At 54.0% G+C, this 127,440-nt stretch overlaps 4 protein-coding genes and 1 pseudogene across 7 annotated transcripts; all 5 read left to right on the plus strand.

Annotated features, from left to right (window-relative positions):
- The first annotated feature begins 19,415 nt into the window (after positions 1–19,415).
- On the plus strand, positions 19,416–35,429 carry RAC2 (Rac family small GTPase 2). 2 transcript variants are annotated; one of them, XM_082420108.1, is made up of 7 exons: positions 19,416–20,243; positions 22,349–22,420; positions 29,274–29,391; positions 30,106–30,168; positions 30,504–30,663; positions 33,924–34,056; positions 34,665–35,429. In XM_082420108.1, the coding sequence occupies exons 1-6, from the start codon at positions 20,230–20,232 to the stop codon at positions 34,052–34,054; spliced, it is 558 nt and encodes a 185-aa protein (XP_082276234.1). In that variant the 5' UTR covers positions 19,416–20,229; the 3' UTR covers positions 34,055–34,056; positions 34,665–35,429. The 2 variants fall into 2 exon arrangements, with proteins under 2 accessions (XP_082276234.1, XP_082276233.1); XM_082420107.1 differs by having other exon boundaries at positions 19,418–20,264.
- An 11,232-nt stretch (positions 35,430–46,661) lies between these two features.
- On the plus strand, positions 46,662–59,629 carry SSTR3 (somatostatin receptor 3). 2 transcript variants are annotated; one of them, XM_082420064.1, is made up of 2 exons: positions 46,662–47,989; positions 52,615–59,629. In XM_082420064.1, the coding sequence occupies exon 2, from the start codon at positions 52,650–52,652 to the stop codon at positions 53,925–53,927; it is 1,278 nt and encodes a 425-aa protein (XP_082276190.1). In that variant the 5' UTR covers positions 46,662–47,989; positions 52,615–52,649; the 3' UTR covers positions 53,928–59,629. The 2 variants fall into 2 exon arrangements, with proteins under 2 accessions (XP_082276190.1, XP_082276191.1); XM_082420065.1 differs by lacking the exon at positions 46,662–47,989 and adding an exon at positions 50,477–51,862.
- On the plus strand, positions 59,448–60,134 carry LOC309640803 (ras-related protein Rab-6B pseudogene; annotated as a pseudogene). Its single transcript has one exon. The product of its transcript is annotated as a ras-related protein Rab-6B pseudogene (transcript).
- Positions 60,135–64,678: 4,544 nt separating this feature from the next.
- On the plus strand, positions 64,679–72,214 carry C1QTNF6 (C1q and TNF related 6). The gene is made up of 3 exons (XM_082422221.1): positions 64,679–64,834; positions 67,142–67,400; positions 69,880–72,214. Exons 2-3 carry the CDS (start codon positions 67,148–67,150, stop codon positions 70,425–70,427), a joined length of 801 nt encoding a protein of 266 aa, XP_082278347.1. The 5' UTR covers positions 64,679–64,834; positions 67,142–67,147; the 3' UTR covers positions 70,428–72,214.
- A 22,629-nt stretch (positions 72,215–94,843) lies between these two features.
- Positions 94,844–126,269, plus strand: IL2RB (interleukin 2 receptor subunit beta). Its single transcript, XM_082420889.1, has 11 exons — positions 94,844–95,034; positions 98,165–98,285; positions 98,612–98,828; positions 99,677–99,755; positions 102,434–102,539; positions 104,004–104,152; positions 105,484–105,649; positions 106,207–106,327; positions 107,754–107,838; positions 110,845–123,996; positions 124,054–126,269. Exons 2-10 carry the CDS (start codon positions 98,198–98,200, stop codon positions 111,601–111,603), a joined length of 1,770 nt encoding a protein of 589 aa, XP_082277015.1. The 5' UTR covers positions 94,844–95,034; positions 98,165–98,197; the 3' UTR covers positions 111,604–123,996; positions 124,054–126,269.
- The last annotated feature ends 1,171 nt before the right edge of the window (positions 126,270–127,440 follow it).

Below are 127,440 nucleotides of genomic sequence, written 5' to 3' on the forward strand. Positions count from 1 at the left end.
CTCTTGTAACATTCTTTATTTTAAAGTCTATTTTATCTGATATGAGTATAGCTACTCCAGCTTTCTTTTGATTTCCATTTGCATGGAATATCTTTTTCCATCCCCTAACTTTCAGTCTGTATGTGTCCCTAGGTCTAAAGTGGGTCTCTTGTAGACAGCATATATATGGGTCCTGTTTTTGTATCCATTCAGCCAGTCTATGTCTTTTGGTTGGGGCGTTTAATCCATTCACGTTTAAGGTAATTATCGATATGTATGTTCCTATGACCATTTTCTTAATTGTTTTGGGTTTGTTTTTGTAGGTCCTTTTCTTCTCTTGTGTTTCCCACTTAGAGAAGTTCCTTTAGCATTTGTTGTAGAGCTGGTTTGGTGGTGCTGAATTCTCTTAGCTTTTGCTTGTCTGTAAAGCTTTTGATTTCTCCATCAAATCTAAATGAGATCCTTGCCGGGTAGAGTAATCTTGGTTGTAGGTTCTTCCCTTTCATCACTTTAAGTATATCATGCCACTCCCTTCTGGCTTGCAGAGTTTCTGCTGAGAAATCAGCTGTTAACCTTATGGGAGTTCCCTTGTATGTTATTTGTCGTTTTTCCCTTGCTGCTTTCAATAATTTTTCTTTGTCTTTAATTTTTGCCACTTTGATTACTATGTGTCTCGGCGTGTTTCTCCTTGGGTTTATTCTGTATGGGACTCTCTGCGCTTCCTGGACTTGGGTGGCTATCTCCTTTCCCATGTTAGGGAAGTTTTCGACTATAATCTCTTCAAATATTTTCTCTGATCCTTTCTCTCTCTCTTCTCCTTCTGGGACCCCTATAATGCGAATGTTGTTGCATTTAATGTTGTCCCAGAGGTCTCTTAGGCTGTCTTCATTTTTTTTCATTCTTTTTTCTTTAGTCTGTTCCGCAGCAGTGAATTCCACCATTCTGTCTTCCAGGTCACTTATCCGTTCTTCTGCCTCAGTTATTCTGCTATTGATTCCTTCTAGTGTAGTTTTCATTTCAGTTATTGTATTGGTCATCTCTGTTTGTTTGTTCTTTAATTCTTCTAGGTCTTTGTTAATCATTTCTTGCATCTTCTCAATCTTTGCCTCCATTCTTATTCCGAGGTCCTGGATCATCTTCACTATCATTATTCTGAATTCTTTCTCTGGAAGGTTGCCTATCTCCACTTCATTTAGTTGTTTTTCTGGGGTTTTTTCTTGTTCCTTCATCTGGTATATAGCCCTCTGCCTTTTCATCTTCTCTATCTTTCTGTAACTGTGGTTTTTGGTCCGCAGGCTGCAGGATTGTAGTTTTTCTTGCTTCTGCTCTCTGCCCTCTGGTGGTTGAGGCTATCTAAGAGGCTTGATGGGAGGCTCTGGTGGTGGGTAGAGCTGACTCTTAACATTATTTTTGATATTTTGTTCATTATGGTTTTTTTGCATTGATTTTGATTTCTAAAGATATCACCTAAAGGATTATTTATCTTGATTAGTGACTTTGGCTTCCCTTTAGATTCTGCACCCGAAGTGAGTGCCTCACGTGCCTCACCCTATCCCAGCTCTCTTTGGGGGCTAGGTGGGGAGAGGCTGGGCTTCAGCTGGGAAAGCCTCACATGGAAGCCTCCTGATTCTATCCAGTGACTGGTCCACCCCGCCCCTCCCCCCCAGCCTCCTTCCATCATCCACCACCCGTTCTTCCCTCCATCCCGCTACCACCTGTCCATCTATCCATATTCCATAGTGGTTAAGAACTTGCATTCTGCATTTAGATGACCTGAGTTTGCATCCTGGCTGCCCATCCTGGGTGAGATATAATGTTCATTCAACACCCACACTTCCCATCTGATACAGTTTTACATTTAAAATTATTCATATAATACTTGAATACATTGTTAAAAAATCCGTTGGCCTCTGATCTTCACAAACATTCAGTGAAATAGATATGATTATCCCCATTTTACAGATGAAAAACTGAGGCCCAGAGGGTGAAGTGTCTTGTCCAGGGTCCCAGGGTCTGTAAGTGGCAGGGATGTGAGATCCCAGGAGTCTGAGTCACAAGGCCATGTCCATCTTTTCACGTCACTGCCTCTCCTCAGGACAGAGTGAGATCCAACCAAGCCCTGGGGAGCCAGTCCAGTGGGGCAGATCATCCCCTGATGATTCTACAGGCACGTGATGAGTTCTCGGAACAGGTATGTAGGTAATGATGGATTCCTGGTGGGGACCACAGAGGAGGAGGTTATGTGAACTGGCTTGGAGGAGAAAAGGCAGAAGAAGGAAGGGCATCAAGTGGTGGGAACGGCGTGTGCGGACTGAGGAGGTGAGGCTGAGTGGGTGACCTCTAGGTGCATCCATGGGCCAGAGCTCACGCTGTTAAGTGAGTGAATCTGTGCGTGTGGCTTTAGTGGGGAGCGGGGAGATGAGCCTCAAAAGAAAAATGGGGGCCAGACTGTGAGAGGCTTTGCATGCCAGAACACAGCGTACATTTCTTATCTTACCTGACTGGTAATGAGGAAGTTAAGAAAGGAACCACCCTTGGTAGGAAATCTCTCTTGTGCCAGACACCGCAGAGGGTGTTCAAGTCTTTTGTCTCAAGCGCTCCTCACCACATCCCTTTGAGATGGCCATTGTGATCCTGTTTTGTAGATGAGTGAGGCTGAGCCTCAGAGAGTTTCTGTAACCCCGCCCCCCGGGTCACACAGCCAGATGCGGGGAGCTGGGAGCCAATCCTACCACTGATTTGCAGTTTAGAAAGGTTGCTCTGATGATTATGTGAAAAAAGGACTCGATAAGACAGATTAAAAGCAGACAAAGGAGCTAAGACCATTCAATGGGGAAAAGAATATTTTCAACAAAAGGGGCTGGGAAAACTGGAGAGCCACATGCAAAAGAATGAAGTTGGTCCCTTACTTAACACCACATACAGAAATTAACTCAGAATGGATCAAGGACCTAAATGTAAGGCCTAAAACAAGAAAATTCTTTGAAGACAACATAGGACAAAATCTTCATGGCACTGGATTTAACAATGATTTCTTGGATAAGCCACCAAAGGCACAGGTAACAAAAGAAAAAAATACACAAATTGGAGTTCATGAAAATTAAAAAGTTTTGGACATTAAAAAAAAAAACACTATCAGCAGAGTAAAAAGGCAACCCACAGAATGGGAGAAAATATTTGCAAATCACATATCTGATAAGGGATTAATATCCAGAATATACAGATAACTCCTAAAACTTGACAACAGAAAAACATACAACCCGACTCAAAAATGGGCAAATGGGGCTTCCCTGGTGGCGCAGTGGTTGAGAATCTGCCTGCCAATGCAGGGGACACGGGTTCGAGCCCTGGTCTGGGAAGATCCCACGTGCCGCGGAGCAGCTGGGCCCGTGAGCCACAATTACTGAGCCTGCGCGTCTGGAGCCTGTGCTCCGCAACAAGAGAGGCCGCGATAGTGAGAGGCCCGCGCACTGCGATGAAGAGTGGCCCCCACTTGCCGCAACTAGAGAAAGCCCTCGCACAGAAACGAAGACCCAACACAGTCATAAATAAATAAAATAAATAAATTTAAAAAAAAAGAAGTTCCTACTCTCGCTTTAAAAAAAAAAAAATGGGCAAATGACTTGAATAAACATTTTTCCAAAGAAGATATACAAATGGCCAATAAGCACATGAAAAGATGCTCAACATCACTGATCATTAGAGAAATGCAAAACTACAATGAGATACCATTTCACATCCATTAGGATGACTATTATTTTAAAAAGCATACAAACAGAAAATTACAAGTGTTGGCAAGGATGTGAAGAAATTGGAACCCTTGTGTGCCGTTGGTGGGAAAGTAAAATGGTACAACTGCTGTGGAAAACCATATGGCGGTTCCTCAAAAAATTAAAAACAGAATTACTGTATGACACAGAGATTCCACTTCTGGGTATAGACCCCAAAGAATTGAAAATAGAGTCTCAAAGAGACATTTGTATACCCACGTTTACAGCAGCATTATTCACAATAGCTAAAATATGGAAGCAACCCAAGTATCCATTAGTGGCTGAATGGATAAACAAAATGTGGTCTATACATGCAGTGAAATATGATTCAGCCTTAAAAAAAAAGAAGGGGGCTTCCCTGGTGGCGCAGTGGTTGAGAATCTGCCTGCCAATGCAGGGCACACGGGTTCGAGCCCTGGTCTGGGAAGATCCCACATGCCGCGGAGTGACTAGGCCCGTGAGCCACAACTACTGAACCTGCGCGTCTGGAGCCTGTGCTCCGCAACAAGAGAGGCCGCGACAGTGAGACACCTGTGCACCGCGATGAAGAGTGGCCCCCACTCACCGCAACTGGAGAAAGCCCTCGCACAGAAACGAAGACCCAACACAGCCATAAATAAATTAAATAAATAAATAAATGAAGGAGTTCCTTAAAAAAAAAAAAAAAAAGAGAAAAAAAAAAAGAGAAAAAAAAAAAAAAGAAGGAAATTCTGCAATATGCTACAACATGGATGAATCTTAAAGACATGATGCTAAGTGAAAAAAGTGCCTCCCCCCCCAAAAATACTATATGATTCCACTTATATGAGGTACTTTGAGTAGTCAAAATCAGAGACAAAAAGTAGAACTGTGGTTGCTAGGGGTTGGGGGGAGGGGGATGGGGAGTCATTGTTTAATGGGGACAGAGTTTCAGTTTTACAAGATGAAAAGAGCTATGAGTGGTGGTGCTGGCTGCACATTATGAATGTATTTAATACCACGGAACTGTACACTTCAAAATGGCTGAATGAATTTTATGTGTATTTGTCGTATGTATTTACATATTACAAGTGTATGTGTATGTTATATGTGTTTATACATGACATAGTATAGTCGACTGATACATTTGGAGCTGCATAGCAAGATCTGCTTTGGAGACATGCATCTGGGTGTCATCACCATGTAGATGTCCACAAGGTTACGGGACTGCGTGAATTCCTGGTGGCTTTGGACTGAGAAAAGGATTGAGCTCAGAGCCCTGTGGAGCACAGAGTTACGAAGTCCAAGCTGGAAGAAGGGCCCAGAGATGAGGATGAGGTTAGACAGGTAGAAGAACTGGAGGAGAGAGAGGTCAGGGAAGGTGAGGTCAGGACCTAGAGACATCTGCTGTTTGTGCTTACCAGGCATCTGCTCTGCCTTATCCAGAGAGGGTCTTTGCTTTCTTTTGGGACTAGCACACCTCCACTTTCAGTCCAGGTGATTTATAAGGCTGACCTCATCCCTAGCTCTAGGAAGTGGGTGGAGAACGCATGACCTAGGTCCAGCTAATAATATTCCATCCCCTGACTGTGGTGATTGGTTCAACAGTGGTCCCGTGACCAAAGCAGGGCCAATGAGATTCAATCCTGGGAATTTTGCTGGAACAATGAGGAAAACAAAACTTTCAGGTGTGATTTCTAGCTGTGAAGATGATGCAAATCTGGAGCTGCCTGTGCCACCAGAAGAAGCCTGAGAATTAAGCCAAAGCAGAGGACAGTGAGTGGAGAGATGGAGAGCAAGAGAGAGTGAGTCTGGATGACATCATATGAGCTTCTGGATCCATCAATGCTTGAAGTCCAGACAACTAATTCCCTTTATAGCTATGGCAAACATTAAAAATTGGCAACCATTAAAAATTCATTAAAATCATTAAAAACATTAAAAATTCCCAATCCATCTCCTCTTTTCCTTCCTCTACTACAGAGTCTGAAGAGCTAAATCATTATTTTCCAGCTTCCCTTACTGCCAAGGGTGGCCATGTGACCCTTTCTGACCAATGAGGAAGTCCCTGGGGAGGGTGCCCCTTCCTTAATAAAAGGAAATTCTCATTAGGAGAATGAGTTTGGGCCCCCTCACCCTTTCCTTTTCTTGCCACTCGGAATGTGATTGTGAGGCTGGGAGGTGCGGCCATCATCTTGCAGCTACACAGCAACAAGCGCAAGATGTAGGACAAGCGCTAAGGATGATGGGACCAGAACACAGGATGAGCCCAGGCTCCTGACAGCACTGCGGGGCTGCTGCTCCAGGCCTGGGCTGCCTCCTCCTGACGTTTCGCTGAATGCGGCAATAAGGCCCTGCCTGTTCAAACCCCTGCTGCTGGGTTTCTGTTACCTGCGCTGGAGTGGAGTCTGTTGACACACGGAGCCGGGGCAAAGGAGGGCAAGCCGATGCAAGGCAAGTGTTTAAAAAGTACTTAAGGGAATTCCCTGGCGGTCCATTGGTTAGGACTCTGTGCTTTCACTGCCGAGGGCCCGGGTTTGATCCCTGGTCGGGGAACTAAGCTCCCACAAGCTGCGCAGCATGGCCAAAAAAAAAAAAAAAAGTACTTAAAAGGAGAGGGAGTGGCCCACAGCCCCATGATGCAGAGAGGCTGGGAGAATGGGGCCTGTGATGGAGCCATTGGAGGACTTGCTTGCTTTCTGTTTTACCCTCCCCTCACTGTGCTTCCGTGTGCCATGCAGCCTGGAAAGTTTCCTGCTCGTGGCCTTGGCAGCAGTCCCCCTTGGTCAGTTCTGCAGTGTTCTGGGAGTCGTTCCTGGAGACCCACCCACTCAGAGAGTACCTCCTGTGATTTTTAAGCACCCGGTTCCCCACCTTAAATCCCTTTCTGCTGAAGACACCTAGAGTGGTTTTTAGTTCCTGCACCAAAACACGACTGATCTAGGATCAAGAAGTGGCCTTTGGGTTTAGGAATCTGGAAGTCCCAGGTGACCTTTGAGAGAGTGGTTTCAATGGAGGGGTGGTGAGGGGCGATCAGTTTTGGAGCCCTGTTGGTGCCTTAGGAGAGCACGGCCTAATCCATAGAAGTGGGCCAATCTCCAGAAGGACAGTACCGTGGAAGAACCCGAGTATGTCGATTTAGCCCCCAAATGTGTCCTTGGCTCACTGGGGTCTCTGGTCCCCCAGCCCTTCTTGGCCCAGTCCCTGGACCCCTCATCTTTGTGTATTAACGTCTGGGTCTGGTCTCGCTCCAGCTATGCCACAGAGGAAACCAGATTGCAGTGGGTGAGGGGTTTCCTAAGAGGTAAGGCGAGGAGATGGCTTGGATGGATGGGTGGGTGGCAGCTGGGGGGGACATGGAAACAAAGTCTCAGGGCTATTTCCTTGTAAGACGTAAGATGTGGGAATGAGTGAATGTGCGAAAGCAGTTGGAGAAGCTGGAGGAAGAGCAGAGCAGCGTCCTAGAGGAGACGAGAGGGATAGACTATGAAAAGGGAAAGCGGGCCCCGTGGCCACAGCCTCCCCGATACTTACGAGCGTTTGTGGCTTGCACAGCACTGGCCTTGTGCTCATGGCTCTCCAGCAAGTGGAGGAGGTGGGTGTGATCACACAGCTGGTTCCAGGCCCGTGAGAGGGTGAGGGGGGAAGCTGGAGGAGGACGCATCTCTGGCCGGGTTTGAGTGGGATGGGAGCTGAGGTCACCTCCTGAAGGAGAGGGTTTGTGGTTCCTGAATAAGTGGTGGTCAGAGGGCCAGGGACGTGTGTGAAACAGCGCCTTCTAGGGCTCGGCAAGGGGATGGCTGAGAGCTCAGGGCCTTGCTGAGGCTGAAGGTGGAGTTTGCCCCAATGGACTGTCTCCATCCACTGTGTGCAGCCCGTGGGTGGGCTGGGTGGGTCTGGAGGTCTAGGTCCCTGGATGGGGCCCAGCCAGTGTGTGGTTGGAAAGACAAAGAAGGAAGAAATTAAGGGTGCTTTGGGTAACTTGGGCAGGAAGAGTGATCTGAGAATGGGCTGCTAGCTGGGGTATGGAGGGAGGGAGGGGAAGGCGGGCCCGGGCAGGTGGCCAAAGTGAGTGCCCTGAAGCTGGGTGAGGGCAGGGCCGGGAAAGCCCAGAAGGGGGACAGATATGCCCCCTAGATATTTCATACTCAGTGACAAGTGTGTGGTAGGAAAGGGTTTCCTTGCCTCCTGCCCCCTCCCAGTTCCTTGGGTCATGCAGCTCAAGGCAGAGAAGGAGGCAGCCCGTGGAGGCTGCAGGGCTCCGGCTCGGTCCTGCCTGTTTGAGCGGTGCCCCTTCCCTGGCGGACCGCCTGCTTTTAAGTACCATCTGCATCTGGACAACTCCACGCTTATGTCTCCAGTCTGGATTCTTTCCTTGCCCCAGACACATCATCCAGCCCCACACTTGACATCCCAATGTCCAACAGGCTTCTCAACCGAAATTTGCAGAACGGAAGCCTCAATTCCTGATCCTGCAAACCCTCTCCTCCCACAGTCACCCTCTCCTGGTTAAGTGGCACTTCCACCTGCCGAGTTGCTAAGAATGAAACTGGCACCCTCCTTGACTCCATCAGCAAATCCTGTAGACTCCACAGAATATATCCTGGGTCCAGCCAGTTTGCACATTCTCCACCACCACCTCGGTGGTCCAAGCCTCCATCCCCTCTTGGTTGGACACCTCAGGGACAACCGGGTCTCCAGCTTCTGCCCTTGTCCCACTACGGTCTATTCCTCACATGGCCACCAGAGGGCGCCATCTAGATGCGGATCCCGCAGTTTCCCTGCTCACAGGTTGAATACACAGCCGTTCCTGGTGCCTCCAGGCCTGCGGGCCACTCTGCCTGGTGCGCTTCATTCAAGCCCCATAGGCTTTCTTGCTGCCCCTGGGAACACTCCGAGCTCCTCCTCACCTTTGCCCTTGGCAGGTCCCTCCTGCAGTGCTCTTTTGAGAGCTCAGCCAGGTTTCTAATCAAGTCTGCCTCTTCCCTTCTGTGTCATTCTCTTCTCCCCGGCCTCTTTTATTATTTTTTCACGGCACTTTCATCACGGGTATTATCTTTATATTGATTATCTTCTTTATAGTCTGTGTCCCTGGCGGCTGTGAGCTTTCCCGGGCAGGGACTTGGCTTTGTCCCCTGCATGTCCCCAGGGCCCAGCACCCAGGATTAAATATGTGTTGAGTAGCGCATGTCACCCTGGCATGGCACTGGAGACCCGTGGGCAGGGGGCATCCTCCCCACCCCCCAGGCCAGGCCCTGTTGAAGGTGTCTTCCCCTCCCCTTTCCTGTTTAGTGTCAGAGCCTCTGGCCCACCCAGGACACCCATGGGAACGGGCAGAGCTGGAGGACAAGGAGATAGGCAAGAGCAGAGGGGTTAAATGGCCTGGGGGTCCATGTGGGAGGGAAGAGATTTTGAGAGTCAAAAGGAGACGGGGGCACGCATTGGATGGAGTGGAGAAGCTGCCCCAAGACTCCTGGCCTCTGTCATCTGGAGCAAAGGCCTGTCTGTACCTTGGCTTGTGCTGTGCAGCTCGTGTGGGTTCCTGAAGGCTGGCAGGCATGCTGGCTGGGTGTCTCTGCTCCTGTCTGTCATGGTAAGTGTAGGGGCTGTGCTGAGGAGGGGGGAGGTGAGTGGTGGGAGCTTGGGGTCCAGGGGGGGACACTCACTGTGGAGTCTTGGGGAGAAATAGGATCTGTCCAGGCAGGAAGAGGAGCACAGATTTTTGGCAGAAAGAATGGCGGGTGTAAGACCACACTGAATGGGTAGTGGAAGATCTCAGGGGATCTGGCCTCGCAGTGATAGAGGAGGAAGGTGCGTGGGGACCAGCATGGAGACTCTCCTGCCCTAAACAGATGGGAGTGGGCCTTTTCCAGGGAAAACAGGGTCCCATTGAGATGCTGGAAGACTCCCCCCCAGCACTGACACTGACACATCTGAACACTCCTGGGGAGAAATGCTGAGTTCTGAGCCAAGCTGCGAGGGGGACAGTGAGGGAGGGAGGTGGATTCAGAAACTGTTCAGGAGGGAGGACCCCAGGCCCTGGATGCTGGGACTGAGAGGAGGGAAAGCCCAGGGTTGCTGCCCGGCCCAAGGCTAACACAGCACGAGATGAAGGCCTCTTTCAGTCAGTGGGGAGAAAATACACTCTTAGGGTAGATGACATTGGTCAAGGGGTAGCCATCTGGAAAAACGTAAGGTAGGATCCGTACCTCACATGGTGCAGCAGGATAATCAAGCATAAAAAGCTAGACAAGGACTTCCCTGGTGGCACAGTTGTTAAGAATCCGCCTGCCAATGCAGGGGACACGGGTTTGAGCCCTGGTCCGGGAAGATCCCACATGCCACAGAGCAACTAAGCCTGCGAGCCACAACTACTGAGCCTGCGTGCCGCATGCCTAGAGCCCATGCTCCGCAACAAAGAGAAGCCACTGCAATGAGAAACCTGTGCACCACAATGAAGAGTAACCCCTGCTCACCACAACTAGAGAAAACCCGCACACAGCAAAGAAGACCCAATGCAGCCAAAAAAAAAAAAAAAAAGCTAGACGATGGCAGCAAGAAGAAATCATAGAAGAAGGTTCTAGGAATGCAATTTTAGGGTAGCAAAGGCCTTTCTAAGAATTACAAAGAACCTAGAAGCCAGAGAAGAAAAGACTGGATGGACTGAATGACAAGAATATGAAGAAGTCTGTGTAGTTCAAGCCACTATTAGTAACATAGTGACAATCTGGGGAAACATGGTTGTAACTCATGTGACAAAGAGCTAATTTCCCTAAAATGGAAATCAATGAAAAAGACCAAGCCGGAATAAGAAAATGGGCAAAGGGTATGAAAACACAGTTCACAGAAAAGGGAAATGCAAATGGCTTTCAACGCTATGAAAAAATGCTCACTCGGATTAAAAGAAATGCAAATTAAGACGCCATTGCTATATCCTTCTTGGCTTCTTGGAATATCAAACATAAGAAAGTCACCTGAAAGACTGTTGATGAGAACGTGGAGAAGCAAGCTTTCATTCATTGCTGGTGGGAGGATGCGTGGGCACAGCCCCTGAGGAGGGGATCTCACACAAATGACACACTCTATCACCCAGCAGCCTCCAGACACTCGCACCTGGCAAAACGGTGTACAGGACATTGCTATACACGGCAGCACAGTTGGAGGAGCAACAGGTGGGCGGGGGGAAACCCCAGCCATCCTTCAGTAGGAACTAATCAGATCACTTCCAGCATGCGAAACAATGGAATTCTGCTCAGCTGCAAAAATGAATGAGGATGCTCTTTATAAGCAGACATGGAACAACCTTGAAGGTAAATAGTGAATGGAAACCAGCAATGTACGGGACACCAGGCATTGTGTGCTTCCTTTTGGGGTGAGATAAAGGAAATAAAGAATGCTTTTTTTCTGCTGGGATATCTCTGGAAGGACACATAAGAAAATGGCAACAGAGGTGGCCTCCTAGGAGGGGACTGGGTAGCTGGGCTGGAAAATAGACTTATTCATGATTTGTCATGGTCAGTTCTTGTGTGCCTTTTGGAACATGTGAATGTATTACTCATTCAAAGGTAATATGAAAATATTAAAATAATAAAAAACTTTAAAAGCTTAAAAACAATGCTGTCTAGGCCCCCGTTTAGGGGACTGGGATAGTTGTTTTGTACTGGGATGGGAGATGGGGAAGACTGTTGAGTTGGAGGGACCAGTGGGGCATCTGAGGTGGGGGTGGGGTATCTCCAGCAGGCAGTGGAGCGAGACCCAGGAGCCATACTTTGGGGATGGCGATGGAACCCATGGCGTGGGGCCCCAGGGGGTGTAAGAGGAAAGCCAAGACAGCGCCCCGAGGAGCAGGTGTGTGAGGAGGAGGAGGAGGAGGGTGCACCAGCATGGGCACCAGGAGAAGCAGCTCTCCCTAATGCATCAGTCGGCGGCTGGCCTGGGGGGAATGCAGGGAGGGCTTCCGGGGTCTGGGGGCTGGGGATCAATAGCAGTCTGGCTGTGCTTGGTCTCTGGGTGTGTCTGGGACACAGAACCTGATCCAGGGGCAGAAGGAGAGCCCTTGATGAAGAAGGGGCCCCACACTCCTGATCCAGGGCTTCATGGAGAATCTCCTGGGAGGAAATCCCCTCCCTGTGCCCTGGACTTGCCCTCATGGAGGCTTCTGGGCCTGAACTTGACTCCTCCAGCAGGAGGAGGGAGGTGACTAAATTGAAGAGTAGCTTGAGGCGGTTGGCAGAGGGAGCTGGGTTGGGGCCCAGGGGTGGGGAAACATCTGTTTGAACCAGGCCCTGAGGAATTTGACCCCTGGAATTCTGGGAGGACCATGCCAGGCTGGGGACCAGACTCCAGTCACTGGGGACTGCCCGGAGCTGGCCACTCCTCTTCTTCTTCTTTTTATTTTTTAAATTTAGTTTTTGGCCATGCCCCGCGACATGCGGGATCTTAGCTCCCTGACCAGGGATTGGACTTGTGCCCCCTGCAGTGGAAGCGCAGAGTCCTAACCACTGGACCGCCAGGGAAGTCCCTGGCCACCCCTCTTCTGACACCTCCCTGTTGTGATGCTGAGCCTGGGGTTGACCAAGGCTGAGCGAGCCTCCACTCAAACCAGTTCCCAGTGCTGCCTCCAGGGGGCCTGCCAGAGACACCCAGGCCACCCCCACCCCATGGGTTTTCTTTTTTTTTTTAATTTAAAATTTAATTTTAAAATTCTTATTTCTATTACAATTTACTGAGTGCCAGATCTGCGCCAGAATACAGTAAAGACTTAGAAAATGTTGGCTGCTATTTTAATAAAAGGTTAAAATGTTTATGAAGATTTAATAATTTTAAAGTTGTAAGCATTTGATGATATAGCCTAAAGATTTATAAAGCAAAAATAAAATAAAATAAAAGTGATAGAATTACAAGGAGAATTGACAGATTCACCAGCATAGTGGGAGAGTTAACATATCTTTGTCAAGAGCTGATAGATCAAGCGAGACAAAGGAAAGCAATGATTTGTAATGATATAAAAGATTCAGCACAGTCAACATCTCTGATTCATTAGACACATAACAGAACACTGACTGTCTACACATTTATGAAAAAAGAACCTCATACTAGGTCATACATAAAGCAAGTCTCAACAAATTTAAACAAGTCAGTGTGATACAGTCCATGTTCTTTGACCACAATACCATTAGGAAGACAAAACAAAACAGAACAAAATCCCTTTCCCCAACATTTGAAGATTAATAACACACTTTCAAATAACTCACTGATCAAAAAAAATCATAAGGAAAATCTTAAGATACTTAGAACTAAAACACAATAAAATATTACCTATCAAAATTGTAAGTTGTGGTAAATGTTATGTATATTTTACCACAATTAAAAGAAACAACAACTATAGGTTGCAGCTAAAGTAGTATTTGAGGAAAATTTATAGGCTCATGAGCTTATATGAGGAACAAAACAAGGCTGAAAACTGATGAACTAAGCATTCAAAACTGAGAAGTAAAATAAGAACAGTAGAATAAACCCAAAGGAAAAAAAGAAAGGAAATAATAAAGATAAGACCAGAAATTAAGTGGAAAAAATTGTATAGTAGAAAGGATATACAAGGCCAAAAGTTGGTTCTTTGAAAAGACTAATAAAATTAATAAATTTGGGGAGGAATTAAGAGCAAAGGTTGGAGGCAAAAATAATCAATATTAGCATGAAAAGAAGGGATATAACAGAAATTGAAAAGTGGAGATTAAAAAGATATAAAGTAATACTATGAATAGCTTTATATCAGTGAATTTGAAAACCCAAGCAAAATAGAAAAATATATTAAATATTTCTAGAAAAATAGATAAAAGATGACTCAAGAAATAATAGAAATTCCAAATAATCCTATATCCATTAAAGAAATTGAATTAATAGTTTAAAATCTACCACTCCCTCCTCCCACATCATCCCAAATCAGGCCCAGATGGCTTTACAAATATTACAAAATATTCAAGGAAGAGATAATTCAACATTATCCAAACTTCTCTAAAAATAGAAAAAAGGATAGTATCACCAACTCGCTTCATGAAACTAGTCTAACTTTGACCCTCCCCCCAAAAAAAGACAAAGGCAATGTGAAAAAGGAAAATTACTGGCCAATCTCACCGATGAACTTGGGGACCCCCCACCAATACTGACAGTATGAAGCCAGCAACATATAAAAGACAATCATCATGACTGCATTTGTTAGGGTATAGTTTAAGCTGCTATAACAAAAAGACCCCGAAACACAGTGGCTTAAAGAAGACAACCACTCACATCCAGAGGTGAGTGGTTCCGATCGATCATCCCCCACACATCCAGGATTGCACCAGTGTTTCTACTTCCTGGCCAGTGAGGAGGGAAGAAAGATGTACAGGACATGTGGCATAGCCTTCAAGGAGATGGTAATGGAAGTTGCAGTCACCACTTCCACACATACCCTTTCCCCCCCAAACGTAATCATGGGGCCACACCTTGCTGCTGGGGACACTGAGAGTTGTGGTCTTCAGCTGGGAGAGCCTGGGGCTGGCTACAAGTCTTGGAGCTCTGTTCTTAAAAAGAAGAAGTGGAGAATGGCTGTTGGGAGCCAGCAGTATCCCCCAGAGTGACTAAGTTAGGTTTATGCAAGAATTCACTGGTAAGTGTGTATTAATGTTATCCACATCATCTCCATAGATACAGAAAAAAAAGCACTCAATAAAATTAAACACATATGATCAAAACAAAACTGTTGTTACTAAGAATAGCAGGGAAGCTTCTTTAACTGATAATAATGTATGATAGTAATATCTGCCAAGAGCCTGCATCATGTTCAGTGGTGAAACACTAGAAGCATTCTTTTAAAAATCAGAAATAAGCAAAGACGTCTGCCACCAATGATTCTATTCAACCTAAGGAATTATGTTACAAAAATTGGGAAGGAAGAAATAAAACTGTCATTTTCCACAGATAAGACTGTCTACAAAGACGGTCTTAGACTTGTTAGTAGCTCTCTAGACAAACTCTAGATAAATTATAATAAGAATTTCCATCCAAGTTGCCATATACATAAATTCAATCTGCAATGTTTGACATTCTCCTACATATAAGCAACAAACAGAAAATGCAATTTTAAAAAGTTTTAGTTACAATGACACTGAAAGTAATAAGGTATCAGTGAATAAATCTAATGAAAAAAAAGTGCATGACCTTTCTGGGGGAATTTATGAAACTTTATTGAAAGCTATAAAGAAGAAATATGACATGTTAATGGGTAGGAAGATTGAATGTTACAAAGATGTCAATTCTCCCCCAAATTCCTCTATAAACTGAATAAAATTCTAATCAAAATCCTGACATAGTTTTTCTTGGAACTTGACAAGCTGATTCTAAAATTTCTATGAAAGAGCAAATGGTCGTTGACAATTATAACAATTCTGAAAAAGTTCAAGAGAGGAGAATTTGCCCTGCCGGATATAAAGACCTGACATAGAATTTCAGTAATTTAAGTAGTGTGATGGTGACTGCAGCCTGGACAAATAGACCAAGAACAGACTCACATACACACAGACACACTGGCCATGAGACAGCTTGGCTGCCGCTCACTGGGGACAAGGCAGGCAGCTCTCCTTGATAAATGGTGCTGGAACAGCTGGTCATGGAGACGACGAAATTAAATCCTTAATCTCACGAAAATTGAAGAAATCCTATCTTACCACACCCTAAAATCCATTCCAAGTGTGTAAGGACCTGAATATGGGAAACAAAACTTTAGAAGTTTTAGAAGAAAATGCGGTAGAACGTCTTTATGAAATTGGGAGTAGGGAGGGACTTCGTAGGCAAGACTCACTCCGCAAGCACAAGTCTCTAGGGAAGAAATTTACATTAGACTACATCCAAGTGAAAATTCGTGCATTCAAAGTGACAGCTGATTAAAAGACATCCCAAAGACTGGGAAAAAAAGATTTGTAATGCATATAGCAAATTTAAGTTTGAAGATCAGAATATACAGGGACTTCCCTGGTGGCGCAGTGGTTAAGAATCTGCCTGCCAATGCAGGGGACATGGGTTTGATCCCTGGTCCGGGAAGATGCCACAGTCTGCAGAACTACAAAGCCCGTGCACCACAACTACTGAGCCTGCACTCTAGAGCTTGCGAGCCACAATTACTGAGCCCGCATGCCACAACTACTGGAGCCCGCGTGCCTAGAGCCCGTGCTCTGCCACAAGAGAAGCCACTGCAATGAGAAGCCGGCTCACTGCAACAAAGAGTAGCCCCTGCTTGCTGCAACTAGAGAAAGCCTGCGTGCAGCAGCGAAGACCCAACGCAGCCAAAAATAAAGAAATAAATAAATAGAAACAGTGGGATAATATATTAAAGAAAAAAAAAAGGAAATCAGAATATACAAAGAACTTCTCCAAATAAGTATCGGAAAGTAGAGAAATGGACAAGAGATACGAAAAGATAATTTATGGAACAGGAAACACCAGCGTCCAATAAATACCTGCAAAGATGCACAACATCACCAGAAACAAGTTAATATAAATTAAAACTGCAATGAGATGCCAATTCACACCCATAGGTTGGCAAAAAGTATAAAGTCTTACAAGGCCAAATGTGGCTGAAGGTGTGGACCTTGAGGACCCCTGAAAAATGACTTCTCACTCTGTATTAGGGTGAAAGATGTAGGTGCCCTACAACTCTGCTGTCCCACTTCTGGAGAAACCTCACCCACCAACTCCAGGAGTCCACAAATATCCGCAGCAGAACTGGTTGTAAAGCAAACATCACAAGCCTCATGCATATGCATTAACAGGAGATTGGATAAATGCATTTTGATATAGTCATATCATGCTTGTGTGTATCATACACACAAGCAGAGATAACTGAACTAGGGACATAGGTTAAACATTTACCAGCACACCGCTGGGTGGAGGTTGTACTTCGGGAACCCTAAGGCCTGTGGTGGGGAGGAGGGAGGTGACTGATCTGAGCAGCCCCTGGATAAGTCCTAGGACCTCTGTGGGCACAATCTAGGGGGTGGATTGGGCTGAAAATGAGGAAGGGTTTTCTAACAGGCCCGGCTGCCCAAGGGTGAAAAAGACTCTCTCCTAAGGGAATGAGTTCCCCGTCACTGGAGGTATGTGAACGGGGCTGCTTAGTGGGCAGTGAACCAAGCAATGGATACCAGAAGTACAGAGGTGGGGTTGGATGTAGATGGCCTTTATGATCCCTCTTCGCACGCCCAGAGGCCCCGTGCTTCTGTGATTCAGTGAGTTTGCAAAGTGTGGTTAAAAGAGAACTGACTGAATGAATAACCAAAGTGTGACACATCCCTGGATGGAACGCTGCTCACTAATGAAAGGGGATAGACCACGGCTCATGCAACAGCACACGGATGGATCTCAAAAACACGCCGTGTGAAAGAAGCCTTGTGCAAGAGGCCGAATACCGTGATTCCATTTATGTGAAATGCTAGAAAATGCAAAGTAATCTGTAATGACAGAAAACAGCTCAGAGCTTCCAAGTGAGGGTGCAGGGGGTTGGGGGATGGACTGCACAGGGGTGCGAGGAAACCTTCCACGGAAATGGGAATGTTCTCTGATGTTTGGCATCTTGACTGTGGTGGAGATTTCATGGGTGTATGTATCTGTGAAAATGAATGGAATTGTACACTTTAAATGGATTCATTTATTATATGCAAACTATGTCTCAATATAGATATTTAAAAACAGAAAAGAAAAAGAAAAAGAAAAAGTGAAGAGGCCTGGACAGGAGGCCGGGGCTGCTGCATCTTGGCCTTAGTCTCGTGCACAAGAGCCTCAGTTTCCCCATCTGTAAAATGAGAGTATTGGACAAGGAGACCTACATTCACTTCCAGTGCAGTGGTTACAAGTGTGCCGCGTCATCTGGGGCAGATTCATGAACTTCTCTGGGCCTCGGTTTTCTCATCTGTAAAGTGGGGGAACAATAGAGCCACCACCAGCCTGGGCTTAAGAGCAGTGGTCGCTGCGCTGGAAGCACGCAGAGACTGCCACTGCCCTTCTAGCCTCGCAGACACCTGGTGCCTGTTGTCCAGGCTGCCTCACTCCCTATCTTGTTCCCCTGCCAACCCTGGCCTATCCTCACAGCCCCAGAGCCACCGGCAGACTGGGGCCATCTCAAGGTCCCTGAGTCACTCTCATTACAGGTCACAAGTTCTTCAGGGGCAACTTCTTGTCTTCCTTGTTTTGTATCCACAGCAGTACCAAGCCCAGAGCCAGGTATTCAAGTGGTGTATAATGGGTGCACGTGGAATGAAGGAGGGAGTCGAGTGGACCTAATTCCAGGAGAATTTTGCTTGGGTTGTCCTGGGGAAGCGGCTTTCTCAGGATGGAGGGCAGGTGCAATTTTAGTGCTGTCATGGCCATGTATGGTTGAGTAGGTTGTTTACTGCACAAGGAAGCTCCACCCCAGGGGACAAATGGGGGATAAAACCCAGTACATATAGCTCTTTCCAAGTCACGTGACCATACTCATTGGCTGTGTCTTCCCAAAGAGGTGCATTATTCTTTTTTCTTTTCTTTTCTTCTTTTTTAAATAAACATTTTATTTTGGAATAATTTTAGATTTACAGAAAAATTGCAAGGACAGTAAGAGAATTCACCATATCCTTCACCCAGTTTCCCCTTACGTTCACAGCATTTATATAACCACAGTGCATTTGTCGAAACTAAGAAATTAACCTTGGTACAATAGTATTATCTAATTTCAGATTTGTCTTGTATTTTATTACTTTTTCCATTAATTTGTTTTTTCTTGTTCCAGGATCCAATCCAGGATCCCACATTGCACTTAGTACACTGTTTTTGTTAGATTAACACAGAGGTTTTCCTATGGGATTGGGATTGCAGTGGTTGGGAAAAGAATGTGGACTTAGGGGAGTAGCCAGAACAAAGTCCTTAGGTGGCCTGTGAGGTGCCCAGGGTGGGTCATGCGGGGATGCTTGGCCTTCCTGACCCCGGCTGGGCTCCGTGAAGTGCTTTCCACTGTCTCAGCTCAGCCCATGCAAAGGACAGAGCGACGACGTCAGAGTTTGTTAGCAGGTTTTACTCATTGGCTGGCCAAGTTTTTGGAGCAGGTCCTTGGGGAGGTAGCATTTCCCTTTCGGCAGAAGCTGTCTTTGGGAACCCTGTAACTTGTGTGGAAGGTCTAGGAAGGTTCAGATCCAGGTGCTGGAGTGATGGGGGTGGGGTGGGGTGGAGGTGGGGGGGATAGAGTGGGAGTGGCGCTGGCTGCCCAGCACCCGGAGCTCCAAATTCTCTGGCTGGTTTCCTGGTTTGACCTGAGTGACCCACCCGGGGTGGGTGACGAGTGGCTTTGCCCATCCCCTCCTGCCCCTTGTCCCTGCAGCCGGAGGGGTGCTGGGCATGGGGAGCGGTGGCAAAGAAGAGTGAACTTGGAGCCCGCTGCGGCGATCCAGTGCTGCTCAGATCCCGAGGCCCCTCGAGGCTGAGGGGGCGCACTCGCCCTCCCCACCCACTGCAGCACTCAGGCTTTGCCCCCAGACAGCAGCCGGGGTGACAGAAGAGTTTGGAGTCACCTGGCCCTGGGTTTGATTTCAGGCTGGGCGATCCTAGTGAATCAACTGGCTTCTAAGACCTTCTGTTTCAGCATCGTTCAAACGGGCCACGCCTCCTGAGCCAGGGTGCCCGGTCCCCCAGGGCTGCCTCCAGCACAGGGCTTGGCTGGCGTGGGGCACTGCCCATCACTTCCCTTGACGTTTCCCCTTCTCTGTCAGCTGATCCCCACCTCCCTTCCTGCCCCATCATATCCCCCCCCGTATCTCTCCCATCGTTCCACACTCAGGGGGTCCCACACTGGCCCCTGCTTGGGTAGCATCCCTGTCTTCCCCTCTGGAGAGCCCTATCTCTGACACTAGCTTTCAAGTGCCAGCTTGAAGGCCACCTCGAAGGCCCTAGCTCGCCCTCTGTGTAACTCTGAGGTCCCCTCCCTGTCAATCTTCCGTGGCCCCGTCACTTCCTGCCTTGTTTTATGGACACCTGTGATGAAGCCGTATCTTCCCGCTCACATCCTAGACTCACCAGTACCCGATCCTGTGCCTGGCACTCAGTAGGTGCTCATTAAATGCTTATTGACTAGAACCGAGGTGAACTACATTCTTAGGAGCCTCAGGTTCTTGGAGAACAGCTCTGGCCCTGCCCATGGAAGTGAGTCTCCAGCCCAGAGGGTCCCCAGGTCTCCTGCTGGTGTCCCGGAGCAGGGATGCCCGCGGGGGTGGCCAGGGCCCAGCCCAGCCCCTGAGGGCCATCCCCCCCTTGAGCCGTTCTGCCAGACCGCAGGCTCCGCCTTCTGCAAACGGCCGTGGGGGCAGCCGCTTGGGTAAGTTCCCCTTCCGCTTCCTCCCGCCTCCTGTCCCGCTGCGGCTGCTCCTTGCTCAGGGTGCCTCTCCAGCTCTCCATACCCCCGTGTCTGCAGAAGCGCTCCGGGCCCTGAGCTGTCAGCACCACCGCCTCCCAGGCCTCGGACACGATGCAGGCCATAAAGTGTGTGGTGGTGGGAGATGGGTAGGTACCCGGCTGGACTTGCTGACAGCTCCGTCCCGGGGTAGCCCTGGACCCTCCCGCCCTGGCGCCCCTGGGGAAGCCCCCTGCCCTGCAGATGGAGGGGTCCCTCGGAGGCCGCCGGAGGAATGGCTCCCTTTTTCTCCCAGGGCCCAGAGGGAACCCCAGGGGTGGGCTGAGGACAGCTCCACTCTCTCTGCCCACCTCACCCCGGAAGCTGCCTGGGTGGAGAGTACAGGACTAGGGTTGGGGTTGCCTGGGGCCCCTCGCCTGCACCCTGAGAGCTGGGGCTGGTCTCCCACGGGCCCTCAGGCTTCGATTCTGTGGATGTCGGCTGGGGGCAGGGGTGGGTCCCCAGGCTGACCTGGGCTCTAGTCACTGGCTTGCGCTGCTGTGTGGCCTTGGGCAAGTCACAGCGCCTCTCTGAACCTCAGCTTGGCCATCTGGAAAGAGGCCCATGCCCTCAGGGTTGATGTGGGGTCCCTTGAGATATTTTGACTGGTTGTCCTGCACGTAAGTGTGTTCAGTGAAGCCGGCCTCCTGAGCCTCAGCCTGCGTGGCTGGGGAGGTTGTGTGGAGGCTGTGGTGAGGAGCAGAAGGGGGAGGGGCGTGAGAGACAGAGCTGGGGAAGGAGGAGGAAGGGGTGGGAGGGTGACTGGGGGGGGTCAGTGTGGGCCAGGCTGAGCCAAGGCGCCTTCTCAGCTGTTAGATCTCAGTGACCTCAGGTTGTCATGTCCTCCACTACAGGCCTCAGTTTCCTCATCTGTAAAATGACAGCTTTGATATGCCCATCTCTCGTGCCTGCCAGCAGCACTGTCTTAGGGTCCAGCCCGCAGGTACCGTCTGGGGTTTTCTGTAGGTCCAACCCCGACACATTCCCGCATGGTCTGGCTGGGCGGGCCTCTTATCCAACCCTCCCATCCTACTGAGGGGCAGCCTGAGGCCTTAAGAGACTTGATTTTCCTGGCCTGGGGTGGGCTGATTCTGATGCACGTTATCTGCCCGCCTGTCCAGCCCTGCTCACTTCTGCTTTATATCTGATCTGAGGAGGGGAGGGCGGAAGCCAAGGGCAATGTTCCAGTCACTTAGAGTTACCTTGTTGGCAGGCCCGGGGGAGTGGGTGGGGAGAAGAGGGCAGCCGGTCCCCTCGGAGCAGGAAGTGACGAAACCAAGTGGGGCAGGGGAAGGCCCAGGACTACCTGTGTCCCCTGCCCCCTCCCAGCCCAGCAGACTGAGGGCGAAGATTGCGCGAGTAATGGCGATCACTACTAACTTAGTACTTACTATGTGCAGGCCCTGGGCTTAGTCACACTCCTCTATTTTATCCTCCCACCAACCCTAATATTAGGCCCATTTTACAGGTGGGAAAACTGAAGCTCAAAGAAGTTGTCATTTGCCCAAGACCTCATGGGATTTGAATCCTGGTCTCTCTGATTCCTAAACTCCATGCTCTTAACTGCCATGGTGAGGTGGGAGGGAAAGAGGAGGGTCAGGCTTTCCCCAGCGTTTGCTGGCTGCTACACTATGCCAGGACAGTGCTCAGTTCTTTTACCGGCTTCGTCTAATTTACCTCTCAGTCCATCCTATGAGATGAACTCACCTTATCCCTATTTTCTGGATGGGGAAACTGAGGCATAGGGAGGTTAAGTGACTTGCCTAAGATCGTGCTACCACTGGGTAGGTGATGAAGCTGGGATCTGGATCCCAGGGGAGTGAAGGCAGAGCCCTGGACAGGTACCAGGGGCCTCCTGGGGACCCCCTGCTCTTAACCCTCTGTCTCACATCACTGTCACCCGGGGAAGCCTGTTACAATACAAATTCCCAGATCCACCCCACACCCCTGATTGAGAATCTCTGGGGTAGGACCCTGAAGTCTGTCCTTTAACAAACACCCCAGATGACTCTTAGGACTCTCAGGTGTGAGAACGCTGGTACAGGGATTCTCAGCCGGGGACACTGAGGCCCAGAGGGGTGGGCCTGGGTCTTCTCTGAGGGCTGGGCTAGGGGACTGGGCAGGTGCTGAGAAACCTCCCTGAGTCTCGGGCAGGGCCCATGACCACTGTCCTCTCGAACTTTCTGTCTTTCAGAGCCGTGGGCAAGACCTGCCTGCTCATCAGCTACACCACCAACGCCTTCCCGGGAGAGTACATCCCCACCGTGTGAGTTCTGTGCGTGGGCGGGACGCTCGGAGGCTGGGGAGACACGCATCACCAAGCCCACCCCCTTTTCAGGCACATCCTGTGAGCCAGGCCGTGCTCCAGCCGGTCTCTGCCTGGCAGAGCTGCCCACTGATTCAACCGGGGAGGCAGCAACCAGTGCCGGGATGAGTGCCGAGGGCTCCCAGAGGGGAGAGAGGCCGCCGCGGGGTGGGGAGGTGCAGAAGGCGTGCCAGGGAGCGGGTGGCCTTCAAGCAGGGAGACGCGGAGGGCTGGCGTGAGCAAAAGCGGGGTGGAAGAGGGGCGGGGGCGAGTAGTGGAGGGCCTTGACACCGGGAGATCAGAGACATCAGGGCCCACGTGTGTGTCGGGGGAGAGGGCAGTGCCACCTGGAGGCCTGCCCTCGTGTTGGATGTGGTGGCAGGGCTGTCACCTGACACACGGGTATGTAGGAGTATGTGGGGTGAATGGGAAGCACCAGCCCCCTGTCACCGATGCTCGATGGCCCCATGCCTCTCAGGACAGCCCCCCAACTCCATAGCACAGCATCCAGGGCTCTGTGTGGCCTTCTCGCACCTTCCTTTCTGGCTTCATAGCCCAGTACTTTGCTTCTTGTCCCGTCTGCTTCCCGCCCCTGGTCACCAAGCACTCCCTGGGCATTTCCACCTCAGGGCCTTTGCTCCAGCTCTTCCCTCTGCCTGGACTGCTTTTCCTTCCCACGTCCACGTGTCTAAGACCTCCAGGCCAGCTCCAGTGCCTGCTCCCCCAGGAAGCCTTTCTGATCTAGCCTGAAAGTGTCTTTCACTCCCCAGAGAGACTTTATCTGATCTTTCCCATGATCGTGAGCCTACGGAGGGCAGGGGGCCACGTCCAGTTCTTATCGGGTCTCCCCGTTGTCTTAGGAGAGTGTCTTATGCACAGCGCAGTCTACACATTGCCTTAGACACGATGTATCTGTTTTGAGTCGACCTGAATTGAACTTCATGGAGAGGCCCTAGGAGGATGGATCACGGCTACCATCTATCAAGGGCCTACCGTGTGCTGGTCCCTGGACGAAATGTCACACATGTGTGACCTCATTTGATGCTCACGGGAGGAGGTGACTATTATTCTAGCCCCAGGGTGCCCGCAGGGGTAGCTGAGGCTCACGGCTGCTAAGGGGCCTGTCCCCCAGGGTCACCAGGTGGGCTGGGCTCCCTCTACTGATATCTCTCCCTGGGACACCGGCCCAGGCTCCAGTTGCCTCAGGGACCCCAGCCCAGGCAGGAGGATGGCAGCCAGGAGAGGGCAGAGAAACCTGGGTAGGAAGCCTGGAAAACTGATTTCTGCTCCGGTTCATTTCCCAACTCCCCCTACGGCGCCAGTGCCCCTCTCCGCATTGGCCCTTACCTACACGCTCACCATCAATCACCAAATGCCTCCTGGTTCTGAGGGAGGGCTGGCTCTAGACCTGAGCGGGAAGGCAGGTGCAGAATCGGGGAAGGCAGCTTCTGCAGAAGGCCACTATCACCAGGACTGTGCTGGCGCTACCTGTGTCCTGTCTCTGCCTGTTGCAGCTGGGCTGGAGGGCCCACTTGCTCAAAGATATTAGACCAATGGCTTCCCCTCTGTGAGCCTCAGTTTCCCTTTCTTTAAGAGGAGGGGCAGGGCTGGGAGATGCCAAGCTCATTGCCCGGGCGCCTTCCCCGTGCAGGGAGATGGGAGGCGAGTTCGCTGGTGCAAGATGGCGGGACCAGCAGAGGCCAAGGTAGGACCAGTTGCGCTCAGCAGCCCGGAGAGACTGGTCCCTGGTGGCCCTGAGTGGATTCGGTTGTCCTGGACAACCTTGTGGAAGGACAGACAGAATGGACCAGACAAGGTTTACCTTCCCAGGACCCTGAGGGGTTGGGTCAGAGAGCAGGGCCGGCTCCTGGGTGAGCCATCTGGGCAGGCACACACTCAGGTGGGTCCTGCACTTGGTTTAATGCTTGGATACCCCCATCCTGAAATTCTTAATGTTTGAACAAGGGTCCCTGCATTTTCATTTTGTGTTGGACCCTGTCAGGTATGTGGCCAGGCCTGCACCCCACCCTCTTTGTCTTCCATACGGAGTTACTCGGCTCTGGACAAGCCCCCAGAGGGGCTCCTGCTACAGTGCTTGCACCCCTGTGACAGGGAGGGGAAAATAAGCCACCCTGAGCCCTTGACAGTGGGAGGGTGGGGACAGCCGGGGAGAGCGGAGTTGGGGAGAACAGGCAGCCTGAGATCTCTGGCACAGAGATAAAGGTCAAGAGAGCTCTGGGGCTGGGGGTGGTAGGGTTTGCTGGGGCCGGAGGCATGTGCCAGTGGACCAGATCAGATAAGCGAGAGAGCTGAGCTGAGCTTGCTGCCTGCGGGTTGGGGGATAAGAGCTCAGGGTCAAAGCCCCGTCTCACAGATGCGGAGACCGAAGCCTGCTCTGTGGATGGCCCTGTGCTGGGTGTTGGGGATACAAAGACAAGGCAGGAAGACCCTGCTCTCGGGTACCTGTGACCTAGGGGTTCTCCCCTTTCCCCTCTCCTTATGACCATTCTCAAACGGAAACCCAGGTGAGCTTTCAAAACCGAAAATTAGGTGGAGCCACACCTTGGCCTAAATTCCTCCCTTAAAACCCACCTCTTACTTACTCCATTCTGGTCCTCGGGGACCAGACACGCCAGCCTCCCCCAGGCTTCTGCACTCGCCACTTCCATCACTCGGTTCCCGGCCGAGGTATCCCCTCCCTGACCCACTGTCTAAAGCAGCCCCTCCCTCTGCCCAGGCCCCCTCCATCTCTCCACCCTGCTTGACATTCTTCGTAGCCCTTCCCGATCTGACTTCTCCTGCTGGGATGGAAGCTCCGTGAGGACAGGGCCCTGGTCTGCCTAGTTCACTAGACCAGGGGTCCCCAACCCCCCGGGCCACGGCCTGTTAGGAACCCGGCAGCACAGTAGGAGGTGAGCAGCGGGTGAGTGAGCGAAGCTTCATCTGCAGCTCCCATCGCTCCCCATCGCTCGCATTACCGCCTGGACCAGCCCCCCCCCGCCGCCCCCCGCATTCCGTGGAAAAATTGTCTTCCATGAAAGAAGACATGGTGCCAAAAAGGTTGGGGACCGCTGCACTAGACCAGCTTCTAGAACAGAGATGAGCACATCGCTGGTGCTCTGTAGTGACAGGGCCAGCCTGGCAGGCGGGGAGGGCATGCGCCAGCCTGTCCTGAGAAGGTGCTGGAGATCAGCCGCCAGCAGGGGGCTCAGCTCTGTGGGGGCTTCTCTCTGGGAAGGAAGAACACAGGTGGTTAATTTAGGTCGGATGGGCCAGTACTTGGTTTTCAGCTTCATTTGTAAACTGGCAAATCCAGCCCAGATTCCCATAGACAGGATGACGTGCAGCCTCCCTAGTGGACGTACCAGAGGCCCTGCTGAGCTTTCCTGCCTGGCCTCGCACCTCCCCCTCGCCCCATACTCCTGCCACCGGGCGAGTTATTCCCTCACTGTGTCTTGCTGGCTCAAGCCTCCCCACTGCTCATACACGCCCTCTGTCCCCTCGCATCCCACCTGGGACACCTCTCCGCTCCCCCATCTCCTCCAACCACCCGCCTCTCTCACCGGTGGCTCTGTCTCCCAGCTTCCCCTCTGACCCTTCTCCAAGACTTTTCCACCCAGTGGCCAAGAGGGCCTTTTCCAAATGCAAAGCTGACCATGTAACCCCTGCCTGGTGAAGCCCCTCGGTGGTTCCCCATTGCCTGGAGGACCACGCCCAGAATCCAGCAGTGGTCCATGCCCCACCTGACCTATCAATCCTCCCTGGTCCCCAAGTCACAGCCATGCATGCCCTGTGGTCTCTGTGTTCTGTGAATCCACCTTCTTTTCCCTGGAGGCTTGGGTGGTGGTCAGGTGATGCCTGGCGCTGAGCCCCCTTTCAGCTGCCCCCCATACCCCTCCTCCACTCCATGCTGGGGTCAGGGCCGGGCCTGCAGCCCTGGGGGTGCACAAAGAAGCCACACAGACTCTGGGTGAAAGCACTCCAGCCATGTGACTGTGGGCAGGTCACTCTCGGGCTTTGACTCTCAGTTTCCTGGTGTGTAAAATGGGCACCACGGTAGAATCCACTTCCTGGGCTCACTGAAACGATCTAAGTATGAAGGGCCTGGAACAGCACTTGGCATCCCTGGGTGCTCAGCCAGCGTGAGCTCCCTGCCCTCTCCACAGCTCCCGGTCAGCCCCCACACCCCAGCTCAAACTCCGCTGAGTCTCCAGCCATGAAGTCGCAGTGATGCTTACACCATGAGCTTTTCTGAATTGGGTAACAGGATCTAGTCCTGGCTCTGCCACCAACTGACTGTGAGATCTTGGGCAAGTCCCTTCCTGTCTGTGAGCCTCAGTTTCCTCATCTGGAAAATGGGAGTGAGGGTTGGCCGCAGTGGTGGTATAAGGTTCCTCTGGTCCTGGCTGCCTGTGGGTCTCTGAAGTAGGGGACCCCGGGAGTTGTAGATCATTGTCCCTGCAGTAATCCCTCAGGCTCTGGCAGCTGGTCCTCTGTGGGGGGCCGGTGATGCTTAAGGATGAGATTGTTCAGCCTCTCAGCATCTCCCCATGAGGTGGCTTGAACGTCCTCTGTCCCTGGATCCTCCTAATGGCCCCAAGAGATAGGGCTTTTTTCACAATGAGGAAAGTGAGGCTCAGAGAAGCTGGGTTACTCACCCAGGGTCACACAACCAGCACAAGGCTTCACAAGGAACTTACTGTTCTCTCCCACCTCTGGGTGGCTATCTCCAGGCGAATCAACCCTCCTGCAGTGCATTTGTCCACTCTCTCGCTCACAAATGAGTGTACAGAGGAAGCCAGGTTCAAATCCTAGCCCCTATGCTTGTGAGCTGGCTGGCCTTGGAAAAGTTATTTGACCTCTTGGGGCCTCGGTTTCCTCAACTGTCTAATGGCAATAACTTGAGGTTCTTTTATCTTGGATCACTTGGGACTTCAAGACCTAATGTATGAAGGTCCCTAGCCCTCTGACCAGCCCCAGAGCAGGTGTTTGGTGCTGCTAGAAGTCCCAGGAACCAGCTCTTTCCCCATTGCCACGGCCCCTGAGACCCTGGAGTTGGTTCAGAGAAGACAGATGCCTTTGGCTCAAGGAATCTTGGGGGGCTTTATGGTGTCAGAATTTCAGACTGGACATTAAATGAAAGAGTGTCCCTGCATCCTAAGCTCATCCCAAAGGAGTGTTTCTGGCAGAAGCCAAAGAAAGCATGGGCACTTCTTTCCCCATCATGCCCAGTGATGTCTCCCTGAACAGTGCCTTCCGCCTGAAATCCCACTATGGTATGGGTGGTACGAAGAGTAGGTCCACAGAGCACCTACTACGTGCCAGGTGTGATGCTGGCCTTGGTGCAGTGAGGAACAAGCCAGGCTTGATGTCTGCTGTTTGGGTGCTGAGTTCACCACAGATTACTGAGTTGGGATGGGGTGGGGGCCCCGACCTGGCTGGGGCTCAGGAAAGGCTTCCTGGAGGTGACCTTGAAATGGGACTGGAGGGAGGATGAGTAAGAGTCAGCCCAGCACCAGGAAAGAAGAAGAGTGGGGAGCTGGTGGGCGTTTGCAGGAACTTTCCAGGCAGGAGGGAGCAGGGCCATCTGCGGAACTTAAGGCTGGACAAGCGTGGGGTGTTAAACATGTCAGGTTGCCCACTTTTTTTTGGGGGGGGGATTGCCTGTCACAGGATAGATGTCTTTGGAGTTGCTCTGAAGCATTACGGCTTCTGCAGCCTGTCACTGAGCAGTGTTCTGGGAGGGCTTCGTGGAGGAGGTGGCATCCCAAGGGCTTCAGTTCAGTTTGGTTTAACTCTGTTCCACCTACACTCACTAGGTGCCAGTCCTGAGTCTTCAGAGATGAAACAGACATGGGCCCCACCCTCACGCGGCCCACAGCCCACAGTGGGACAGAGATACACTAAAACCAGTTCATAGTCAGGCAAAGCAGTTGCCTGAGAGAGGGGACGACAAGCTCTTTCCAGGTCGGGGACAGGGAGGGAGGTGTCTGGGATGTTTCCCCACAGTGGGAGCTTGTGTGATTGCCCTGGAGGCCTCTCTGGTTTTGGCAGGGAGATTTTAGCCTCTGCCCCACCCTATTCCTTCAACATGTGCCTTTCCAGTGTGTGCCAGTGGCATTTCCTGAAATCTCCAGTAACTGACAGGTTTTGGTGTGCACTAGGGGTGGGCTGGAAGGCCAGGGAATTAACACTCAAGGACTTCCCTCTGCCAATGGGAGATGGAGAAGGTGGAGAAATACCCCAGCTCCCTGCCTCCTCTGGGGGATGCCTTGAGCTCAGTGGCCCCAGCAAGACGGAGCCCCAGTTCCCGCGCAGTAGCAGGTCAATAGCTGCTGTCCCTTCCCCTCGGCTGCCTGGAGTCACTTCCCAAATAAACCACTGGTGCCACTCCCTCGTCTCAGGGTTTGCTTCTGGGGGGACCCAACCTAAGATGGGAATGAACACTCATTCAACAAATATTGGGTGACCAGCCGCAGCGTCCAGCCTAGGAGGTGGGTAAAGTTTATTCTGATCATGCCTTGGAGAGAACGTTACACAGCCTTGAAAAATCATCTCTCCAAAGGGTAGGTAAGGGCAGAAAAACAGTAGAGACAATGTTTTCCTCTTTATGCTTACCTGCGTTTAAAATTTCTTATGTCATAGATCAGTATTTTAAAAAAATAAAAAATAAAACCCAACTGCATAGTGCTTTGTGACTTCGGTCCTGTTGTAGCCCCTCTCTGGGTCTTGGCCTCTGCCATGGAACCATGGACTGCAAGTCCCCAGACTCTGGGGCTGGAGACTGACCCTTCTTTCTTACCTGTTCCCACAGGTTTGACAACTATTCAGCCAATGTGATGGTGGACAGCAAGCCCGTGAACCTGGGGCTGTGGGACACGGCAGGGCAGGAGGACTACGACCGCCTCCGGCCGCTCTCCTACCCGCAGACGGTATGCTGCCCCACCCCCTCCTCGTGGTCCTGGGCTTTGCGTCCCTGTTCCCTCTGCCTGGTGAACCCTGACCCTCCCCTTAAGGCCCAGCTCAAGGAGTCCCCGCCCTCCATCAGTCCCCTGTCATTACTGTGCCCTCTGTCTTCCCAGCCCCTTTGCCTCTTGGGCTCTGGCACCACCTGGTTCTCAGTGGGTGGGGCAGGCAGACTCTGGACCAATGGGAGTTCAGGATGGCCAGCTCTGGGGGTGCTAGGGGAGGGGAGGAGTGATGGGGGCACATCTGCAGGTGGCTCTGTGGCTGCTGGGCTCTCTCTCCAGGGTGGCAAGGAAAGCGCTGGGGCTGGTGACCAGACAGGGGGTGGGGGGTGGGTAGTGAGTGCCTGGTGAGGAGCATGGATTCTGGAGTTCCAGATGGCAAATGCTTTAATCCTTGTAAGCCTCACTTTCCCCATCTGTGGAATGGGGTAGCAGCAGCACCGCTACAGTGTTGTGTGAAGATTAACCACTTAGAACAGGCTCTGGCCTTTAGGAAGTGTTGGATAAACAAGCAGCAGCCTGGTGTAGAGGTGGGAAGGGAATCCCTACTCTGCCGGATCCTAAGCGCCCCGCATCCCCTGGGCTGCTCCAGCCCTCTGTGGCTGCCCAGGTGTGGGAGGGCCCAGGTGGGGTGCCTCCAGGCCTCCCCTCACGAGTAACGCTTGTCTGACCCCCCAGGACGTCTTCCTCATCTGCTTCTCTCTTGTCAGCCCAGCCTCCTATGAGAATGTCCGGGCCAAGGTGAGCAGGATGGAGCGGGGGTCTTGGGGGGATGGGGCAGGTGACCCTGAGGGAGGGGAGCACGGGAGGGAGGGACCGCTGACTTTGGCCTGCCTCTGGGGCAGCAGAGGATGTGGGCAGAGAGGGTCCCTAGTGCCACCCAGGGCTGGCGGGGGGGACTGGGGGTGAGACTCAGAGGGGGTCTCAGAGGGGGCTGTGATAGTTAGCTTTACTCTCTAACCTGTCCTCTCTCCTCCCCACACACCCTCATGCCCCCCTATTATCTCCTCCCAACTTGGTGCCCCTCTTCTCCCCCTACCCCCTACACGAACTCCTGCCCCCACCCACCGGCCCAGTGGTTCCCGGAGGTGCGGCATCACTGCCCCAGCACGCCCATCATCCTGGTGGGCACCAAGCTGGACTTGCGGGACGACAAGGACACCATCGAGAAGCTGAAGGAGAAGAAGCTGGCGCCTATTACTTACCCGCAGGGCCTGGCGCTGGCCAAGGAGATAGGTACGGGGCTCGGGCTCAGACAGGGGAGCTGGGTGCAGGGTGACTGCAAACATAGCTTCCAGGGCCAGGCTGTGCGGTTCCACCCTGGGTGTGCCGTGTACTAGCTGTGTGACCCTGGACGAGTCACTTAGCCTCTCTGGGCCTATGTTTCCTCATCAGTGAACCATGGCAACAGCAGTAGCTCTGGGTGGTTGGGAGAATTAAATGAATTCACACCCATGAGCTCCTAAAGCAACACTGCACATGGGAAGCACTCTGTTAATTATTATTATAGTATTAGTGTAATCCATAAACAGATATTGAAATAAGTGCACTTGGACAGAGAGAAGCAGGGATGGAGCGGGGTGTGCTGTGGTTTCTCAGAGGACGAGCAGCCAAGTCAAGCTTGGGTTTTCCTGGAAGGCTTCCTGGAGGTGGTGCTTCTGCTTGGGTTTGAAGGGTGACGGCTTTCCCTCTGCATCTTTCTCACCCCCCGTTCCTCACCCTCCTGGCTTCTCAGCCCAACTCCTCTTTGCCTCCCGGCCACTGGGCCAGAGAAGTGACTGCTCAGGGTCACGCAGCTGGTAGGTGGCAGAAGCAGGATTTGAACACAGGACCACAAACCACTGGGTTGGGGGCCTCCTCGTGGTGGCTCAGGGCTGCCTGCACCAGGGAGGTGATGACCGATGGGTCTGGCCTCTTCCGTGGCGTCCAGGTCTGCTGTCCTTTGTCAGGCCCTGACCTGCCTGGGGACAGGGTACTTGCCCAAGAGCCTGGGACCACCAGTGGGGTTTGGCCACTATGAGCAGTGACCCAGCTGCCCAGGGTGCTCTGCGTCACCGCAGGGTCCTGCAGACCCAGGGTTTGGCCCCTGAATTGGTGGGGCCTGCTGCAACCCATCCCTCCCTCAGCCCTACCACTCTTCCTTCCGCCGGAACTGGGAGGGCCCTGGGGACTCACATCTCTTCACAGGAAGAGAAACCACAGCCGTCACCCCCTGCTTCATGTGACTAGCCCAGTGACATGGCCGTCTTTCCCAGGGGCCCCCGCTGCCACTTAAACCCTGGGTCCTATGCCCCATCCTAGGGGCTCTGGCTCTCAGGCCCTCTGGTCTTTCCTCACAAATATTGGGGATTGCACCCCTGCCTTCCCTTCTTTCTGAACAGCCTGTCCCCCCGGACTCCTTCCACCCAAGACAGTGACTCTCCAGCCTGTGTCCGACCCCGTCCTTCTTAAAGCACAAGCTTTGGGATAAGATGGAACCTGGAAGCCTGGATTCTGGTCCTGGCACTGACTGTTTGTGTGACCTTGGGCCAGTGGCTCCCCCTCTCTGGACCTCAGTTTCCCCATCCGTACTAGCCAGCCTACACACTCCCTAAAGTTCCTTTCTCCTTCATGAGGAGAGGACTTGGGGTTCCTGCCTTGGCCTCTAGCCAATCCATCTTGGAGCCAATACCAGCTGGGGGTGGCCAGGGGCAGTGACTAATGACTTTGAACTTGCCTCGGACCAGCCCAGGCCAAGGGGGAGAGCTGGGGGGCCTGCAGGCTAATGAGGACAGCAGCTGCCTCTGCCCACCAGCCCAGGGTGACGAGCTGTGGGGCAGCTCTGATCCCAGCTGCTAATCACAGGATTGAGCGCTTCCTGGGTGCTGGGCCTGTGCATTCTCCTGCTTCATCGTCATAGCAACTATGAAGGAGGGACTCTCATCACCCCACTTTACAGAGGAGGAAACTGAGGCTCACAGAGAAGTCACTGGCTCAAGGCCACCCAGCCGGGATGTGCCAGAGCCGAGACTCGAATCCGGGCTGTGTGGCTCTCTCAGTCATGATCAGGGTGGTCTGCTGCCCCCACAGGTGGGAGACTGGGGCGCAGAGAGGGGGGACAGGCTGAAGTCCTGGAGTGGCCAGGCCCCCAGTCAGGACCCTTTCTCTAGACACTACTGATCCAGGAAGTAGGAGGGTGGCAGGTACCAGGGAGGACGCAGCTGGAGGGTGTGGAAGAAAGAAGTGGACACTGGCTACGGTCCCTTGCAGGGAGACAGTGGCCAAATGCCCAGTGACACCCTTCTGGGCACAGAGGGTTATGGTGACGAGACTCCCAGACCCAACTCGGGGTGCTCCGTACCTGCCAGCCGAGCCCTGGGACCACTGCCTGTGCTCCCTGGCGGGACAACGCTCCCACGTGCAAGGGAGACATCCAGCGTGCCACTCAGGACAAGTGGCATCCTCTCTGAGCCTTGGTTTCCTTGTCCTTGCCCCACACTTTCTTTCCTCCTGAGATCCTGGCTCCCCTCTCCCAGCTGTGTGTCTCTGGCCCCAGGGCATCCCCTCTCTGGGCCTGATTCCTCACCTGGGAAGCGGGGAATCACAGAATTTGTTCACAGGGTTGTCGGAAGCGCCCAGCTCAGTGCCTGGCAGGGAGCAGGTGCTGATCAGTGTTGGTCTGCTTCCTTCCCCCCACAGAACAGCAAAGTTCCCCCTTCCTGCCCCTCTCCTTCTCTGTTTCCTGAAATCGGCCCCCAGGCCTCTCGCAGAGGGGGTTTTTCAGTTGCTCACTTCAGGGATACTGCTTGGGTTGTAATGGACACAGGAACTCGCACAGGTTCCTTCCAGAAGGTCACAGAACACTGCCCCTGGGAGTGGGGCTCAGCCTGCCTTCCTCTCTGTCTGTGCCCCGTGCTCCAGCCCTGAGTGGTCACGTGGGAGAAGGCTGGTTCCCTCATGGGGGAATCGGTGCTCCCCAGTTCCCATTCCTCTTGCTGAGGGCCCCCAGCTGCCCCTGGGGGAGGGGAAATGTCTAGTGTGTGACTTTGGATAAGTGACTTTTCTGAGCCTCAGTTTTCTCATCTGTAAAGTGGGGAGATGCGAAGGACTGGTTAGATGACATTCGGAAGGTCCTAGTGAGCGGGTCACGGGTTCCTCAGGCCTCCTGGGGGAAGACGGAGGCAGGCATGTGGCAATTTCCTAGAAGAAAGTGAGGCACCGAGAAATTTGGTCACCGTAGCTTGAGCCCCTTTCTTGCCAGGAAGGTATCCTTCCTCAAATTAAGGACTTTTGTGTCCAAGAAAGACACAGACCTGCTCTCGTGGGGTGTCTTAACCTCTCCCTCTGAATAAAACTCTCCCTTTCCGACATGAGGAGACTGAGGCACAGAGGGGTAAATACCCTGCTCTGAGTGACACAGCGCAGGTGGCCACCACAGCCGGTGCAGTTGTATGGCGTGGGAGGGGGTTTTGCCCAGCCCTGACCTAGGCCTCTACCCTCTTGCTGCCCTAACCCAGACTCAGTGAAATACCTGGAGTGCTCAGCCCTCACCCAGAGAGGCCTGAAAACCGTCTTTGACGAGGCGATCCGGGCTGTCCTGTGCCCCCAGCCCACGCGGCCACAGAAGCGGCCCTGCAGCATCCTCTAGGGGTAAGAGCCCCTCCCTCCCCTCCCCCCCTCCCCACACACAGCAGGCTCTGGCTGGGAGGGAGGCATCCAGCCACTGTTCGGTGGCCCTAGGTTTCATCGGGAGTGGCATTTAGGCTGGCACAGAAGAGGGACCATCAAAGGGGCTTCAGGTTGCCCATTTGCCTAAGCCGGTCCTGCTCTGTGAGCCCAATTCCCAGAAGGAAGGTTCAGAGTGTCAGAAAATGCCAGGTAACCTGAGGCAAGGCGTGGTGTCACTGAGCTCCCCTTCTGCCGTCCCTGCAGCAGGGCGGGGAGGATCACGGCAGAAAGATACCTCAGCCCCTACCCCTTGGAAGAGGCCGGTTGAGCCGGGGAGACCTGACACCCACATATAGGGGTGGAGGTAGGGCAGACTGAGTTATGAGGCTACGGGGGCAGAAGAGGGATGGGTAGGGGTTGGAGGCACCCACAAGGCTTCCAGGATGGGTGGGACAAGAAGGACGGAGAGGACTTGGCCAACCTTGAGCAAAAGCTGGGAGCTGGAATGAGCTGTGAGCCAGGAGAGCCGGGAGTGGGCTGTGGGTTCTCCTTGGCCCCAAATTCTCACCCACTGTCTGTCTCCCTTCCAGGACACACCCAGCCCTGCCAGCCAGATGGTTCTGACCCTCCAGGGCCCCCAGCCAAAGCCCCATGGCACCCCCGCTGGCCATGCTGTCCCCTTCCTGTGGCGTTTCTTAGCAAGATGGCTGCAGAGCTTGGTTCATCATCTTCTCTGTGCTGGAGTCCCCCCCGGGGAAGAGTGTGAATTTGTAGGTGCTGCGTCCCCATCCCCTCATGCTCCTGCCTTCCCAGGGGCCAGAGGGGGAGCCCCAGGACCGATAAGCCACCCCTGTGTTGCTGTGGTCAGATGCCACACATGGCATCATCTACCTGTTTACTCCTCCCTCCCAAAACCTGAATCCCCTCTGGAAACTTCGGGCCAGATGGTTGCCGGCCACCACTTATATACCTTCAGGGATGGGTCTCTCACTCTCCCATGAGGCCGTCTACTCCGATATTGATGGTCCTGCTTGTCTGAGAGTTCTCCCACTGAGCTAAATTAAGTGTCTGAGAAGTTTGTTCTGGTCTTAGTCCTCCTTTTGGGGACAACATAAAACATTCAGATTTTCTAAATCTCTGTGGGCACCTGCCCAGCCAATCAAAAGGCTGGGTCCTGCTGACTCCTGCCACCTCTCAAGTCTTTCTGCTCCACTCACAGGATCCTGAGCTACATTTACCTGTGCCAGTCTTAAAACTTTCAGACCCTGCCAGTCAGGATTTCTGTCATTGCAAATAGAAACCCAATTCAACCTGCTTAAGCAGAAAATAAATTTACTGATTCAAGTTTGGAAATATCATGACTTCAGGTGCAGCTTGATCAAGGGGGCTCAAATGATGTCATCAGAATTCACTTTCCTGTACCTTCTGATGTCTGGTTCATTCTTAGGCAGGTGACTCTCAAGGGCTTCATCCTTCCAGTTTCAAGTTCAGCAAAAAAGAGCAAGTGTCTGCCCCAGGCAAAGTTCTAATTAAGGTTTACTCTGATTGGACCAACTCAGGTCTTTTCAACCAATCACATTTGTCAGGAGAATGCTGTGTTCTGATTGGTCAAGCCTGGACTACATGCCACACTAGAGCATGGAGCGGAGGCAGCCTTTTCAAAACCATACCCACTAGAGTGGAGGGAGGGGTTGGTTCTCAAAGGGAGACTGAGAGCTTTGCCAGAATTTGGGAATATGGGTGTTGAGCAGCCAGAAACCCCTAGTCTCCACTATTGGAGGTCCCAGGAAAGTGTCCCAACAGTGTAAGGAAGCAATGCCGGTCCCAGCAGGCACAAAACACAGGCAAGTTTCTTTAAAAGAGAGATGGGGCTGCTGTAGGATTTACGAAGCTCATCCCTAAAGTGTCACGGTACAGGCATGGAGCCAGTCCCACCTCAGTGTTTGCTAGTTCACGAATGCCAGACTTTCCAATCCTCCGGACGACTGTGCTTCTCTATCTAAATGTCATCCATCCATTCAACACAAATTCACTGAACACCTACTCTGTGCCAGGCATTGTTCTGTGGTCCAGCGGTACACCCAAGTTCTTGCCCTCAGGGGCTGACACTCTAGAGAAGCTAAAATAAAGGATTAAAAAAAAGAGATATAAGATCCCGTCCCTGACAACACAGAAGTTCCCCCAATTCCCAGCCAGTGAAATGATTTGGGTTTCATTTTCTGCTCTTCCAGGCTCCCGGCCACTTCCACTGCCCCTCGTTAAGTCCTGAAGTTCTGATGCAAGACCTCAGCTCACTGGCCTCCTGAGAGCCCAACCCTCTTGAAAGGGAAGGGGTGCAGGGGGGAAATCCCATGGCCTTTCTTAATTTCAGCTCAGACAAGGTCGTTATGCTTTTAAAGTTACTTCTCTGAAACAAACCAAAAAACCATTAACACCCCTGCCCCACCCCACAACACACGACACAAACACAGACGTGTATCAGTCAGAACTCACACCCTAAAACATCCAATGTTTAAAAGTCCTGAGAAGCCCCTTCCAGTGGGCCAGAGTCGAGGAGAGCCTCTTTCTGTTTCCTGCTCTTCCGGGGCCTCGAGATAAACTTCAGGACCATCCTCGTGGCCCCAAGGCCTGGCTGCACCCCACCTCCCTCGCTCCTCCTGCGCTTACACCTCCTCTGCCATGTGCCTCTTCCCCTGAGCCTACCCCAGTGGATACAGTCCTTGTTTTATACCAATAATAAAGTCAGGAAATAAATTCTCTCACCATTGTGTGGTTTCACCCAGCACATATGATCTCATTTAATTCTCCTAGCAGCCTTCCAATGTAGTACTAACAGCTCTGTTTTGCAAAAAGGGAAACAGAGGCACAGGAGTTAGAGCTCAATTCACTAAGGCAGACACTGTAGTTTTCCACCTGATACCACTACTTCCATCCTCTTTGCTAACGGGATTCTAGTTTTGTGCAAAGCAGCAGTGTAATTAGCCCCAGACAAAAGTACTTGTTCCCAGCCTGCTTTGCAGCTGGAGTTCCAAGTTCGCACAGTTCTGGCCAACAAGACATAAGTGAAAGTCAGCTGGAAAGGTAGCTTCTGTGAAAGTTTCTGTTTTCTTCCATAAAAAAATAAGGGACCCAGCCGACACTGACCATTGCCCTGGCTCCTTCCCTGATGAATACTGATGAGATGTCTGGAGCTGCAGCAGCCATCTTATGAACCTGAAGCCACAAACATGAAAATACAACCTAACATACGAAGAATGGAGTAGCAGAAAGATAAAAAGAGCTTGGATTCTTCACAACTTTGGTCAGCAGCTGAACAAATGCCAGTGGCTGCCTCGTTAACGGAACAGAGCAAAAATGAAATCACTTATTTGTTTATGTCACTGTTAGGCCTTCTGTTACTGTTAGTTGACAGCATTTGTAACTGAGGTCTTAGGACTCCCAGCTCTGTGCTCCTTCCGCTGTATCATCGTGTCCAGAACTCACTGGGTATGGGGTGAGTCACTCATTTCTGCTTTGCAAATTGGCTGAGGACCAGAACCCCTTCAGATAGGAAAGAGAAACCTCGAGGGAAGTTGGTGAGGAGTTTTGAAACAGGAAGAACTGTTAGTTGTGGGCAGGAGCTGACAACATGGTGATGCTCACTCATTTGACAGCAGCCACTTCCATGGACCCACCTGGTGCCAGGCCCAGGCTGGGTATCAGGGCTTGGGTGCATTATATTTGGCCTCTTGCAATAAAATCGTCATCTGGTGGGCAAGGAAAGCACCTGCCAGATAAGCCTACTTCATTTGGGGCTCTCTGTCTTGGAGCCTGGCTTCTCCTTGTGTCTTCTTCCAAAGCAGAGGCCTGGGGGTCCCGCTGGCTTCTCCCATTCTGTCCCCCCAGCATTCACTGGACACCAAGCCTGGAAAATTCAGCTTCCCAATATCTGTTAAACCCACCCTTCATCTGGCCCACTGCCACTCCCTACTATAGGTCTTGCAACCATCCCCTGGACAGTAGCTATGGCCTCCTCACTGGCCTCCCTGCCTCCACTCTCCCTGCCTTCTCCAACCTTCATCAGGAAGCCTGGCGGAACCTTCCTCATTTACAAACATAATTATGCCACTCAGATGCCTCGATGTAGCGTCACCATGATCCTAGCAAGTACCTGGCGCCTAGTAGATGCTGATAAATGTCTGTTGTTTATATAAATGAATAAGCAGGTGAAAGAACGGACTTTAAAGGAGAGAGAGAGAGAGAGACCCAACCCTTCTAGTGACCCAGCTGAGCCCAGCCTTCCAGCATCCTCACCATGGCACCAGTCATGTGCATGAGCCATCTTGGATGTGCCAGCCCAGTCGAGTCCCCAGATGACTGCAGCCCCAGCCAGCACCGTGTGGAGCAGACGAGCCACTCCACTGAGTGCAACCAACTCACGCAATCATGAGAGATGACACAACGGTATACTGAAACAATGCCTCTTCTGGGGCCAAAGTCCTTGCTGTCTCTTCCTTTGATCTCTTACTTCTCCTCCCTACCCTCTTAACTCCTCCACTGCCCAAGAAATATTCACCTCTGGGGACATCTGATTCCACCTAGGCCTCATGGGATGTGCGAGGCAGGGCAGAGTAAGCTCTGGGGAGTGAGACAGAGATCTAGGATAGTTCTAGAAGACTTCTGGAGGCTTTGAGAAAGTGAAATGATGAACAGTCATCCATATAATCTGAGGTTCAGATCAATTCGGTTCCCACGTGCTAAGACTATGCTCTGTGCCGAGTGGCGCTGGGAGCTGGAGGTGCAGAGAGGGGTGAGACCCAGCCGTCTGCTCCCCAGGGGCCCAGAAGCCAGTGGGAGACAGACGCGTAAATCAACACCTGCCACGGGGTTTGATCAACATACCACAAAAGTGTACTCAACAGCAAACGGAAGAGACCCTGGTTTCAAGGTGCCAGGTAGAGATGTTTCCGCCCCCTCACCCCGGCTGAAAAGCAGCCTGACAATAAGGAGAACACAGAGCAGAAACACAAACTCTCATCTTCAAAGAAACCAGGAGACACCTGTGACCCCAAACCGCAGCACGCAAGCACGAAGAGCAGATGGAGCGGTGGTAAATGATTTAACAGGGCCCAGGAAAGACAAACCTAAGTGCCTGCTGTTCCATGGCAGGGTGGGGTGGGAGGCTTGGAGATGGGGAAGATGCAACCAACTGGCCTTACAGAACCGCAAGGGGGCTCCAAATTAGGGGACCCAGATACCACAGATGGCGAGGCATGAGCCTGAAAACAGGTGGGTTGTTTGGAAGTCTGTATCAGGAGCGGTTAGACCCCCTGGTCCTCTCCCCTGCACTAGGCAGCCAGGCAACAACCCCTCCTTAACGCGGGCAGGGAAATCCAACTAGAGAGTTCTGGACCCAAGGACACCAGCCGCAGAGCAGGTAGGGGTGAGGCTCCAGACTGATTACTGGAGATGTGGTAGATTTGATTACACTTAGCAGATAATCACTCCCTCCATCCTCTACCTCCGGGGGAGGAGCGTACTTCCCCACTCCACTGATGCTGCCTTGGCCACGTGACTTGCTTTTGGCCAGTGGGATATTAGCATATGCCTCACAAGGAGAGATTTGATGTGCTTGCACCATGTTCTCTTGTGCTGACAAAAGAACAGGCCCTGGCAAGCCTGCTGGGTCTAAGAGTATAAAAGAAATAGGGAGCAGGGGTGTCCAGATGACCTGCAGACCTGCAGCTCAAAGCAGATCAGCCTGGCTGAGCCCAGCCTACATCAACCAATCCCAGCTGACCTGAAGGTGTGTAGTGAAATAAATGCTTATTGTTGTGTACCACAGAGATTTTTGCGGTTATTTGTTTCACAGTAGTAGCTGACTGATACGGGAGGATTCACTGAAAGTCTGAAGACTTAACAGCGTGATCCCAGCCCCCTTCCCTCACCCAATTTAGGAATGCAAGCACCCAGGCATACATTCATCCCAGACAGGAAACTGTGGATGGGATCTGACCACCCCAGTGAAAAGTCTTACAGATGCTGACAGCTGGTGACCTCTGGATGTTCTTGACAAAACGTTCTGCTGTTCCTACAGAGGTGTTCACTATTTTGCAAGCCCTGTTCACTATTTTACATAGAGCTTCCAGTCCGATTTTTAATGCTTTATTCTGCAAAATGAATGGATAACCAAAGATGACTAGTTAATTGAGAAAAGTTCTAACATGAAAGAGATCCAATCAAACAAATAGAAAAAAAGGAACTAGCAAGAAATAGAGACAATGCAGTGATCAGAAGAAAACTTTAAAGAAACCATCATTGCTATCCTTAGAGAGAAAAGGAAACATAGTATGTCCACAAATAAATACAGAATGCCATAACAAATGAATAATCAGGAAACAGAGAAGAGCTCTTAGAAATTAAAAATATGTTGATTAAATTTTTTAAAAAAATAGAGGAGGTGGAAGATAAAATAGAGTAAAAAAAAAAAAAACAAAACCACCTCTCAGAAGATAGAATAAGATGGTAAAAGTAAACAATAAGAAAATTAAAGGATTACAAAAATGGGTGGAAGACCTAAATAGACCTTTCTCCAAAGAAGATATACAGATGGCCAACAAACACATGGAAGGATGCTCAACATCAACATCACTAATCATTAGAGAAATGCAAATCAAAACCACAATGAGGTATCACCTCACACCAGTCAGAATGGCCATCATCAAAATATCTATAAACAATAAATGCTGGAGAAGGTGTGGAGAAAAGGGAACCCTCTTGCACTGTTGGTGGGAATGTAAATTGATACAGCCACTATGGAGAACAGTATGTAGGTTCCTTAAAAAACTAAAAATAGAACTACCATATGACCCAGCAATCCCACTACTGGGCATATACCCTGAGAAAACCATGATTCAAAAAGAGACGTGTACCACAATGGAACATGGAAGCAACCTAAGTGTCCATCGACAGATGAATGGATAGAGAAGATGTGGCCCATATACACAATGGAATATTACTCAGCCATAAAAAGAAACGAAATTGAGTTATTTGTAGTGAGGTGGATGGACCTAGAGTCTGTCATACAGAGTGAAGTAAGTCAGAAAGAGAAAAACAAATACCATATGCTAACACACAGATATGGAATCTAACCAAAAAAACATGGTTCTGAAGAACCTAGGGACAGGAAAGGAATAAAGACGCAGCCGTAGAGAATGGACTTGAGGACATGGGGAGGGGGAAGGGTAAGCTGGGATGAAGTGAGAGAGTAGCGTTGACATATATACATTACCAAATGTAAAACAGATAGCTAGTGGGAAGCAGCTGCATAGCACAGGGAGATCAGCTCTGTGCTTTGTGACCACCTAGAGGGGTGAGATAGGGAGGGTGGGAGGGAGACGCAAGAGGGAAGGGATTTGGGGATATATGTATACGTATAGCTGATTCACTTTGTTATACAGCAGAAATTAACACAACATAGTAAAGCAATTATACTCCAATAAAGATGTTAAAAAAATAAAATTCTACAAAAAAAAAAAATAGATAACCAACAAGGGCCTACTGTATAGCACAGGGAACTATATATGTATATAACTGAATCACTTTGCTGTACATCTGAAACTAATACAACATTGTAAATCAATTGTATTTCAATAAAAATTAAAAAAAAAAGAAAATTAAAGGATTAATCTAGGAGGCCAGTAGTAAAATAACAAAAGTTCCAGAAGGAAATAATAAAAAATCTTCCCTAGAACTGAAGAACACAAATCTTCAGATTAAAGTAATTTGCTGCATGCCCCAAACACTTGCTGTTGCGGGGGACATGACCCAAGCGTTATAAAATTTCAGAAGTTTAGGGATATAGCAAAGACCCTAGAGGCTTCCAGAATAATGCAAAAAGCTACCTAAAGTTACACACAAAATATTGAAAATAAGAATAGGGCTGGAAGCTAGAGACATGAACAGATGCCTTCTACCATCTGAGTCAAAGTCTAGATTCTCAACCTAGAATTCTAAACCCAGACGGGCTATCAACAGGTGTGAGAGGAGAATTAACAATTTTCAAACCTGCATCCTTTCTCAGGAAGTTACTGGAGGGTGTAGGCCAACAAAATAAGGGAGTAAACCATTAAAGAGGAAAACGTGGGATTCCAGAAACAGGACAGAACATAGGAAGAAGATGAAGGGAATCCCTGATCCGATGGTGGAGAAAGAATCCCAGGGTGTCAGCTGTGCACAGGCCTGGGGGACAGCTGGGGCAGAGAAGAGGAGTTAGGAGTCTCCAAGAAAAAATTATCACTGAGATTAGACCCTGGAAATTCCACTGTGAGGTTTTTATGAAGCTACAGGCGTGTATGGAAATACTTAGTCCAAGAAAACTAAGATTTTTTTTTTTTTAAAACCCTGAGCAAATGAAAAAATGAGACAATTATTAACTCCTGGCTGAACAGGAAATAATATTTACATTGCATTAATCATGGAAACACTGAATATGCATTTAACAGAAAATACGTTATGTTGAGAGGATAGGGAAAAGGGACCAGAGTGTGCAAGAAATCTAAAATCTTCACTTTCCTTAATATGAAGTCAGTAGATAATAGGTAAAGTTGAGGATTCAAGTGGTAGAAAAATAAACTGGATATTTAGCAAGATGGAGATAAATACAAGGAGAAATAGCTAAGAGGGTGGAATTGCCTCTGGGATAGAGGATGGGTCAGGGCCATGGGAGAACTCTTTTTTGCTGTTATAAGTCTCTTTTAGCACTATTGGGTTTTTTTTTTTTAATTATTTATTTATGTATTTATTTATTTATTTTTGGCTGTGTTGGGTCTTCATTTCTGTGCGAGGGCTTTCTCTAGTTGCGGCAAGCGGGGGACACTCTTCATCACGGTGCGAGGGCCTCTCACTATCGTGGCCTCTTTTGTTGCGGAGAACAGGCTCCAGACACGCAGGCTCAGTAGTTGTGGCTCACGGGCCTAGTTGCTCCGCGGCATGTGGGATCTTCCCAGACCAGGGCTCAAACCCGTGTCCCCTGCATTAGCAGGTAGACTCTCAACCACTGCGCCACCAGGGAAGCCCCAGCACTATTGGTTTTTAAAATTTACTTGCAAACAGTACCTTGATAAAAACATATTAAAAATAATTGCGTTACAGATGAAAAGGAAGCCCAGAGGAGGGAGCGTCAGAGAATGAAAAGGCTTCAGAGAGGGCTCCCCTGAGCGGCTGTTGCCCTAAACCTGTTGAAGGATGAAGAGAGGGCCAGGGAACAGCCTGTGCAAAGGGCCTGGGGCATGTGTGTTCAGCCTGAAGGCCATGGCTCTTAGAAAGAGAGGAAGGGTGAGTGGGAAGAGAAGCAGGCAGAGGCAACTTACATGGGCACCCAGCCATGGTAGGCATTGCAGATTTCGTTTTATAGCAACAGGTGGCCCTAGGGTGGTCTCAAAGAGGAAGCAACTGGCGTGATTTGTTTTTAACAGACTCTTTCTCCTTGCTGAGGAGGGGGTGAGGGCAGAAGCAGGGGGACCAACAAGAGGTGGTGGTGGTTTGGCCCAGAAGGGAGGCTCCGGGGATGGAGAGCAGTGGACAGGTTAGAAAGATGAGAGTTCGAAGTAAAAGCAATAAGGCTTGGTGCGGGGAGTGGTGGGGACAAGCTGACAGGCATTTCCTTCATTTGACCTTCACGTGAAATTTTGGGGCTGGGTGGGAAAGGGGGCACATTATACTGAAGAAGGTGTGCAGAGGAGTTTTTCAAAGTTATGCTGCTTGACTGAAGCAGATCTGGGGCTCAAACTCACCTGCCCAGTCTGCTAGCCCATCTCTCCCGACTGCAGGAGGTGTCTCTGGGAATGGCTGCTGGGTAAAGAAGTTAACTAATTCTAATTCCCAGCAATCCTATGCAGTAGGTCTTGAAGAAGAGGGACTGAGGCTCAGAGAGGTTAAGTCACATATCCAAGGTCACACAGCCAGTAAGTGGCAAAGCTGAGATTCAACCCCAACAGGAGACAGCTGGGGCTGATGAACCAGAGGACGCCCTTAATAGGGACTCCAGTGACAAAGCCCCAGGGGCTGGGCTGGGAAGGCGTTTTGGCTCATCTTGTCTTAGTTGAGAGGACAGACCTCAGCATCGGTAGCTGATCCCCCCACCCTGCCCTGTGGCTGGCCCCGGCCTGGGCATTGTGGAGGAGAAGGAGGAAGAAGAGGCTCTGTCCTGGCTCTCAGGGATGGGAGAAGCCTGGGCACCAGCTCCTGGAAAACCGCCTGTCCGACGGCAGAGGCACAGTCATTGGTTTTGGAGAGCGTTCCAGTCTGAGGGTGGAGACATGGCCCTAGTTTTGAGGAGGCCAGGGTCTGATGGGGGAGACATAACATTATTCTGTCTTGGGGAGGCAGGCCCGGCAGCCCCTCCAGGACACCAGGGACAGACGGAGGTACCAGGTACAGGCCTGAGGTTAGAGGCGCTCAGGCTCCACGACCTCAATGCCAGGCAGGGCAGGGCCACCTCACGGCTCCCAGACACCTAGTGTCCCAGTTCCCCAGAGCTCACAGGTGTGGAGTTGCACTTTCTCTTTCTGCCCCGCCATCCCCAGGAGGAGGGGCTGATCAGGAGCGCCAGGGTCACTTTTGCTTGGGGAAGGCGCCTGGGTGGGGGTCAGGGTCTAACTCAGGTCACAGCTCCCCTAGCCTGGTGCCCAGGAACCCCCTCCACTTCTCCAGCCTTCAGCCGACATTCAGCAGATCAGTCTCCCCTCCTCCCCTACCCTGAAGCTACCCATGCATTCATCCATCCATCCATCCATCCACCCAACCATCCATCCCTCCATCCATCCGTATCCATTCATCCATCCACCCATCCTGTTCTCCTCATTGAACGTGCGGAGCCAGGCTGGTGCCAGGCCTGGGGACATGGTGGGGACACACACAGAGTCTGCCCTTCTGGAGCTCACAGCAGAGCAAAGAAGACATGGCCCCCTGAGCTGAATCTTGTTGAACTTGGATTAGAGGCCATGCGAGGCCAGGGTCGGGGTGGGGGGCTCTGGGAACTCCAAGGGAGGGGCCTGGCTGGTCCAGGGCAGGGAAGCATCCAGGAGGAGGCCCCCTGAAGGAGGACTTCCTCTCACATGTGGGGGTGGGAAAGGGTGAGGAGAGTGGCCGGGCGGAGGGTACCGCCTGTGCAAAGGCCCTGAGGAGAACCAACACTTTCTCACCGGTTCCTGACTGGTGAGCCTTTGAAAAACATAAACCAGGTCACAAAACTCCTCTGCTCATGCCCCACAAGGCTCCCAACACAGTCAGCCTGAGAGGACAAGGCCCTACGCGGTCTGGCCTCGGCGGCCTCCCCGCCTCCCTCCTCTCCAGCCACACTGGTCTCCTTCCGGTCCCTCAAACACACACGCTTGTCCTCACCTCAGAGCTGAGCGCTGCCCGTCCCACCCCATCTCTCTCACCTCTTCAGAGAGGTCTTCTGAGCTCACCTGTCTAACGAACGAATGAAAGACCAAACAAATGAATGAACTAATGAGGCTGGGTGTGCCTGGAGCACAGGTAGGTGAAGGAAATCAGCAGAGGAGGAGACTTGGGCAGGTGGCAAGGCAGGGAGGGTGTAAAGCCTGGTGGGCTGCAAGGGGTGGGCTTTATTCTGAGCTGCTGAGAAGCCACAGGAGGGCCTTGGGTGGGGGAGGGACAGAGCTGTGGACACCGCCCCCCTCACTCCCAGGAGCTGCCTCGGAGCCCATGAACTTGAACAGACAGATCACTGACGCCTGGAGAGAGGGCCTTGCTGGGGGGTGGGGGGTGCTCCAGGCGGAAGCGGTGTCCCCCCGCCTTTGTCCTACTGTGTGCTGCAGCAGCCAGAGCGCCACCTCTGCAAGAGCAAGGCTCTCTGAGGGCCTATGACACACCAGCCCTGGGGACCTAGGGACAAAGCCAGTCCAGCCCTGGTCCTGAGGAATGGCCCAGTGTGGAAAGGGGCCTGGCACATAGTAGGTGCTCAATAAACACTCCTTTCCTTCTTCTCTCCATTCCTGGCTGTTATCCCCCATTGCCTTCTCAAAATGGGTCAGGCCGCTCAGGTGGGCAAGGTGCTTAAGAGCACGCCTTTGGCACGAAACCATCCAGCCTCTCCACTCACTAGCTGTATGATCTGAGTAAACTGCGTGCCCTCTCTGAGCCCCAGCTTCCCCATCTGTAAACCGGATACGCTAACACTGATCACCATAGGCGGTGTGGCGGCCATGAAGCTGGGTGATGTGTGTGAAGCAGCCCGCTTCGGATGAGGGCTTCATAAAAACAGTGGTCATTACTCACTGATCCTTATACGCTTATGATGCTCCTACCAAAAGAGGAACTTAGGAATGATCTAGTCCCATCTCCCCATGATCCAGATGAGGAAACTGAGGCCCAGAGAGGGGACAACTTACCCATGGTCACATGTCTGGTTGGCACAAGCTGGGGTACGGCGTCCAGGGGCAGCCAGGCCTGTGCTCAGGCTCCAGACAGAGATCTTAGGGGCTGGCAAATCTGGCCCAGGGGCCAAGTCTGGCTCACCGCCTGTTTTTGTACAGCCTGCCGGCTAGGGCTGTTTTTTACAAACCACTTGCAATCGATTTGAACTCCGATGAAGCAAAATGTTACCCCCTGTAAAAAAAAAAGAATTCCACCCTCGTCAGTAGTAGATCTGTATTAACAACAACAACAAAAATGTCCTCGATTATTTATCATTACAATTGAAATTTTGCCAATTTACAAAGAGTGGAAATTTGTGTTCTCCTGTATACTAGCTTTGATGTTGCCTCTTGACCCCCAAAGCCTGAAATAGTTCTTCTTTACCCTGTCCTTCTGTTCCTCACCCTGCCCGGGGCTCTCCAGACTCAACCAGTCTCAGGGCTGATAACCCCCACCAGGCCTTCCTCTGGGGCTGGGGGACCCAGACCGTAGGACTGCGTACTCCCCACCCAGTGCTCGCCCCGTGCTCCCAGCCCTCCTTGCGGCACTGGCCTTGGAACCCAGCTGTCACCCTGGGGGACGTATGCACGGTGGCCTGGGCGGCGTCCCACCACTGGCTCTCGGCCCCCAGCTCCCCTGAGTACCACGCTCTCCTTTCCAACCCCTTTCGGGAGCCAAGGCCAGCGTGGGTGGCTGAAATCTCCCCGGTAACAGGATCTGCGACCCCTTCCAGCCTCCTCCCCTAACCTGCCGCCCCTCCTCCCTCACCCGCACCTGCGCTCCGGCCCCTCCTCCCGGCCCCTCCCGCACCCCACTCCTGCTCCCTCCTTCCCTGGCTCTCCATGTCACCATCTGTGGCACAATCCTTCTCTGTCACTCTCCCTGCCACCCCCTCCTTCTCCTCCCTCCTTCCCCGCTCTCTCTCCCTGCATCTCTCTCTGCATCCCTCCCTCTCGCCCCTTCTCTCGCTCTTTCCTCCTCTTTCTCTTCTCCTGTCACGCATTTCTCATCACTCCCCCTCATTCTGGCTTTCCACCCACTGCCGTCTTCTCTGTCTCTCCCTCTCTCTCTACCTCCGACCGACCCCCCCTTTTCCCTCTCTTTCTATTGGTTTTTTATGGTCCCCTGTTCCCCATTTCTCTTCTTTTTCTTGGGAGGCTTCTCCCTCCTCCCCCACCCCAGGCTCCTGCTTGCAGACCCCCCATCTGTGCCCCTACCCCCGCCACCACCCAAGACGTGTCCTGGAGATGGGGGGTGACGCACCAGGCGCTGGTGGGAAGTCAGGGCCGGAGACCAGATGGGAGAGGCTCTGTGGGCAGACGTGGTCGCTGCAGGCCTAGGAGGGGGCTCCGTTCGCGAGCCGTCTAAAAGTGGGCACAGTGTGGAGAGCCCGGCTAAGGGGTGCTCGGGGGCACTGGGGACTGGGCAGGGAGAGGGGGCAGCAGAATGATAACCGGCTTGGCGGCAAGGAGGGGCGCCCTCACCCCATGGGCAGGTAAGGAGGCTGGGGCCTGGATGGGGTCCCAGAGGGTGGGGTGCTGGAGCTCACCCTCTGCGCAGGATGAACTTGGGAGGCTGCGGCTGGGGACTGGGAGAGGGTGGAAGGTCCAGGGAGGCAGGAGGCCATCCTGCGACCTCTTCGTGGACAGCGGGGGGCTGGAGGGTGGGCATTAATCTCAGAATCTCATACCATGATTCCAGAACCTTGGAGTCACGGAACAGCAGAGTGTCGGAGCTGGACAAAACCAGATGCATCATGGCATTTAGCCTCCTTGGCTCAAAGGCCAGCTTTCCTGAGCTCCCCCTCTGGGCTGGGCACTGTGCTCTGCCCACTCCTATTTAATCTTTACAACAACCCTGGGAGGTGGGTAGGCTTGTCTTCGTTTTTATAGGAAAAACTGAGGTCCAGAGATGGGAAGTGAGTTGCCCAAGGTCACACAGCAATTTGGCATCCTCCCTCTGTGGCAGAGCCCAAGCCCCCAACCTAGGGTTTGTGGGCTTGTGGGGTGTGTTCCTGTGGGTCGGACCCCAGGTCTGAGGGGGGCCACTGAAGATCTGGGCCTCTTCCCTGGGGGCAGGCCCAGGGGAGCAGAGAGAAAGAAGGATGTAGAATCAGCCAGGGACTATCAGCCTGCATTGTCCAGGGCTGTCTCAGTCCTTGACGTCTCTCAGCCCGAGGCCTTCAGGGAAGCCCGCAGGCCTGGGAGGTATGGATGGTTTAGGAAAAAACAGAACTGGGCTCAACTTCTGGCCTCCCACTCACCAGCAGAGTGACCTTGCACAGCTTACTGAACCTCTCTGACTCTCAAGTTCCTCCTCTCTGAAAACCCCCCGTCTTGGGCTTGGTGAGGGTCTCATGATGTGAGTTCGAGGCCTCTGCCAGGGGCACCCTCTTACTTGGCTCCTAGTTCTACTTGCTGAGCTGCTTGGTCTGCTCACGTTTGCACATGTCCTGCGTGCTGTGCTGGGTGCTAGGGTTACAGATATAAATAACTCAGGGTCCTGCGCCCAAGAGCCGGCAATCTAGAGGGGAAGGGGGTGGGAGATAGACAAATGGAGAACGACTGGGGTGTCTGGCATCCCTGAGGGGCGATTCTGAATTGCTGTGGGGCTCAGGGCGACCACTCACCCTCTCTGGACCTCTGTTCCCTCTGGAATAGTCCTCTGAGGAGTCCGCCCCCGGCTTCCAGGCGAGCTTGTGCCAAAGATAAACCAGACAAGGAGAAAAAGGCCCTCCTCTCCAAAGGATGAACTAGATCATGCACAGCACCCTAGCTCCTTAAAGAAAAGGTGGCATGTAAATTGCAGGTCTGACTTACCCCAATGGAAAGCTATAATTTCCTTGCTTCTGACACTCTGGCCCGTTAAACTTTGACAGGGAAGATGGACCCAGATAAGGGTGGAGGCAGGGAGTCTTCTGGGGGGACCAAGGGCTTGGGGAGGGGCTATTTCATCCTCCTGTACAAAGGCAGGGCCTGGCTGGTACACTGTGTTTCCGCCAGGGCCATGGGTGTTAGCACGTGTGCCTGTGGGTACACATGTGTGTGTCTGGGCAGGAGGGGCCGTCCTCAGAGCTCACCCTCAGGCTTCCCTGGGGGCATCTGTCCCTGCAGCCTGGAAATTAGGTTTGCCTGGCTCACTGCTCCTCTCTTGGGAGTCTGCTGCTCCCCTCCCTCCTCCAGCCCTGGGTTGTGATTGGTCACCTGGCGGGGATGTTATAAAGACGATGTGCACACAAGGAGGCGAGGTGGATGGACGGGTGACGTAGGGCTCCCCAGCCGAGGAAGTCCGGACTCTAAGGTCCCAGATTCACAATTCCAGGTCTAAGAAGGGCTGATTCCAGCGTTCTGGAATTCTGACCTTCTCCGATTCAAAGATACGGAGTCTAAAAATCTATGACTCTACAACTCAGTTCTAAGACTCTAAAATTCTATTTTTAGGTCTCTAAGGGTTTAGGGATTTGGGCCCATGATCTTAATAGCTCAAGAGCCTGAGGAGCAGTGAGGAGGGCTCTGAATAGGTTGGTGGGAGAGCTGGATGCCAACTGGTTGCCCGGACCAGCTATGACCCTTAGACAAGTGCCTTCTCCAGGCCTGACCACAGTCTGCCTGCCTGTGAAATGGAGTGGGTGGGAGATGGTCTTACGAATCCTCCCAGCTTTGTCCCTTCCTAGCTGTGTGACCAGAGTGCATGGCCTCAATTTTGTTCCCTGTCTGTACTGTGGGGACAACCCTAGTGCCTCCCTCATAAGACCCTAGAGGATGCTGCATGTCACTGCTTAGCCTGGAACCTTAGCTCAGTGACAAAGGGCTGGCAGCACGGTTAGGATCCTATGTGCCCACTGCCCAGATGCCCCCTTGCTTAGCGCCTGGGGTGAGGGCAGGTTGAGGGCTCTCATCAGGCTCGGAGGAGCAGGGAGAGGGTGCTCTGAGCCCGGCCAGCCTGGGGAAGCATCAGGAAGAGCCAGGACCAAGGGGTTCTTTGCCATTCTTGGCATCACCCCGCCTGGTGCTCAGAGCCCTTGGAAGTCCCGGGTATTGGGCAGGGGCACCGGGCATGCTCACCCACCCAGAGGCGTTCGCTCTGAGTTGGGGTGCCTCCCCTTTCCAGGAGCTTCGCATGTGAAAAGTGGTGTCCGGACAGGGCAGTGGGGACCATAGGTCTCACTGGAGGCGTTTCAGGTCCAGTGTTCGGAGGGCAGGAGAGCGCTGGAGGAAGGCTCCTCTGAGAAGTTTCCTTCTCCCTCGGGGTTTCTGTAGGGAGAGTCAGGGCAGCCAGCAGCCAAGGGACTGGGGAAGGGGGGGTGGTCATTTGGAAGGAGGGGAGGAGGTCCAGTTGCAGAGAGGCTCCAGCTTTCAGCCCTGGCCTCTAACTGGGTCTCCGGAGAGCCAGAAAGTCCTGCTGAGGGAGGCTAGCCAATCCTGGGGCAGGACGTCTCTCCCAGCAGGGCCTGAATTCTCACTATCAGCAATTCATCCTCCCTTTGCATTAAGATTTGTCCACCGGGGTTCCTCTGATTCATTCGACGCCTCAAACACTGATGCAGACCTCGCGCTTATACGAAAGGGACGAGGGAAAGGACCAGAGCCGAATACTAGCATCTCCACGCTTGAGAGTCAAGTCTAGCAGGGTAGCCAGGAGGAGTCCCAGCTCCTTATAACACACGAGAAGTGTAGTAAGAAGCGCTCCCAGAGTGAATGGGGACGCTTGTTCCCACTGTGCCGCTGGGCAAGCTCTTACTCACGTTTCAAGACCCACTTGAAGTGTCTTCTTCTCGGGGGAGCCCGCCCCACCAGCGCAGGGGGGAGCTGGCTATTCTCGTCCTTACCTCCAGCGTGTTGTGAATTTCTCCGCCATCGGTCAGCCTTTGGGGCAGAAGGGGCCCCAGCCGCCCACCCCCCAGGTTCACAGCCAATCATCCTTCACAAGCCCTGTTCACAGCAGGGCCTTTGCCGGGGTGCAGCGGGATGAGCAGGGCGGAGAGAGTCCTCAAGGGCTTTGATTTCCAGGGGAAGGGACACCTCTGAGCCTGTGGTTCTTAACTCCATTCAGAATCTGAGGAATCTGATGAAGGCGCTGGGCTCTGCCCAGAAAAAACAAGGATGTATTAACTTTCACCAGAGTTTGGGGGGTTTATGGGTCCTCTGAAGTTCATCAAGAGACTTGGGTTCAAGGTTAAGGGCCTGTGATATGCAGCAGTGTTTTTCTAGTGTGAGATCTGAGACCTGTTTGGGGGGTGTCTTAGTCTGTCCAGATTGTTGTAACAGAATACCATAGACTGGGTGGCTTAAAAACAACACAAATTCATTCCTCACCGTTCTGGAGGCTGGGAAGTCCGAGATCAGTGCGCCGGCAGATTCGGTGTCTGGTGAGGACCTGCTTCCTGGTTCATAGGTGGCTGTTTTCTTGCTGTTTCCTTGCATGGCGGAAGGGACATGGGAGCTCTCTGGCATCTCCTTTAGAAGGGCACTAATCCCATTCATGAGGGCTCTACCCTCACGACCGAATCACCCCCCCAAAGGCCCTCCCATCTAATACCGTCACCCTGGGGGTTAGGATTTTAACATATCAGTTTGGCGTGGGGGAGGACACATTCAGTCTGTCACAGTAGGTGATCCACTTGGGGCTCTGCCAGCAGGCTAATCATATGTAGAAAGGGCAAATATTGTTTTCTGGAACAATCTGACGTCCTCGGGTTGCAATGTAAAAGGCACTGGTGTCAAAAACGTTTGGAAAATGCCGGTACGGAGGAAAGGGCTTATGTTGTCATCAGCTTATCGAATGATCCCTTTACTGAACACGTGTGGAGCACCTGCCCTGTGCACAGGTGAACGGACACTGGTGTCCAGGTCAGTGCTGGTCCCCAGAGTCCCATGCCACACCCCCCGCTATGCGGTACAGAGTGGTCACTTCACCTCTTTGAGACTCAGTTTCCTCATGTGACAAGTGAGGATACCTTGCCCGCCTCCCTTGCTAGCCTGTGCAGAGTGAATGAGCCGTGACATGTCGTCAAACTCTGGCCAGGTGCCCAGGAAGTCTCCAGGTTCAGTGTGATGGGGGAGGGGCTGAAGAGAGAAAGCCATGCCCTGCCATGACCAAACCGTGTCCTCCCTCCTCCAGGCCAGTAGCTGACTGCTGACCACCCTCTCTTGGCCATGGACACCCCTGGCTATCCTTCACTGGTGCCCACGCCCTCGGAACCCTGGAACGCCTCTTCGGCTTGGCCCCTGGACGCCATCCTCGGAAACGCGTCCGCAGCGCGGAGTGCAGCAGGGCTGGCTGTCAGCGGCATTCTGATCCCACTGGTCTACCTGGTGGTGTGCGTGGTGGGCCTGCTGGGCAACTCACTGGTCATCTACGTGGTCCTGCGACAGACGGCCAGCCCGTCGGTCACCAACATCTACATCCTCAACCTGGCGCTGGCTGACGAGCTTTTCATGCTGGGGCTGCCCTTCCTGGCCGCCCAGAACGCCCTGTCCTACTGGCCCTTCGGGTCCCTCATGTGCCGCCTGGTCATGGCTGTGGACGGCATCAACCAGTTCACCAGCATCTTCTGTCTCACTGTCATGAGCGTGGACCGCTACTTGGCGGTAGCGCATCCCACCCGCTCAGCCCGCTGGCGCACGGCGCCCGTGGCCCGCACAGTCAGCGCGGCCGTCTGGGTGGCCTCAGCCGTGGTAGTGCTGCCCGTGGTGGTCTTCTCGGGCGTGCCCCGTGGCATGAGCACCTGCCACATGCAGTGGCCCGAGCCGGCGGCGGCCTGGCGGGCTGGCTTCATCATCTACACGGCCGCACTGGGCTTCTTTGGGCCACTGCTGGTCATTTGCCTCTGCTACCTGCTCATCGTGGTCAAGGTGCGCTCAGCTGGGCGGCGGGTGTGGGCACCCTCGTGCCAGCGGCGGCGGCATTCTGAGCGCAGGGTCACGCGCATGGTGGTGGCCGTGGTGGCCCTCTTTGTCCTCTGCTGGATGCCCTTTTATGTGCTCAACATCATCAACGTGGTGTGCCCGCTGCCCGAGGAACCCGCCTTCTTCGGCCTCTACTTCCTGGTGGTGGCACTGCCCTACGCCAACAGCTGTGCCAACCCCATCCTTTACGGCTTCCTCTCCTATCGCTTCAAGCAGGGCTTCCGCAGGGTCCTGCTGCGGCCCTCCCGCCGTGTGCGCAACCAGGAGCCTCCCCTGGGGCCTCCAGAGAAGACAGAGGAAGAGGAGGATGAGGAAGAGGATGGAGGTGGGGAGGATGGGCAGGAGGGAGCAGGGAAGCTTGAGGAGCTGAAGGAGATGAATGGCCGGGTCAACCGGATCACACAGCCGGCTCCCAGCGGACAGGAGCAGCCTCCCAGCGGCCCCACCAGAAAGGAGCGTCAGTTCCTACCCCAAGAACCCTCAGCTGCGGAGAAGTCAGGCACCCTGCACATCAGCTATCTGTAAGGGTCTGCGGAGGGCCAGGGTAGCCCAAGGACAGGGCAGAGACTGTGGGTACGCCTAGGGCATGCCACCTGAGGTGCCAGGGGCCCATGATGGGAAGTTCAGAGGCCTGGACTCTGATCCCATTGCTGCCGAGACTTGCTGTGTGACCTCAGATAGGTCACTTCCCCTCTCTGGGCCTTGTGTTCTCCTCTGTGACTCAGGGATAGGAGATACGGCCTGGACGAGCTCTATCAGATGAGAAGTTTGGAGGGGCACCACTGCTGGGCTGGGTGGGGTCAGGTTAAGGGGATAGGTACCGACTGGCTTTCCCCTTCCAAAACAGAGCATCCTGAATCTTGGCCCTCAGAGGGATAAACCAAGGCCTGGATTTCCCGGGCTCAGAGTCAGGTTCACAAAAGAGGGAGTGGGGGCCCACATTCACAGGGAGTGGTACTGCATCCCCAAATAGGATAAAGTCTTACCTGGTAGGGAGAAGGGGTATGAGATTGCCCAGGCCCCCATCAGCTCTCCCCCTCTTGCTGCAAGCCTGTGGGCCAGCTTGTCTCCTCTCTGGGCCTCAGGCCTCACCTGCTAAACAACCCAATAACCTCCAGGCCCTCTTGGCCCAGACAGTCAATGCCAGGACTCCTGTATTTCCGGACAAGAGGAGAAGAGGTGATTTTCCAGGAAGCTAATTAAGTCAAGCTTCAGGGTCCCTGACTGCTCGGGCCCTTCTGAGGCCCTGAGTCTAATTTTGTACTTGTAATTTTGTATTTCTTTTCTTAAAGAGGGACCCCCTGTTGCATAAGCTTAGGCCACCCAAAGGCTAGCTCAGGCCCTGTTGGGGGCAGCTGATCAATCCTCAAAGCAGCTCACTTTGTGTCCTGTGGCTGGAGGGGGTCTCAGGGTCTTTGAGGGCTCAGGAACCTCCTCATAGGAGAAATCCTCCCTGCTTCTCCCCCCTCGGTGACTAAGGCAGGGACCTGGCCCAGGCAGCCTGGAATGGAAAGGCAGAGTGTCTAAACAGAGCTGGGAGGAGAAGGAAGAAGAAGAGGAGGGAGAGGAAGGGGGAAGAGAAAGGAGGAAGAGAAAGGCGAAGGAGGAGGACAAGGAGGAGGAGGTGGAGGACAGATCTGTTCCATGACCTTGGAGCCGACCTTGGCCCCTCTGGGCTGAGCTCAGTTGCACCATCAATGAAACATGGTTGCCGGTGCCTGGCCTGATAAAACTCAAGGAAAGGATGCCATCAGGGTGGAAAAGCAAATGCTCTGAAAGGTACAGGCTCAGCCCTCTTGAGGGCCTGCAGTGTTGGTAAGAAGGGCTAGGCCTTGGTGGAAGCCTGGGGGCAGAGCTGAGAAGTAAGGCCTGGCTCCCTGGAGAGGTTGGGAGGAGTGGTGCAGCGCTGCAGGCTGGGGAGCAGGCCTCTTGGTCCTCTACATGCCCCAGAGCAGCAGGTCGGGAAAGCCCAAGGAAGACAAGACTAGAGGAGGCTGGAGGGAGGCCACAGGGAGAGGCCACTGTCCAAGGCTGGGCCTGGGCTGGCCTGGACTCCCTCTCAGAGATGACCCCTTAGAGCCACAGAGAGACTGGCCCTGGGGAGGGTGATACCTCCAGTTAAATCTCCCAACCCGCCACCCTGCAGAGGGTAGGGGGTCCTCAGGGAAAGCATGGGAACCACAAGTTGGGAGGCCTAGATCTTCAACTCACCTTCTGATCCTGTCTAGCCTTGACCTCTCTGGGCCTCAGTTTCCCATCATAAAATGGAAGTGGTTGTCCCAGCTTGCCTGCCTCCTGGGATTTGGGAAGAAAAGGAGTCATTTGGGGTAAACTGCCATGTACACTGCAAATGGCTGGGGGTGGGCCATAACAGATTATAGAGTGGAGGCAGCCCCCTGCCAGGCGTGGCCTTCAACCCTTTCTCCTTCATCAGGTGGCTTCTCTGTCCCCAGCCCTTGGGGGTGAGTGCACTACAGGACATGAGGAAGGGAAGTTGGGGGTCAGAGACCAAGGATCAGGGAGGCAGGGCTTGGGGGAGAGTGAGGCCCCATCAGGCGGAAAGAAGTTTGCAAAACTAGAGCTTGTGTGGAGGTTGGAGGCCCAGTCCTCAGTCTGGCGTTCCCCTGAGGGGGATCTGAGGGTCTGAGGAAAGAGGGCCCCTGGCATTCCAGCATTTCCTGCTTTCCTGGCCAACCCTACTTTCCTGATTCCTGGGGCAAGTGAGCCTGTTCTGCAAGGGTGGCTGGGAGGCCCCTTAGGGAAATTCTGACTCTAACTCTTGTCAATAAAGTCAGTGACGCGTGACAACTGGCCTGGGCCAATTCCTCTGGCGGGCGCTGTGCTTTTAGACGGGTGTGCATGGGTGGGGTGGGTACGGGCATCCATCTCTATCGGGGTGCTCCTTCTCTCCTGTCTCTCAGCTCTGCATGCCCAGGCCTCTTTGTGTATAGCCTCCCAGAATCCTGGTCCTCCAGGAGTCATGGAAGACGTTCCTGACAAGCCTCAGCCTGCACCCTTACAGATCTTGATCCAAAGGCAGTAGATATACTCTCTTCCTGTGTCCAAATATCAGATCTCATGCAAGAGAGCTGATTGGCTCTAACTGAGTCACATGATGGCCCCTTGGGCCAATCACCAAGAGACAAGGTGATAGAATGCCATGATTGGCCAGATGTGGGTCATGTGCCCATCTTTCCAGCTAGAGAGAAGGTGGGACACTGTGATGGACAGTTCGGCCTGACCATTGGGGTAGGAGTTGGGTCAGGGACTGACTATCAATGGCAGGGAGAGAAGAGCCAGGCAGCAACAATAACGGGATGGGGGAGGGGTGTGCAAACACAGTGCAGGGCACATAATAGGTGCTCGGGGCATCTCAGCCATATCCACGAGTGAATGTGTATTGGGGTGTAACACCGAGGGCCTGCTGTGTGTGTGGCAGGTGTGCACCGGGTGGGAGCAGAGGAACTGCTTGCAGCCCAGGTTGTGTGGGGAGTGGGCCTGGGCCAGGGTCCCCTCTCTGGATCCCACAGCTATCCAGCTTCCCCATCTCACCATATGTCACTACCTGTGCACGCTCTTGTGCGTGTGTGTGTGTGTGTGTCGGGGGGGGGCGGGTCCCAATAGCTTTGTCCCTCCAGGCAGGGGCTGTGCGTGATGCATCTGTGTTCCCAGGGCCTGGCAGTGCTGTGGGCCCCTCATATGCCTATTTGGAATAAATGACTGAATGGGGGAAATTCCATTTCTCAATTCCAGGGGGGAATTTTCACACTGTGACCCTAGCCTCTTTTGGATCTGTGCAATGTGGTGACCCTGAATAAATGGGGGGGGGCATCAGGGGAATGGAAGGAGTTATATGGGGGTTTGGGGCTGGGATCTGTGGGTTATGGGGACCACAAGGGCTGTGGGCTGAGGGCAGGCTCTGGGGCTGTGAGCCCGAGCTGGCAGGAGGGGGTGGCAATGACCCTCTCTGCCTGATTCCGTCTCTCCAGACATCCAAGTTGCTCAGACCCAAGACCTTACCTTGAACTTGTCTCTCAGAGGCTGTTGCCTGGCAACAGCCCATGGCCACCAGGCTCTGGACCAGGACTTCATATGTCAGCCTCAGCACCAGCAGAAAGGAGCTAGGAGTCTGTAGGGCCTGGGATAGGGGAGGCCAAGGACCCCGGGCTTCAGGCCCTCCTCACCTCCAAGGGGTGGGGGAGACGGAGGCCACAGTCCCATGGGGAGGTGACAGCCTGGGTGCCACAGGACTCCAGACACAGAAGAAAGCACTCTAAAGGCGGCAAGAACCCCAGGCTGTAACGTGAGGAGCTCTCCCTGGAGTTGTGCAAGGCCACGGTCCCGCCGAAACCTCAGGGTGCTTCCCTGTCACTGGCAGGCCCTGGTGAGACTCTTGGTGATCCTACTGGAAGGCCATGGGGCAAACACATCCCCAAAATGTCATGAGACCCAAAGTCAGGAGGCCTGGGACCTAGGCCCACTCTGCCATGAATCTACCACACAGCCTTGGCCATTCACTGACCTCTCTGGGCAAAGTTCATTAAGTTAATAAAGACTTTTCTGAGCACCCACTGTGTGCAAGGCCCTGACACCGGGCTGGGGAAACAGACACGGTTCCCGTGCCTTGTGGCGCTCACAGGCAACCACACAAGTAAATGGACCACTATCCAGTGGGGACGGCAGTGCACTGTGCTCTGGGGGATCACAGCTGGGGGGAGGGGTCCGTGTTGGGGGCGGCACTGAGAGCAGAGGGTGAACCTGAGTGTGCCCGGCAGGGGGACTGTATGTGCTAAGGCCCTGGGGTTGAAGGAAGGCAGTGAATGAAAGGGAGAAAAGCAGAGGTGAGGCCCAGTTCAGGGACAGAAGCTGTGTCAGACAGGACCTCCTAGGAGGTTAATTCCAGTTGTGCATTGAATTGTGTACTGCTCCCCCTCAAATTCATGTGAAGTCCTAACCTCTAGTACCTCCGGATGTGACCTTATTTGGAAATAGGGTCCTTGCAGTTATAAGCAGTTAAGATGACGTCACCCTGGAGTCAGGTGGGGTCCTATTCCAATATGACTGGTGTTTTTAAGAAAAGGGAAGATTAGGACACAGACGTGAGCATGGGGAAAATGCTGGAGTGATGCTTCCACAAGTTAATGCCAAAGATTGCCAGCAAACCACCAGAAGCTGGGAGAGAGGCCTGGAAGAGGTCCTTCCTCACAGCCCTCAGAAGGAAGCAACCCTGCCTGACACCTTGATCTTGGACTTCTAGCCTGCAGAACTATGAGAAAATAAATTTCTGTTGTTTAAACCACCTAGTTTGTGGTACTTTGTTCTGGCAGCAAACTAATACAATTCCCACCTGCAAAACGGAGCCAACAGTCCCTCCTCTCCTGGGTCTCTGGAGGACCTTGAACTAATTCATTCATTCTTTCCTTCAACAAGTGTTTACAGAACAGCCACCAACTGCAAAAAGCTGAAGGCAGAGAAGTACAAGGCCTGTCTTCTGGGGTGAAGGAAGTTGTATTGAACATAAGAGATAAAGAGGTGGTTCTTAAGCCCCCAGAAGCTGGAACTGTCTGGTTTTAAAACCCGGCTCATCCATTCACTAGCTGTTTGACCTAGAGCCAGTTAATTAACTTTCCTGTGCCTCAGTTTCCTCCTCTTTGAGATGAAGATGAGAGTAGATGTCTATTGTTAAGAAGATGAAATGAATAGAGATTTATAAACAGCTTAGAACAGTGCATCGTAGGTGCTATGTGTTAAATAAACATGAGAAGTGCTTTAACAGAAGCAAGAATCCAGCCATGGGTTGGGGAGGACGTCTCCCCGGAAGGGTTAGAGCCCAGCCAAGCATCAAGAGGGAACTGGCGTTTGTGCACCAGGAGGAGGCATGCGAGATGTTCAAGGTCCTAAGAACAGCTCTGCTACCCATTTTACAACTGAAGATAGTGAGGCCTGGGATGCTCATGTGATTTGCCCAGGGTCACAGCACCAGAGGCAGGACCAAGAACCACGTTTTCCTAGCCCCCAGTCCAGTGTCCATAGCTTTTAGAAACTATGAAATTGAGGGCCAGGGTGGCAGGAGTGATGCTGGAGGTGGAAAGAGCTCTGAGGTCAATGGTGCCAGCTCCTTGGTGGCCACTGGCGGTAACAGATGATGTCCTTGGGCAAGACTCAACAGGCATGAAGGGCAGCCCAGACCAGTGGATCGATGATGCCGGGACAGACAGGGGCAGTGACGTCATCATCCTGCTGGTGGGCAACAAGACCGACCTGGCCGACAAGAGGCAGGCGACCATCCAGGAGGGCGAGCAGCGTGCCAAAGAACTGAGCGCCACGTTCATCGAGACCAGTGCCAAGACCGGCTACAACGTGAAGCAGCTCTTCCGACGTGTGGCCTCGCCTCTGCCTGGAATGGAGAATGTCCAGGAGAAAAGCAAAGAAGGGATGATCGACATCAAGCTGGACCAACCCCAGGAGTCCCTGGCCAGCAAGGGCGGCTGCTCCCGCTAATGCAGCCTGACCGCTGGCTTCCTCTGACACTACTCACTTGTTGTGAGAACCCTCCAGCGAGCCCTGCAGCCTCGGCATAGGCCTGCCTGGCAGGCTAAGGTGGTGTGTACACAGGAGTGAATGTCAGTGACACACTCATGCACATATGTGTGCATGGAGAGCAAGGCCAGTCTTCACTTTTTCACAGGCTCAAAGAAAGTGCCCGGGGTCACGCTTGGCCTCCTCCAGGGTCCCAGACACCCCAGGTCCTGGCTCACACAGGCCAGGGACACAGCCTGTACACAGCCAGGAGCTCCTGCCCTCTGGCCATCTTGTTAACAGGAAGGGAAAATGAGGCCTGCAGGAGTACGGGGCCTCTCGGTCCTGCTCTCTGCGTTAATGACCAGGAAACATGTCAATATTTGCACACAGGAACTGCTGGCCTTGCTGCGCTTGGTCAGTGTGCCCAGAGCCTGCTGGGTTTCGCCATCTGTAAGAGGAGGGGTTGTCTCTGTGCTCCGGTGCAGGCCTTCCGCCCGCTCATCAGATAGGGTGGGTCCTTCCTCCTTGCTGACCATGATAAATGGCAGCAATTATGGGGAGAACAAAGCAAACACACAATGACCATTGACATGGGTGGTGTGGCAGGTGAGCTCACGGCCACACAATCCATTTCGAGCCTCACAGCCACCACTTCTTAGCTCTGCGTGCCTTTGGGCCAGACTCAAAACCTCTTGGAGCCTCAGTTTCCTCATCCATAAAATGGGCTCGGTAGTCCCATCTCACAGGACTGTCGCAGGACCAGGAGGCGGCCGGTTGGCTCTGGCCGACGCCAGCGCTGTGCTCTGTGTCCAGCAGGGGGCGCCGCGTAACCTTCCCCTCTCCGCTTGGCGTCCTCAGCCGCTCCGCTCTGCCGGACTCGGCTCTATTCGGCACCACTCGGATCCACTCGGTCAGACCCGGCGATAATCGGCCGGACACGCTGGGCTCGGCCGGACTCGGCTCTGCTCGGCCAAGTTCGGCTTTGCTCGGTTCTGTTCGACTCCGCCGGGAGCTGGACTCGCAAAGGCCCCTCCCCGGCGCCGCAGCGGCTCGTTTCTCTTGTCTCGCTGTCTGCTTCCCGGTTAGAGGCGCGGTGGCCGGAGCAGAGCCGCTCCCTCCGTCCACAAGCCGGCGGGTTTCTCCGTGGCGGGAGTCTGGTCTGGCTGAGCGCTAGGTGGTGCCGAGAGTGGCTGCAGCTGGCGGCAGTCTTTTCCCAGGGTTTGAGCCCGAAGCGGGTGGGCATGGAGGGGCTTCCCCGGCTTGGGGGTGGGAGTCACTCCCCTTAATTCTGCGGAGAGAAGCGGGGAGGATGGCGCTGGCCTCCCGCGTGCCTTGGCAACCCCATCATCTGGCTCTGCCGCTAGTCAGCCGTGGGGAGGGAGCCAGTTGCTGCACCTGTTTCCCTGAGCCTCAGTTTCCCACTCTGTAACAACAGGGTCCTCGTCAGGGTCCAGGAGGACTGGGATGGGGCTGGCTCTTTCCTTCTCTGGGCCCCTTGGGGATTCTCTTTCCCCTTCTGTAAAATGGGATTAAACTCGCCCAACTCGGATTAACACCCGTAGGAACACAAATGGGTTGCTGAAAAGCCCAGGACGGAGAAACTGAGTCCGGAGAGCGAAGTTCACCCGGGATCACCCAGCTAGTCGAAGGAGGGGTATGCAGAACCCGGAAGCCGAGTGAGCGAGCTGCCTTGGAGAGAGAGGGTCTCATTGGACCCTCTGCCCACTTTGCAGGAAGTGGGGTTTGGAGGAAGAAGTGAGGGAACGGGCGCCCCAGCCAGCCCCTAGCACGTCTTAGTGGGCCCTTCATCTTCCTCCTTCTCCCCTCCTTAGCTAAGAAGGGGGCGGGTGGGGAGCATCACAAGCCCGGGGTGGAACGGGGTGGGTGCCAGGCGCATAGCCTCTCCCCAGTTGGTGGCGCTCACGGTTTCCTTTGTTTAGTTTCTTTATTACCGTCCTAGAACAATTAGATCTGTGACTTGCCAAACACGACTTGCATAGCTGACTCTGGGAATCATGTTTTGGGTTCTGTCTCACTTTTTGACAGGCACACATTTTTCAAAAATGCATGAAGGGTTCTTGGTACTTTGTAAGCACTGACTAAATGTCACTATTTTTATATCTTCTTCCCAACCTTGGGCTGGAAGGTGGATGTGGCTAGGAGCTTGGTTCTGAGAGTTGGTGAGTGTGTGCCTCATCTGTGTGCATGAGGAGAATGGGCTCATGCCCTCACCCTATTCAAGGTTTAACCCCGGAGAAGCACTGCTTGGTGGCTGGTGTAGAGTACCCCCATGGGTAATCCCACCAGGCTGCTCAGATGGTCTTGGCCTCCTCATGTTCCTCTGGCCTCGGGTCACCAAGGCTCAGAGGTAGGGAGACATGCCCAAGGACACAAAGCTAGAAGGAGGTGGAGCTGAGACGTAACCCAGTTTTGTCTGCCCCAGGGCTGGGGCTCTTGTCTCCAAGCTGCCTGGCTGGCCTGCTGGGGAGATCCTCAGAATGGCTGGGAGACCAAGGGCTGATGCACAAATGGGGTAATTTGCGACATGGTGAAAGAGAGAGGGAGGAAAAATATTAGAGTAGTGTATAATATTCCTGAGTCCTGCTCTCTTGTCTGCCCTGCCCCCAGCCAGCTGCCTTGGACCAAGGCGAGTTAAGGGACCCTTTTCTGGGGCATTGACATTGGCTGGGAGTCAAAGGAGCTGGTCCTAGAACCTGATGAGAATCATGTGCTTTTCCAGACCTCAGCCTCCTCACCTGTCAAGTGAGATGAGGCTCCTTCTCTGCAGAGGGGCTGTTGAGCGAGGCAGGGAGCACACAATGGGCCCTGGACCAAACCACTTCTGTGTCCCCACCCTGCTTCTCCACATCCCCCATCCGTCTTCCCTTCTCTTCGCAGTTTCCTCAGATGCTAGGCTTCCTAAGCCAGATCTCCGTGAGACAGCCAGGAGCTGTGTTCTGCTCCAGTGCTGCTGACTCAGCCCTTTTCCCTCTGGTGGCAGCAGTGAGGCGAGGGTGGGGAGGGGGCTCCCGCGCCTCCCTCCCTCCCTCTGCAGCCCTGGCTCCGTGCCCTGGGAATGCTGCCTGGGGCAGGGCCACGTAGAGGGCATAGTCAGTGTGGACCTGGCAGTTTCCCCAGTGTCCTTAAGCCTTCCATCTGCTTTCCTTTGGGGCCCCTTGAACCCCTAAGTAGGCCTGGGGTGAGGGTGGGGTACTCCAAGTGGGTCGGGAGGGGGAAGCAGCACAAAACTAGAAGTTGGGGGAGTCTGGCTCTCATCCCAACTTGGACTCCAGTCTGCTGTTTGACCTTGAGCCAAAGACTTGCCCTCCCTGGTCACAGTGTCCCTGCTGGACAGATTAAGGAATTGGATTAGATCATCTCTAAGGGTCCTTCCAGGCCTGGATATTCTGTTGTGTGTTTATCCCCCAAAGTAATAAAAAAAACAGAAGCTGAGAGATGGGAGATGGTCAAGGACACACAGCCAGGGCTGTTCCATCCTCCACACTTTGCCCAGCTGTGAGTGGGGCCTGGCAGTTAGTGCCCAAAGCCCCAGACTTCAAAAAATCCCCCTAGGTCGCTGCATTCTTGTGTCTCCTGAGAGTGATAATGTCACCACCTCTCTCTGCCCAGGGGGCAGGCCCTGAATTGCAGCCTTTGCCCACAACCGTGCCCAGCTGTGCCATCGTGGGAACTCCGGTAGGACAGAGAGCACTTCCATTCTGTAGGGTTGTGGTTCCTCTTCACTAACTGTGTGACCCTGTGTAAGTCACATCAGCTCCCACCACTAGCTCCCTTTCCCAAGAAGAGTAAAAAAATGGATGTAAATACCCTTTGGCTCCCAAAAACCCCTGCAAAGATGAAGCCTGGCCCAGGCAGTAAGTACTCAACAAATGTAGAATGAGAGGGGGCTAGAGGGCGAGGGATGTTTGAGAGAGTCTTTGCACAGGGGTCTCTGACCCCAGGGAACCAGGGCTGCAGCCTTTGCAAAGCCTCCTGCAGTGTACCCAGAAGGAAGCAGAGGCCCAGGGGCATTCTGTACAGGCTGCGCTCCTGTGACCTTGTTGGGGGTCATTTCCACAGGTGGATTGGCTGTAGAAGACCAGGAAGATGGATAATCATGGCAGCATTTCCAGGCAGAGGAGGAGGACTTTGGTGTCCATTGGGGGTGGGGCTATTGACCTGGCTGCCACCCTTCCCTGATACTCTTACCTGATCTCGGAGGAGGTGAGACCTTCACTCAACAAACATTTACTAAACTTCCTCTTGTGACTGGCACGAATGGGGCTGGGGAGTGGAGTTCTACAGACAACTAGGATCTGAGAGGGGAAGGGACTGGCCAGTGGGTGTCAGTGCCAGGATTTGAACCTGAGGCTACTGGGCTGGTGCCCATGCCCCCTCCATGCCTCCTGCCTCAGTGACTCAGAACTAACGAGCTCTTCAGCCTAGGCTGGAGCCCCCGGCATGGGGATTCCAGCACTGCCTTCCCCTTCCTGAGCAACTTCTGGGGCTCCCTGCCCTTCCCCCTTCCCAGCCTCGATTTCCCATCAGGGGCCTCAGACCCCTTCCTGCTGGAACTTTATGGCATCTCTGAATTAAACAAGACCCTCTAGGACCACCAAAGAGTTAAGCCAAGGAAATCCTCAGCTCCCTGTATCTCCGAAGAACCCAGAGGCTGGAGGGGAGGGAGCAGGGAGGAGGGGAAGTGGGAAGCCAGCTCAGCCCGCTCCCTCCGCCCTCCCTCCCTCCCTCTGCTCTGCCTCCATCCCTTTCTCCCTCCCTCCTTGGCCAGCCCTCCGGGCCTGGGATTCTGGGCCAGCAACAAGTTATAATTGCAAACATGGACCAAGGAACCAGAGGCGGCCCAGAGGCCCGGGGTCCGTGAGCTGCTGTTTGAGGCTGCAGGACACTGGGTGAGTGATGGGAGGTCCTGCAACTTCCTCCAGCAGGGCAGAGGGGGTTGGGGTCAGAGCCTGGTATTCCTCTCCTTTCTCCTCTCTTCCTGGACACATCTCACATCTCGGGGCCCTGCTCTCTCCTTCTGACCCCGGCCAGCCCCTCTAGGGTCTCCCTTCCCCATTCCCTCCTTTGACTGAGACTTTAGCCCTGGTGAAGGGCTGCCCTCCGATGCTCCTGTCTTGTGCCCACCCCTGTCTGGACAGGCACCAACTCAGCTCAGCAGGGCCTGGCCCTCCCCCCACCCCAAAGAGGCCCCAGTTCCCTCATGGAGGCAGCAGGGACTCCCAAATCACCCCCAATGGCGTGGTCCCTCACATTTGATCCCTGTGTGACACCTTCCTCCAGGGACAGTCAGTGACCATGGCTGTGGTTATTATTACTTTTGTTAAAGGCTGCTTTGCTTCCTGCTTCCTGCATCCCCCCTCCCCACCCCCCAACCAGGTCACAGTTCTGTGTCACAGATTTTTTGACTCTCAGCTGGCTAGGCCAACAGAAATGTCCCCAGACAGTTTTAATCCTCTGGGAACAGTTCTGCTCTTCCTATCCCATGCAGGCCCTGGGGAGAGGTTGTGTTGGCCAGCAGAGAAAGGAACAAACGTTTAATTACGAGTCTTTTACAAGTCAGGCAATTTCCCTGCATTTAAATCCTCCCAAATAACCTGGGGAGGAAGGTGGTGTTGTCTCCTCCTTGTAAATGTCAAGGAGCAAGAAGCCCAGAGACGTTAAGCCACTAGCCCTCGGTCACACAGCTTGTAAACTATTCTGGGATCTCCAGTCTGACTCCAAAGCCTCATCTTTTCCCATGAGGTCACATCTATGGGAAGAAAAAGAGGGGATTTTGCTCTTCTCAAAACCACTGGGATGTGTAATTTACGAATAAAAGCTAAGGGTCATAATCTCGGACAGAAGGGATGTTGATCTCTGAAGATTTGACGTGCCTTATTGAGCAGAACCAGGAAAGCAGAATGGGGGCCGGGGAGGCAGGGGAGGCTTGGGAATGATCATCTTCAGGAGAGGGGTGATGGCTCTGGAGACTGCCTGCCCACCCCCCTCTTCTCCTGCTCCTACCCCGCCCGCAGGGAGCAGGGAGGGGGTTGTTGGGGGGAGGCCTCCTGCCCCTTTAAAACCCAACTCCTACCTCGGTGTTCAGGTTAGGTTAGAATGGCATTTAAAAAAAATAATAATTTTATCTTCTCTACACATATTAACCACAGAAAAATATTTTTGAATTGTACTAAATGTTAAAGGAGAACAAAAGGAAATAAACAAAGAACACCAGAAGTGTAAAAACCAGTCTGGTTTCAAAAGTGTTTCTGATCCTGCGATAACTCGGTTCCAGCCCCCAAAGACTGCCACCACCTCAAAGGCTCTTTGCCTGGCTTCCTGCCCACCCAGCCCCGGCTTGTCTCCAGTCACTGCTGTCCAGGCTGCTTTCTGCCCCTCTCCGTGAACTCTGGATCCCTTCTTGGCCAAGGCCAAAGACAGATCCTCACAAACCCTTGGACTTTCCTGTTCCTTTTGAATTTTCCAGACCTCCTGGTTCCTGCCCCTTAGTTCCAACTTACCACCTTGGCAGCTGATTGGCAGGTCTATGATGATTGACACGACCATCTTCCAATGAATTTACTCTCTCCTGCTCCTTTCCCTGCAGGGCTTCTTGTGTGAGGTTGAGTTGGTAGGTTGTTGACTGTACAAACATGCTGAGCAAGGAGGTGGGCTGACACCAGCTTCACACCTTCAGTGTGCATTTCTGCAGGGACTTCTTTTGTTTGTTTGTTTCTAATTTGTCTGTCCCGAGGGGCACCTTCTTCTACCTCGCCCTCCAGTGACGGTGGAGTCTGGGGCAAGAAGACAAGCCAGAGGGAGGTTGGGAGGGTGGGAAAAGCATTTTACAGTCTCATTGGCTATGACACATAGGCAGCAGGGCATCTTCCTCACCCACCCCAGCAAACGCCCCCCAGGACCCTCGTCTTCAGAGGGGGTCCTCCTTCGTGGGCCCACGTGTGCCAGAGATGCCCAGGGACTGGGTTCCAGGAGACTCAGCCTCCAGGCCCTGCACTACCACAAGTCTCTTTGTGACCTTGGAGAACTTGCTTCCCTGTGTAGGCCTCTGTCTTCTCATCTGTTAAATGGGGGCACTAATGCCCCCTCCCCGAGTTATGTCAGGAACGCACGTGCTGTGGGTGGTGGCATCCGCGCTGGGCATCAGCAGAGTGTAGATGTCAAGGTAATGTATTTGTGTCCCTCCTTCCCTGCTCCAGGTCGCCATGGGGATAGCTGCCCTGGGCCTCCTCTGGGCAGTGCTCCTGCACCCTCTCTCTGTGTTTGGAATCCCCACCGAGGAGCCCACCTCTGGGGAAGCCGTGGCCTCTAGTTCCCCTGGGCTCTGTCGACGGTGCTGTGACTCTGAGGACCCCCTGGTCCTCGCTGATGCTGCACATGAGTCCTTGGCCTCTCCGTCCGCCCTCCCGTACATGCTGCCTGAGGTCAGGCCCTACATTAACATCACCATCCTGAAGGGTGAGGACCCACATGTGGCTTGGGCTGGACTGGCCTGGTCGGGGACAGGGAGGGCGTGGGGATCTCTTCCTGGGCTCAGGGAGGTGAGGTGGAAGGAGCAGAAGAAACCTGGACAGAAAACTGTCCCAGACCTTTTCTTTCATTCACACATTTATTAAGTACCTACTGCATACCAGGACCATTCTGAATTCTGGGATGGAGCGTGTACACATCAGACGGAGATGCCACCACTGTGGAGCTTCTGTTCTAGTGGGGGAGGCAGACAGTGAGCAATAAACGTATCACCCAAGTTAATGAGACGGAAGGTGATAAATGCTATGGAAGTGATGAGGTGGAGCAGGGTAAGGGGTGTCTGGAGTGCAGCTGTGGGAGGCAGGTTGCATATTAAATGGGGGTGGTCAGTGTAGGTCTCACTGAGAAGGTGGGGAGAAGCCACGTGGATCTCTGGGGAAGAGCATTCCAGGCAGAGTGCATAGTAGGTGCAAAGGCCCTGGGGCCAGAGTGGACCTCATGTGTTTAAGGAACAGGGGGCAAGGGGAGGAGCAAGGTTGGAGACAAAACAGATCAGACGTGGGCTCCTCCTCTGAGTGAGATGGGGAGTGGGGGAGGGTTTGAGCAGAGGAGGGACCTGGCCCAGCTTAGGTTTCAAATGGATCACTCTAATTTCTGTGGAGAATAGACAAGGGTAGAATCGGGGAGAGCCGTGGGGGCCACTAGGGCCGCCCAGGTGAGAGCTGGCTGCCTGTCCTCTAAAACCAAATCTCAAGGAAGCTACTTCTGCTGTTGGGGGCTGTGAATGGCTAGTCCTGGGGCCAGCCCTTGACATCCTTAACCTCTGTCTTTGCTCACGACAACCTCGCAGGTTCAGTATGTTGTCATTCCTCCCACCTTGCAGATGGGGAAACTGAGCCTCTGAGAGGGGAGGAGCTCTCCTGGGGTCTCACAGCTGTTAGGGGCAGAGCTAGGATTTGTCGCCGAGGACTCCAGAGGGTCAGCTGGCACCTGAGACCCTCGCGCCTTCAGATTTTGTAGTTGAGGACCCCTCTTGTCCTCTCCCTACTTTGCCCACCACCTCACACATCACTGCTTCCCCAAGGCCAACAGAGCCCTCTGTGTGAGGTTGACGAGGTGCTTGGGTGCTGACTGCACTCCCCCCTCACTATCCTCCTTAAGACCCCATGTCACCTCTCCTGGGCCAGGCTAGCTGCCTGCTGGGCAGAAGGCGCCTGGCTGGTGTCAGGAGTCCGGGGTCCCAGCCCCAGCTCTGCAGCTCCCTTGCTGCGTGGGGCAGGCTTGTCTCTCCCTCCCTGGGCTTGCTGCCTCATTTGTAAAAAGGAGAAGGTAACCCCCTCTTATAACTACCCTTCACGCCCTCCCTTGGGGCTGGGGCGAAACAAGTGCTCTGCAAGCTGTAACGTGCAGGGCACATGATGAGGTAGGTAGTTCACCAACGAGGCCAGTGAGGAAGACCTCCACAGAGCCATGGACCCCCTCCTGCCTGCTTCTCTCCAGGCTTCTCCTCCGAGGGCCTGTGCCCTCTTTTCTGCCCCTTCTTTCTCTCTTCCCAGCAGCATTGCCGTGGTCATAGGGGACCCCGGGACAACACAGGACTGTCTAGTTCATTCAGAGGGCTGAGGCTAAGGGTGTGATTGCAGGCTCTGTGACAGGCAGCAGGGAACTATTTGGGATCTGGTCCCTCAAGAAGTAGGTGGTAAAAAAGTAAAAAGTAGGTGGTCACCTGCTTTTCTTGCGTTCAAGATCAGCCTGGAACAAGGGCTGGCCAGAGGCGTGCCTGCCTGGGAACCAGGGCAGATGCTGCCAGAGCCCTGGGCAGGGGGAGGTGGGCTGGGCAGTGCTGGGTGAATCGTCCTGCCTCGTATCTGCAGAGTTCACCCGGTGCTTTCCCAGAGGGCTCAGGAACATCCCTGTGAGGTGCGCGTGATCCTCTTCAAGATACAGACAAAAAAATCCCAAGACACCAACATGAAGGCCCCAGGTCGTGCAGAGGGGCGGTAACGCCCACCAAGGGCTGCCTGGCTCCGACTCTGGACACTTCCGTCCGGGTGATCCCTTCTCTGGGGCAGAAATGCCACGCCCACATCCCCCTGGAGTTCCGCCGGGTGCAGTGACAACTGGGGTCCAGGCCTGGTCTGGCAGAGACCACAGTGAGAGCCTCGCTGCTGAGGAGGGAGCAGGCTGGCGTGGAGACAGACCGCAGCTGGTGTCCTGCTTCCCTGCCCCTAAGCCGTGCCACCCGGCCGAGTCCCTTCACCTCCCTGTGAGTGGAGGTGGACATGGTGTCTCCTTTAGAGGGGCGCTCGGGGTGGCGATGCCTGGCATGCAGTAGGTGCTCAGTAGGTGCTGGCTCTTCTCTGGCCTGCCGTCTCTGGGCAGGGGCGAGCCTTCTGCAAACGCTTTGGAGCCCCCTGGGTGCAGGCGTGGGTGCCTGCTCTGACTTTTCTCCTTTTTGTCTCCGCAGGTGACAAAGGGGACCGAGGCCTGCTGGGCTCGCCCGGGAAGCTGGGCAGGGAGGGCCCCCGGGGGGAGCGCGGCCCCCAGGGCACCAAGGGTGCCAAGGGGCAAGCAGGCAGCCCCGGCAGCCCGTGTCAGATGCGCTTCTCAGCCTTCTCGGTGGGCCGCAAGACGGCCCTGCACAGCAGCGAGGGTTTCCAGCCGCTGCTCTTCGACACAGTCTTCGTGAACCCGGACGGGCACTTCAACCTGGCTGCCGGCCACTTCGTCGCCCCCCTGCGTGGCCTCTACTTCTTCAGCCTCAACGTGCACAGCTGGAACTTCAAGGAGACCTACGTGCACGTCGTGCACAACGACGAGGCAGCCGTCATCCTGTACGCGCAGCCCAGCGACCGCAGCATCATGCAGAGCCAGAGTGTGATGCTGGCCTTGGCACCCGGCGACCGTGTTTGGGCGCGGCTCTTCAAGCGTGAGCGTGAGAACGCCGTCTACAGCGACGACATCGACACCTACATCACCTTCAGCGGCCACCTCATCAAGCCCGAGGACGATTAGTGCCTCCCATGGGGCAGCTCTGGCCTGGGGTGGCCACGGGCAGGTCTGTCCCCTGCGGGGCCTCAGTCTGCCGGTCTGTAAAGTCGGCCCTGGGACCTGGCATTCTGGGCAGGCTTCCTCCTCTTTCCTTCCCTCCATCACCCCTCCCAGTCTGTTCGGGCCTCTCTCCTCTCTTGGACATTTTCAGAAACCTCCTAACCTAAATCTTCTAGAACTTTCCCAACCTTTTAGACCAGCACTTTTCAAACTTGAGTGTGCATCCGTATCACCCAGGGATTGTGCTAAAATGCTGGTTCTGATTCAGCAGGTGCGGCACGGACCCAGGATTTTGCATTTCTAGGACGTTCCTGGGTGATGCTGGTGCTGCTGGTCTATGGACCCAACTTGAGTAACCAGGTCCTATAACTTTCACAACATTCTGGTACTCTCTGAACATTCTGGAATCTTCCAAACATTCTAGAATCTTCCCAACATCCTTAAATTCTCTCATCCTTCTAGGATACCCCCTCCTCTTGTCTCTTGCGCCTTCTCCCTTCTCTCTGAACTCCTGTCTGCGCCCCGACTTGTGCAGCCACAGTTCATTGATTCAGTCATCAAATACTCACTGAGCGCCTGCTCTGTGCCAGGCTCCGGGAAGGCTGAGGTGAACCCGACACAGGCCCTGCTCTCGATGAGCACCCAATCCAGCCAGGGTGGGGAGACACAGGTTCTGAAACCAGACCCGGGGAAACACATGGGTCTCTGATCACACAAGTCTGTGTTCTGGGCATTCAGGCACTGTGGCCCCCCATTACCCACCACTCCCCAAGGCTGGCAGGATAGGGTACCCCAGGTGGGGGGAATCCTCTGCCTGGTCCTTTCTTTTTTGCCCAATGCCCATCATTAAAGCAAACCCAGGGGGGCCTTGGTCAGGGGAAAGGTGCTGTGAGGAGAGGACCCAGGGGTTAGGGGGCATTTTGGGGAAAGGGGGCCCAGACCCATAGCTCCCCACGCGGCTGGGATGGAAGCCTGTGAGAGCTCCTACCCTCCTCAGCACACGCCCTCCCTGCCCCGCTGCCGGGCGGCTGTCAGGGCCGTGCTCAGCCCGCTTTGCCAAAGGTGCTTGGGCCTCAGTTCTCCCACGCTCCCAGCCACTGTCAGACACTGACGTCTGTCCCCAGGTGCTCTGACCTCCTTGGTGTCTCTCGCCAGCCCAGTGCCTCCGGCTCTCCAGGCTCTGTTAAGGTGCTGAGGCCCCGGGTGGGCAGCTCCTGCCCAGCAGAGCCGCCTCTGGCCTGCTGCTGCCTTTACAAATGCTGCCGGGCAATGAGCCAGGACAGAGGGCACCGGGCTTTGGACCCCTCAGCAGGTCTGGGGAACCAAAGCGAGCAACATTCCAGGTCAATTGGGGGGACCCTCCTCTGAGCCATGATGCCAAGGGAGGCGCTGGGCGAGGCTGAGGCCAAGTGAGGGACATCAGGACTGCTGTCCCTTCCCCCTCTCCCAGGGTGGGACAGCCTGGTGGCACCCAGCCTTCCCCTTCCGCAACCCCAGGTGGCCTGAACCTCTCCCCAGAGGGAGACGGCCTCCGCCCATTGGTGCTTATGCGGACTCCAGGGCAGAGGGGGCCCCGGTGGTGGTCTCTGGTGCTTCCTCATAGCCAGGGGAGCCATGGCTGCATGGCTGGGGGCTGGCAGCAGGGCCTGACCCGGTGCCGTGAAGGCTGGTTCTGTACAACCACCCCCAGCCCGACTTCACCCCTGCCCTGCTTGTCCAGCATGATTAAAAGTTGTGCGTCTTCTTGGCAATTCAGCCTGGTTCTTTCTGCTCGGTTTCCTTTGCCCACCTTGGGAGGGCAGCCCATCCTGTTCTGCTGGGCCCAGGTTCAGGGCCCCAGAGGGACCAAGGCAGGCCAGGGCTCCATTCCACGTGCTCGCCACCCACAAAAGAACCAGCCCGCCTCGGTCACTCACTCAGCTGGTGTGCCTTGGAGGCAGTGGAACCAGCTCAGGGTCTGTCGTGCCGTGCCCTGGCTGTGGCCCCGGGAAAGTCCTCACATCTCGAAGCCTCAGTCTCCTTGTCTGTAAAATGGGAATGATGATCATCTATCTCATGGGGTGGCCATAAGGACTAGAAGGGAGGTTGCCCGGTGAGCACTGCATTCATCCTTTTTAAAAAAAATTTTAATTAATTAATTAATTAATTAATTTTTGGCTGCATTGGGTCTTCGTTGCTGTGTGCAGGCTTTCTCTAGTTGCGGCGAGCGGGGGCTACTCTTCGTTGTGGTGCACAGGCTTCTCGTTGCAGTGGCTTCTCTTGTTGCGGAGCACAGGCTCTAGGCGCGTGGGCTTCAGTAGTTGTGACACGCGGGCTCAGTAGTTGTGGCTCGTGGGCTCTAGAGTGCAGGCTCAGTAGTTGTGGTGCATGGGCTTAGTTGCTCCGCGGCATGTGGGATCTTCCCGGATCAGGGCTCGAACCCGTGTCCCCTACATTGGCAGACGGATTCTTAACCATGGCGCCACTAGGGAAGTCCCTGCGTTCATCCTTTGAACCACAACTACTGAGCACCTACTGTATGCTGGGTACGCCGCTAGGCTTGGAGGCTGCAAGTGGAGGCGCCATCCATCACCTCCCCATGGAGAACACCCATGGAGTTTATGTTCTAGTGAGGCACTTGGACGTGCTGAACAAACCACAGATCCTCACTTGGGGCTCTTGTCTCATGTTTTGTGTGTAATATTTGCCAGAGAACAGCTAGATATTCTCTGGTGGAAAGTGCCCCATGTCCTACAACGGGCAGTCTTGGTGGGTTCTGACTTCTAAGCTAGCATAGTAGCTACTCACATAAAAATACCTAATGTAATCAGTGGCGACTCCCCTTATTGGCTTGATGGGGGCATCTGCCCTGCCTGCGTGCCTGTGTCTGATGGCTCTCTGGGTACCACGTGGAAGAGGATGCTATACAGACAAATCCACCATAACTGCCCCAGGATTCACCTGAGCCTGCAGCCACCCAGGCAGGGGGAGACATAAGTCTTAGTTTCCTTGGAGCCCATCTGGCCCCCGAAGGAGGTTTCCCACCACACCTGAAGGCCTCGCAGCTCTCACCCAAGAGGCCCTAACAGGTCAGAGGCTACTCAGGGGAGCCGTCCCACTGCCCACTTTTGGCCCAGGATCTGCTGAAGTATCATCGGCCTCACCAGCACCCCTGCTCCGACATTGGTGGTAAAGGTCACCTCCAGTGCCAGGCAGGAGCCTTTGGTCATGGACATCATGAGGACTTGATTTGCTGATTACTGAGGCAGAAAAGCTTTTGACACTACTTGCCAAGCACCTGCAGGAGGACTGAAGCTTGCCCTTTGCAAGCTGAGGCGAAAGGCCCCAGACATTTCCAGACCACATTAGTTCAGGGCTCCAAGACCGGCAGCCCTCTGTTGTCTAATTGGACCTGCTACAAACACTTCTCCATCCATGCTTCAGAGGCGGCCTCTGGTCTGTCTGGGCTAGTTGTTCCCATGGCATCCCAGTTCCTGACTTGGAGGCATATCGTCAGTGGGGGGGTAAGAGCCACTAGATCTTTGTTATGGAGACTCTCCCAACAGGTAAGCTCTTGGTGGAGCTCCTTTGTCAAGGGCCCTGGGAAACCAGAGGCCCCCCTCAGCCCGCTGCCGGGTCTGTGGGGACAACATCCCTCTGGGGATCTGCAGTGTGTAGTCCTGGTGACCCCAGCGAGCTAGCGAAATGCCCGTGTAGCCACCTCCCCACCCCGGGGACCATCCCTTTCTTGCCCTGAGTGAGGACCGACTGTAATGGTGTTTGTGTATTAGCAGCAGCTGGCATGTGGGTCCTTGAAGAGTGGAGAGCGTTTGTTGGATGAATGACTTTTACTGAGCATAGGGAGAGAGGAACAGCGGGAAGCAAGAACCAGGAATCCTGGGCCAGGGGATAAGATCCTGCGACTCTCCTGCTCCCTCCCCTCCTGCCAGCTCCGCAGGCCTGTCTCAGTAGCCACATGCTGCCACGTGTACATCTGGAGGAAGGGAAAAACATGGGCAGAAACTCAACAAGATCAGAAACAGATGTCAAGAACATCATGGGTGGGGCTGAGCTGGGGAGAGCTGGGGCCAGTGGGTGGCTGCAGGAGCCAGAAAGGAAGGAGGGATTTCCATGACATGAGTCAAGAGGGCACGGAGCTAAGCCAGCGTGGCTGGGAGCAGCTGGTCTGCAAACCCAGGAAGATGGGAGGCTGGGTGGCCAGCAGCAAGGCTTGGGGTTGCAGCTCAGGGTCCGGATGAGGTGTGAGGTCGCCTGCAGGTGGTGGCGTGGACAGGAGGAAGTAGTAATTGGGGTGCGGGCACATGGAGGAAACAGGGGACCCTCTGCAGGGAAGCAGTGGTGTTGGTGTTCGTGGTGGGGTTGCCGGTGGCTGACTGCTCTTCACCACTGCTCGGAATGAGTTGATGCCGCAAACTCAGATGTACACAGAATAGAACTTGCTTTATTTCTCCATGACTAAGCTTAATTTCCATTCGGCTGAAGTTGAAGAAATGCGATTTTGGCCAGCTGGGGTTCTTCTCTTACCACATTTCCTGGGGGCTGCATCTGAGCGCCACATCCCGGCAAAGGAAGGGTCACCTGGCAGTGCATGTCCAAAGGACATCTGCTGAGTGTGTCAATATCCCCTCTGCTCCAGGCTCCCGGTTCCGCCTACATACCTGCTGAACTACGCCCATTCCTGCAGAGCCTCCTGGGTCCTCATTCCTCTTGGGACATCCGGGTCCTCTCTGCACGAGTGCTTATCTCACAAATTCGGTATCCCTCAGAGGGCCGTCTGAGCCCAGGCCTATCTGCCTGGATGCACTATCTGGCCATTTCTTCCCTGGGGTCTCAGCCACCTCCCCGGGGTTCTGCCTGGGAAGAGAGGAACAGCCCCTCTGAGTCTCAGATGCCCCAGACCTGCTGGGGGTCTTCCCTGGAGCCCTTGCCAGTCTCAGCTGGGAAGGAGGGGCTGGGATCCACATTCACCAGGAACCCCAGCACTGACACTCCTTTCCTCCCCTCTGCCTGCCTCCCCCCGGGGCATCTTGGGTGTTAGGGTAGAGGGGACTATGTGTCTACTCAGAGCATCCTCTCCCAAAGCTCTTGGCTGGGAATGCAGCTCTTTCCTTCTTATTTTGAAACGCAAGTACCTGGACAAGACTCCTTTCCTCTCTCTGCTTTTTGTTACATATCCTTGCTGTGTTTGTTAGGATGATCTTGGGTACAAGGAACACATATTGAACACAGAGCTTCAAAAAAGGAAAAATAACCCTAAATCCCAGGGTGGGGCAGCTCTGGGGCTGGTTAATTCAGCAGCTCAGCAAAATCACTAAGGACCCTGATCTGTCCCGTATTTCCACTCGGCCCACTTAGTGCAACAGCTTTGTTCTCAAGCCACCTTCCCTCAGGGCCACAGGATGGCAGCCACAAGGTGGTGGCCACAAGATGGCTGTCCAGGTGTCACATCAGGCATCACGAGGGGGAGTGAAAGAAGAGCTAGAGATTCTTTCACCCAGCAGCCCCTGCTCGCTTTTCATTGGCCAGAACTGATCATGTGACCACAACTAACCCAACCCCTGGGAAGGAGAACGGGACGATGGGAAGCAAGATTTGCCTGTGAGCCCCAAGGGTCTAGGCTGAACTCCCGAGTGAGATCAGAAGTGTTGTGGCCGGGGAGAAGTGGTCAAGAGCACTGCTGGTTCATTTCTCATCAAAGCTCTCCAGACACATCATCAGATGCGGCTATCTTCCTCGGCCAGGGTATCTTGGTTCTAGGAAGACTTCTCAGACTTGGGGGACAGCCTTGGCCCTGAGTGATCCCTGATCACAGCGCTTATCCGTTATTAGCCTTGCCCACTGGGCTTCGAGGTCTCGGGGCACGGGGGCTATAGCAGCACCAAATGTCATCACCTCTGCGAGCCCTCCCCAACCCTCCCCGCAAAGAGTTGAGCTTCCCTGAGATTAACCGAGGCTGCGGGAGACAGATGCTGCCTGGGTTCAGATCTAACCGGATAAAGGAGAGCAGGTCACCTCCTGACCTCTCTGTGCCTCAGTTTCCTCACCTAGAAAATGGGGATAATAATAACAGCATCTACCCCAGAGAGCTGTCGTGAGGATTAAAGGAGTAAGTCTATGAAAATCCTGGCGCAGAGTAGGCTCTTTATAGGTTTAAATATTATCTGAAGGTAGACATTTTATTATACTCATTTTTCAGAAGAAGAAACTGTATTTGGATAATTTCCTTCCTGTGTCATATGTTCATTCATTCAACAGTTTGGGGTTCACTACCCATGATTGGCCCTGCTCTGTGCTGGGCAGAGGGGGCAAAACAGTGAACAAAAGCCCATACGGTCCCTGCCCTCGTGGGGCTTACTGTCTAGTAGGGGAGATGAACGTTATACAGATCGTCACACTAGGACCTCACATTAGGGTAAGTGTTCTCAAAGTAATAATGGAAGAAGCTAATTTGGAAGGTTGGGGGGTTGGTCTGAGATGGCCTCTCTGAGGAAGAGGTGGTGCAGCTGAGCCCCGGAGGGTGAGAGGGGGAGACAGAACCGCAGGTGGAGGGACCCACGTGGGCAAAGGCCTGGAGATAGGAAACTGCTCAGCACTTCCCAGAAACTGAAAGAAAGGCCAGGAGGCAGGAAGGAGCAGGTGTGCAGGACCTGGGATTTTGGATCTAGCCGGTGGGCGGCATCTGAAGGAGGTTAAGGTCATTGGGTCAGAGGTGGATGCCGGATTCAAACCCACATCCTGAGCTATTATTTCTCGGAGGCTGCAACACCTCCCCAAGCTCTTTGGTCAGTCTCATGATAGGGCAGGACTCCCTTACAGGAGTCTGTGAGGAGCTCGTGCCCTTGCACCTCGACACCCACAGCCAATGGTGTGCTGGAGCCAGATTGCACATCACAGTGTTAGCTTGAGATCGGCCGTGGTGGCAGTACCTACACCATAGAAATTGGCAAAAGTTACAATTTTAATTTTTTCAAAAGAAGGCCTTCTTTAAAAATGCAGCCCCCACTGGGGCTTCCCTGGTGGCGCAGTGGTTGAGAATCCGCCTGCCAAGGCAGGGGACACAGGTTCGATCCCTGGTCTGGGAAGATCCCACATGCCGCGGAGCAACTAAGCCCGTGTGCCACAACTACTGAGCCTGTGATCTAGAGCCCGTGAGCCACAACTACTGAGCCCGCGTGCCGCAACTACTGAAGCCGCGTGCCTAGAGCCCGTGCTCCACAACGAGAGAAGCCACCGCAATGAGAAGCCCACACACTGCAATGAAGAGTAACCCCCGCTCACCGCAACTAGAGAAAGCCCGCGCGCAGCAACGAAGACCCAACACAGCCAAAAATAAATAAACAAAATAAATAAATTTATTAAAAAAAAAAAATGCAGCCCCCCGGTGGTTTGCCAGGCATGTACCTCCATTGCACTGACCATTCAAACTGGGCTGGAGTCCCTGGGCCTCTCACACAAGGTGAAGGGGTGGCCAGGCTTGGGTGGGGCAGGGCCCTGTGAGGGAGGTACTTTGGGTGTGGTCCCCAGGCTCAATTTCCTCTTTCCCTGGGACCCCTCACCACCACTTTACCCTACCCAGGGCCGTTCTCTCTACTTTACCCTGCCCCCTGGTGGCCAGGGTACTTGGTAGCTGTAAGGGAGTCCCCAACCCCAGCAGAGCCACTGCTGGAGCTGACCACGGAGCCTGGGGCTGCCCTGATCTTTCCCTTCCCGAGATTTGGTTGGGGCTCAAGCTCCTTGCCTTCATTTCCAGTGTCACCTTTTTTCAATGTTAACTAACAGGAGTTGAATTCTAAAAGGACCTCAACTAATGTACCCCAGGTCCGCAGAAATGCAAACCACTTACCTGAGAGGGAGCACTGAAGGACAATAGGTCATTTCAAGTCTGTCACCACTAATCAAGCGTCTCCAGGAGGCTCTAGGCATCTAAAAACACCTGGGACAAGTCAGATCCTCTCAAGGGCTCCTAGTTCATGGGAAAGCCTAGACCTGCGGGCAAACTAGGGAAGTACAGTACACTGGGGACTATAAAAGAAACTTGTATATGGTGCAAAGTTTGTATAAAGGTGGGTAGCTCAGAAGAGAGAGCAACCAACTCTGCCCATATATATTTGGGTCTTGAAGGATGAGTAGGAGTTTGCTAGGAGGAAGGTGAAGAAGGTTGCAGGTAGTGTTCCATTTTGTTCAATCCAATCCACAAATCCCGCAAATACTTTTTGAGAACAAGTCCACCTCATCCCATGTGGAACTCCTAGGCTGGCACGGGCAAAGGTGTGGACTGGGGATATTGGGGCACATTTCAGGGAGCTATCAGTTGCTGTGCAAACTTAGGAGACACTCTATATTTTTTTATCCCTTCTCCAGTGCTGCCTGGCTCCGCCCTTCTTTCAGATTTTCACATCACCTGCTCGTGAGGTCTCCTCTAGCCGCCTCATTTAAATCTGTGCTCCCGATCCCATGTATCCTGCTCTTTCCTTTCCCCCAGCGCTTGTCTTCTCCGAACTCCCTACGGAAGTTGCTTGGCTGTTGCGTTTATGGTCCCTGGCCGCCCACGGCCACTGCCTCCCCACATCCCCACCCCCACCATACTGTAAGCTCTACACTGTTATAATCCATGAGCCTCGAAGAGAGCTTCCCACATAGTAGGTACTCAATAAAAATTCGTTGACTGGATAAATACAAGTCCTAGAATTTGGGGAGGTTAAGGGTGTATGCGGGGAGGTCTTCCCTGCTTGCCCCAGTCAAGCAAGGATCTGTTTTATTTTTCCCTGGCATGTGTTTTATTTAAACTAGGCCTACTCTATGTCTTTTTATACTCATTATGACCACATTTTCTAAAGACAAAATTGCCTATATAGTCTTAAAAACGATTTCTCCTGCCTTGTTACTTTATTTAGATAAAACCTTGAAAGGTTTAGAATCAAATCACATGAACTTACTCTTATCATTTGACACTAGGACTGTCCTGAAAATTCAACCTGACAGTCATTGTACTGACGTGCTCCCTTAGTTATAGTTATGTGCATATTTGTCCTACTCCCTTACTAAGAGACACTTCCTTGAGTTAGACAGACTTCAGGTCCCACACGTCCTGTGACTCCCCCAGTGCCCAGCACGGTGCTGCCAGTAGGTGCTCAGTAAATCCCTGTTAGGTTAATGAAGGGATGAATAGACACCTTCTCAACCCAATGCCAAGACCTTCCTTCTTCCATCCTTCCAACCTTGCCTCTATTCATCCCTCCATCCCTCCCTCTATCCATCCATCCCTTCATCTGTCCTTCCATTCCTCCCTCCATCCATCCATCCCTCCCTCCACCCATCTATCCCTCCATCCATCCCTCCATCCACCCATTCTTTCAACAAATACAATTTGAGCACCTACCCTGAGCCACACATGGCTTTAGGTGCCAGAGAAGCCATGGGTCTCCATGGACTTGACCTGTGACCTTGAGGAACCATAATCCAGCCAGGAGGACAGACCCCAAACAAATCCTTGACCAATGCCCAACCAATTATAAATGACAGCAAATGCCTGGGGGAGAAGGGCAGGTGCTGGGACTGAACAGGCCCGTGTCTGCTTTAGACAGGGTGGGGCTGGCCCGGGAAGGCTGCAGCGGGAGCTTAATGGGAGTGTGGGTGAGGGTCAAGGCAGGGAAGAGCTTTGAGCCCTCCAGGAGTTGACAGGCAGCCAGGGGCAGGGGCAGCGCGGCTGGGTCTTTCAGGGCAAGGAGGTGAGGTTGCTTCACAAGTGCAGTGGGAAGCCTTTGGGGGCTTTTAAGCAGGGACAGGACATTATCTGATTTTCATTCTAAGAGGACAGCAGCTGAGGCCAAAAGCATGGCAGTGGTACTTGGGAGGCAAAGGGATGGCCGGCTGAGCAGGACAAGGGAGATGGAGGGCCGAGAACGTGGATGGGGCCCGGAAGTGCAGGACTGTGTGTCCTCGGCACTCGGCTAGTTAGGGTTGGAGGTGGAGGTGTTCGCCTTCCCCAGGGCTGAGAGAAGGAGATGCAGGAGGAGCAGAGGGCCGGGGCCTGGGGCTGTCTCAGGAACCCATTTCTGGTCTGTACTGACTAGAGGAAGGTGAGGAACCACCTGGGTTAAGTTCCCTGCTCTGAATCTGAGGGTTAAGTGGGATGAAGGAATCTGGGAGGCTGGAGGCCAGGGTTTAAACCTCTGCTATGCTGTGTGACCTAAGGCTGATAGCTGTCTCTCTCTGGGCTCAGACTCATCATCTCTACAGGGAGAGGATAGACCTGAGAGTCTCCAAGATTCCTTGCAGGTCACTGCTCTTGGCTTTCCTTGGGTTTCCCTCATGCTGCCTTCCTGGAATCAAGGGGCCCTGCTTGCTTCCCCCTCTTGTCCTGTGGGCACCTGGAGCCCCCAGGGTGGATGCAGCCACTGTCTACTTTGGGCCATTCTCCTTGCCTTCACCCCACCTCCCTCCTGCAGAACAAGCCTGGTGTGGAGGCTGGGGAGAGGCATGCATCGCCCTCTGGTGGCAACTTCTGGGCCCACATGTCACCGTGCCCTGCAGTGTTTTAACTCAAGCGTTTCTTTGTTTTTGTTTTTTTGAAAATATTTATTTATTTATTTATTTGGTTGCATCCGGTCTTTGTTGTGGCAGTCTGGCTCCTTAGTTGTGGCTTTCCGGCTCCTTAGTTGCGGCACGTGGGCTCCTTAGTTGCAGCATGCAAACCCTTAGTTGCGGTATGCATGTGGGATCTAGTTCCCTGACTGGGGATGGAACCTGGGCCCCCTGCATTGGGAGCACGGAGTCTTAACCACTGTGCCACCAGAGAAGTCCCAACTCAAGTGTTCTTAAGGCATTTATTGAGCGCCCTTTGTGTGCAGAGTACTGAGGCAGGCGTGGAGGAGGTGGGCAATGAGGGGGAGGGGGAAGGGATCCTGCGTGGGTGCTCAGAGCTCAACTCGAGAGTCGCCGACCTGCGCTCAGATCCTGATTACGAGGAAGTCCTGCGTGTCCTCATCTCTACGTGGGAGCCATGGTAGAGGGGGCTCCTGTGGTTGCAGTGGGCATTAAATGGCATCGTGCGTGGAGCACGTATCAGCCTCACTCCCCGCCCAGGACACAGGCAGGGAAGAGCTTTGAGCCCTCCAGGAGTCAGGCTGTGTTTATTACACACGCGTGCTCAGGGCCTTCAAGAGAGACTGCCGTCAAGAGGGGTGCACTGCTGTGTGCGTGGACACGCTGGCCTCGGGGTTCCTCCAGGCAGGGTGGAGCTCAGCTGCTGAGGAGCCCCTTCCAGTGCTGGCCAGTGCTCTGGTGGAGGGTCCCCCAGGCAGCTGCTGTGGGAACGGATCCCCCAGCTGTGCAGGTCCCCTGCAGATACACTCCTGATTAACGGCGGCATCTCCAAGGAGCCAGGACTTCAAGGGCCTAAAGGTGCGGGGACCCATCTGGTACAGCTGATGCCTTGGGCGTATGAGGCATCTCTCACTCCCCAGGTTGCGGCAGGGCCTGCTGGGTCTGCATGGCTCAGGTGTGCTTCAAGGAGACCCACCTGTACACAGGTGTACTGGCCTGAATAAATACATCTGTGTGCACACCAGAGATGGCCTGGCTTTTCCCCTATGGGAAAGAACAATCTCCTCAACACAGGGGGAGTTCAGGGGAGTTTGGGCACTCTGGGTGAGATGCAGGGAGGGGAGCTTGGCATCGGATGAGGGTTGGACTGGGGGATGCTTAAAGCTCCGGGCAGGGAATTCCTTGGCCGTCCAGTGGTTAGGACTCCAAGCTTCCACTCCATGGGGCGCAGGTTCGATCCCTAGTTGCGGAACTAAGATCCCACATGCCGTGCGGTGCGGCCCAAACAAACAAACAAACAAAAACAAAAACAAAAAAAAGAAATATTTATTAAAAAAAAAAAGCTCCAGGCATCTGCTTCAGCCACAAGGGCCACTTTACACCTGTGTCTACTGTCCCCTCTGCCCCTTTGCTCAGGCTGGTCTCTGACCCTTGCCCTGTGTTAGACATTTCAGCCTTCAAGGTCTGGCTCAAAGCTGCCTCCACCACGAGGCCTGCCCTGAAGAGGCAGCTGCACAGGGAGTGTCTGAACACCTCCAGTTAAAGTTATACTCACCCATGTGACCATTTCCTGTCTCCCGTCTCCTCAACTAGGCCCTGGACCCCCTGAGGCAGACCTGAATCTTGAGCATCTTTTGTAGCTGCCATAACTCCCAGCCCAGAGCTGGGACGATACAGATGCTTGATGAATGCTCCATGCAGATTGTTAGGTATTCTTACCTCCTGTGCCTGGGAGACTCAGACATGAGTCTCAGACATGATTCAGACTCTCCCTGGAGAGGCAAGGTGAAATGGTGGGAAGGCTGGAGTGGGTTCTGGAAGGCCAGAGCAGCACAAACAGGACAGGCACTGAATGGCCAGCAGTGCCTGGAATTCCCGTTCCAAAGGCAGTGGCAGCCCAGCAGTTAGGAGAGTGTCCTCTGGAGCCAGATGGCCTGGGTTCAAGTCCCAGCCCTGGCACTTACCATCTGTGTGGCCATGGGCAAAATATTTAACCTCTTTGTGCCTTAGTTTCCTCATCTGTAAAATAGGATCATATGAGTACCTACTTGAAAGTGCTGTTGTCAGGATTAAATGAGTTAATATGATGCTTCTCAAACTTCCATGCGCACAGAAATCACCTGGGGACCTGGGTAAAATGCAGATTCGGACTCAGTCTGGGGTGGGACCTGAGATACTGCATTTCTGCCAAGCACCTGGGGATGCAGGTGCTGTCAGACCTCAAACCGCACTTGGCATATTCGGGAATTAATACCTGTAAACTAAGAACAGGGCCTGGAGCATAGTAAGGACTGGGGAAGTGTTGTCAGTACTGTTACCTGGTACCTCTCAGGGAAGGCTTCTAGAACTTTCTGCCCTCTTTCAGCTCACCTTCTTGGTGCTCTGCTCTCTGGAGTCTTGGTGATGCCGGAGCCCCTGCTGTCTGAGGTGGGCTGTTCTGAAACTTCTTGGTGGTCTGTGCTCTGGGCACTGAGAAGGGACAGGTGTTGGAGGGCAGGCAAAGGGCAGTTTCAGGAGAGAGCTGAGAAGGAGACAGGAAGAGGGCCTGGCGGCAGGGGCGGCTCAGCAGGCCCACTCACTCGAGTGTCCGGGCTCGCCCTGGTGTGAACTTCACAGCCTAAACCACATACCTTGCAGCTTCCCCTGCCCCCTCTGCTCCTGCCGCCCCCTGCTTCCTGCGGGAAGGGCACAGGTGGCTTCAGCCAGGGGCCAGCAGGACTTCTGGGCTGGAACCACAGGCCTGAAGCCCTCAGCCACTTCCTCCTGAAGGAAGTGTCCCCTGGCCCCTTCCTAGCCCTGCTCCCCTGCCTCCGGGCCCTGGTGCACTGGCCAGGCCTGGTTGGTCCTCGAGCCCTGGCTCAGGCAGGGGTAAGGCTGGGGCTCCTAGGTGCTTCTGAAGAGGTGGAGGTTGGGAGACAGGGGGAGTGAAGAGGCCGGGGGCAAGTGGTGCAGAGAGAGAATCCTGTGTTGGGGGCCTGGATGGCTGAGCGTCTGACTCGGTTCTGCCTTTAAGAGCTGCCCCTCCCTGAGCACTCTCATCCGCCAGTCTTTGTTTTCTACCTCCCAGGGTTGTTTCCAGGGGTCCCATGTGGTGACCCATGAAAAGTGGGTGCACAAGTCACCTTCATCAGTCAGGAGTGGGCGAGGGCTTCCTGGCGGGTACAGTTGGTTGCTGCCCGAGTTCCAGTTTAGGTCATTTCCCGGAGAGCAGCTCCAGGCCCCGAGGAATGAGCTAGTCACAGCGTTCCTCCGGCCTTGCCCCGAGAGAGGGTGACGCAGCCTGGGGGCCTTCAGCCTCTGCTGCTTTCAGGTTGGCTCATGAGCTCCCTGGGGCCCATGAGATCAAGGTCACTGGTTTAAGCCACATGTAGGGGAGGAGGTAAACTTCCCTCCTTTCCACTCAGGCAGCAGCCCTGACCCTGCCTAGTTCTCTTCTAAATGGGGGGCTTCAGGGTGGGTGTGCAAAGCATCCTCATGCCAGGAGCCCCTCCTGAGGGCTGAGAAGAGTCTCTCCCACCCCCCGCCTCCCCCCACCCTCCCTGCCCCTGCCAGGGAAGGAAGATGCCCAGTTCAGATTCCTCTAATCAGAGGATGCCTTTCCTGGAAGAACTTTCAGGGTCATCTGACCTGATCCCATTCTTGTAGGGCTGGGAGGCTAGGAAGCTGGGTCCAAAGAGGGGAGGCCTGGCGCCTTTGGTTCTTGCTTGTTCAGCATTGTCTGGGCCCCTGTTTCTAGTAGCAGCACCCATTGGAGATTACCCTCCTGCATTAGGTAAGGCCTTGGTCAAGCTGTCAATCAAAGTACCCCATCCAGCCTCTCCAGACAAGGGGTGGGCATTTGACCTCATCACACCCAATGATACTCTTTGAATTCTAGTGGAATGAGGCCAGGAAACAGCTGGATGTTGGTGCCTTGGAGGCATCTTTGCTGCCAGGCCTCCGCAGCTGATCTGGAATCTGCTCCCCCGAGGTCTGGGTCTTCAGCTGCCTCCAGAACCTGTGAACCACTCCCTCCAGATCCTTCTATTTCTGTTTCACCCAAGTTAGCCCCAGCCTGTTCCTGTGGGCTGTAGCCCCAGAATAGCGATTACCGCAGGGAAGGACATGCGACTCGGGAGCTGGGGGTGCTGCTGGGACCCAGGTCTCTAGACTCCTAGCCAGTGTTCCTGTCCCCTGGGAGGAGCCCCTGGCCTGGGAGAAGCGGCAGGACTGAAATGAAGTGGAATCGAAGAGAAGATATGTGTGTTCTCAGCTCTGGCCCGGTGGTGTTGGGCGCGGGGGTTTGTGGTTTGACTGCCGGGCAGGATGTGAGGAGGCGCGTGGAGGCGGGAAGGGGTCAGCTGGCGCTTGAGGCTCCCTGCCGCCCTCACACGTGCCCTGGCCCCCGCCCAGCGCCCCTGGCACGTGGTAGAAACTCTGCTCCGGGTGGGGATGAGGGGCGCAGGCCCCCCAGGGAAGGAGGATCTGGTAAGCAGAGCAAGCGCTGACCTGGTTCGGGTAAGCCAGGGCGGGTTTGTGCCTCGCTGCAGGGGAAGGACTCACAACGGGCCACGTCTAACTCACCCCGAAAGTGAAACCAGACACCCACCAAACACAGGGGCCTCTGCTAGTTCTGAAACCTCCGGCAGGCTGTCTCTTTATTAACTGGCACCCAAAGTGGAAACCAGTCAGCGAGAGAGATTCAAAGTCAGCCAGCCAGCTGGGGTGTGCATGGGCCTCCCAGGCCTTGGGAGTCAGGCGTCCAATCACCGAGCCGGCCGGGAAGACATCCAGCTGCGACCGTCCCTTTAGAATCGCCTACCACTTGAGAACACGAGGCAGGTTTTTGTTTTAGACCCTCCTGTGTTGCTCCCGAGACCCAGTGCGCACGCCTGGCCATCGGGCCTGTGTTACAATGAAGACCCTATTCCAAGGGCCCCAGCAGAGAGAAAACCCCGGGCAGACACACTCTCTTGTGCCCTCTTGCTCTGTTCCCACCTCGCCATCATCCAGGCTGGTCAGCCCTAGCTGAAGGGTGAGGTGGGGAGGGGTGGGGGGCTGGTAATTAAAGACGATGTCGAGTCTTAACCTGCTTGCTAAGTGACTGTTCCTCCCTGCCTGGCTAAAGCACCTGTGTCAGTTGGGAATCTCAGTTGCAAACCGTAGAGCCCAAGCTGGCCACTTTCATTAGAAAAGCATTCGATTCAGGACCTTCTGCAGCTCAGGGATCTCTACAAACCAGGCTTGGCGGGGGTGCAGCATCCGAGATGGGATGCTCTGATGTCACCCTCACCAGCCACCTGGAGTTCTCTGCCTCCTCGCCGGTATCCCTGGCTCCCATCCCGAGGTCTGCAGCGGAGACTCCTGATTGGGCGAGCCCAGTGACGTGCTCACTGCCCCGCTGCAAGGGAGGCTGGGAAAGTAAAGCTTGGACTTGTTGCTTGGGACCCAGGGCTCCTAAAGAGGTAAACACCACAAATACAGGAAAGGTTTGCAAAGCTGCTGTGTGACCACGATGAAAAATAAATATCCGGCCAGCACCTGAGAAGAAACCTCCCCGACAGAGGGTCCTTGTCAGCCCTCAGCCTCACCCCTCCCTCTGGAAGTCCCCTTCCTCATACTTCGTGGTCAGCAGTGTGTTGTCTGCGGCAGGCCTGGTGGTGGTGTTTTGCTGTGGGTTGAAGTTAGAATTAATGACCACTATTTTAAGTGAGAGAATTTCATATTTAAAAAAAAATCACAATTTTCTGCTTTTTTTGAAAATTGAGAATTTTCTGGCAGTATTGAGCCAATGTTCCCATCTGCCATCTCCCATATAGATGGAGCCCCCAGTTTGTCATGGTCTCTATCTGCCGGCCTCAGGCTTCAGTTCCTGTCAGGCCCCCATGGCATCTGAGTTGGGGTCCCCCACCCAAACCCACGGTGAGGGAGAGACGAGGCTGCCTCCCTCACCCAAAAGTCCTTGATGTTGGGAGGCCAGGAGAGTCAGATGTATGTTACTTAACTGCCGATTGTCCAAAAACTCCACTTGGTCCCTGATGTCTATACAGTCCGGTTGGGGTGGCCCTCGAGTGGGCCTGCGAACCTGGGTGAGTAGCAACGATGTCAAAGGAAGCCTGTTTTAAGCTTGGTGGAGCCCCCGTGGGAGCACACAGCAGGGGAGGCTTCGAGCTGCAGATGCAGGGGAATAAGGACAGGGCCTCCCCCTACCACCGTGCTTCCCTGAGTGCCACCTAAAGGGGCCCTCTTCCACGAATCCTTGATGCTGGCTCAGCACCTTCCGAGGCTTTGCACTTGCCTGGAGCTCCCCTTCCTCGGGCTCAGTTTGGCCCCTTTGTTCTGAAGGAGACTTGCGGTCTTTTCTGCATCCTCATGTTGGCCGTTTCAGGATATGCCAAAATATAGTTGCCTGTCTTCTCTCAGCCCCACCTTATTTAGATTCTCGAGGTGGCAATGAGACCGACATGCCAGGATGCCAAGAGTCAGGGACCAGGGGAAGATTTCACAGTCTCTCTCTATGATGCTGGGCCAGGCAGCACCCAGATCTAGCCCACCTTGCACCTGCCCACAGCCTGAAGCGGCATCTTCACTGCTCAGGGGAGTTCAGGGTCCCCATTCTCTGAGGTGGGGGGGGGGGTCTAGGCTCCCTGGCCCTGGAGCCAGGCTTGACTGGGGGCATCATTCCAGAGCTGGGGTGAATTTCTGACCCCATTTACTGCTCTCCTCCAAGCAGACACTGTGGGCAGTGCTGACAGCCAGGCACAATCTCTGTAACGGGACATTTAAATTTTTTCCGATTCCTTAATAAAAACACCAAGAAAAAAAAGCAAGCAAGCATAACCTCTAGATAGAGAGGAACTTCTCACAGACACTTTGCAAACATCACACGTCCTCTTTCCTCGCTGCAACACATAGATTGTCTTCTGAGAAAGATCACAGATCTTGGTGAAACCTACTTAAGAATAAGAACAAGTGAAAAGATCTTTTTCTACCTGTTTCTCACGGGAAAGGGGGAAACAATTGCAGGTGCTGTCAGAGGGTCTTCGGAGCTTTCCTGACTGTCCCCATAACAAGACTCTGGCCTGGCAGTCAGGAGATGGGGGCTGGGAGTCAGTGTGACTGTGGGCAAAACGCTTCCGTCCCTGGGTGCCATCGGCACAGGGAGGTGGACCCCGGGCCTGGTGACTCCAGAACGTTTTCAGGTTCCTCAGGAGAGGTTGGAAATAATCAGGGGTAGTAGGAAGCCTGGTGTTTGGGAAGCCCTGAGGGGAGCTCCAGCGCCCACCAAGGGTCCCACACATTTACATTTTAATTTTGGTTCTAATTTTATTTATTTTCTTAAATAGGTATTATGTTCCCGTGAAACAAAGTTCAAAAGGGACAAAAAGTTATTCAGGAAATTTCCTTCCCCTCCTCTGCTTCCTGGGTCTCCCAGCTTCCCTCCCTGAAGGAAAATGCTGCTACCAGATCCTAGGAATTCGTTCCAGAACAACTCGGTGCACGTGCATGCCAGGTCGCAGACACGCTCACATACACAACACACTCTCACTTGCACACACGTTCTCACAAATGCACAATAGGCACACACCCACACTCCCCCTCACACCCGCAGTCGCTCTCACACACAGAAAGGCTCACTTCTACACCCATCAGGCACTCACACCTACTCACCCCCCCACACTCACACGCACCCTTACGAATGCACACACACACGCCCAAAGGCTTACCCTCACAAACATGCACCCACACCCTGGCACACGCCCTTTCACATTCACACACTCACTTACGGTTACCCCGTCCTTCTACACGAGCGCTGGCCCACTACACACTTTGAACTGAACTTGGCTTCTTTTCACCCGGCTGCACATCCTGGGGATTGTTCCACGTCAGGAACGGAGAGCTGTCCCTTCCTTTTTGTCATGGTGACCCTGTATTCCACCAGGTGGATGTCTCTAATTTACTCACCAACCGTCTTCTGGGGCTGCAGGCTTAGGCCGCCCCCAGGCTCGTTACTGCGTGAATTCCTTCACCCACTTTTCCCACGTGGCACCATCTCTCTGTAGGATGAGTCTGAGACACAGCACCGCTGGGTCATGTGCTGGAGACATTGGTAGATGTTGTCAGGCTGCCTCCCAGAGAGGAATGCCAGCAAGGCAAACCACTCTTGTGACTGGTTTTTCCCGGCAAACCTTTTGAAACTTCAAATATTATTCCCCTGGTTATTTCTAACTTGCTGTTTCTGGATCCTTTAGGCTACTAGAGATTTAGAAACCTTGGTTCTTTTCCTTTTTTACTTCCTCCTTTGCATCTTGACACCTCTGTATGTCAGGTCATTTTCTGGGCTCTGGGGCAATCTGGATACATCAGACATGGTTCCTGTTCTCAGGGAACTTCCAGTGTAGACACATGAACAGAAGGTCGTGACATGAGGTGAGGTGACTGTCGTGTGCATCGCATCCGACCTGGCTGGGGTGGGGGATCCGGGAAGGGCTGGTTTTGAATCGGGGAGTTGAGATCGTCCGGAAGAGTGGGGTGGGAATGGGGTGACCCACTTTGTCCCAATTTTAGCACTGAGAGTCCTGTGTCCTGGAAACCGCTTGGGCAAAGTGGGACAGCTGGTTCCCTGGAGCCGTGCGGCTGAGGAGCCAGAACGGGGAACGACTTTCTATGTGAACGTCATGGTTTGCATGAGACACGAGTTACTTGGGGCACTGGTGTTGGCGTGGCCAGTGAACCAGGCCACTCATGGAGGAACACGGATGAACACGGGTATTCAGGTCTGGAGCCTGGGAGGCCGGCGAGCAGGTGACGCCGGCAAAGCAGAGACAGCAAGGGTGATAGCTTGGCAGTGGGGGGTGAGAGAGAGGAAGGAGCCACGGAGGAGGGTCACGTTCTGGCTCCGGGACTGGTGGGTGGCGTGTCCCGGGGAAGAGAGATGGTCTGCAGGGGGTTGGCTGGGAGGAGAGCCCTGGGGGCAGGCAGCCAGCAGACCGCTCTTTCTCGTTCTTGTCCTGCTCTGATCACTCTGCAGTTCTGACCTACCTTGTGCTTCCCATCTGATGTGGGGGGCACCCCACGGTCTGTGGGGTGGGGGGGATCAGGCTGAGGGCTGGATGCAAAAGCACCCACGGCATTGCCTCCTGACCAGGGACTCGGACCCATATCTGGTTACCAGTGAAACCTGGCTCTGTGGTGGTAGGACTTTCTCCAGCTGAGGACTCAGCCACCTGCTGACTTTTGGCCCCCGGGAGGGGTGGGGCTCAAGGATTTGAGAGTGGAAGTGGGAGTGTCCACCAGATGCGCAACTGTGCTGTCAGGGCTGAGCAAGGCAGGGAGGGGGACCGGCGGTGGGGTGGGTGGCCCAGGAGATACTGGAGGTCTTCATGATGGCAGAGGACAATCACAGCAGAGAGAGTTAATGGTCCCTCCAAACCTGTTCTCCCCAGCCTGTGTACCCTCCAGGCACATTTCAAAGCCTCCTTTGCAGCTGGGTTTGTCATGTGACTCAGTTATAGCCAATGGGATGTAAGTTAGAAGTGTCCAGGGCAACTCTGGGGAAGGATCCTAACAGGTAGAGGATGCCCTTCTTTGCTCCTTCCTCCATCTTCCAGCTGCAGGAATGCACATGTGATGGATGGAGCTTGAACCGCTCCCTTGGTCCACGAGGTAGGAGAAAGGTATTGCGGATGCCCCAGTAGCAAGACAGAGTGAGCTCAGGATCCTGATGACAGCATAGAGCCCCTCCAGCAGCCGTGGATGGCCTGCCTCTGGACGGCTTTTACGTGAGAGAGAAACTCCTCTCTTACTTTAGGGCACTGCTATCCTCTTCAGTTCGCAGCTGGACTCAATCCTAACTGGGACACTGTTGGAGAGTGGGAGGGGTGGCGGCAGCAAGGGAGATGAGGTGGTAGTTCAGGGGTTTGGGTTGGCACAAGTCAGAGTGATGACAGGGTCCCAGGGTGGGCCTGGGCCTGGGCCGAGATATGGAGTCGGACAGAGGGTCCCTGGGGAGAAGATTTTGCAGGAGTCCTGAAGTCTCCCAGGAGTTGGAGCGCAGAGGAGGGGGAAGGGGCTTTTGATAGATGTCAGGGCTGAGGAGGGCGTGGGGTCTGGCAGCCTGGCTTGATCCCCAAAAAAGGCAGCCCCGTGATGGGCAGGTGGAAATGTCATGGTCAGGAGGGGATACGGGAGCCAAAAGAGCCCATATGCACTTGCCCCATGGCTCCTGTGAAAGTGGGGTCTCTGGGCAGGGGTTGGGGCTAGTCCACAAAAGCTGAGGGTGCAGGAAGTTGGTTCACGATGGGACACAGAGGACACAGTGTGGAGGGTGCTGGGCGGGCAGTTACAGGAACGAGGGGTTCATGTGCTTGGTGGTTTGGGTGCTGGGAGGGGAGGGGGCCTGCTGGAGGAGGCTGGGTCCAACCCCCGGAACTCTGGAGACAAAGGTCTGGGCAGGCCTGAGTGGGCTCTGTCGGTCCCCTGCCATCAGAGAAGTTTCTGGATTCCTCTTCAGGTCACCTCAGAAAGAATCTGATGTCCTCCATTCTAATCCTGGCTGGTTCTAATCCCGGCTCTGCCACATTCTGGTTGGGTGACCCGTGAGCCTCAGTTTCCTTGCCTGTAAAATGGGAAGGAAGGCGCTAGCTCTGTAGAGAGCAGGGGAGGAGCTAGGTGGGTATCAGTGTGTAGACAGTGGGTAGAGCTGGGGAGCTTGGCATGCTTGCTGAACGGCAGTCATGCCAGAGCTGGAGGGAAGTTCAGAGATGAGCGCAGGGCCAGTTCGTCTGGGACTTCGAGGCCAAGATTAAGAGTCTGGATTTTATTCTAAATGCGCTGGAAACTACTGGAAGGTTGTAAAGGGAGTGGTGCGGTGAAATGACCTGATCTGAGCTTGGGAAAGATTGGTCTGGCTGCTGAGTGGGGAACAGACTGGAGGGGTCAGCAGGGGGAACCGGGAGGCCAGTAAGGGGGTCACCGTGGACCTGGCTGGGGGGACAGCGGAGGCTGGGACTGGGGTGGGGACTGAATAATGCATTTGGTTGTCTCTGTCAGCTTGTTTCCCACCCAAGCCCTGAGCCCTCTCCCTGGCCTGCCCTTCCCAACCCCCTCACCTGGCTTTAAAGTCCAGCTCAGGTACCTGCGGGCACTTTCCCTATTAGTCAGGGTAAAGCCCACTAACTGCTGAAACAAGAGACTCCAAATCTCAGAGGTCCAACACAATAAAAGTGTATTTCTTGCTCATGTGACTGTCCGATGTGGATTGCCTGGGGAGTAGGGGGCGAAGTTCTGTCCTTCAGGTGGCTTCCCCCCGCCCCGCAGGGCTTCACTCCCTCCAGTGGGTTCTTGCAGGATAGGGGGAGGGGAGGAGAGGGGGAGGGATGGAGGGATGGAGGGAGGAACACCGAAGAGGACCAAAATGAGTTTTTTTAGGCCTGAAAGTAAACTAAATCACTTGCACCCACATCTCACTGGCCAGACTCAGTCACACGGCCGCCTCTAACTGCAAGGGAGGCTGGCATATAGAGTCTAGCTGATGCCCAGGCTGGAGGGGCACAGCGGGTGAGGCGATACATTCCCACGCTGTCTCCATGCTGCAGCCCCCCACCCCATGCTCCACAGCTGTGAGGTTTCAGGGGGGGATGCAAAGTGTGTGCAATGTTGAACTTTTCCCGGCTCTCCATAGCCCACCACCTGCCTCTCCACCTGAGGCATCCTAGCCTGAGTCCTTGGGCAAAAGCAGAGCCCCCGGGGCCTGAGTTAGAGGATTCTGAGTCTGGGGGCTGCCCCCTTCCTAGCTACGCTTGCTGCACCCCAACACCCAGGGCACGTGGCTGCTCAGAGCCGCCTCCCCTGGTCCTACCCCAGCCTACCTGCGTGCTGCTCATAGAAGCAGGGCTGGCGTCAGTCACCTCCGGCTCCTCCGTGCCTGGCTTGGCCACTGGGCATCCTGGGTGCTCAGTAAATGTTTACAGGATGAAGGAGAGAAGGACAGAGGGACAGAGGGATGGAGGACGAGGAGCCTTGGGCAGTACATGCAGGGCAGACCGAGGCCATCCCCATGGACAAAACCGTTACAGGCTGGGCGCATGATTTCTGCCTTCACCTGGGGATGGATTTTTCTTTTTCTTTTTTATTGAAGTATAGTTGATTTACAACGCTGTGTTAATTTCTGCTGCACAGCAAAGTGACTCAGTTATACACATATACATTCTTTTTTATATTGTGTTCCATTATGGTTTATCCTGGGATATTGGATATAGTTCCCTGTGCTATACAGTAGGACTTTGTTGTTTATCCGTTCTGTATGTAATAGTTTGCATCTACTGACCCCAAACTCCCACTCCATCCCTTCCCCTCCCCCCTCCCCCTTGGCAACCACAAGTCTGTTCTCTACGTCTGTGGGTCTGTTTCTGTTTTCAGAAATAGGTTCAATAGGTTCATTTGTACCATATTTTAGATTCCACATATAAATGATATCACATGATATTTGTCTATTTGTCTTTCTTGGATTTTTTCTTTATATGCATTTTTTAAAGTTTTAACTGAATTCATGAATTTGGGGGCGGGAAATACATGCACGTGGTATAAAAGTGTCTACAGCAAAAAACGGCCTTCCTGCCCCTTCCTTACCTGGCTTTCCTCCCTGGGAGAACCAGCATGCCCCATTTCTTGAGGAGCTTCCAGAACTATTCTAGGCTTAATAAATCTCGGCTATTATTCTCATCTTTGTGGTGCTTCTGTTTATTACCCTCTCCTGCAGCCAGAAAGCCTTGCTCTAGGGGAGAGGAGAAGTGGGCTTATTGTGAGCCTACTACGCGTGGTCACCAGGTGAGGTGCTTTACACTCTCCTGCTGTTTGGTCCTCCTGACACCCCTGCAGGAGCTGTTACCCCTCATTCTACAGGTGTGGACATTGAAACACAGGGAAGCAGGTCACTCAGCTTCCAAGCAGCCTCGAATCGGGTCCTGCTTCCCGCTTGGAAGGGAGTCAGCCTGATTCTCTACTCAAGGTCTTCAATGCTGTTTTCTCACTTCTCTGCAGACAGAAACTTCTGCAGAGCTGTTCTTTCTACTCTCTGTCCTGCTCTCCTCATTCCCTTTTCTGAGAGAGACAGCAGCTCACAGGAAAACCCCCAGAGGCAGAGAGTTTAAAATCAGGAGACAGCAGACCGGCTTCTTCTGACACTGGATGGAACTTCACGGGGTCCCTAGGCCTGTGACACAGCACATAGATAGACATGCACCTTTCCAAAGAGGGGTCTGTCACTTTCCATCCTTAAAAAAAAAAAAAAAAAAGCCCTGAACTGATCCCTGCCCCCCAAAGAGGAGGAAAAGGGATTATAAACCATGACTTGAGAAGAGGAGGAAGGTTCTAGAATTTTCAATAAGTAGCCATCAAATTGTTTGCAAAGCCTCCCAAAATAGTCGCCTCTGAATGCTAAACTGAGTAAGGGGCTTCCTGGAAGGCTGGGTGAAAAGGGAAGTCTCGGCGAGTTGGGGTGTCTTATCCCAAGGCTGGGGTACACCAAAAGGGACATGTTTGTGTGAGGTCTGGGTGTTAGTGTGTGTGACCGGATGAAGGTGTCAGAGGCTTGAGGTGGCCTGTGAGATGGGGTGGGAGGGAAAAGAAGGGGCCTTGCCCCCATGGGCTCTTGTATGCAGCAAGGCATCTGAGAGTGAGAGACAGCATGTGTGTGAGGGTGTACACGCGCGCCTCCTGCCGCAATACGCACGGTGCCCCCCCCGACCCCCCCATTCCCCCACCGCCCCCAGCGGAGGAGGGAGATCTTTATCGGTCCCTGGTGCTACAGGAGTTTCAGGCTTTCTAACCAGCCAGATCTCCCCCGCCTCCCCACCCCAGGCCTTGCCCCCTCCATCCCCTGCACAGGAAGTGGGCTGGCCCTGGGGTTTTAGTCTTTGGCGGCTGGCCCCATCAGCCGTCTACTACCTGGGCCGAGGGAGCCGGAGCTGGGCCTTGGGGAGATGGCTCCAGTCCCAGCAGTGGAGAGAAGCAGAGAGAGCACGCCGCAGCCCCATGTCCCAGCTAGGTAAAGTCCCACCTTGCCCTTACCCTGCCCCTGTCCGGTCCCCAGGTACCAGGGGCTCCCTCCTGGCCCCTGCCACCAGCCAGGGGGCTGGAGGTGAAGGTCACGGGGATGACTTTCAGCTCTGACTCAGATCCTCCAGAAGTTTCTGCCTGAACTCCCATCTGCCAGCCCTCACCCCCAACCTTATCTTAGAATTCCCCAGTGACAAGGCAGGCCCTGCTCTCATGGCTCTGGCTTGAGGAAAAGCTGGTCCCTGGTCCTAGGCTTTCCCTCCCTCCCAGCTCTCCCCATGGGAGGCCGGGGGCTACTTTGGGATGAGGGGCTTCCCCAGGCCCTGTGCTGGGCCCCCCAACCCAGAGGGGTGGAGAAGGAGGTGGGAGTCCTGGGAGGGGCAAGGCCAGCTGAGTCTCAGATGTGCTGGGTGCCCAGAGAAGGTGTGGTATGTGGGTGGGAGAGATGCGGCCTACACCGGCGAGGCGCCCCTGTGTAAAGGATACCTTAGGAGGCTGTGGGGCGAGGGGAAAAGAGAGGGACGCCTCTGAGACCTGGCTATGAAGTGGGTGTGCTGCGAGGTTTCTGGGAGCCCTGGGCTGGAGGCCGGACCCCTGGGTTCAAGTTCAGCTTTGTCCCTTACTTGTCTGTGTGACCGGGCAGGTCAGTAGGCTCTCCAGGTGCTACCGGAGGGGATGGGACACTCCATCTCTGCGGCTCCCTGCGGGTCAGACTCTCCCTCCACTCCTGGGGGCCGAGACCTCCCACCCTTAACTGTGTTTGGAGCAACTGAGAGGCGGAGCCATCCCCAAGGGTCCCCCTGCTATCCCCACAGCCAGCATCCCACGCCCAGCTGGGGAGACGCCCTCAGACTTAAACAGCAAGAGGGAGCCCTGTGGTGGGGGGTTTGGCCAGAGAGGACGAGGGGAGAAGGGGCCCATCAAGGTCAGAGGTCAGGTAGGACGTGTCTCCGGCTACCGAGCCCGTGCTTCATGTCCTCCCCCAGCCCCCCTGTACCCTACATCCCATGATGTCAGCCCTGGCAGAGCCTCAGGCTACAACTGACTGAGTTCAAATCCCAGCTTTACCCCGAGAGGCTTACGAGTACCTCAGTCTCGTCATCTGATAAAAGGAGTCATAATGGTACCTACTTATGGGGTTGCTGTGAACTTTAAATGAGGTAATATCTGCAAAGTGCTAACGACAGTGCCGGGCAGAGTGAGGGCTGAGTATTAGTCATTATCACCACTATCACCATTACCACCATCATCATCACCATCATCACCATTGTTGTCCTCTTCTTCTAACTTGACATCAGACGACCTGGGTTTGCGTCCCATCCCTTGGGCAGCTCTGAGCATCAGTCTTGGTATCTATCAAATGAGGATGGCAACACGCACTCTCAGGGCTGCGGTGGGGACCTAATGAGTCAGTAAGTGTGATCGGCTTTGCAGTCACGAAGGGCAGGGCACACGTGCGTGGGTGTGCGTGAGAATCCAGGATGGAAGGCACTGGGGACTCAGAGGTCCCACTTGCCCTCCCTGAGGCTGGGGCTCTTCCTTGCTCTGTGACCTTGAGCAGGTTCCTTAACCTACCTGAGACTCAGTTTCCTCCTCTGCAGGAGGGTGCAGCCTTGGGGACTGCTAGAAGACCCCCTCACCCTGCTGCCTGCATCCTCCTTGCTCTTTGCCCTCTTGGGGGTCACTGCTGCACCCTTTCGGCTATAGGTGGAGGGGAGCTCATTCTAGATTGATGCAACTTCTCCTGCCCAACTTGCTTCGGCTGGGGCTGTGGTTTGGCCCTGACCTTCCTGTGATCTTGCATACCTTTGCCTCCACCCACCTCCTCTCACCCTGAGGCTCTGTGCCAGATCCTGCCCTGGTCCTGGCTGGCCCTGCTGGCGAGGGTCCGGCCCCAGGTGACACCCTCCAGGGGATCCTCAGGGCCCCTACCCCAGGGCCATGATCGATGAGTAAGGGGCACAGGGGTCTTGCTGGAGCCCCTTTCCTGGGCTCTGCGCCTTTTGGGGTCCCAACCCTGCGCCCTTTGCTATAGGGGGTTGGAGGGTCCAAAGAAAGAGGCAACCAGGTCCGCTCCGGGAGCGTTGCCCTGTAGGGACAGTGGGACGGGCAAGGAGGTGCCCCTGGGTACTTCTCTGGGCTCCTTTCCACACCCAGGCCAGATACCCACTGGTCGGCCATGCCCCTGCCGGTCCCTGACTCCCCAGGGTGGGGATGGATATTGTGGGCCTTACCTCTGGGGCCAGCGCCTGGGACAGGGTCTGGGCAGGGCAGAACGATGTGAGGGAATGGGCTTTGGGGTGGAGCGCAGGACGGAATCCCAGCTCTGCCTCTTCCGCGATGTGACCTTGGGCGGGTTAATGGCTTGGAGCCTTTGTCTCCTCATCCGTGTAAGGGGACAATGCACGCACCCAGCCCCTGTTGCTGGGCAGATTAGATAAGCTGGTGTACGGGAAGTGCCTGGCTCAGGGTGGGTGTTCAGTCCCTACCCCCCACCCCACTCCCTCCACGAGTATTGCTGTGAGGTAGTCAGCACACGTTTAGTGGGCTCCAGGCAGTCTGCCCTGGCTCAGATTCCACAGCTGCCTCTTATCTGCTGTGTGACCTTGGGTAATCTGCTTCACCTCTCTGTGCCTCAGTTTCTCATCTGAAAATGGGGATAATGAGTGTCTCTCCAGTAGATGCTCTTATTGCTGCAGTTAAAGAGTTTAAAATAGAGCCCAGCACAGAGGAACCTCTTGACAAATAGTTTTGGTGTGGTTAAGGGAGCAGCCGGGTAGAGAGGAGGTGGGTTCTAATTCCAGCTCTGAGCTGGCCTCCCTATGTGGACGTAAGCAAATCTTTCCTCTTTCTGGGCCTCAGTTTCCCCAACTTTTGAACAAGGGGTTGGGCCTGCTCTGAGAGTCCTTTCAGCAATGAAAACATGGGTCCCAGAATCTCAAAAGGGAAGGAAAGAACATGTGTGGGATAGAGGGACCAACAGATTCAAAGGCCCTGAGGCTGGCATGTGGGGAGCAGAGGGGTGCACCTTGAGAGGACAGGGCCCAGCCTGTCTCTTAGGCAGGGGAGGACGCGACTGGTTGCTCACTCGTGTTCTCTCCCCTTCTTCCTCCATCCAGGGCTCCCTTCCCCAGCTCCCACCCGCGGATGTGATGGCGGCTCCTGCTCTGTCCTGGTGTCTGTCCTTCCTTGTCCTCCTCTTGCCCCTGGCCATCCCTCGGGCATCTACATCGGTGAACGGTGAGGACCCTGGCATCTGGACCACTGTGCTTTCCCTCAGGGAGGAGGCCAAGGCCCTTCTAGAACTTCTTCCAGGACCCCTGCTTCTTGGCAGAAGCTCCATCCGCTGGGGCAGGAGGCGGGGGGGAGGCGGGCAATGGGACCAGAGACCATCTCCCTCAGCCCTCCACCTGCCCGTGCCGCACCCAAGTGCCCCTCCAAGCCGCAGGAAGACACTGCCTTCTTGTCCCTGCCCTGCCTCGACCTGTCTGGGGGTCACTGCAGGCTATGGGGCTCAGTTTTGTCCTCTCTCAAAGGGATTCACGAACCCCTTCTCTGCCTGCCAGGATTGACTACTTCCTCACCTGGTAGGTGCAGGAGTGGCGGGGGAACCTCAGAGGGCCATGGGCACCCTGCAGCCAGCCACGCACGCCTCATCTTACCAGCAGATGCTTCCGAGCTCACGTGCTTCTACAACTCGAGAGCCAATATCTCCTGTGCCTGGAGCCGGGATGGGGGACTGCAGGTCACGACCTGCCACATCCATGCCCAGCCGGATAAAAGGTGTGTGTGGGGTCGACAGACAAATGTACAGAATCTCAGGGAGGTGAGATCTGATAGTCACTGACTTTTAGACTATTGAAATCCTAGCTCTCAGACCCCAAGAACTCTGCACTTTGAGAATCTTGGGCTAATAGGACCCACAGACTCTTGGTGTCACAGGAGTCTGGAACTTGGGAGTCGGATATTTAGACTCCTGGAGGCTGAATGGCAGTGGGGCGTGCAGTCCAGGCTGCAGTGGAGGGGCTGGGCATGAGCCAGACAAGGTAGTTTGGGGACATAGGGCTGCTCACCTGCTATGCCGAGGCTGGACTCAGTGTTAGAGGCAAAGGGGGCAGAAGGCGGATCCCCAAACTTTTTGAGTAACCTGGGATTTTGACAGATGCCTAGGGCAGCCGTGGGGACAGGGAACTGGGGAATGGCTGGGGAAACTGGAGACTGGGAAGGAGATGGTGAAGTGTCACCGTGATCCAAACATCCCGGTGGCAGCCAGCAGAGGTGGCTTTGGGGTTTGACCTTGGCTCCCAGGTGGATGGTGATTACAAGGGGCTCTGAAGGCCTCATCAAGAATCATCTTCACCCTAAACCCTATGGGGAGACTTTGGAGGGCTTTAGGCGGGGAAGGCCGTGTGTCCTGAACTGGTTTGTTTCTAGATCACTTTAGCCGCCGTGAGGCCTGGCTGGGATGAAGAGGCAGGAAAAGATGCTCACGAAGGGAGGTCGGCACGTGGGGGTTGGCATAGAGCCCGGGCACAGACCAGCAACGCTGCATGGGGACTCTCCCAAGGGCCAGCTCTGGGGTGGGGGGGGGTCCCTCTTTTTCTTCTAAGAGGGTTCTTTTGTCTTGAAAGGCAGTGGAACGGATCCTGTGAGCTGCTCCCAGTGAAGCCGGGATCCTGGGCGTGTAACCTCATCCTAGGACCCCCAGATGTGAGTAGCCGTAGCTGAGGGGAGAGGCCAGGGGGCCGGTGGGTGCAGAGGGGCGTCCTTCCAGGGGAGGAGCTGGGGCCCAGCAAGCCCAGTGCCCAGGGGCTGCGGCACAGCAGGCTTCTGGGGCTGAGGAGGCAGAAGGAGGGAGGTGGCATCCAAGGAGAATAGAGGCCTGACCTGGGGGTTGAGGGATCCGAGGTACGTGAGGCATCGGCCACTCTGCCTCTGCTCCTGCTGTGTCCCCCATGCTTTGCGGAGCCTGTGACACTCCTGTGTTCCTTATCAAGTGGGGAGAGCACCTACTAGTCATAATAACCCCCATATCCGACTCCTCCCGAGGTCTGGGCAAGTACAGGGTGGGGTGGGGTTAACAGTGTGGATTGCACAGCTGGACGGTCCGGGTTCCATCCCTGGCTCCATCCTATACCAGCTGGGTGACGTTGAGCATCTTCTGAGTCCCAGTTACCCCTTCTGTAAAAGGGGATAATAACGATCCTTACCTGGTAGGGTTATTCTGAGGATCAAGCGCTTAGAATGCCACTCAGAACAGAACATGCACTTGACACGATTGCCAGGGGATCCTTACGACTATGCGTGGGTACCAGCACTGTCCCCTTCTTATCAATGAGGAAACTGAGGCTCAGTGAGGTGAGGTCCCTGCCCAAGTCACATAGCCAGGGAGAGGCAGAGCTGGGATTGAACCCAGGTCTGTGAGACCCCCAGCCTGGGCCTTTCAACCTTACACTAGGCTGCCTCTCAAAGAGCAGGAGGCTGTGTCCATGTGGGTGTGCATCAGATTATTGTCTGGCAAACCCTTCTTGGCAGCGGTGGGCACCAGGGATGCCCAGACCACATTTTCCAACCCTTATCAGGTTCTGTACATTCTCCAGGAGCAGGAGAATGTGGAGACGAGCTCACACGACACAGTGTAGCTGATAAAGGCAGAGCCCCTCGAACCAGATTGCTGTGCCTGTCCCCTTGAGCTCTGCAGATGGTCTGGCTTCAGATCCTGGCCTCACCTAGCTGTGTGGCCTTAGGCAAGTCCCTCAGCCTCTCTGTGCTTCAGTCTCCTCAGCTGTAGGATGAGAATAGTAATTGTGCTCGTCTCATTGGGTACTGAGAGAATTAAATGAGATAATATACATGCGGTGCTTAGTAGAGTGCCTGGCACAGGGTCAGTACTCAGCAGAACGTATTTTTGGCGTCTTTGCAACAACGACAATTACATAAATAATAATACAGTAAGTCCCCTACATACGAACCTTCAAGCTGCAAACTTTCAAAGGTGCGAATGTGCGTTTGCATGTCCAATCGTGTTAGTTCACGTGTCTGGCGTACATTGTCACGTGCGTGCATCCTCTACAAGTGGTTGTGCTTTTTGCACTTTACTGTACAGTACTGTATAGAGTACAGTAGTACAGTATCTTTATTTCAAGTCCGGGATGCCTGGTGGAAGCAAGTGTAAAAGCAGTGGTATATAGTCGATTGTGTTAGTTGGGTACCTAAGCTAACTTTGTTGGACTTACGAACAAATTGGACTTACGAATGTGCTCTCGGAACGGAACTCGTTCGTATGTAGGGGACTTACTGTAATAATGTGATGATACTATTATTATATGGGAAAATCTGGCCCCCATAGCAGCTGGTAGGCGGCTGGGGCAGGGTCCTCGGGGTGGAGATGAAGCAATTGTTCTCTGCTCCAGGAACTCTGATGATCAAGTTCAAGGTTTGTTCACAGTGGGCCCTGCGGCAGGTCAGAGGGGCTGTGCCCGGGGTCCTGGGCCTGAAAACACCACCCCGGACCCCGGAATGCAGATGCTAACAGGGTCTGCACCAGACCCTCCTCCTGCCGGGCTGCAGGGCTGCCCTCCGCGCAGGGAGGAGGCCGCCGTAAGCTGTTCACTTGGCCAGGGCTACAGTCTCTGTGGGGCTCTGGATGCAGAGGCCTGAGTTTGCATCCAGGCTCCCCTGCTGACCAGTTGTGTGATTTGGGGCAAGTCCCTTAACCAATCCCAGCCTCAGGTTTCACACCTGCAGTGTGTGGATGGGCAATTGTGAGCATCAGCCAGAGAAGCGCCTAAGGTACCTGAACAGTGCCTGCCCACAGGAGATGCTGGTTCCTAGCCATTTCCTTCCAGAAAAGTGAGGGTGCGGGGGTGGAGAGAGATGGGGGAGAGGAAGCTTTCACACTCAAAGCTATAATGCAAGCATAGGTCCGGACCTGCACCTTCTTGGGGGCTCATCCTGCTTGCACACCTCTTGTGACGGGGAACTCCCTCCCTCCCAAGGCAGCTCACTTCACTTGGATCAGGGATTGACAAATTACTATGGCCCATGGGCCAAAACCAGCCTGCTGCCTGTTTTTATAAATAAAGTTTTATTGGCACACAGCCAAGCGCATTCGCTCTCATGTTTTCTCATGGCTGTTTTCATACGACAACGGCAAAGTTGAACAGTCGTGACAGAGACCTTATGACCTGCAAAGTCAAAAATATTAACTAACTGACCCTTTTCAGAAAGCTTGCTGGGCCCTGCCTTAGACGGAGGGGCCCAGGGAGGGGGTCCAGCTTGTCGCAGTCGCGGTCTCCCCTCCTGTCCTCCCCCGTCCTCATCCCAGCAGCCTCCCCCTCCCCGCACCAGCTGCCGGCAGCTACATCCCTGGCCTCCTTCCCTTGCAGTCTCAGAAACTGACCATAGTTGACGTCATCAACTTGACCGTGATGTGCCGCGAAGGGGAGAGGTGGAGGAGGATGATGACCCAGAATTTCAAGCCCTTTGACAACAGTGAGAGAGGACTCCAGGGTGGGGCTGGGAGGGGGTTGGAGGGGTGGGCACCTGCCTCCCTGTCCCCCCTCTGGGATCACCCTGCTCCAGTCTCTCCCCATCAGCTGCCATGCCCACATCTGACCAACCCACTGCCCGCTGAACTTGGGATGAAGTCCCGGGTCCCTACCCTGGCATTCAAGGCCACTTGGCCTGGCTTCCCTCTCCAGCACGCCTCCTCTCGTGGCCTATATTCCTGCCACACCAAAGCCCAGTTCTCCAGATTCAACTTGCCCATCCATGCCTCTGAGTCCTTGCTCACGCTGGCCCCACTGCTTGGAAGGCTCTTCCCACCCGGAAAATTCCCACTCACCCTTCAAGGCTCAGTGAAGAGTCACCTCCTCCAGGAGTCCTTCCCAGACTCCCCCACCTCTTTCAGGGTGTTTATGTCCTGGGTCTTTGCTGCCTGATTATGGGTCTGTCTCCCTCATTGGGCTGTGAACTTCCCTGAGGGTAGAGCCTCTGCCATCCCTATGTCTCCATTCTGAATACTCAGCATCAGGCTCGATCTGGGCAGTGCTCTGGGAAGGTTTGTTGAACGACTGAGTGCCCTGCCCCACCCCCAGCCTTCACCCACCTCCCTTCCCGAACTTGGAGGTCATCTCTAGGGAAGAGACGGGGGCAGAGGGTGAGATCCAGGGTTCTAAATGCAGCCCTGCCTTAATTGAGTGCAATCTGACTGGCAGATCATTTAACATGTCTAAGCCTCAGTTTCCTCATCTGTAAAGTGGGGATAACCAATTACCCACTGCCCGTGGTTGCTGTAAGTAGTCTATAAGCCAAGACACAGAAACTGCTTAGCACGTGCTCAATAAACATTTGCTTATTATTATTTGTGTGGTTCTACAGAGTCTCAGATGTATAAAAATTCAGAACAATTGAACTTCAGAATCATACAATCTCACAATCATATAAGGTTGATGAAATAGAATTAAGTAAAATAAATGAGATGATCCAGGTAAAACTCTCTGATCAATTCTGAGTGCAGAGAAAGGCTGCCTTGATTCATTCATTCAGCAGGTATTTAATCAAGGGCCTACCATGTGCCAGGTAATGTTCCAGGCACCAAGGATACCCGAAAGAATCAAGTCATTGCCCTCAACGAGCTCAGAGTCTGGTGGGGGAGACAGAAAATGAATAAAGGACCAGAAGTAGATACTTAATACGTTGGGTGTTGTTAAGTGCTAGGAAGAGAAATGAAACAGGTGAGGGGGACAGAGAGTGGTTGGTGGTTGGGGAAGGCTTCTCTGAATATGTGATATTTGAGCAGGGACCTGCCAGTCTCCGGGGAAAGGGAACGCAGGGAGGGAGGAGCAGCATGTGCAAAGGTGGAGGTGGGAGCCCGGCACGGCTTTCTCATCTCAGCATCAGCCTCCGGTGTCCCCCAAGCTTTTTCTCTCTCCTTTTATCTCTTCCCGTCTCCAGTTCGTCTGATGTCCCCCCACTCCCTCCAAGTCGTCCACATAGGGACCCACAGATGCAACATAACCTGGAATGTCTCCCAGTTCTCCCACTACATTCAGAGCAGTGTGGAGTTTGAGGTCCGGACAAGGTCCCCGGGCTGCAGCTGGGAGGTGAGTACCTAGCTCCACCCCGACCTGCCCTGATTCCTTCCTGTCCTCGTCACCCTGGCTGTCCTTCATCTCAGCAAAGCCACAGAAGCCCCTAAGCAGCCGCTGCCGCTCCTCTGTACTGCCTGCCCCGCTTCCCCTTCCCTCCGTGTGTCCCCTGACACCCCAGGGGTCCAGCTGGTGGTGGATTCCAGGCAAGATTTACAAAGCCAAGAGGCAGGCGACTGCCCTCTCTGGAGATTTCAGAGGCCCTGGGCAACCACCCTTCCCTCTTCAAATCCAGTGTGGTCCAAGTCCACGGGAGCTGGGACTTCCTGACGGTCCAGTGGTTAAGACTCCGCCCTTCCCCTGTAGGGGGCGTGGGTTTGATCCCTGGTCCGGGAAATAAGGTCCCACATGCCAAGGGGTGCTGCCAAAAAAAAAAAAAAACAAACTATAAAAAAACAAGTCCACAGGGGTTGGTTGCTTACTCATTCACTTATCCAATCCTTTATTCTCTCACTCACTCAACAAACATTCACTGAGTACCTACTACGTGCTAGATGCGGGGAGAGAGTGGAGGGCGGGCCTGATGAGCTGCCTGCTCTCAGGAAACTCACATGGGGGATGGGGGCAGACAGCCGGTGCCCAGAAACAGGAGACAATGGGATGTTGATACATACTATCATGAAAATTAAATGTGATAACGCAGTTGAGAAGGGCTGGGCCAGGCTACTTCAGACTCAGGTGACCAGGGAAGGCCTTTCTGAGATCTGGGGTTCAAGCAGGAGCTGACCTTTTGAGGATCTGGGGAGGGTCTTCCAAGCAGAAGAAAGAGCCATTGCAAAGGCAAGACATGGCCTGTGTGTCTAGGGCACCGGAAGAAAAGCAAAAAGGGTGATGCAGAGGTGGGAGAAGTGTTTGGGAAATCCCTCTTTCTGGTCGAGTGGAGAATAGACTATAGCAGAGCACGGGGTTGGGGGGAGGGGAAGCAGGGGGACCTTGTATGGTGCCCAGAGGTGGTGGGAGCTCAGACCTGGAGGAGGAAGGAGTGGAGAGAAGGCGGAAGGGTGCAGAAATAGTTTCCAGAGGTGGAACCAGGTTCTGGACGTGGAACCAGCTGATTGGCAGATGGCTTTGGATGTGGGAGGCGTTTAGGATGACCCTGGAGTTTTGGGCCCCAGCAACTGGGTAGTCAGGGAGCCTTTCTGTAGGATGAGGGGACAGTGGAGGGCAGGTGGCTGAAGGGAATAAAGGAAGGTGTTGTTCTGCTCGGCGTCTCGGCCAGCCCTGCCACAGGAGGTGAGGTGGGCAGTGGGGACCCCTCTGGTCTGACAGCCCTGTTTCTGCCCCAGGACACCCTGCCGCTGACCCTCAGGCAGAACCAGCAATGGATCTCCCTGGAGATGCTGGCTCCAGACACGCTGTATGAGCTTCAGGTGCGGGCCAGGCCCCAGCTAGGCAACCACGAGGCTTGGAGCCCCTGGAGCCAGCCCCTGGCCTTCAGGACAAAGCCTGCAGGTACTGATGGGGAGCTGGGGTGGGGATGCAGCTCCGGCAGGAGGCAGTGGCTGGTGCGGGAGGCTTGGGGTGTAGGTATGGAGCCCTTTGGCCATCATTAGCTCACTTGATGTAACCCACAGGGTGGGCAACATGGGCGTGTTTTACAGATGGGAACAGGGGATCAGTGAGGGGGTGGGACTTGCCATTGGCCTTGTGAGTTAGTGGGGAGGCCAGCGAGGCGCCTTCCACTCTCTCCACCCTGAAACTTCAAACTCTTGGTTTCTGCCGAGGTCAGGGGTGGGCTGTTTTCACCTGTTAGCCTGTTTCCTCATCTGTAAAGTGGGTACCATGGTACCGAGGCAGGGATGCTGTGACGAAGCATGTCGGCCGCGATGCCCCATGTCGGCTGGGCACACAGCAGGACTGCTGGACCAGCTGGGACCCTGTAAAGGCCTTGGGTCAGAGGTCGGCCTGTCCCTCAGCACCAGGTCATGGGTGGGGGATGCTGGATTGAGCCAGGGTGGGTGGGGGCACTTCTCTAACCCCTCCCCTTCTCTTCCTCCCACCCTGGGCAGCAACCAGGAAGAAGACCCCGACCCCTCCTTGGTTGGGCCACATCATGTTGGGCCTCAGCTGCGCTTTTGGTTTTGCCCTCTTGGTTTACTTTCTGACCAGCTTTCGGTACAACAGGCTGTGGTAAGAGCGCTCCCCTCCCTGTCCTTCATGCTCCTGTCTGACACGACCTCCTCCCCGCCAGGTCAGGTTCTGGGCTGAGCCCCCTGCTCTCACTCTCCAGTGCTCCCTCTGCCCTCCCAAGAGCCCTCCCTGCCTAACACCTGGCCTTTCCGCCAAAGATGGAAGCCCATGGAACCAGCCCGAGGGGAGTGGGGCGGGGAGAGCCCCACGGGAGCCCTGCCCAGAGCATCATTCCCAGGACTTGAGTACGTGTGTGTGCACTTGCCAGCTGCCTGTGTGTTGGGGGGTCCTCATGTGTCTGGGCATTCATTTGTTTATTCCTTTATTTACTGAGTCCTAGCTCTGGGCTGGGTACGGTGCTGACTGCTGGGAACGCAAGGGCAGCCACAGGCATGTCGTCCCATCTTCATGGACCCACAGTCCCATGGGGGAAGGCAGATACATCTTAATCATGCACGTTTATAACGACACACGTGATTAGGCTGGTGAAGGAAGGAAGGTACCATATGTACTGGAAGCAGGCAACAGGGAAAGGAACCTCAGCTAAGGGGTGGCCGGGGGTCGGGGGGGTGCTTCCCTGAGGAAGTAATGATTGATTCCACTGAAATCTGGAGGAGAAGTGAACCAGTCAGGGAAGGGTCGGGGAGCACATCTCAGGAGGAGGAAATAGCTTGTCCAAAGATCCTGGGTGGGAACGAGGCAGGAGCATTCCAGGAACTGAAAATGCAGGGAGGTGGGTGTGGCCAGAGACCGGAAAGGCGTTCGGGACCCGAGCATGGACCTCTGGGTGGCAGCCAGGTTTTCTGGGGGTCTTGAGGCTGTGGCATACAACTTGAGGCAGATGCACACAGATACTGGGGCACTCAGCTTGGCAAGCAGAGCATGGGCTGGAATTCAGCCTCCATTCACCACCGCCCCCCCACCCCCAAAAAAACCCCAGGTGCCCTTGGGCAGTGCACAGCTTGAACCACCATCCATGGCAGCCTTGACTAGGTGGCTCACCATCTGGTGTCTCTCCTACCTCCCTCCTCTTGGTTCACTCTGCTCTATTAGGGCTGATCAGAGCCCTTTCTTCTTTGTCCCCTACCGCTCTGGCTTGCGTGGTCCCCCACCCTCACATCCTTCTCTTGCATGGCATCCTGCCCTCTGTCTTCTAATTACAATGAATGATAAACTTGCACACTTGCTTCACTGTCTGGCTCCCCATTAGAATGTCAGTTCCTTAAGAGCAGGGACCTTCTCTGTTGGCTATTCTTGTGTCCCCAGTGCCCAGCACAGTACCCTCCTTTACTGGGCACACGATCAATACCGACGAAATAAATGAACAGCTCGGCGCCCTGCCCTCAGAGCTGCGGGGCTGATGGCAGGACACTGTGGTCCCCTTCCCTTCTCACCCTCCTTCCCTCCCTTCCTCTCCCCTGTCCAGGCTGAAGAAGGTTCTGAAGTGTCACATCCCAGACCCCTCGGAGTTCTTTTCCCAGCTGAGCTCCGAGCATGGAGGAGATTTCCAGGTAGGAGTCTGGAGGTGGAGGACAGAGTAGGCAGTTGGCACGGGCTGGCCGGAGGGTGGGCAGTGGTGTGGAATGGATGGGGAGGAGGTGCAGGAACAGTGGGTTTTTGCCCTTTGTGGAAGAAGAAATGTAAAGTGAGCTGCCTCGCGGATGGACACGGGCCCCTTTCCCCAGTGTTCTCAGGCTGAATGGCAGCTCCCATCTGAGCCAGACTGCCTGGGCTCTAACCCCGGCTCCACCACTTCCTGGCTGTGTGGCCTTGGGCAAGTTATAGAACCTCTCGGTGTCTCAATTTCCTCACCTGTAAGATGGTGGGTGGTGGGGGGATAATGTTACTATGTGTATGGTCCCAAGGACATTGCCTGGCACACAGCAAGTGCTCACGAAGCTCTAGCCAGAATTACTGGCACCAGGCTGTTGATGGAGCAGGACTTGCCAGGTGCAAGTTCTCTCCACCCCGCTCCCTGTGCAGACCTGCCCCGTGGGGCTAGTGCTTTCCCTGCTCTTGCAAAAACTCCCTGGCCAGGCTCCGTGACTTATCACAGACGTAAGCAAGGCCTCTAGGCATTTCTAGTTACAAAACACAGATTCATTTTAAAAGTGCACACCCACATGTCAGAACACTCAGCGCCATTTAAAGTTTAGTCGTCTCCCCTCCCTCAGCCCACACATGCTTCAGGAAGGAAGTTTCAAGGGGGTAGGGGGATGTGGTGGGCTGCTTCTACCACCCCACCCCCGCTCTAGGCTCCCTGGATTGGTGTTGGTGGAGGGGGGGTGAGGTGGGGGCGGAGAGAAGTCAGGAGGAATGTTGAGGGGCTGGAAAGCCATGCTGGACCAGAGCTCTCAGGAGCTGGCTTTGGTGTTCTCTATCAGGGCTGATCAGAGCCCCTTCTGGAATTCTTCGGAAAACTCCCATGACTGGGGGTAGCTTACCTACAGCACTCTTGATGAGGGGTAATGTATCTCCTTAAAATTCCTCCTTCAGCCCTAAATGTAGTGAGCTCCCCATCAACAGAGGTATTCAAGTCAGCCTTGGCTGACTATGTGTCAGCCACATGGCAGAAGGGATTCCTACATTGGAACCGGCTGGAGGCAGGACTAGATGCATCCTCAGACCTCTTCTGCCTTGAAGTCCTTCTCATTCTATGGGCTTAGGACATTTTGAGGTGGGACTGGGGTCCTTTCTAGAGAGTTGCAAGCCACTCCATCTTCCCACGAGGTCATCCCCAGGTCTAGATGCCTGGCCCAGGCCTGCTGTGTGGAGGGGGTATCCTGAGGAGGCCCTGGGGATGCATGATGTGACTGGGGGCTGGCCAAGAGGGACCCCACCCTCTCCTCTGCATGTGGGTGACAGGCCAGCTGCTCTCTCTCTCTCTGCCCCAGAACCCCCGGCTCCAAGACTGCAAGACCCACTGCCCTGCCTGTGGGACCTGGGAATGCGTGTGCCAGTGTATATGAAGGGGGATGAGTTTCTTCCTGTGCCCCCCGCCCATCTGCGCTTCAGGGCATTGTGGATGGAGGCCTAGGCCCAGAAAGTGCCTGACCACACACACCTCTGAGGGCGGCCCAGCGAGGCCCAGCACACCAGTGCTGGCCCCAGGCCTGCCCTCTTTTTCTTCTGGCCCCTGCTCAGCACTGCTGCCTGGCCCTGCCCTCTGCTGCTTCTTCTAGCATTGGAGCCACACCTGACCTGGCTCTTTCCCTGCCTCCCTAGCCTGCTATCCCTCTTTGCCATCCTTAGTTTGCCCTCGCTCTCCCTCTCTCTCGGCCTTTTCTCCTGTAACATGAACTCCTGGTTTGGGGGAGGGTGTAGATTTTGTCGAGTGGCTCAGCCCCGGGAACTCACTCCGGGAACGGAGAACCAGGATGTTTCTCTTCTGGTCCATTAATTCATCTGCAGAACATCAACTGGGCCCCTAGGCCCTGTGCTGGGCACAAGAGTGCAGGGGGCCTGGTCCCATCAGGCCTGGTCCCTGTGCTGGGGGGGACCATAGTCCAGCTGCAGAGGGCTCCCAGGACAGAAGGCTGTTGGGGGTTCTCAAGGGCGCCCTCTTGAGGCCCCATCACCCTGCCCTGAGGGGTGAACACTCCCCTACACTTCTGCTGGGTAGTCTGCATTTTACCTGTGCCAGGTGTTTCCACCTTCATTTTCTTCTTTAACATCTCTCTGCTGGCCCATAGTGAGGAAGTCAGGAAAGAGGCAGCTAAATGTGGAATTGAGGCTCAGAGAGGTGCAGTGACCTGCCCAGGGTCACACAGCTAGAGAGTGCCAGCGCCAGGGCTGGAACCCAGGTCTCCCTGTTCCTTGCCAGGGCTCTGTGGACTCCAGAGCAACTGAGAAGTGCTCTGATGGGTGCTTTCCTCTCTCTGTGGATGGAGGGCATGGGGGGTGGAGGGCTGCAGGGCACCAGGAGGGAGTGGTCAACTGGGGGACAATTAGCTCCCCACTGGAGATGGTTCCATGGCAGTGTGAGTGGGGAACCTGGGACCCAGCTCTTCCACCTGCTGGCTGTGTGATCAGGGCCCGGGCACAGGCCCTCTCTGGGCAGCTGTATGGTGACTGTGATGTGCTCTCGGGACCCTTTCTGCTTCAGCAGTGGTTGGTTGGTTCACACACTCTCACTGGTCCCCACCAGACACTCTGAGGATTCTACCAATTTCTATGTTCCCGGGACCGAGAGCGGCACCAGGCTCACAGGAGCTGCTTGATAAACAGTCACACACTGAACCAAGACATCCCCTGGGCACCTACAGCGAGCCAGGAAGGCCTGTGCTGGGCCTGGGAAACAGCCACACCCCCTGGGCTGATGCAGAGGGTTTCCCAAACCAGTGGGCAGGGTTTGTGTGTGTGTGTGTGTGTGTGTTTGGGAGGTGGGGGCTACAGTCAAGGAGGGCTTCCCGGAGGGGGCAGCCCTGAGCGGACTGCTGAAGGAGGACAAGTTAGGGGACGTTGCTGAGTCTGGAAGAGGTGGCCACTCACCCTCCCGCTGCTCTTTCTCCTGGCAGAAGTGGCTCTCCTCGCCCTTCCCCTCATCCTCCTTCAGCCCCAGCGGCCCACTGCCCGAGATCTCCCCACTGGAGGTGCTGGACAGGGACGCCAAGGCCACGCAGCTGCTCCTTCTGCAGCAGCAGGACAAGGGCTCGTCATCCTCAACCGAGACCAGCGGCCACTCGGTGACCAGCTGCTTCACCAACCAGGGCTACTTCTTCTTCCACCTCCCAAACGCCCTGGAGATTGAGGCCTGCCAGGTGTACTTTGCCTACGACCCCTTCATGGAGGAGCCCGATGAGGGTGGGCCCGAGGTGCCAGAGGGGGCTCTTCTCCCACCCCTGCCACCTCCGCCAGGGGAAGAGGATGCCTACTGCACCTTCCCCCCTGGGGACGACCTGCTGCTCTTCTCCCCCAGTCTCCTCGGTGGCCCAGGCCCCCCGAACACTGCCCTGGGGGGCATTGGGGCTGGTGAAGAGAGGCTGCCCTCCGCCCCGCAGGAGGGAGTCCCTGGAGACTGGGCCCCCCAGCCCCTGGGGCCTCCCACCCCGGAAGCCCCTGACCTGGTGGATTTGCAGTCACCCCCGGAGCCTGCGCTGGGAGAAGCAGGAGTGAAGGTGTCTGTCCCCAGCCCGAGGGAGGGGGCCGGCTTCCCCTGGGCCAGCTCTCCTGGGCAAGGCCAAGTCCGGGCCCCCATCTCCTGCCTGACCCTGAACACCGATGTCTACCTGTCCCTCCAAGAGCTCCAGGATCAGGACCCGGCTCACGCAGTGTAGACAGACGGCCAGGGCTGGGAGGCAGGTGGCCTTCCGCTGCTGCACCAGGCCCAGCTGAGGACTCTCTGTCTGTGAGGCTTGTCCACTGCTGATACGCGGTGTCCAGCTGCCCCCGGTCATCTCTGGCCAGAGGGCCCTCACCCAGCCCTGCACACTCGGCTGTTCACTTCCACACCTCATTTGCTGCTCCCTGGTCCTACGGCCCAAGCCAAGAACTTTGCAGGGAGAGGCACCTTGACTCCCCACTCCCTCATCAATCGTGGAGTCCTGCGGGTTTTGCCTCTGAAGCGTCCCTCCTCTCCAGCCCTGCAGCTACTCTTCAGGGAGAATTCGTGGTTCTCCACGGGCCTTCACCCTGGGCTCCTCACAGGGCTTCCTGCCTCAGTCACACCCCCTCGCACCCACCCACCACACGACAACCAGAGTGCTCTTTCCAGAACGCAAATAGGGCTATGCTGCTCTGGGTTTAAAACCCTGCCTTGGCTCCCCACTGCCCTCAGCACCACTTCTTGGCCCTCCCCTTGCCCCTCCAGCATCGTGTTGGGACGTTCCCTTCTGGTAGCCTCCCAAGAGTCCTACTGAGCCACTCGGAGCTCCCTCATTCCCCCACACCTTTACACATGCTCTTCCCTGTGCCTGGGGTGCCGTCTCCTCCCTCATCTAGGTGACAAGCTCCCTTTATCCTGCAAGTGTCAGTTCTGCTTCCCTGGAAGGGAAACACCACCTCCTTCAATGTGCCCAAACTTTGAGATTCGGTGCTGGAGGGACAGGCTCTCAGGGTCACAGGGTGGCTGGACAAAGTGGCCCTGTCACTTCCCCTTTGGGATCTCTTGTGACCTTTGAATGCTTGGCTACAGCATCCTTAAGGCTGTGGCCCAAGTATGGACACAAATGCCCCAGCAAATTGGACACCGGCTGGATCTTTCCACAATGGCTTCACAGTAGCATGCGGCTGGAAAGTAAACCCCTCCTAGTGGCAGGTCCTGATGCTGTCACAGGGAGCCCTCCCTTGGGCCCCTCCTGCTCCACCCTCCACTGGTCTTTTCTGCAGCTCAGGGGCTGGCACACCGCCTCCAGATGGCAGCTCCACTCACTACACTTGGCACAGTGCACTTGGCACTCCATCATATTCCCTGGGTGAATTGATGAACTATCTGGCATCACCTTGCCTGGGCTCCCTGCGCCCAGCTGCCTTCATGCAGGGGGTACCATCCACCTCACAGGAGCACCCCTGGCGCCTTGACATTTCTGAGGTCAAGACTTGGAGAGGTTGCGATCCAGGCCCATTAGATTCCAGCATGCCTGCTTCAGCGAGAGGCTCATCCCCTCACGTGGCAGACTCCCCCGCCACACACAGCTAGCCCCTTCCTTCTCGGTGCTCCCCACCACCCATCCACTTCTCTTCCCTCTGTCCCTGGCACTGATCACACCTGTGATGCCTATCACAACCTCCCTTCTTGACTGGAGTTCTTTGGAAGGCAGGGACCCCAGCAGGTCCCAGCTAACCCCAAGGTGCGAAAACACAGTGCCTGCACTTATAGGCCATGCTTGCAGCTGATTGGGCACCTGACACAAACCCACCCATAGGTTCATCAGCAGCCTATGAGATGGCTTAGAACAGAAGCTCTGTCCAATCAGGGAGGCTGGGCCTGAGCTGGCCAATCAGGTTTCTCTCATTCTTGGGCATTTGAACACAGGGCGGGAGGGTGGCCCCAAGGAGCAGGTGCATGTGGAGAAGAGCCCCAAAAGGCTAGAGAGGAGTTAGCAGAGGGGCCTGGGCTCCTATTACTAATACTCCTGCTCTCCAGGGGGTTACTGCATTTCACTCAGGATTCCTGTTTCTTCTATGTCCAAAATAAACTCCCTTTTCCTGAGGTTGTCTGAGTCTTGGATCCTTACCATGGAATAGCTTAATTACCGGGCCATCCCACTTCCCACCTCCTGCCATATGATGCTGTGTGTTCTGGGCCATAAGTCTCCTCAGTCCTGAGGAGAGCATCAGACCCAAGCTCAGTGCCCACAGCTTTGCTGTGTGTCCTCGGGCAAACCAGGAAATCTCTCTACAAGTGAATTTCCACTTTGTAGAATTCTTGGGAGAGTTACATTTCTCAGGCTTTGGTCATGTGTGTGTGTGTGTGTGTGTGTGTGTGTGTGTGTATATATATATATATATATATATATACTTTTTTTAATGATCTGTGTGTACCATCTTTGTTATTGTTTACTTAATATTTTTCTTTAAATCAATTCACTTTTTGTTTAATACTTTTATTTAAAGAAAAAATTTTATATTGGTTCTGTAAATGGGAAAACTGATATTCACTGTAAATAAAAGGTAATGATACAAAGTAAGTACAGTAAATCAAAATGTTTCAATTTATTGCCTCCTGGAAATCTGCTCTGTCTCTTAGTTTAAAGGGGAGATAAGCAAGTGCTGGGAAGCTGATGAAGACATGCCAGAACCAAACAGAGACTTCTTCCTTGAGAAAAAGCAGAAGGATTGTAAGGGAAATATCTTTTTCACTAAAAGGAGTCAGATTTATCTTATTCCGTGTCCAGGCACCATCTGATATGGTCTCATGGGAAAATATTGCTCTTGATTTTATATCTGTCTATCTCAAGTATCCTTGACTCTGAAAAGTTGGACCAGATCATGAATAGCAATATCTGGCATTCATAAATCTGCACTCACGGCAGACATTGCTAATCAATTGCAGTGGTGCCTGGCAGACATTGCTAATCGACCATACTCCTCCTTTCTCTGGAGCTTGGATGCAGCCTTAGTTTCTGTAGGCAGGCCGGATTGATCACAGCTGGTACCTGGTGACATGTCTAGGCCAGATAATCCCTCAGGTTCCTTCCACAACAGAAACTATTGTTCCTGACTTCGATTTTCTAGGCAGGGAAAACTGAGGCTGATATGGTGGAGACTGGAAAGCTGAGAGGGCCCTATGAGCAGGTACACCCAGGGAACCCAGCTGTCCTTATTGTGTCTGATGGGAGACCTGAGCTGGTAGTGAGTGGCATAAGGGACTGCCTTACACCAAGTGGAAATGGACTGATGGGCCAGAAGCCACAGTGTGAATGTCCAGTGTGGATTAGAGTATGGGCCTTGGGAGATGGAGCAAGGAGGGAGCAGCTGGCAGGGGTGGAAGGAATGAAGGAGAGACAGGCTTGCCTGGGTCAGATTGCAGGAGAGAAGAGTGGCACCAGCTGGGGACCAGGCAGCCTAGGGCCTTGGAGAGCTGTCAGATGCAGAGCAGGAAGCAGGAGGCAGCCAGGGCAGATCGGGGTATAAAAGAAAAGGAAGGAGAGGTGGGAGGGCCTTCCAGCCCCTCAGGTCTCCAATTTCTTGAGCTGTATTTGTTCCTTCACTTCCTCAATCCCCCACTATCTCTGCTCTCCTCCTACCTCTCAATTCCCATTCTAAGCAACTTCCAATGTCTGCAGTTACCAAGCAAATTACGGTGAACCAGTTCATAGCTAGGATGAATAATTTACCACTGGCCTCCTAATTATTGGGGACAACCAGGATAACTTCAAAGATCATCAAGAAGCACATTTAAAAAGTGGGAAGAAAGCTAATATTTATGTTCCAGACACTTTTCAAGCATCATTTCATCACCTGACAAGGACCTTGTGAGGCAGGTGTTATACTCCCCATTTTGCAGATTAGGAAACTGAGGCTCAGGGAAGTTAAGAAATGTAGCTGATTGTTGGTGGATCCAGGATTCAAGACATGGTCACATCTGGCCATGCCACACCCTTGCCTAAATCCCCAGGGAAACCCCCAGTGACTCCCTAAACCCTCAGGGCACTGGCTGAACTCCTTAATGAAATAGTCAGTGCCGCAGGGACCTCAGGCAGGTCTCAACTGCTTTCATGCCTCAGTCGCTCCATCAGTGAATGGGGCAGTCAGACTGGGTGATTTCTAAGTGCTCTCCTAGCCCTGATAGTCTGTGGTTTCAGGTGCCACATGGAATGTGGCTTGTGGCCATATTTCACTTCAAGAGTGGGAGGCTGGGCCTGCGGGGGGTGGGCATGAGAGCAGGGACCGCAACTGACTCGTTTGCTTTGGCACATGCTGCTCCCTGGGTTTGAAACAGTCCTGCCACCCAAACAATCCACTCCCGGACTCCTACACATCCCTCAAGACCTTCAAGCATCCCCACTTGTCGGAGGCCCTCTAATTCATTCCAATTAGGGTTAATTACTTCCTACTACTGTCTCCTCCTGAGACTGCTCTCTTCGAACCATCTTTTGTGCTATGGGCCAGATCCTGTGCTAGATTCTGGGGATACAGGGGTGATAATAATGGCTATGTAAGAAAATCAGCCAGAGCCCCATTAGCACAAGCTTTATTTGGGAATACCAGGCGTGAGAAGACTCTGAAGGAGCTTCTAACTTGGGGAAGGAAGACAAAATTTTGTGCAGGGCTGTAGTAAGGGGCAGCCAGAGTTCAGCTTGTATTGGAAATAATTGTTTGAGGATGGTTCTTGGAAGAGAGAGAAATTGTTCTTACAGATCAGTAGCCACCGTTTGGCAATTTGGATTTTATCAACAGGCAGTGGGGGAGGGACAGCTATGGGGACGAGGACCTGTGAGGGCCACAGTAGAATGTTCTCCATCCTTCAGAGTCTCTTCAAGAGGGGCATTTGAGCACTTAGCAGGCATCCGGCTCTGCTCTAAGTGCATTGTGTTATTAACTCACTTGATCCTTACAACAATGCCACAAGGGAGGGGCTGTTCTTACCCATTTTACAGATGAGGAGACTAAGGCACAGAGTGGTTAATGACTTGCTCAAGGCCACACAGATGGAACACAGTGGAGCAAGGATTTGAACCCAGACAGTCTTTAGCACTCACGGGGGCAAGCTCTTTACTGCTTTAAAGTGTAGTCATTCAGGGATCTCATACAATCTCTCAGCGACCTGGCAAGACAGGCATGACCAAGATTCTGGGTTCTGCGTCACAGACCTGGACAGGCAGCCCTGAGAGGACGGCGCCCTGTACAAGGCAACACAGTAAGTGTGGGTGGAGGGATGACTAGAAACTTGGGGTCTCACCCCTACATCTTGCTGTCTCATGGCCACTGTCTTTGGGGGCAGGGAGGGGGGGTTGGGTTGTTGATTAAACTTGAGCTCAGCACCAGCAGCCTGGGCCTGGCCCCTGTGACAGCCCCGGGACATCCCCTTGGCTGGCTCTGAGACATTTTCCACCACCGCAGGTATGACACACATCCCATCGCAGCGCCCAGGAGGGAGGGTGTCGGACAAAGCTGTGAGAAAGCAAGGCCGGAAGTGCTGAGTGGGGGGAGAGTTGCTTGTGGGGAAAAAAAGGTACCCAGTCTACAATTCCAGGAAGTCAGGATGCAGAGGGGAGGGAGGAGCTGGCGGGAGATGCATCACCTTCCATTCCTCTGTGCACCTGGCTACACGCCAAGCCCTGGCCACAGAGAGGAGGCTGGCTGCTGCCTGGTCTGCAAAGAGCCTCCAGCCCTGTGGGGGAGGGGCGTGACCACGGAGCACACAGATAAGCCAACTGACCGTCACCGCCTCCTGCTTCGGAAGGCAGTCAACCAGAGCCTCTATTGAAAATGCCCGACCTGGGAAGGCTCTGGAGTCTCCTAACTCAGGCACGGAGGGTGGAAGGTTGTACGGGGCTTTAGCAAGAGGGGCTCAGCCGCATTCGACTAGTTTCGGATACACACATAGTAGTCTCTGCTTATCCGAGAGGGACACAGTCCAGACCCCTAATGGATGCCTGCAACCGAGGACAGTACTGAATCCCATATATACTATGTTTTTTTCCTATACCTACATATCTATGGTAGATGTTAATTTATAAATGAGGCACAGTAAGAGAATATCTGAACTGTCAGCGTCACTAGTCTTGAATTTTGGGGCCATTACTAAGTAATATAAGGGTTACTTGACCACAGCTCTGAGATACCGCGACAGTCCATCTGATAACCAAGGTGGCTATGAAGTGACTAACAGGCAGGATATGCTGGGCAAAGGAATAATTCACAGCCTGGGTCGGGCAGAGCACAATTGGAAATTTAGGAATTGTTTATTTCTGGAATTTCCCGTTTCATATTTTTGGACTGAGGTTGACCGCGGGTAACTTAAACCTCAGATAAGGGGGGATTTCTGAAGTTGGTCGAGGTTGGCTCTTGGAAGAGGGAGGAATTGTTCTGAGATTCATTCATTCACTCATTGTGCATTTACTGAGAGCTTATTATGTGCAGGGCATGGTGCCAGTTGCCTGGGATGCAGCAGTGGAAGAAACACCATCCAGCCTGTCCTGAGGCCCCTGCAGCCCCTTTGGGACAACCGGGGTGGTGGTTAAAGCACTAACTCTAGACCTAGTGGCCTGGATTAAATCCTGTTTCTGCTACCTACCAGCTGTGACCTTGGGCAAGTGCCTAAACTTCTCTGTGCCTCAGTTTTCTCATCTGTAAAAAGGGAGGAGTACCAGGACTATTGTGAGGATTAAAGAAGTGAGTGCCTATAAAGTACTTAGAAGAGACGAGCTGGCTTCAGGGGAGATGGGACAGGGACAGGGCTGTGACCAGGGGAAACCCAAGGGCCGCAGGTGTGAAGGCAGCTGGCTTGCTGGGCGGCCTCTCAGATGTTCTCTGCTGTCTTGGTGGTGCTGTTTGGGGCGGGGCTGAGCTGGGTGCCACTGCAGTGTCTATCTCCCCCCAAGCACCTGCGTAGGTCCCAGGGGACAGTGGTCTAAAGTGTGACCCTCCCTATGGGTACTCAAATGCCCAAAGGGATGACTCTCTGACAGGGGGATTCCAGGAGGTGTGAGAAAGGCAGAAGGAAAGCTACTGCATCTTCTGCCTGCCTCTCAAATCCATCCATGTGAGCTGCCACCAGCCTAGTCCAGAGCCAAGGGCACTCAGGCTGTCCCACTTGTCCCAACTCTGAGCCACTTGTCCCCTTTGAGGCTCAGTCTCTTCGTCTGTAAATTGGGGTGAAAGGTGTGGGCGAGGGGAAACTGTCTTACCTTGAAGCTTCCTTCTGGCTGAACCAGTCTGTTCTGTGGCCTCCGGAAGGATTGGGATGCGGTCCCCACTCACTCGGCTAAGATGACCCAGAAAATCTGCCATTGCAATTTTCCTCCCCGATCCCCACCTCAATTTTAAATGCCTGGGGGAGCTACTAGTTAGATAAACCTCATGTGACATGATTGGTAGCCCACTCTGCAGCAGGCAACCCATGCCTCATGCATTCTGATAAACTCATTGAGCTCCTCCTGTGTGCACGGCATTGTTCAAAGTAGACATTTGGATTGGAGGGAGTTGCGATTGCTTGGGTCAGGGCTTGCTGTTGGTCAACCCCAGTGTTTGAAAGGGTGCCCCTGGCCGAGGGTCCAGTGACTCTTGTAAAGATAGGTGCAGGAGAGCGCCAGATGCAGCAGTCAGAGCAAGCAGCCAGGAGCTAAGTCAGCAAGTGAAGTCTGTTGCTTGTGATTTATGCAAATGAGAAACTAACAATGAAACCCATTACCCCTAGGATCCCAACCCAGATGCTGATGTTGATGTGAGAAGGAGAGGGGGGCAGATAATAGCAACAGTATAGAAGATGATGCCAGCAAAGTGCAGTGAGCACTTAGTAGGTGCAGGCACTGTTCTAAGTTCCCCAAGTAGGTTATCTCTTTCAATTTTCACACCACTATGGTTATTGTCTCATTTTATGTATGAGGAAGCAGAGGCACAATAAGATCCAATAACTTGTAACTGAAGGTCATGTGGCTTATAATAAGAGTCAGAGTCAGGACTTGAACCCAGGCTGCTGACTTCAGCACCTGTGTTTTTAGCCCATACAGTGGAGACAGTTGAGAGTGGTGGTGTCTGTGCTGTACTGAAATCGCTCAGGGCAGCCACCGCTGATGGCTGCCACGTTGGGAGGTCGACCAGATCTTCGAAACATTTAAGGGAAGCTGGAATTTCAGCTTTTTATGTGTAGTGTCCTGATTTTTAAATATTGGCAACTAACTTTAAAAAAAGTTTAAAACACAAGCAGGCCAAGCAAAATGTGTCTGCGTAGGAGGAAGAAAGGAAAGCCATCCTCTGGGATTTATCGCAAAAGGTCGCTTCCCCCTGATCTCGACGGGGCTGGGTGCTCCATCCTCCCGCCCCTGTGCTCTGAGCCACTCTGTGAGCCTTTGCCGGCCCTGATCCTCACGGTCCCATCCATCACGCATCCCAGCACCTGCCACAGGATGTTCATTGAGTGAAGGTGTAGACTGTGAAGGGGAGAGGGGAGGGAGGGGCAGTTACATAGAGGTTCCAAGAACTTGGACTTGCATAGAAATCAGAAACCAACGTGGATGGCCAAAGGGACAGAGCCCACAGGCATTAGGACCTCACGCAGCCCCACCAGCACGAACAGCTGCCCTGATGACATGGAGTATCAGAAGAGAGGCACCATCCAAGGCCGGAGCCAGTGCTGGGGCTGCCTCTGAAGGGCAGCAGGAAAGGGGCTCCTTGGAGAGCAAGGTCCGGACCCTCAAACTCAACTGCCTGTAGGGAGGAGCTCCAGCTGCAACAACATTTGAGGCAAAAAAAAAAAAAAAAAAAAATATATATATATATATATATATATATACACATACACACACAGAAAAATATATACATAGAAATATATATATAATATATATATAATATATATATAATTGGAATTCTGTGTGCCTTGGCACTTTTTGTTAATTCTCCACCTAAGGACATGCATGTTCAGTAATGATATTGCCCTTCGACTTTATTTTTAAACGTTTAGTTTTGGACAGGATGCAGGGAGGAGCACAGGACTGGGAACCTGGTGATGTGGGTTCCAGCCCCACCCCTGCCTCAGCCTTGCCACATGACCTTGGGTAGTTCCCCACAACCCCCTGCCTGGAACCCCTCCTGCGGGGACCCCACGGCGGAGGAGGCCAGGCTGAATGACACATGGAGAGTTTCCATTCTGGGTCCCCAGCGGCCTGGCTTGAGGCAGCGCTTCTCAAACCTCAAACCCCCGATCAGAAGCCACTCCCCTGATGGCCCGCTGGGAAAGCAGCGAGAGGGCAGGCCAGGGGCCTGTGAGTTCTCCGCCAGCAGACAGAGGCCAGAGGCCAGGGCCCAGGAGGGCCGGGAGGGCCAGGAGGGGAGGGGTGGCAAGGAGGGAGGGACACACACCCAGAGGGGATGACGTCAGAGGGCTCTGAAGTCAGGGGGTCCTGGCTGTGTGACCAAGAGCAAATGACAATTGCTTTCTGAGCCCCACTTTCTCACCCGTAAAATGGGGTAAATGGGACCACTTTTCTTATTAGGGGACGAGACCAGCCCTGTGTCTGGTTAGCAGTAGCATAAAGTCACAGAGTCTTAGCCTCTGTAAGGGTCTCGGAGGCCCTTAGGACCTTGAATCCTTCTGCAGGTGAGGGACCTCAGGCCACCGAGGCGGTGACTCCTGAGAGGTCTCGCATTTGAATAGATGGTAGCCCATCCTGACGGATTCTCCTTCCTTGAGGCACTAAGGAGCGTCCCTAAGTCTACCGAGGACCCTGTCCTCCGTCTACTGCTGTGATGACAGAGTGTCTGCCGTGTGTCCCACTGCCTGTGTCCCCCCGGGCTGGGCTGCATCCCTCATGGGCAGACACTGAGACTTGCTTGTTATCATGGCCTTGGGGTCCACATAGGCCGGCACCGCGTAGGTGCTTGACACCTGTTTAAAGAAGGAGCAAGCGAGTGGACAGAGGTGACAGAGGGTCCCTGGAGGGACCTGCCTGGGCAGCCTCTGAAGGCTTGGTCAAGGCAACGGGAAAGGTGTGTGCAGCTCACGGGGTTTCCTTTCCTCCCAGCCACATGGAGTCTCCAGAGGTCGCACCTGTGTCTGTGTAGGAGAAGGGCGAGGAGGGTAGGAGCTCAGACGTAGAGAGAGAATAGGCTTCGGAAGTGACGTGAGGACTCAGGGTGACTCGGACCTTTGGAACAGCAGCCCACAGCATTGTCACTAGCCAGCTGGCTCCCACCCTCTCACCCTGCCTGTAACAGGCTGAACTGTGTCCCCCAAAAGATATGTGGAAATCCCAAGCCCCAGTAGCTCTGGATGTGACCTTATTTGGATATAAGGATCTTTGCCGCTGTGACTAGATGAGGTCACTAGCGTGTGCCCTGATCCAATATGACCGGTGTCCTTGCAGGAAGAGAAGAGACACTGAGAAAGATACACAGGGAGAAGCCCACGCAGTAAAGGAGGCAGAGGTTGAAGTTACGTGGCCACAACCCAAAGCAACACCAAGGAGACCAGCAGCCACCACAGCTGGAAGAGGCAGGAAGGGTCCTCCCTTAGAGCCTTGGGAGCGAACGTGTTCCTGCCAGCACCTTGATCTTGGACTTGTAGCCTCCAGAACCGTGAGACAATGAATTTCTGTTGTTTTCAGCCACCCAGTTGGTGGCACCGTGTTAGGACAGTCCTAGGAAACAACTACTCCGCCTCGGGGCCTAGAAGAGCTTGGTTTTCCTAGACACTGTCTAGACGGCGTCTGGCAGGGGCACCCAGAGCCCGCCCCCCACCCCTCACCGCAGCCCCAGGGCTGTGAGCCCTGTGCTTCCTCAGAGGGTTTCAGGGGAGGCTCAGCTGGCTGAGATCCTTCTCCAGGGTGGGACCAGAAGGGGAGCTCTCCCGCTGTCTCCCAGCCTGACCCCCCTGGAACAGCACCATCACCCCTGTGCTGGATTGAACAGTGTCCCCAGAACCCATGTCCACCGGGAACCTGTGAACATGACCTTGTTTGGACGCATGGTCTTTGCAGATGTAAGCCAGTGAAGATGAGGTCATCCTGGATTAGAGGGGGCCCTAAGTCCTCTATGACTGGTGTCCATATCTGAAGAAGGCAATTTGGACCCAGAGACACTGACACACAGCAAAGAAGCCACATGACGATAAAGGCAGAGTTTGGAAGGATGCTTCTCCAAGCCAAGAAACGCTAAGGATTGCTGGCAACAGCCAGAAGCTAGGAAGAGGCAAGGGAGGATTCTTTCTTCCTTCAGAGAGAGAATGGACAGACATTTGATTTTGGCCTCCCCTCCTGAATTGTGAGAGAAGAGACGCCTGTTGTTTTAGACCACCCAGTTTATGGTAATTTGTTATGGCAGCCTAGGAAACTGATACACTTCCCATCAAAAAGACCAGTTCCACCCTCCCTGGGCGGTGCATCCTGGGGCAGGCCAACCTCTCCTCTCAGAACCTTGGTCTCTTCTTCTGCTGAGTGGAGACACATAGTCCCACTTCCAAGCCTGGACCTGAGGCTTCACTGTGAAGGGCCCAACTGGGGGCCCAGAGCTCAAAATACTGTGTTATCATCAATGGAGTAGACAGGAACTGTTATTTGTTCACTCAACAAATGTTTGTTTGTCCTGTGTGCTAGGCAGTGTTCTAGGCTGGGATCCAGCAGGGGGACCAGACAGACGAATGCTTTGTCTTCACGGGCCTCACGATCTAGGGGTGGAGAGAGCAGGGGGAGATAATGTCAGAGACACGTTGTGACGTGAGCTGCATCTGGGCTGCTGGAGTTCTCTCTGCGGGGCTTTCCTGAGTTCAGACCAGGTCAGCTTCCCCAGCCTCCTCCACCATGACTGAGCTCAAGACACCACTAAAAATGCAGATATTTGCCTCTTCAGCCTCTCTGGTGGCCAGCTGTGAGCACTTGCTGTGTTCACACAGCACAAACAGAGTTGCCGTGGCATTTGCCCAGCACCTTGTGTTAGTTTGCCTGGGCTGTGTAACAAAATACCCAAACCAGGCAGCTTTTCCGGCCTCGTGGCATGTGGGATCTTAGTTCCCCAACCAGGTATTGAACCCACGCCCCCTGCAATGGAAGCGCGGAATCCTAACCACTGGACCGCCAGGAAATTCCCGGACCTGAGCAGCTTAAACAATGGCAATGTAATGTCTCACGGTTCTGGAGGTGAGAAGTCCAAGATCAGTTCGCAGGGTTGGTTCTTTCTGGGGGCTGTGAGGAAGAATCCATTCCATGGCCCTTCCCTACTTTCTGCTAGTTTGCTGGCGATCTTTGGCTTGCCTTGGCCAGAAGAAACATCATCCTGATCTCTGCCCTCATGTTCACGTGGAATTCTCTGTGTGTGTGTGTCTGTCTCCAAATTTCCCCTTTTCATAAGGGCATGAATCATATTGCACTAGGGACCCACCCTTCTCCAGTGTGACCTCATCTTAACTAATTACATCTGTGACAACCCTATTTGTAAATAAGGTCATATCCGGAGGTACAGGGGCTTCCATATATGAATTGGGGGGGAGGGCAACACATCACAAGCATCTTCTCTGGACTACCAGGAAGGCAGGCAACGCCCGTCCCTCTGGGAGGCACCCATCCCGCTGGGAGGCACCCATCCCCCTGGGAGGCACCCATCCCGCTGGGAGGCACCCATCCCTCTGGGAGGCACCCAGGGCTGAGGTCAGGGTTGTGACTTGCCGCCCCCTGGCCTCCCTCTTGGAGTGTCAACTCATCTTCAGAATGTCTTATGAAGGGGGATGCTGATGTCCAACTGTCTTCCTTTCCAACCGAGGACTTTTACCTAACATCCAGCTCTGTTGAGCAGATGTCAGACGTGTCTCCTTCATGTCCCTGTCCCCAGTACCCAGCACAGCCTGACACTTTGTAAGTGCTTAATACATTTGCGTGATTAACAAACCAGGAGTCGTGAGTTCAAATTTCACCAGGGCCTCGTCAGTTTCTGCAAATTGGGGCTAAAAATGGTATCGACAAAAGGGTGGTTGTGAGAAGTAAATGATATAATGCAAGAAGTGCTGGGCACAACGCCTGGTCCATAGTGAGCCCTCCTCACAGCATTGGCCAGGACCTGGAGGGTGAGGGAGGGTGTAGCTGCCTGCCCCTGCCCCTGACTCCACCCTAAGCTTGGATGGAAAGAAAGGCAGCTAATGTTTTTTAAGGGCCTCCCCCATGCCAGGCACAGCGTCTGCCGTTCACATCCAGTTCCGTCTTTCTGCCTTCCACAACCCAGCCTTATCATCCCCGTTCCACAGGTGACAAGACGGCAGCTTGGGGAGGTGATGTGTCTTGCCAGGTCACAGCAGGTGGAAGAACTGAGCTTCGGGCCAGGTCCTCTGTTCTCCAGCCCCCAGCTGGATCCTTGTCGCCTGAGTGTGGTGCACATGCTTAAGCCTGTCTCTCCCTGTCCTGCTGGGTCAGCCTGCTGTGCCCCGTGGCCTCCAAGCCTCACCAGCCAGGCCTCCAGGTGGTTTCTCTGTCCCTGCAGACCAAGGGGAGCCAGTGTTAGTGTGAAATGCAGATTCCCAGGGAGCAGAAAGGCCTTCATCTCCTGTTTGTGACCGTGTCCTGCTGCCTCAGGGATGAGAGTCTCCAGGCCATATGGTTGCCCCGTTGACAGAGGGCAGCCTGTCTCAGTGGCAGTCTCCACCCACAGCTCTCTGAGCAACGGGGGAGTTGGCACCCTTGCCCCTGCTTTCAAACGCCTCCCTTAACCCTTTGCTGCCCACCCCATGCCAGCCCTCCCCCCAAGGCTGTGGCCAATCGATGGCTGGGCGGCAGATAAGTACAGAGGACGTGATTGCACAAGATCTTCTGCTTTTCAAAGACTGTCCAGCTACCAGCCTGCCTGGTCCGGGGGCCTGGGCTGCTTTGGAGGTGGACAGAGGCAAGGCTTGTGGGTGTCTCTACCTGCCCCCCAATGCTCCTTGCTCCCATCCTAACCACCCGTCCCTTGGAACGTTTGCAGGGGGGCGGGGCCCGGGCCTGAGAGGAGGGGAGACTGGAGGCAGTAGGGAGAATTGTACAGGGCTGGGGGCAATGGAGGGGGGGCAAGGCTGGGGTCCTTGGTCTCAGGTCAGGGTTAGGCCCTGGGCAGGGCTGAGGGGTAGTAGAAGAGGGGGAAGGTGTTCCCACCCACCGAATCTCTAAGGTGTTCCCCACCCAGCCCCTCAGTGTGCCCCCTGCCTGAGCCTGAGCCCAGCCATTCCCCTGCCTGGAGGTGGCCATCAGTCTGTACACACCCAGAAAATCCTGGTTCCCAGCACGTACTTTGGAGCACGGTCATGTCTAAACCCACCAACTCTGCTGCAGCTCCGTTCAATACCACACTTGTGATCCCAGTGTTCTGTTTTGGACAAATGTGATATTTTTTAAAAATTTTATTGAAGTATCCAATGTTCTTGTAGTCACATTAAAAAACATAAAAATAAGCAGGTGAAATGAATTTCAATAATATATTTTATTAACCGTATATAGCTAACATGTTATCATTTCAACATGTGATCAACATAAAAAATGCTTCTTGAGCTTATATTACATTCTTCGCGCTCAGTCTTCGAAACCTGGTATATATCTTGCCCGTGTGGCACGTCTCAGTTCAGACTGGCCACATCCCAGGGGCTCAAGAGCTGCATGTGGCCAGAGGCCACCAAAATGGACAGTACAGCTCTCTAGAATCAGGTAGAAATTCAACTAATTTCCAGTTAAACAGAAAATAGCACCAACGTCACCCCAACTCCATTTTTCTCCCCTCCCGTCCCCAGAGCACAGGGGCCCAGCCTCCTTGTCTCTCTCGGAGGCACTGGCTTCTCTGGTCTCACCTGTCCAGGTAAGGAGACCCGTGTGAGCCCCTGCCCACCCTGCACGGGCCCCCGCACAGCCCCCAGTCCTTGGTCACCCCATCTCATGCTCTAGGGGACCAGGGGCTGTAACCAGGCAACGGGCCTCGGGGGAGAGCTCAGATCTCCTGCACCTGCCCGCCAGCCTCCGGGGTGCCCACGGGGCGGGGCGAGGCGGGGCGGGGCACTGCCTGCCTCCTGCCTCCGGCCTGTTTACGTGCTCAGTCGCAGTGCTGTCCCCAGCCCAACAGGAGGCCCGTGGAGCCTGGGGCCACAGGCCACAGGGGACAAGGGCCAGACACCCCGGCCATGGCTGTGGGCCATTGATCCAGCCCAGGCTGGCTGGGTAGGGGGTGGGGAGACCTTGGTCTGGACAAACAGAGGCTCCGAGGTCTGCGTGCAGCAGGCCCGGCACCCACCTGCCACTCCCAAAGGTAAGCGGGGACCTCCAGGCCAGGGGACCAGGATCTATGAATGACCCGGTGACAGCGTCTACCCGGAGAGACAGGCCTGGCTCCCTGGGGCTTAAGCCAACTGCCCTGCTCCAAGGCCTGGTCTGCTGGGCCTCACGGGCCAGAGAGTGACCCAGTGCGCAGAAGGCGAGGGGTCCACAGGGCTGGGGTCAGAGGCCAGGTGTGTGGACAGGCGCGGGGCAGTGGAGGGGCTGCAGGTTCCGGGGGCTGGGACGCCTGGAGCTCAACTGGGGCTGGTGGACTCTGGGGCAGGGACGGGGCAGGGGGGAGGCCTGGTCTGCCAGTCTGAGCACCCCATCCTGATTCTGGGCTGGACAAGCTGCCCCTCTGTACGCAGGTACCCCACCTGGGCTTTCCGGTGCAGGAGGCAGGCCCAGAGCCCCCGGCCACTGCACTATACAGGGGGCAGGCTCAGAGTTGAATGCGGCTGTGTGTGTGTGTGTGTGTGTGTGTGTGTGTGTGTGTGTGTGTGTGTGAGCAAGCATGCATCTAGCAGTTTGTATGTCACAGATAGCTGTGCGTGTACTTCAGCACGTTTCCATCTATGTACATCTGTGTGTGAGTTTATGAGTTTGTGTACGGAAGGGACTTTCACCCGTTCCCCCCAAGCCTGGGGACTGAGTCAAAGCAGCTCATGGTAGGGATCGACTCCAGGCCCGAATGGCCTCCCTGGTAGGTCCTAGATAAGAATCCCAGCTCTACCCCACTCTGCTCTGCCTTACCCT

The sequence above is a fragment of the Balaenoptera physalus genome (assembly GCF_965194825.1).
Source record: "Balaenoptera physalus genome assembly, chromosome: 13".
Taxonomy (NCBI): Eukaryota; Metazoa; Chordata; class Mammalia; order Artiodactyla; family Balaenopteridae; genus Balaenoptera; species Balaenoptera physalus.

Bases quoted from the DNA above. Each gene is read 5' to 3' on its own strand.
- RAC2 (XM_082420107.1), top strand. From the start codon at position 20,230: ATGCAGGCCATAAAGTGTGTGGTGGTGGGAGATGG. The intron at 30,169-30,503 runs GTGAGCAGGATG...CCACCGGCCCAG, and splicing joins ATGAGAATGTCCGGGCCAAG to TGGTTCCCGGAGGTGCGGCA. The intron at 30,664-33,923 runs GTACGGGGCTCG...GCCCTAACCCAG, and splicing joins GGCGCTGGCCAAGGAGATAG to ACTCAGTGAAATACCTGGAG.
- SSTR3 (XM_082420064.1), top strand. From the start codon at position 52,650: ATGGACACCCCTGGCTATCCTTCACTGGTGCCCACGCCCTCGGAACCC.
- C1QTNF6 (XM_082422221.1), top strand. From the start codon at position 67,148: ATGGGGATAGCTGCCCTGGGCCTCCTCTGGGCAGTGCTCCTGCACCCT. The intron at 67,401-69,879 runs GTGAGGACCCAC...TTGTCTCCGCAG, and splicing joins TAACATCACCATCCTGAAGG to GTGACAAAGGGGACCGAGGC.
- IL2RB (XM_082420889.1), top strand. From the start codon at position 98,198: ATGGCGGCTCCTGCTCTGTCCTGGTGTCTGTCCTTCCTTGTCCTCCTC. The intron at 102,540-104,003 runs GTGAGAGAGGAC...TCCCGTCTCCAG, and splicing joins TTTCAAGCCCTTTGACAACA to TTCGTCTGATGTCCCCCCAC. The intron at 107,839-110,844 runs GTAGGAGTCTGG...TTCTCCTGGCAG, and splicing joins AGCATGGAGGAGATTTCCAG to AAGTGGCTCTCCTCGCCCTT.